This window comes from Gadus macrocephalus, chromosome 3 (genome assembly GCF_031168955.1).
Source record: "Gadus macrocephalus chromosome 3, ASM3116895v1".
NCBI lineage: Eukaryota > Metazoa > Chordata > Actinopteri > Gadiformes > Gadidae > Gadus > Gadus macrocephalus.
This window is the reverse complement of record NC_082384.1, coordinates 20,336,519-20,475,365: the sequence shown is the minus strand read 5'-3', so window position 1 is coordinate 20,475,365 and position 138,847 is coordinate 20,336,519. Positions and strand designations below refer to the sequence as shown.

The 138,847-nt window shown below is 47.4% G+C and overlaps 13 protein-coding genes across 32 annotated transcripts in view; 7 read left to right on the top strand and 6 right to left on the bottom strand.

Moving 5' to 3' along the window:
- LOC132454538 (spastin-like) overlaps positions 1–853 on the top strand; it is an 8,709-nt gene extending 7,856 nt beyond the window's left edge. Inside the window, exon 17 of the mRNA XM_060047970.1 lies at positions 133–853. Coding sequence (XP_059903953.1) covers positions 133–258 — 126 coding nt within the window. The 3' untranslated portion in view covers positions 259–853. The remainder of the gene's footprint in view (positions 1–132) is intronic.
- A 4,510-nt stretch (positions 854–5,363) lies between these two features.
- On the top strand, positions 5,364–11,504 carry opn6a (opsin 6, group member a). The gene is made up of 6 exons (XM_060047964.1): positions 5,364–5,865; positions 7,754–7,959; positions 8,040–8,139; positions 8,390–8,494; positions 9,452–9,675; positions 10,154–11,504. The coding sequence occupies exons 1-6, from the start codon at positions 5,739–5,741 to the stop codon at positions 10,622–10,624; spliced, it is 1,233 nt and encodes a 410-aa protein (XP_059903947.1). The 5' UTR covers positions 5,364–5,738; the 3' UTR covers positions 10,625–11,504.
- Positions 11,505–17,527: 6,023 nt separating this feature from the next.
- LOC132454532 (signal-induced proliferation-associated 1-like protein 2) lies at positions 17,528–43,129 on the bottom strand. 3 transcript variants are annotated; one of them, XM_060047958.1, is made up of 22 exons: positions 42,844–43,129; positions 38,349–39,647; positions 35,481–35,608; positions 34,586–34,774; positions 34,181–34,337; positions 33,857–33,960; positions 31,963–32,102; positions 31,322–31,871; positions 30,637–30,911; positions 29,570–29,791; positions 27,902–28,045; positions 26,516–26,598; positions 26,173–26,291; positions 24,933–25,288; positions 24,590–24,745; positions 23,470–23,520; positions 22,617–22,710; positions 22,086–22,431; positions 21,315–21,416; positions 20,807–20,888; positions 20,268–20,349; positions 17,528–19,142 (listed from the first exon to the last, which is right to left on the bottom strand). In XM_060047958.1, the coding sequence occupies exons 2-22, from the start codon at positions 39,466–39,468 to the stop codon at positions 18,993–18,995; spliced, it is 4,650 nt and encodes a 1,549-aa protein (XP_059903941.1). In that variant the 5' UTR covers positions 39,469–39,647; positions 42,844–43,129; the 3' UTR covers positions 17,528–18,992. The 3 variants fall into 3 exon arrangements, with proteins under 3 accessions (XP_059903941.1, XP_059903940.1, XP_059903942.1); XM_060047957.1 differs by having other exon boundaries at positions 26,516–26,601; positions 42,844–43,128; XM_060047959.1 differs by lacking the exon at positions 23,470–23,520 and having other exon boundaries at positions 26,516–26,601; positions 42,844–43,127.
- A 122-nt stretch (positions 43,130–43,251) lies between these two features.
- Positions 43,252–54,111, bottom strand: LOC132454533 (mucin-4-like). Of its 3 annotated transcripts, none has more exons than XM_060047960.1 (13): positions 53,025–54,110; positions 51,710–51,783; positions 51,470–51,575; positions 51,145–51,201; positions 50,944–51,059; positions 49,851–49,935; positions 49,169–49,252; positions 48,055–48,207; positions 47,627–47,814; positions 47,060–47,363; positions 46,682–46,825; positions 46,310–46,501; positions 43,252–46,137 (listed from the first exon to the last, which is right to left on the bottom strand). In XM_060047960.1, the coding sequence occupies exons 3-13, from the start codon at positions 51,479–51,481 to the stop codon at positions 44,668–44,670; spliced, it is 2,805 nt and encodes a 934-aa protein (XP_059903943.1). In that variant the 5' UTR covers positions 51,482–51,575; positions 51,710–51,783; positions 53,025–54,110; the 3' UTR covers positions 43,252–44,667. The 3 variants fall into 3 exon arrangements, with proteins under 3 accessions (XP_059903943.1, XP_059903944.1, XP_059903946.1); XM_060047961.1 differs by having other exon boundaries at positions 51,475–51,575; XM_060047963.1 differs by lacking the exon at positions 49,169–49,252 and having other exon boundaries at positions 53,025–54,111.
- Positions 54,112–55,097: 986 nt separating this feature from the next.
- On the top strand, positions 55,098–57,156 carry rbbp9 (retinoblastoma binding protein 9). The gene is made up of 5 exons (XM_060047955.1): positions 55,098–55,302; positions 55,575–55,617; positions 55,772–55,874; positions 56,266–56,351; positions 56,696–57,156. The coding sequence occupies exons 1-5, from the start codon at positions 55,207–55,209 to the stop codon at positions 56,917–56,919; spliced, it is 552 nt and encodes a 183-aa protein (XP_059903938.1). The 5' UTR covers positions 55,098–55,206; the 3' UTR covers positions 56,920–57,156.
- Positions 57,157–61,750, bottom strand: polr3f (polymerase (RNA) III (DNA directed) polypeptide F). Of its 2 annotated transcripts, none has more exons than XM_060047952.1 (9): positions 61,548–61,749; positions 61,081–61,198; positions 60,873–60,940; positions 59,990–60,057; positions 59,570–59,682; positions 58,972–59,115; positions 58,332–58,439; positions 57,560–57,751; positions 57,157–57,335 (listed from the first exon to the last, which is right to left on the bottom strand). In XM_060047952.1, exons 1-9 carry the CDS (start codon positions 61,607–61,609, stop codon positions 57,258–57,260), a joined length of 951 nt encoding a protein of 316 aa, XP_059903935.1. In that variant the 5' UTR covers positions 61,610–61,749; the 3' UTR covers positions 57,157–57,257. The 2 variants fall into 2 exon arrangements, with proteins under 2 accessions (XP_059903935.1, XP_059903937.1); XM_060047954.1 differs by having other exon boundaries at positions 57,307–57,424; positions 57,520–57,751; positions 61,548–61,750.
- Positions 61,751–62,569: 819 nt separating this feature from the next.
- Positions 62,570–72,904, top strand: dzank1 (double zinc ribbon and ankyrin repeat domains 1). The gene is made up of 20 exons (XM_060047387.1): positions 62,570–62,827; positions 63,477–63,630; positions 64,122–64,212; positions 64,337–64,418; positions 64,575–64,678; positions 65,241–65,308; positions 65,940–66,057; positions 66,178–66,291; positions 66,483–66,578; positions 68,028–68,135; positions 68,887–69,036; positions 69,146–69,389; positions 69,549–69,652; positions 69,813–69,902; positions 69,997–70,096; positions 70,588–70,646; positions 70,736–70,810; positions 71,291–71,418; positions 71,799–71,873; positions 72,249–72,904. The coding sequence occupies exons 1-20, from the start codon at positions 62,719–62,721 to the stop codon at positions 72,475–72,477; spliced, it is 2,298 nt and encodes a 765-aa protein (XP_059903370.1). The 5' UTR covers positions 62,570–62,718; the 3' UTR covers positions 72,478–72,904.
- A 406-nt stretch (positions 72,905–73,310) lies between these two features.
- kat14 (lysine acetyltransferase 14) lies at positions 73,311–79,008 on the bottom strand. 2 transcript variants are annotated; one of them, XM_060047950.1, is made up of 10 exons: positions 78,753–79,008; positions 78,462–78,583; positions 78,213–78,334; positions 77,725–77,897; positions 76,975–77,391; positions 75,306–75,883; positions 74,836–74,969; positions 74,429–74,604; positions 74,130–74,320; positions 73,311–73,940 (listed from the first exon to the last, which is right to left on the bottom strand). In XM_060047950.1, exons 1-10 carry the CDS (start codon positions 79,006–79,008, stop codon positions 73,767–73,769), a joined length of 2,343 nt encoding a protein of 780 aa, XP_059903933.1. In that variant the 3' UTR covers positions 73,311–73,766. The 2 variants fall into 2 exon arrangements, with proteins under 2 accessions (XP_059903933.1, XP_059903934.1); XM_060047951.1 differs by lacking the exon at positions 78,753–79,008 and having other exon boundaries at positions 78,424–78,504.
- A 373-nt stretch (positions 79,009–79,381) lies between these two features.
- On the bottom strand, positions 79,382–80,309 carry LOC132454531 (protein PET117 homolog, mitochondrial). The gene is made up of 2 exons (XM_060047956.1): positions 79,844–80,309; positions 79,382–79,525 (listed from the first exon to the last, which is right to left on the bottom strand). Exons 1-2 carry the CDS (start codon positions 79,937–79,939, stop codon positions 79,382–79,384), a joined length of 240 nt encoding a protein of 79 aa, XP_059903939.1. The 5' UTR covers positions 79,940–80,309.
- Positions 80,310–80,731: 422 nt separating this feature from the next.
- rrbp1b (ribosome binding protein 1b) lies at positions 80,732–94,119 on the top strand. 3 transcript variants are annotated; one of them, XM_060047936.1, is made up of 25 exons: positions 80,732–80,870; positions 82,791–83,600; positions 83,884–83,993; positions 84,439–84,570; positions 85,104–85,214; positions 85,664–85,767; positions 86,107–86,269; positions 86,656–86,794; positions 87,006–87,073; positions 87,164–87,201; positions 87,501–87,587; positions 88,194–88,245; positions 88,574–88,684; positions 88,763–88,803; positions 88,955–89,042; positions 89,797–89,889; positions 90,313–90,405; positions 90,793–90,858; positions 91,044–91,112; positions 91,259–91,351; positions 91,515–91,583; positions 91,719–91,811; positions 92,350–92,427; positions 93,178–93,360; positions 93,777–94,119. In XM_060047936.1, the coding sequence occupies exons 2-25, from the start codon at positions 82,907–82,909 to the stop codon at positions 93,813–93,815; spliced, it is 2,814 nt and encodes a 937-aa protein (XP_059903919.1). In that variant the 5' UTR covers positions 80,732–80,870; positions 82,791–82,906; the 3' UTR covers positions 93,816–94,119. The 3 variants fall into 3 exon arrangements, with proteins under 3 accessions (XP_059903919.1, XP_059903918.1, XP_059903920.1); XM_060047935.1 differs by having other exon boundaries at positions 85,649–85,767; XM_060047937.1 differs by lacking the exon at positions 92,350–92,427 and having other exon boundaries at positions 85,649–85,767.
- Positions 94,120–98,403: 4,284 nt separating this feature from the next.
- On the bottom strand, positions 98,404–120,561 carry LOC132454527 (CSC1-like protein 2). 11 transcript variants are annotated; one of them, XM_060047939.1, is made up of 28 exons: positions 118,147–118,629; positions 117,990–118,055; positions 117,590–117,811; positions 116,854–116,933; positions 115,642–115,680; positions 115,206–115,244; positions 114,099–114,189; positions 113,690–113,727; positions 113,061–113,203; positions 112,673–112,735; positions 111,487–111,549; positions 111,168–111,219; positions 110,658–110,766; positions 110,200–110,270; positions 108,591–108,671; positions 108,124–108,247; positions 107,450–107,583; positions 106,655–106,792; positions 105,520–105,673; positions 104,401–104,507; positions 104,235–104,321; positions 103,418–103,483; positions 102,897–103,059; positions 102,517–102,622; positions 100,929–101,096; positions 99,277–99,392; positions 99,094–99,177; positions 98,404–98,851 (listed from the first exon to the last, which is right to left on the bottom strand). In XM_060047939.1, exons 2-28 carry the CDS (start codon positions 118,053–118,055, stop codon positions 98,687–98,689), a joined length of 2,769 nt encoding a protein of 922 aa, XP_059903922.1. In that variant the 5' UTR covers positions 118,147–118,629; the 3' UTR covers positions 98,404–98,686. The 11 variants fall into 11 exon arrangements, with proteins under 11 accessions (XP_059903922.1, XP_059903921.1, XP_059903927.1 ...); XM_060047938.1 differs by having other exon boundaries at positions 98,404–98,854; positions 118,147–118,626; XM_060047944.1 differs by lacking the exons at positions 117,990–118,055; positions 118,147–118,629 and adding an exon at positions 120,240–120,561 and having other exon boundaries at positions 98,404–98,854.
- Positions 120,562–127,846: 7,285 nt separating this feature from the next.
- On the top strand, positions 127,847–133,699 carry LOC132454524 (VIP peptides-like). Its single transcript, XM_060047934.1, has 7 exons — positions 127,847–128,051; positions 129,209–129,294; positions 129,582–129,662; positions 130,472–130,576; positions 131,040–131,171; positions 132,398–132,503; positions 133,092–133,699. Exons 2-7 carry the CDS (start codon positions 129,209–129,211, stop codon positions 133,098–133,100), a joined length of 519 nt encoding a protein of 172 aa, XP_059903917.1. The 5' UTR covers positions 127,847–128,051; the 3' UTR covers positions 133,101–133,699.
- A 3,735-nt stretch (positions 133,700–137,434) lies between these two features.
- Positions 137,435–138,847, top strand: part of LOC132454523 (equilibrative nucleoside transporter 1-like) — an 8,716-nt gene continuing 7,303 nt past the window's right edge. Inside the window, exon 1 of one of the 2 annotated variants that reach the window (XM_060047932.1) lies at positions 137,435–137,531. The gene's annotated coding sequence lies outside the window, so the exon portion shown is untranslated. Of the gene's footprint in view, positions 137,532–137,567; positions 138,654–138,847 lie in introns of those variants that run through there. The other variant, XM_060047933.1, reaches the window with a different exon arrangement.

Here is a 138,847-nt window from a genome sequence, read left to right as displayed (position 1 = left end):
TGGTCCATCGCTTTAATTATTTGTCTTTCCTTTTGATCCACATCACACAAGGGGAGACCCTAGGTGTAGGGTAGGCTGGGGCTAAGGCTGTGTGTGTGTCCATGTGTTGAGGTGTGTGTGTTGTGTCTCCAGGTGAGGAACATGCGTTGTGAGGACTTCCTGGAGTCCCTGAAGAAGATCCGGAGCAGCGTGGCTCCTCAGACTCTGGAGATGTACGCTCGCTGGAACGCAGAGTACGGGGACACCTCCAGCTGCTAACACACACGCACACACACACACACGCACACGCACACGCACACGCACACACACACGCACACACCCCTTTCTGATAAGACCAAGACTGTTTCTACAAACAATTCACGCGGAGAGACCTGCATATTGACCTGCGACCCCAGTCAGGTGGACAACAGGAAGCAGTGCCTTACAAGCTGATGGTGCTGCCCTCTGCTAGCCTCCCTGGATAACATACTGGACACCACTTGTAGCTGGTGACCTTTGCCCTCAGGACATCCTCAGGTTGCAGAGCTCATAACTGCCGAAAGAGACGAGATGAGACCACTCTGTGTTAGGGTCCAGTTCGGTTGCTCTGTGTTGGGGTCCAGCCAAGAGTCGCTGTGTGGTAGTGTCCAGTCCTGTTGCTCTCTGTTGGCCCAGAGTCGTTCTATGTTAGGGTCCGGTTCGGTTGCTCTGTGTTGGGGTCCAGCCCAGAGTGTGCTGTGTTGGGGTCCGGTTCGGTTGCTCTGTGTTGGGGTCCAGCCCAGAGTCACAAATTAAAAGTCACCTTTACTCTACTGTAGCTTCTCAAAGTAAGTCTCCATTGGTTTTACCTTCAAATAAAAAATGCACTAGTGAATCTTGTTATGGCTCCTTTATTGTGTCATTATTTGTGAAATTGGTTTTTCATTATTAAAGTGCTCAAGTAGTTCATTTATCATTAAACGCATAATAGTATTATTTTTCGTAAGAAACTATTAATCAAGATTTCTTGGCTATTTCTAAGTGATTGCAATAGTTTTGGAAAATGTTATAGGCCTATTTGGGGTCCTCCCAGAGGTATTCGGAGAAACGACATGTGCTGCTGCATGCCTCACCTCTGATTGGCTGACGGTTACCTGGCACCTGTCCTGATGAAGGTTGGCTGAGGGTGTTCAGAGGGAGCGGGCCCAGAAGGACCTCACTCTGAAGAGTCCTGTGAAGGGTCTGGTTCACGGTTCATTTAAAAGGGTTTGAACGGAAAGGTCACGAGGGTTGAGCCACGGGGAAAATACCAGTAGGGCTGAGCTCTCTGAGTGGCCAACGACATGCGTCGCGACGTAGGTCGCATTGGTCGCGACGTAGGTCGCATTGGTCGCTGTGTTGGTCGCTCAGTTGATTTGCATGTTATTAACGTTTTTTTTGCGACAGTTGAAGTACCAGAAAGCCATGCTCTCTGGCGAAAGCTACCTACAGCTCTTTATTGCTAATATTGTTTTGCCATGTTAAATACTGTTACACTGACGACCAATAAAAAACAACAGTGTTACCCCTTATGGTTTTTTTCATGACGACCAAAGAAAAACGACAATGTCACCCCTCATGTTTCATTTGATAAAAACGACAGTGTTACCCCCTATGATTTAATTGATAAATATCGACAGTTTTTTTTCATGACGACTAATAAAAAATGACAGTGTTACCCCTTATGTTTTTTTTCATGACGACCAATAAAAAACAACAGTGTTACCCCTTATGTTTTTTTTCATGACGACCAATAAAAAAACAACAGTGTTACCCCTTATGTTTTTTTCCATGACGACCAATAAAAAACAACAGTGTTACCCCTTTTATTTTTTTTCATGACGACCAAAGAAAAACGACAGTGTCACCCCTCATGTTTCATTTGATAAAAACGACATTTATCTGTATGTTTTAATGAATAAATATCGACAGCGTTACCCCTTATGTTTTTTTTCATGACGACCAATTAAACACAACAGTATTACCCCTTATGTTTTTATTCATGACAACCAATAAAAAAACAACAGTGTTACCCCTTATGTTTTTTTCCCATGATGACTGATGAAAAACAACAGTGTTACCCCTTATGTTTCATTTGATAAAAACGACAGTGTTACCCCTCATGTTTCATTTGATAAAAACGACAGTGTTACCCCTTGTGTTTCTTTTCATGACGACCAAAGAAAAACAACAGTGTTACCCCTTATGTTTTTTTTCATGGCGACCAAAGAAAAACAACAGTGTAACCCCCTATGTTTTATTTGATAAATATCGACAGTGTTACCCCTTATGTTTTTTTCCCATGATGACTGATGAAAAAGAACAGTGTATTTATATTTATAACCCTTATATTTTATTTGAGAAAGTTTTTTTATTTTTTTTATTTATTTTTTCATTACGACCAATAAAATACGACAGTGTTACCCCTTATATTTTATTTGACAAAGACAACAGTGTTACCCCTTATGTTTTTTTTCATGACGACCGATAAAAAACCACAGTGTTACCCCTTATGTTTTTATTCATGACGACCAATAAAAAAACAACAGTGTTACCCCTTATGTTTCATTTGATAAAAACGACAGTGTTACCCCTTATGTTTTTTTTCATGACGACCAATAAAAAACAACAGTATTACCCCTTATGTTTTTATTCATGACGACCAATAAAAAAACAACACTGTTACCCCTTATGTTTTATTTCATGACGTCCAAAGAAAAACAACAGTGTCACCCCCTATGTTTTATTTGATAAATATCGACAGTGTTACACCTCATGTTTCATTTGATAAAGACAACAGTGTTACCACTTATGTTTATTTCATGATGGCCGATAAAAACCGACAGAGTTACCCCTTATGTTTTATTTCATGACGTCCAAAGAAAAACAACAGTGTCACCGCCTATGTTTTATTTGATAAATATCGACAGTGTTACCCCTCATGTTTCATTTGATAAAGACAACAGTGTTACCACTTATGTTTATTTCATGATGGCCGATAAAAACCGACAGAGTTACCCCTCATGTTTTTGCCATGTTGACCAATAAATAACAACAGTGATACCCCTGTTGACGTTTTTGCGGGGATCCGAACCTGAGCTGTTTAGAGTGTTAACCGCCAAACTAATCAATCAAGACACCGGGTAAAGTCTTTACTTGACTTTATAATTCGCATGAAATAGAGATAAGAGTCTTCCAACAGAAGACATCAACCGGACTTGAACCCAGGTCTCCAGGAGGAAAGCTCACAGCTCTCTCCACATCCCACTGAGATTTACAATTTAAATATGTCTGTGGTTATATATGACATGATAGCGTTACGTTTAAAATTAAAGATATTGTGTTTTCCACAGAAATTGAGCCGCGGTCTCCAGTGGGTTAGGCCTAATTTCCACATTGTTTACTTGCTAACGTTTGTGAATAACAGTGGCTAGTTGGCAGAACTCTTTTTACACACCAGTAGAGTGTTTATCAGAGCGGAGCCCTGAATGTGACGTCACCCGTCATCTCGTCTCTGTAAACAAAGGATGTTGCGCAGCATTTATTATGACGTCATTATATAGACTCTCTCAGCACCCCCCCCTGGGACTGACTTCCCGCGTCCCTGGTGTTACCCCCTATATTTTATTCGATACATTTCGACAGTGTTGTATATTACACTATAACTTTCTTCATAGGATATTTTATTAGTCTTTGGCATTTAACAAATCAATAGGCTATACAATATAATCAATATAAATGTGTACACATCACTGTATTACAAAGTTAATTTAAAATTAACTTTTGTAAAATTAACCAATTAAATATAGATGGATTGACCAATAGCCCTATATATTATTGTGTGTACGTTTTTATTATACTGACGCACGTGTATTTATTCTGTTCAATGAGATGTTAACTGATAACATATAGGCTTTTGGTTATGGTAGCAGCCATGGTGACAATGGCTGGCTGCCACAGGTCGCTCATTCAGCCATACCTCTGGTTGGTTGCGACCTATTTGCCGCCAATAGGGTTGCGACGCTTTTATGGTCGCGACCTAGTCGGTCAGCCTGCCAGAGCCAGCTGCCAGCCGCAGCTAGCGGCAGACGTGGCCAGCCCTGTCGTCGCAGCCAGCCAGCCGATACCAGCTAGGCGTCGCCGCCCGTCATTACGTCGTATAATTATCATACCATCGTACTAAATCATCAGTAAGTTTGACTAAAAGAGCAGAAATGTATCTGACCCCGGAGAGAATCGAACAACCGCCTTCTTGATTAGGCTACTAACCAGGCGTCACTATTGCTTGTACCACTGTGACAATTGCTTTTACATTTTGCACTCATATTAACCTTTATCACTCTATAACGAAGAACTTTGTGCATAACATACCTTATTAGGCTTAATGACATTTAACAAAACAAAAAGGCTATATATAATATATAAAATACATTATTTGAATACGCCCCAAATTGCAACTAATATATCATTCTATAACGAAGAACTTTGTGTATAATATACCTTATTAGGCTTACTGTCATTTAACAAAACAAATAGGCTATATAATATCTAAAATATATTATAATATACCGCCCCAAATTACAACTAATATATTTGATTGACACTGATAGACCAACGATTTCATCATTTTAAACTGTAGGCCTACTTCAATATAAAAATATAAAAATAATATCTGCAATAAAGAGCTGTAGGAAGCTTTCGCCAGAGAGCATGGCTTTCTGGTACCACAACTATCGCAAAACGTTAAGTTACCTTAACATGCAAATTAACTGATAAACGACCGCCCATAGATTTTGAGCGACCAAGCCAGCCAGCGACCACAGCGACTGAAAGCAGCCACACGAGCGACCTACGTCGCGACCAATGCGACCTACGTCGCGACGCACGTCTTTGGCCATTCAGAGAGCTCGGCCTTCCTCGAAAATACTCAGCAAGATCCCTTTAAATAGAGCCAATGAATTTAAATATGGTCAATGAGGCTGAAAGTCAAAACAGTTAGTCCTTCATCAGGACATACTCCGATGAGAAGCTATTTATATATGGACCATCTCTCATGAGATGCAAAAGATTTCGAGATTGGTTTATTTTAATATCAAAATGTGTAAGGTGGGTTTGTTTTTCTTTCTCCTGCTTTTAGATTTTTTTTCTTTGGGGGGTCCTTCTTAGTGTCTGTAGTCAGTGGCCTTAACATTCTTCTGTCCAACTAATGTTTATCTGTAGGGGCTCAACTAAATTTGACCCTAAGTGAACTTAACGTCGAATGAATTGAATCCAACCAGAATGTAACTTTATGGCCTGATGTCGATAGCTACAACGCTGATCTAATGCTAACTCTTATTTGTTCAGTATAGCCTACCAGCATATTTCAGTATTAAGGGGATTACTACGGAAAACTTGACTTTATTGAAGGAGAAGAAGACCGCTGTTTATTCTCATCAAGAAATTCCAATAAGGATGTAAAAGTTCTGCAAACGGATTCATGTATTCATGTTTGTGACGCGAAGTTGTTGGGAGACAGGGCTCTGTTTTAGGGACAGATCCCACCAGTTAAGTCTAATAGATTGGAAAATAAAGAACAAAGTGTTGAGAAAGACCCGGTAGATTTAGAGAGATCACGACGACACCCCCTCCGAGGAGCGCTAGTATAATTAGACCGGATTTACCGACGGACAGACGATAGTTCCTCCAGACTAGTTGCTGTGAGGCGGGTGGACGGCTCGTCTGCGGCCGGGGGAGAGACGATGTCGGCGTTTATCGGCTTCCAGGGGGCCAGCACCCACTGGAGAAACAACTACACCCTTCCCGCCCGCGACCCCCCTCTGTCGGACCAGGGGGAGACCATCATCGGGGTCTACCTGCTTGTTCTTGGTCGGTATCAACACGCTGTGTTGTGTGTTTATACTTAAAGAACTTTTTGACGAAAATACTAACTATCTTACGGCCAGAACTAACTACTGAGTAGAGGGATTTTTTTGGTAGGCCTATAATAAGTATTTAGATGTAAGGGTATTTATTGGTATGTGTATTTGGATGTAAAGATGGGTAGAAGTATTTTGATGTAGGGGTATTTAGTGGTAGAAGTATTAAGATGTTAGGATAATTATTGGTAGAAGTACTTAGATGCAAGGATATTTATCAAGTATTTAGATGTAGTGGCATTTAATAAGTAGGATGTAAGGGTATTAATAGGTAGAAGTATTAAGATGTAGTGGTACTTATTTAGTACTTTTATGTAGTGGTATTTACTAAGTAGGGTGTAAGAGTATTTATTGGTAGAAGTACTGAGATGCAAGGGTATTTATTAAGTATTTAGATGTAATGGCATTTACTAAGTAGGATCTAAGGGTTTTTATTGGTAGAGGTATTTAAATGTAAGGTATTTGTAAGTATAAGTATTTAGATGTAGTGGTACTTATTAGTACTTCTATGTAGTGGTATTTACTAAGTAGGATGTAAGGATATATATTAGTAGGAGTATTTTGATGTCTGGTTTCCGTTGTGGTTTATCTGGATTATAGCAGTGAGGAGATCAGGATTGAGAGGGTTCAGAGATGAACCTTCACTTACCATTCATTTATCAATTATCCTACTATAAATACTCATGTTGATACTACGGCTCTAGTAATGATGCTGACCGCCAGGCACCAGAGAGACAGATAGGGAGACAGATGGTTTTCCGTCTTGATGGTGTAGTACGAGCAACAGTCTCCGGGTTAACTCCCAGATAATCCAATTATTCACCAACCGCCACAGCCCACGTCACTGCCTTCATACCAGTTAACTGGCTTTCTTTAGTGGGGGGTTGAATGGAAGGTTGTTGTTTTTTAGGTTGTTTTTTAGGGTTAGGGTAAGGGGTCGTTATTAGTGGGGTTTAGATTGTTGGTTGTCGGTTCTAGGGTCAGTTGTTTCTCTGGGTTGGGTTTTTGGGTTTGATTTCTAGTTCTAAGGTGAAAGTTTAAGTTCTAGGGTTGGGGTAGAAGTTTCAATTGACTGGGTCGTAGGGTTTTTCGTTTTCAATTCTAGGGTTGGGGGATAGGGTTAGAGGTTTCCATAGCGTTGTATTTTGGGGTTGGTTTTCAGCTCTAGATTTGAGGGTAAAGGGTTTCTATTGCAGTGTTTTAGGGGGTTCTTTTAAGTTCTAGGTTTAGGGGTTTCCCCATGAGTTTGGTTTTAGGGTTCAATTAGTCAGTTCTAGTCCCAGGACAGGATCCCCATGAGTGTCCATCACATTAGTAGAAACAAGCATTCAGTCAACACTCTACTAATCTCTCTATAAATAAATTTTGAAAACTGACCGTTTTTTTGACTTTGGTGGGGAGATGTCCCCCCACCTCTTCTGCAAACGATGCGTCTGAGGCAGAGCAGAAAGCAGTCATACCGTCCCAAAGGAACAGCCCTTTCCTACCACTGTGTCCTTCAGTCATCCTGTGAGTCGGAGCGGCCCCTGGGTGTAGGGTGGGTGAAGGGCTGATATGGTTCCACGTAGATGCAACGCAAGGACCCCAAAGACGCCTCGACGCAGCCGTGAACCTGTTTGGGTTTTGCGTCGGATAGGTGAGCGGACCGATCCCAGCCCTCGCTGCTGTGCCTCGACGCAAGGTTCAAATTTTTAGGAGGCGCACGTCAGCCCCTTGCGGTGGTCGCAAGGAGGGTCCACAGGGAACCATTACCAGCCCTTTACGGTGTGTGTTAACGTGCGCGGCGTCGGCGTCGTCTGCGCGTTAACGTCCGCTCGTCGACGTGTGTTGTCCCGCAGGCTGGCTGTCCTGGTTTGGGAACAGCATCGTTCTGTTTGTGTTGTACAAGCAGCGCGCCTCGCTCCAGCCCACGGACTATCTAACCCTTAACCTGGCCTTCTCCGACGCCAGCATCTCCGTGTTCGGGTACTCCCGAGGAATCATCGAGATCTTCAACGTCTTCAAGGACAACGGCTACCTGGTCTCCTCCGTCTGGACCTGCCAGGTAAGGAGGTGTCCTGCCTGTCTCGCCCACGCCGTCCCAGACCGTGATAGTGGTGTCGTCATGGTGATGGTGTGTTGCAGGTGGATGGTTTCTTCACGCTGGTGTTTGGGCTGAGCAGCATCAACACCCTCACCATCATCAGCATGACACGCTACGTCAGGGGCTGTCACCCCACCCGAGGTACCCACACATACTACTACATACTCAAACATACTAATACATACTAATATATATTAATACATACTCTCACACATACTACTACATACTAATATATACTAATACTTACATACTCATGCAACACTCCACTAGACTATCATAAACATATTTAAACTGCAGTATCATATATTGTGATGGTATACTGTATACTGTGATACTGTTGATTTGTTGATTATCATGTAGTATCTATAACGTGTACTCTGGTTGTCCTCAGCTCACCTGATCAACAACACCACCATCCTCGTGTGTCTGGTCTGCATCTGGGCCAGCGCTGCCTTCTGGTCTGGAGCGCCCCTAGTGGGCTGGGGGAGCTACACAGGTAGGAATACAACCTGTTCGCACTGGTTTTAACCACTCCAAACCACTTCACACAGCCTCAAACCGGTTAACATCGCCTCAAACCACTTCACACAGCCTCAAACCGGTTAACATCGCCTCAAACCACTTCACACAGCCTCAAACCGGTTAACATCGCCTCAAACCACTTCACACAGCCTCAAACCGGTTAACATCGCCTCAAACCACTTCACACAGCCTCAAACCGGTTAACATCGCCTCAAACCACTTCACACAGCCTCAAACCGGTTAACATCGCCTCCAATCGCCTAGATCCACCAACACCAGTTCACACAGTTTAAAACTACTTCACACCAATTACAATCACTTCCCAGCACCTCAAACCACTTAACACCAGTTCTAACCAGTTCACACGGCATTAAACCACTTCAAACCACATCAGATTGCTTGACACTACTTCAAACTAATTTGCACGAGATAAGACATGTTGAAACCAGTTACTATAAGTTCAAACCTGTGGAGACCAGTTGAACAAGGTTATAGTGAGTTAATCACTGAGCAAATTTTATGAGGACTCAAATTCCAAACCATTTGAACCAGTTAAAACATGCCTAAACCCATTGAAGCGATTTAAAACCAATATAACCCGTGGCAACTAGTTAAATTATTCCAAACCCGTTGAAATGAGCTGCATTTTTATTTGTATCTTTTGTTAGCTGACAACACTACCAATTGTTTCTAGAAGATCTCGAGACATCCTTGTTAAGGCGCTCATGTCTTAGGGTTAGGGTTATGGCAATCACTAATAACAAACTATTAGTACTTATGTTTTGATCCCTCGAGCCGCTGGGTTAGAAGGCGAGTTGGTGCAGCACTCAGTAGTTTAAGTTCCTCTGACTTCCTACTAGAATGCCTTCAATGTGACCCGCTCAAAGTGTGCTTTGGACCAGCATGAATCCACGGTGTGTTGTTTGTCTAGACCGCGGCTACGGGACCTGTGAGATAGACTGGGCTAAAGCCAGCTACTCCAGCGTCTACAAGTCCTACATCATCTCCATCCTGGTGAGCTGCTTCCTGCTGCCCGTGTCCGTCATGCTGTTCTCCTACGTGTCCATCATCAACACCGTGAAGCGAGGGAACGCCCTCACAGCCGACGGAGACATCAGCGAACGCCAGCGCAAGATAGAGAGAGACGTCACCATAGTAAGACAGACACACGGTCCCTAGCACCAACACTCTGCCCCTGGCTACAGCCGACATTTGTGGTATTAAGGTCCGGTCATCGGCACCATGGTCTGGTATTAAGGTCCGGTCATCGGCACCATGGTCTGGTATTAAGGTCCGGTCATCGGCACCATGGTCTGGTATTAAGGTCCGGTCACTAGCTTCAGCACGACGATCTGGTATTAAGGTCCGGTCACTAGCTTCAGCACCATGGTCTGTACAAACCATAAACGTCTGTAATAATAATAACAATAGTAATTATTAATTCTATGAATAATTAATCAGTATGAAATGCATGTAACCAGTGTATATATGTAACATGTATTGTTTGTGTGACCCTGGAGAGATCCTGTCATAACCAGTAGCTCATGTAAACCAATCCTCCCACTCCGACCGTACCACTGCGCCAGCTGCGGCCCCGAGCCACAGGTCAGGTAACCCGGTCTGTGGTCTCCAGGTGTCCATCGTGATCTGCACGGCCTTCATCCTGGCCTGGTCTCCGTACGCCGTGGTGTCCATGTGGTCCGCCTGGGGCTTCCAGGTGCCGGTGCTCACCAGCATCTTCACGCGCCTCTTCGCCAAGTCGGCCAGCTTCTACAACCCGCTCATCTACTTCGGCCTCAGCTCCAAGTTCCGCAGCGACGTGGCCGTGCTGCTGCCCTGCACGCCGCACGCCCGCGAAGCCGTGCGCCTCAAACGCTTCAGGCCCAGCCCCCAGCCGGCCGCCGCCCGGGCCCCGCTCAACGCCAGGGAGAGGAAGTACGCGGCCCCCGGGGAGCCCTGCGTGCCCCCGAGGGAGCCCTGCGTGCCCCCGAGGGAGCCCTGCGTGCCCCCGAGCCCGCCCCTGGACTCAGGCCTCGGCAGCCCCCCCCCGCCCGCCGACCCGCCCTCGCAGACCGACGGAGAGTCGATATGCGTCAGACTTTGAAATGCTTGCAGATTTACTCCCTCGTAGGAAAACCCTTAATGCAGCTGAATCTAGTAAGGGTTTATATTAACCGTAAAGAAATCATATTTGTTGTTAAATGTTAATTATTCACTTTAAATGTTAAATATTCATTTTTCAATGTTTCATATTAACTCTAAAAGGTTTCATTTTTACTTTAAACATATTCACTTTAAATTCACATTTGGGTCTTTCAGCAATACCTCCTACATGAAGGTGGTTTCAAAGGGTTAAAAGTAGTGCGGTCAGTTAAACGCGTTATTAACGGCGTTGACGCAAACCAATTTTAACGGCACTAATTTTTTTACCGCGAGATTAACGCAATTTATTTATTTATTTTTGGCTCAAAACAAAGAAGCAGTAGCCTGACTGCTATGTTCAAGGCAGTATGTTTGCATGTTCATCGTTTAATTGCACTATAGGCTTTTTTTTTGTATCGTCCTGTTTTGATCAGTATATGCCAATGTTGTTATCAATAAGAAAAAAATTGCACAAGGCAAGCCGATGCACTTCTCCATGTTGATAAGAGCATTAAAATTAGAAAAATTAATGGGACAAAGAAATCAAGGGATATTTAGCATAGAAAAAAGATTTGCGATTAATCGTGAGTTAACTATGACATTAATCCGATTCAATATTTTAATCGCTTGACAGCACTAGTTAAAAGCTATCTGGTTCTCGAACGAATGCATGTGACATGCATGATCGCGCTTTCTCAGGTCATATAGATGAAGCAGAGTTCACGTCTGCACATTTGTTGAAATTCCACAAACGTATTACCCGTATTTTGTACGTTGCATCATCTTTCCTGTTGTAAATAGCCATGGCTACCAGAGTAGCCCATTAAAGTTACATACAACCCCTAGATGATCTAAATTAATGTCTCCTTACTCATCAAAAAATAATGCATAGTCTGATTCGATCATGCTCTCTGATCCAAAACTAATTAGTTGAGTGCTGCAAGCAGCCTATTCTTAGGCTTTATTGTTTCTTGATTTACTATTCTCTACAAATAATGCGACCCTACTCCTTCCACAATTTTTCACCTAGAGAATCCATTCCACCTAAAATTGTCATTTTTGGGGGGTATGCTACCATTCAACATTTTTTTTTTATATGATCAACTTTTTAAAATATTTATAATGGCCTACTCTCTGACACTGGCTCTTCAATGACTTCAAACTTCGCAACTTGGTCAATTCTTAACCGTTAAGCTTTGTTCAAACATTTAACAAATCAACATACTTTGATCTTCAAATATTTCTAAACAGATTTTCAACAAATCCACAGTTTAATTTAAACCCGCTTTGTATATTTTCAGTTGATCTCATTGCCTCCCGTCGAGGCTACAGCGTGACAATTCCACCCGCTCTAGCGAAAGGTGGCTAACCCAAAAGCTAACCATTTCGGACGTCACGCCAATTAATTTTAAATTGAACGTTTTATCTAAACAAACAAATAAAGCTTTAAGAAAACAATTTTTTACTCTATTATCCTCATCTTCTACCGCTTTTCCGGGGTCGGGTCGCGGGGGCAGCAGCTCTAGCAGGGGGCCCCAGACTTCTCTTTCCCTTCTCTTTAATGTCGCAATATAATCCCTCCATCTAGTCCTGGGTCTTCCCCGAGGTCTCCCCACTGGACTTGCCTGCAACACCTCCCTAGGGAGGTGTTCCCAGTGGGCATCCTTTTTAGATTCCCGAACCACCTCAACTCACTACTTTCTAAGCAGAGGAGCAGCTGCTCTAATCCGAGTTCCTCACGGCTGGCTGAGCTTCTCACCCTATCCCTAAGGGAGACGCCAGCCACCCTCCTGAGAAAACTCATCTCGGCCGCTTGTGCACGCGATCTCGTCCTTTCGGTCATCCCCCATCCTTCATGACCATAGGTGAGGGTAGAAAAGAGGATCAACCGGTAGATCGAGAGCTTTGCCTTCCTGCTTAGCTCTCTTTTCGTCAGAGCAGTGCGATAAAGCGAATTCAATACCGCCCCCGCTGCTCAGATTCCTAAGCTGATCTCATTTTTCCCCATTGTCCCCTCACTTGCGAACAAGACCCCGAAGTACTTGAACTCCTTCACTTGGGCTAAGGGCTAATGTCCTACCTGTAGTAGACAATCCACCGGTTTCCTGCTGAGAGTCATGGCCTCAGATGTAGCGTGGCTGATCTTCATCCCAGCCGCTTTACACTCTGTGAGTGGGAGCCTATCCAGTGAGTGCTGCAGGTCACTGGCCGATGAGGCCATCAGGACCACATCATCTGCACAAAGCAGTGATGACATTTCCAGCACCCCCGCACTTGTCGCACAAGGCCGTATGTACAGCCTCGTATACCAGTCTCCTAGACCCTGACTTTCCCCCCGCTTTCTCCCTACGGTCTTATGGCTGTAGGGAGAAGGCAGAGCTGCCAGTTACAATCGTGGCACAGTCCTCTGTCACTTAGGCCACTGCCCTGCAGTGGTCTCTCTGCTTGCACACGAGCAACTCCAAGACACACGGCATGAAGGCGCACTCCCTTCAGCCAAGTGCGTGTGAGGCAGCGGCGTAGTACAGCTAGGATTCTTCGGCATCCGTGCGGCATTCCCGTATGCTTCATGAGCGGGCCGGCCACTCATTACACTTGGCCAACTATACAGCTTTGCGTACCAGCTCGTAGACCCAGATCCACCCCGCTCTCTCTCTGCATTCTGTTGGCTGTGAGGAGAAGGCAGAGCTGATGGATCTGTTATGCTCTTGGCCCGCTTGATGAGGCACACCCTGCAGCGGTATTCTCCGCTTGCAGGCGAGCAATTCATAGACGGTGTGAGGTTTGGAGGGGCCAGACGGCTTTCTCTCTGCTGTCGGCTCGCCTTCTCTCCGAGCGCTATGCGTGTTGGCGAGAGCGGCGTGTTTACCAACATGGTTGGATAACACACTGTGGTGGGGACATCCCATTCAGTTCGAGCACCGTCCCCCAACCTTCATGGGGTTGGTGGAGACTAGTGGAGGTTGCAGGACCCCGTTGCGGGCACAAATTTAGCAGCGGAGGTGGCTTGTCTCCTGGGAGTCTAGCCCTTTCTGGATCTTTGCGTTTTCAAGAAATCAGTTGTTAGGCAGAAATTCTGTGTGGGAGCGGGCTCTTGGACCACACCCCTAGATCTCAAGGTGTGGCCGTCTATCACGCACCTGTTTGGGCTGATGGCAGCCGCCCACGCGGGGGTCCCCCCTGGGTCTGCTATTTTTGCGCAGACTACAGCGGTGGCTGCCCAGAGGTTGGACCCCAGGGGACACAGGCTCAGGGGGCTCTCCGTACCCCGCTCGGTGTCGCCTGACCTGGAATGTTTGGGAAGCCCCCCTAAACTTCGCAAGGGGGTTCCCCTAGGCAGAGTGACACCTACGTGGTGGTCTTCACGGACACCTCTTTGCTCTCTCCCACCCGGTCGGAGGCACACTTGGCCTTTGGAAAACATTATTTTCTGAAGGCCAAGGTTTTTCTTGCCACAGTATGTAAATGTTTTTGAATTCCGAATGAGGCAGCTAGCTAGCGGCATGACTACCTACTATTTATATATATATATATATATATATATATATATATATATATATATATATATATTAATATAAGGGAGATAGATGGTAAGAGAGAGAAACTCTTTCCGGACCATGACCTCATTAAATAATATTGTAGTCATTTTCATGGCCAATAAAAGCACTTTGAGTCATGAATCGAGAGACAGAGAGAGGTAGGGAAAGACAAGAGATAGAAAGAGTTCGAGAGAGGTATAGAGCGAGAGAGAGGTAGTTGCTGTCATAACAGAAACACACGTTTGTTTAATTAGCGTGTTGTGGACCCGTGATATCTGGCCCCTGGTAATGGACCTACTATAAATACACACACATTATGCACACTACATACACACACACACGCGATCATATAGTGTGTGCTGGGGAATGAGAGTAGCCAGAGGGATTGTGGGTAATGTAGTGTTACCGTGATGGATGCCTCATGGTGTAGACCCTAAGGGGTCAGCCGCTGTGCTACTACGTCTATTATTAATATTATTCTTCATGCGTGATTGAATGGACACTGTACCACAGCGCTCTGAGGTTTGTCACAGGCGGCAAAGCTCTCACTCAGCACTGCACCCTATGTGCCAGGGTTCAGTGGCCTTCATTGGCCTTACGCAGACTCACTCTTTGGCACATATGAGTCAATCCTTGGTCCGCTCCCTTCTTACCTTTTGTGGGTACATTCCAAAAAGGACTAGCCTTCCTTGTACTATCCATCCCTAGGGTTTGCACTGAATTTTCAGCCTTTAAGTTTCAGCCCTGCAGCCCGGAACATCTTGCAGACAAATCTGCAGCGGAGGACCTCCTCATCCATATTGAAGCATACAAAAATGTTGTGAAGGGTTTGGAGGCAAATCCAATTGGAATTTGTAATTGCTTCCCAAGCTAGACCTCTATTCAATTCAAATTCAAAGTACTTTATTTATCATTGCCATAAAGACAACGAGACAGTAGAGGCAACCAGACATACACAGCTAAATAATAATAAATAACAATTAATAAATAGATTCATAAATATCATACATAAAATAATAATAAAAAATAATAAAAGCAATATATCTCCATATCTCCATATTAAGGTGCATCAAGTCTTAGCGTGCAGTCCATGGGGGGCAGGGAGGGCTGGGCCGGGGGCGGGGGGAGATGAAGGGGGGTGGGGGGTGGGGTGGTCAAGCCGTTGAGGAGCCTTATTGCACAGGGATAGAAGCTCTTTGCCATCCTGGAGGTGCGGGCCTTTTTTGATCTGAACCTTTTCCCTGACGGGAGTAGCAGGAACAGATGATGGGCAGGATGAGAAGGGTCTGTGAGGATGCGTTTAGAGCGCTGCAGGCAACGGGAGGAGGAGATGGACAAGATGTCGGGCAGCTCTACTCTACAATGATCCTTCCCGCTGTTTTAATCAGCCTCTGGATGGCTGCCTGCTCCGCCTTTGTACAGCTGTAGGACCATACATTCAGGCAGTATGTAAGATGTATGTATGTATGTATGTATGTTCAGACCTGTCTCCAGAAGTCTGTTCGGTATATGATTCGGAGACTTCCAACTAAATGTTTTCCTTGCATACTTTGAATGTTTGTTGTACGATGTATGAAACTGTGTTGCTGCGATCTTGGCCGGGGATCCTATCAAAAAGATCTTGCCATCTCAATGGAAGTTGGCTGGTAAAATAAAGGTCTTATACAGTTTATTTTCAAATAGTGCCTTGCACTATGAGAGGGGGATTGAAACCCCAGCTCTGGAGGTGCCTTGCTGTGCTGAGAGTTCAGGGTTTTTTCCAGGGCTGGTGTGTTTTCATGGTGCTGTGTGGCTAGAGGAGCGTCCCGTCCGCCCTGGTTAGCGTCGCTATGCGTCTGCAGGCACCGCTGGATTACCAGGGCAATGTTTCCACATGACTGGGAGGAGACGCCAACTAGCTGCTATCTGGCGGCTAGCTGCTATCAAGTCGAGTAATAATTATAAAAAAGGGGAACCGTCATGCTGTACTATTTTTAACACTGCTTCACCGCATGTTGTGAAAGTTGCAGAATGCATCATGAACTCGATCTGACCCCTTACGCGATTCTGAAAAGTATGTAGATGTGGAATGACCTTTTGACCTCTCTGGTCAACCTGAACTTTGGAAGTTTAGGACAGAAAAGTTCATGTTACTTAGACCAAAGTACTCTTCTCTTACAGTTCAGATTGTAAACCCTGGAACTTAGACCATAAACCCTCTTTCTGCTCTGACCAGCACAGCTCATGTCTCACTAATCTGACCATGACAGAGTAGATCTCGTTGTGGAACACAAACTGGTCAGAAGACTGTCTTACCCTCAAGTCATCTCTACCATCCACTCTGACCGCCCGCCTAGCGTCCCTGGAAGGATGGTCCTCTTGTGTTCCTTCTCACGGTCTCTCCCCTAGATAAAGGACCCACTTTAGCTGTGATAAAACAGACTGTGGGTGTGATAAAGACAGAACAAGTGATATATGAAGAATGCAACCATTATAAAGGACCGACTCTAGCTGTGAGTAGGACAGACTGTAGCTGTGATAAAGACAGACTAACTGAGATACATTTCAGACTCTAGATGCGATAAAGATTCAGAAATGAGAAACAGACCTGGTATTGAAGCAGGTCATCTTGCGTTGTAGTTTTTAGAAGCAGGCCATCGGTTGAATTATTAAAGCAAAGCACAAAGTGCAGCTGCGGCCTCGCTGTGCCTTGTGTTGCAGGTCGGGTACGCTCGTACGTCTGGAGCGTGCTGCAGGTGCATCATGGGTAAATGGGGCATCCATTAGGGATCTGGGCCAACCGGAGCCCTCTGATCTCCAGGTGAGCGCTGCCTGGCTCTCTTCCTCTCTCTCAGAGAGGAACGTGCTCAACTTCGCTAGAGCTTCAACTCATTCACAATGAATCAACACTTCACCATGAACACATGAAGCCTTCACCCCCCCCCCCTCCATCCAGTCACTCCTCCATCATTCTATCATCCCTCCATCATTCTGTCTCTCCTCTCAACCCTCCATCATGCTGTCTCTCCTCTCATCCCTCCATTCTGTCTCTCCTCTATCATCCCTCCATCATTCTGTCTCTCCTCTCATCCCTCCATCATTCTGTCTCTCCTCTCATCCCTCCATCATTCTGTCTCTCCTCTCATCCCTCCATCATTCTGTCTCTCCTCTGTCATCCCTCCATCATTCTGTCTCTTCTCTATCATCCCTCCATCATTCTGTGTCTTCTATCATCCCTCTATCATTCTGTCTCTCTTTTTCCTTTTGTCATCCTAATTGCCATGACATCATTGATCAGTCAGCTGAAATGTACATTTTGAAGGTTAAATAAATACGTGACTCCATCGCACTTACTCACACAAAACATTTATTTAAACGGGCAGATAAAACAGGTCAAAACATTTGACACCAAAACCTTGGAATTCAGCTGAGAATCTAAACCAGACTAGAACAGGAACCAACTGGTCCGGTAGAGACCAGGATAAGACTAGACCAGGAACTTACTGGTCCAGCAGGGACCAGACTACACCAGAACTGCACCAGTAAAGACAGCGGTAGTCCAACAGCTAGGGGCTCTTCAGTATTTCAGGAGGGCTACGAACATCATCCTCATCATAAGCAAATGACTCACCAAGGTCAGCGGGCATGCTACCATGGAAACGCTGGGTTCTAGGTCAATGAAGAAAACCTTGGCATCATGCTTCTGGTCTGTAGTAATACTATTGTACCATGGTAGTACTACTACACCTGGCAGTACTACTTATGTACCTGGCAGTACTACTAATATACCTGGTAGTACTCCTACTGTACCTGGTAGTACTTCTAATGTACCCTTGTAATACTGCTATACCCCCCCCCCCCACGAGATATTCGGGTCAGTGCTTGGAGCTCAGACCACAAATGATCCAGCATCTCGTCCAAGCAACGGCTTTAAATAGTCAAACTTTTTTGTAGAAAGAGTTTTTTGTTTTTTAAACTAAATCTTCCTCACAGCCCGTTCCCACAACAGTAGAACACATCAGTGTAGAAAACAGAGACATTAAATACATCTCGGTGTAATAAGGATCTATTTACAGTAGGCATCATCGTGGCAGAGGCGGCGAAGGATTGGTTTGTTCGATACATGCGTGTCCAATATGAGGACCAAACAGAAGACAGGGCGCCGGAGGTTTAGCGAGCATGAAAAGAGTTGTACATTATTTGTCTGCTTAGCGACGAAAAGGACGTACACTTTTCGGATGTGGGCGTCTCTGACGTAGCGAGCAGCGGGGGCGGGGCCAACTCCATGTGAGCGGGCGTGTGATTGGCTGTTTGGAGCGCTGTAGGATCCAGTGGTTATAGATGGCCTGTGTCTACATAGCACAGGCTAATGGGTCCGGACAGTGTCGAGACAACAGATTTAACACGCTACGTGTTAGTGTCACAGCTAGCATCCCTGCTAGCCTAACAGCTTCTCATATCAGAGGCCTATGTGTGCTAGCCCCTGTATGTTAGCGTTGTCGTGCTAGCCTCTGTGTGCCAGCCAGTCTTTATGAAGCCTCATAGCCTGGCCCCAACATGAGTGTGTGTGTGCCCAAGCACACAAGGTGCATACCGGTATCTGTGCATATTTAACAATGTGTGCGTACTTGTGTGTGTTATTGGTGGGGGGGCTTGGGGGCCGAAGGAGCGTGTGTATGTGTATGTGTATGTGTGTGTGTGTGTGTGTGTGTGTGTGTGTGTGTGTGTGATTGGTAGGGCTGGGGAAGCCAGTGTATGTGTGTGTGCGTTTGTGTGTTATTGGTGGGGGGGCTGGGGGAGCCAGCGTGTGTGTTATTGGTGGGGGGGCTGGGGGGGCTGCAGTAGCCAGTGTGTGTATCTGCTGAACTGAGCTGCAGTACTCAGACTCTCCTGGTGGAGGCGCATGTTGTCGTGACGGAGGAGCTGCACCTCCTGCTGCAGGAGCAGCTTGTCCTCCTGCTCCTAGTGTGGGGGGGGGGAGAGTTAGAGAGGAGAGAGGAGAGAGGAGAGAGGAGAGTGGAGAGTGGAGAGTGGAGAGAGTGGAGAGTTAGAGAGGAGAGAGGGGAGAATTAGAGAGGAGAGAGTTAGAGAGGAGAGGGGAGAGAGTTAGAGAGTTAGAGAGTTAGAGAGTTAGAGAGGAGAGAGGGGAGAATTAGAGAGGAGAGAGTTAGAGAGGAGAGAGGGGAGAATTAGAGAGGAGAGAGTTAGAGAGGAGAGGGGAGAGAGGAGAGAAGAGAGAGGAGAGAGGAGAGTGGAGAGTGGAGAGTGGAGAGTGGAGAGTGGAGAGTGGAGAGAGTGGAGAGTTAGAGAGGAGAGAGGAGAGAGGAGAGGGGAGAGGGGAGAGGGGAGAGAGGAGAGGGGAGAGTGGAGAGAGTGGAGAGAGTGGAGAGTTAGAGAGGAGAGAGGAGAGAGGAGAGAGGAGAGGGGAGAGGGGAGAGGGGAGAGGGGAGAGGGGAGAGGGGAGAGTGGAGAGAGTGGAGAGAGTGGAGAGGGGAGAGTTAGAGAGGAGAGAGTGGAGAGTTAGAGAGGAGAGAGGAGAGAGGAGAGAGGAGAGAGGAGAGAGGAGAGTGGAGATGGTTCAGTAATTGTTTCATGAGGGACTAGGAGTTAACAATTCAATTCAATTAAAAAAAACGTTATTTGTCCCCAGGGGGCAATTGAGGGCAGATAGCAGCAGCATTACAAAGGACAGGGCCATGTCCAAACAAAAAACTAACGAAAACACAGCATTGCTACCTGGCAGACAATACACACAAGCACAGGTGTCTACAAATACACACATTTATATAAATATGTATAAAATATGCAAAGTGCATGTTTATAAATGGAGAACTGACTCTTAAAAGTGTCAAATGTGTCAAATATGACATAAATATAACCGCGGGAGTTTTGAAGCGAAGGGACAATTAGTCGATGAATCAATAAATGGATAGACAGAAGATTTATCTAAATCTATTTTGATAACCGATGAATGTTATTTTTACTTGATAAAGGATAACCAAACATTAGTGTGTTTGGGAAACGGAAACAGTTACCACAAGCAACATTATGAAATGTGAGTTTAGCAATGAATTATGGGTAAGCTACCTTCCTCAGGTCCAGCTGCAGCTGATGAAGAGCCTCCTCCAATTGGCCGACTTTACCTGAGAGCAAGGCAGCAGACTTGTCACTGGAGAGAGGAGGGGGAAGTGGAGAGGAAGAGGAGAGGAAGAGGAGGGATGGAGAGGAGGACAGGAGAGTAGAGATGGACAGAGCAGAGGAGGGAGGAAAGGAGAGAGGTTTGTTCATTAATCAGGACGTCTAATGATTCCACAGAATGGATGATTCTCCATGGTAGCGGTGAAACTGATTTGAGGATGTTGCGGACAATGTAATCGTTCTGTACTACTACTACTACTACTGCTGCTACTGCTACTGCTGCTACTGCTACTGCTGCTGCTGCTACTTTGCTGTGTTGATACTGCAGTAGTATGATAATAGTGTAGAACTGTGTAAAGTTAAGTACTAAAGTAGAAATGTAACATAAATTTAATAGTGCTACAGACTGTAGTACCGTACTAGTACTGTTAATACTGTCGTAGTACTGCTGTACTGTAATGTACAGTGTTGGTGCTGCAGTACCATACCTGTCCTGCAGGGTGTCCATCCGGTGGGCAAGCTTCTGGTCCTGATCCAGGTCACACATGGAGCTCCCACCAAACTGGTCCGCTAGAGCCACACACACACACACACACACACACACACACACACACACACACACACACACACACACACACACACACACACACACACACACACACACACACACACACACACACACACACACACACACACACACATTAATATAATCCACACAGAACTTTATAAAAACACACACATGCAACAGGCCTCCCACTAGAACTGACTGCATTGGGTGCCGGGTCATAATCCACTATGTTGAAACGATCCACCTCCTCTACCTACTACCCACCAATAATACACTGAACTCGTAAAATTGGACAGCTGGAGCAGCCCCCATGTGTATTTTATTTCTGACGGTTCTCCCTTAGTCCGCAGAAGGACTGCAGAGCAGAGAGAACCTTGAGTGAGCTCTGTCCAATCAGAGCAGCCCGGGGGCGGGTCCAGGTGGGTTACCTGGTGAGCTCTGTGCTGCGGTCACCAGCTGGGACCAGGCCCTCCCCACCTCCGCCAGCTTGGTCCGCTCTGCCAGTGCTCCGTCGGAGCAGCTCAGCCGTGCTGAAAAAAAGACCCCCGTTAGCAACTTCACTTCCTGTTACAGGCACCACTTCCTGTTAGCATCATAAATTCCTGTTACAGGTACCACTTCCTGTTAGCATCACCACTTCCGGTTACAGGCACCACTTCCTGTTAGCATCATCACTTCCCATTAGCAGCCCCACTTTTTGTTAGCATAATCACTTCCTTTTAGCATCATCAATTCCTGTTAGCAGAACCACTTCATTAAAGCATCATCACTTCCCGTTAGCAGAACCACTTCATTAAAGCAACATCACTTCCTGTTAGCAGAACCACTTCATTAAAGCATAATCACTTCCTGTTGGCAGAACCACTTCATGTAAGCATCATCACTTCCTGTTAGCAGAACCACTTCATGCAAGCATCATCACTTCCTGTCATCCACTTTGTAGTTGATCCATTTTTTTGTAGCTCTTATCATCACTTGCTGTTGTGTACAGCCACCACTGCCATCATCGACTGGCTCTCCTAGTTCCTATCGTCATGGTGATGCTGCTGGTGACCCAGGCTCAGCGGGGGGCTCAGGAAACAAGGTCCCCGCGGGGGCCAGCCACCAAGGGGTACCCCTTTAATGAGCATGTAACCATGGCGATAGGGCCCCGCCTCCATCAGCATCCCCACCATCCCCCCCCCCCCCCAGAGACTCACTCTTGCGCAGGGAGGCCCAGGCCAGGGTGCTGTCCCACGGCAGGGTGCTGCCGTAGGGCAGGGTGCTGCCGTAGGGTAGGGTGCAGCGGTAGGGTAGGGTGCAGCGGTAGGGTAGGGTGCAGCGGTAGGGTAGGGTGCTGCCGTAGGGCAGGGTGCTGCCGTAGGGCAGGGTGCTGGTGTCCGCGGGGGTGCTGGTGTCCGCGGGGGTGCTGCCCTCCACAAGCGAGCTACGGGAGCTGATCAGGGACATGCTCCTCTGGTGGCTCCAGAGGCTCTCCTCCGACGTGGAGCGCTGCAGCGGTCGCCATGGAGACGCTGGGAACAGGGGCGCAGCTGAGAGTAGACACTGAGGAGACGGGTAGAGGAGGAGGGGGGGGGGAGGAAGAGGGGGGAGCAGTGAGGGGGAGGAGCGGGATTAAGAGAGGGGAGGAGAAGATGGAAGCAGGGGTTATTTTTCTAGCACATTTCGCTACTTGTCTTTGCATCATGCTCCTGGTGTTTGGAGGCCTTTGATTGGTTTTCTGCAGTCACCTGATCGTCGTCTTCAGGAACGGGGCAGGAGTTGGTCGTTATCATCCGAAGGAAGGCCTCCCTGGCTGGGTAGGGCTGCAACTGGAGCTGCAGGCTTTAGGCCCAGGGAGAAACAAGGGTAGGTTTAAATAACCGGAGTGAGTGAGTGCGTGAGTGAGTAGGTGAGTAAGTGAGTAGGTGAGTGAGTGAGTAGGTGAGTGAGTGAGTAAGTGAGTAGGTGAGTGAGTGAGTGAGTGAGTGAGTGGACCCTGATCTAAAAGCTCATACAAATCCACTGTTAGTGTGATTTAGGAAAGAATCTGGAGACAGGCAAGGACAGAGTCTAGCGGCAGGCTAGGAGACAGGCTAGGATATATGCTAAGGGAGAGCTAGGAGACAGGCTAGGGTATAGGCAGGAGACAGCCTAGGACACATGCTAAGGGAGAGCTAGGAGACAGGCTATGACATATGCTAAGGAAGAGCTAGGAGACAGGCTAGGAGACATGCTAAGGGAGAGCTAGGAGACAGGCTAGGAGACATGCTAAGGGAGAGCTAGGAGACAGGTTAGGAGACAGGCAGGAGACAGCATAGGACACAGCTAGGAGGCAGCCAAGGACACATGCTAAGGGGGAGCTCTGAGACAGGCTAGGAGACAGGCTAGGGTACAGGCAGGAGACAGCCTAGGACACATGCTATGGGAGAGCTAGGAGACAGGCTATGACATATGCTAAGGAAGAGCTAGGAGACAGGCTAGGACACATGCTAAGGGGGAGCTAGGAGACAGGCTATGACATATGCTAAGGAAGAGCTAGGAGACAGGCTAGGACACATGCTAAGGGGGAGCTAGGAGACAGGCTAGGCGACAGGCGTCTACCTGGACCTCAGACTGAGGCTGTTAAGCAGGTAGAGGAGGGCGTCGGCTCCACTGAAGGACCAAGACAAGAGGAACCAAGTTCAGTGTCTCCACGACGACATCATGATGACACCGCCACATACACCACCCTGAGACCGCTCCATCACCACATACACCACCCTGAGACCGCTCCATCACCACATACACCACCCTGAGATCGCTCCATCACCACATACACCAGCATTGGGTCCTTTGTGCTGGGGGAGTTGTGAAGCTCCACCTCTTGGATGGAGGCTGGCCGGGGTACCAGACATCCTCAGTGGAAGCTCAGCCAACTTTCCGAACCGTCTCACCTTTGACTGGGCTAAGTTTTAGGATTGCTAAACCAAACTCAAGAGGGAAGCTATCCACAGAGGATGGAGTGCTCACATGCTCTCCCTACCGCCTGTAAATTCTGCTTATAAAACGGTACTCACTTGCTCTGGACTGAAGATGTTTGATGTAAATTAAACTCAAGGCACTTCGCTGGCATGGTACTTGATTACAGTGCTTATGGTTGAACTGCTGCATGTTAGAAGCAACAAGACAAGGGTCCAAAATCGAACAAGGGGTCCTCTGAGCGGTCGAAACAGCTTTAATGACTGAACGAACTTAAAAAAACTGATGGGTTGAGTAGTCCGCTGGACGTAATACGTCCTGCTTGTTCCGAGTGGGATGGTTTGTAACTGTGCTGCTCTCCCCTCTAGTCTTATACTGCCACTCTACACTCAGGTCCTGTGCTGCTCTACACTCTGGTCCTGTGCTGCTCTACACTCTGGTCCTATGCTGCTCTACACTCTGGTCCTATGCTGCTCTACACTCTGGTCCTATGCTGCTCTACACTCAGGTCCTATGCTGCTCTACACTCTGGTCCTATGGTGCTCTACACTCAGGTCCTGTGCTGCTCTACACTCTGGTCCTGTGCTGCTCTACACTCTGGTCCTGTGCTGCTCTACACTCTGGTCCTATGCTGCTCTACACTCTGGTCCTATGCTGCTCTACACTCTGGTCCTCTCCTGCTCACTTGTGACTCTCTCTTTAAAATGACAAAATGCGCTCATTATGAATCTCTCTCTGATTGGCTCGAGAGCATGTCACTCACCTGTCAGGACGCTCAGGGCCGGAGCAGCCCCCCGCCTTCTTCCATCCAATCAGATGGTCCTGTGTGGTTGGCCCCGCCCCTCGGCTCAGAGGGGAGGTAACGTCAGTGGCGGTGCTTCCTCTCATCCCTCTGAAGTTCTTGGAGCACCGAGAACCACTAGAGAGAAGGAGACAGAGAGGTTTTATTTGATTAAATATTTGCATGACTTCTACACACTGGTTATCTGACAGCTGTCAGGTAGTATGCAGATAGAAAAAAATATTAATACAAAACTGAAGAAAAAATTAATATAACATCAGGACTGAGCCAGCCAGCCCTAGAGAAGTCACAGAGTGTATTCTACCTGGACTGAGAGGAGCTCTCGCTCAGGTTCCCTAGGCTGCCATCTCTAGGGTGTCCGGAGGCGGTTGCCAGGGCAACACCCTGAGCCACGACCCTGTCTGGAGCCGCCACCTTGCAGTACCCTTCCAAGCACCGCCCCTCCTCCTCACCCACGGAGAGTTGCGGGGTGGGGGGCGTGGCCACGGGGGGGGTGTCGATGCCGCTGTCGGTCGACGCCCCCTGGATGTAGGTGAGGCCTAGCTCCTGGGGGTCCATCGGGTCGGAGGAGCCGAAGGGCCGGTCCGGACCGCTGGAGGCACTGGAGGTCGTGCTGGACATGGTGTTGGTACTGGACACACTGGAGCTGCCCCTCACTGCCTGCTGGGCAGAACACACCGTTAGCCTGCTAGCAACTAGCCTCGCTGGGCTGGAACACACTGTTAGCCTGCTAGCAACTAGCCTCGCTGGGCTGGAACACACCGTTAGCCTGCTAGCAACTAGCCTCGCTGGGCTGGAACACACTGTTTGCCTGCTAGCAACTAGCCTTGCTAGGCTGGAACACACTGTTAGCAACTAGCCTTGCTGGTGTGGAACACACTGTTAGCCTGCTAGCAACTAGCCTCGCTGGGCTGGAACACACCGTTAGCCTGCTAGCAACTAGCCTCGCTGGGCTGGAACACACCGTTAGCCTGCTAGCAACTAGCCTTGCTGGTGTGGAACACACCGTTAGCTGGCTAGCAACTAGCCTTGCTGGTGTGGAACACACCGTTAGCCTGCTAGCAACCAGCCTTGCTGGGGCAGAACACTGTTAGCATGCTTGGAGCTAGCCCTGCTGGGGCAGAACACTGTTAGCATCCTAGGAGCTAGCGCTAGTGGGGCATACAGCACACCCTAAGCCTGCTAGGAGCTAGCCCTGCTGGGGCAGAACACGTTAGCCTGCTAGGAGCTAGCCCTGCTAGGGCAGAACAGGTTAGCATGGTAGGAGCTAGCCCTGGTAGGGTATACCACACACCTCGGTATGCCAATGTACATTGTATTGTACAAGAATACAATGTAACATGTATTCATGTTACATTGTTATTGTACAAAGTCTGACAGAATTTACACCTTGATCTAAAGTGGGACAGATGCAGAAATGAAGCAGCTAAATGTAGGCGCTAGCCCCGCTGGGGAAGGACACACACGGTTAACCTGAGCTAGCAGAACCATAGCTTTGTTAGCCGTCTGCTAGCTAAAGGCCCTGCTGGGTAAAGGGGACCCACCGTGGTCCGGCTGCTGGCCAGCCTGGCTCCCGGCTGGGCTCCCGGTTGGGCTCCCGGCCTGACTGGGGGCCGCTCACGCAGCTTGTGGAGCTTGGCGGAGGGGCGGCGGCCCGGGGCGTCTGGAGGGGTTTGAGAGTCAGGGTTAGTCATGTGATCACCCCCCACTCAGACCACGTAGGTTCTCCTCAAATATGATGATGCAGGTCTCCTTATTAAGAGGCCTTCAGAAGACGAGGAACGTCCTAATATGGTTTGTGACAGATTTTTCTTTTTTTTTTATAAGGTAATGTGTTCTAGTGATGGATGGATGATTAAAGGTCTGGAATCATCTCTCGAGTATCACCTGAGGATCTGGTTCTCTGGTCCGGTTTTGACTGGTCTCTTCCTTCATCCCCAGCTGGATGGGCGACCAAGGTAGGAGAAGGACTGCTAGAGAAAGAGAGAGAGAGTTCCTGGTATGATATAGGCGTGTTTATCATCCCAGTCTCGTTTGAGTCAGTTTGATGGGTCAGGTCATGGTGGTATTTGAGAGAGCATATGGGTCGTATTTGAGAAGTAGTATTTGACGTGTAAGGAGGTGGAGTATGGAAGCAGCATTAGCAGCAGTATAGTTATTTGAGGCAGTGTAGAGAATGTATTTCATTTAGTACGGAGATGGTATTTGAGGCATTATTGAGGTAGTATTTGAGGCACTATCCAAGGTAGTATCGAGGAAGTATTTGAGGCAAGATGATTGTGAACAGCGCTGGGCTTCAGTCCCAAGTGGACGGACTGTTCAGAACTAAACCTTGCAGTCTATTTCCAGAATGTTCTGATGTAACTAGATCTGGTGGTACTCCGGTATTCCGGCTGCCGCACCAACATTCCCAGCAGCGGATGTGGAAGCTTGAGGAAACCCAAGCCAGGAGCAGCAGGCGAGCGAGGAGCCACCAGACAGGAGAGAGGCCGAGGTCTGTGGAATGTGTGGTTGACGGAGTGCGTGTGTTTGTGTTGAGACTTCTAGCAGGTGGGGCTCTCTGTGTGTACGTGTGTGTGTGTGGTCAGGGTCTAGGGGTCAGGGTCTGGGGTCAGGGTTAGGTTCTAAGGGTCTAATGGTGAGGACGGTCTGCCTAGCAACACGTTTGTTAGCAACATCTAACAAACTGGCTAATGCTTACAAACTGGCCACAGCTAACAAACTGGCTAATGCTTACAAACTGGCTAATGCTTACAAACTGGCCACAGCTAACAAACTGGCTAATGCTTACAAACTGGCGACAGCTAACAAACTGGCTAATGCTTACAAACTGGCGACAGCTAACAAACTGGCTAATGCTTACAAACTGGCAACAGCTTACATACTGGCTAATTCTAACTGGCAACAGCTTCAAGCTGGCAACAGCTAACATACTGTCTAATGCTATAAAAACGTGTTAATGCTAACAAATGCTATCGTTAGCTAGGCCTTGGTAAAAAAAAATAAAGATTTCCAGTCAATAAAGTTTATTGACTGAAAGCAGTACAGCTACATCTCCTGCTGGGAATCTATCCCACAACCAACAGTGCAGCCACATCTCCTGCTGGGAATCTACCCCACAACCAACAGTACAGCTACATCTCCTGCTGGGAATCTATCCCACAACCAACAGTACAGCTACACCTCCTGCTGGGAATCTACCCCACAACCAACAGTACAGCTACACCTCCTGCTGGGAGCCTAGCCCACAACGAGGAGTCTGCAGCGTCTTACCTGCGGTAGGTGCTGCACTGGGACCAAGTGCCGTTCGGACCTGGATCGCTGGTGGTGGATTGGTTGCTGGGCGAGCTGCAGAAGACAAGTCCCTCCCCCCGACTCTGAGATCCGCTCGGGGACACGGCATAGCCCAGTTGCATCCTGGGAAATTAAAACAGCCCAAGCCAGTGGTGGTTAGTAGGCCGTCAAGATCAAAGTCACCCTGTTAAAATGGGAATCACACACTCTGCTATTATCTAGAGTACTGTTATAATAGAACATGAATCAGTACTGTCATAACAGAACATGAAGCAGTACTGTTATAACAGAATATGAATCAGTACTGTTATAACAGAACATGAAGCAGTACTGTTATAACAGAACATAAAGCAGTACTGTACTAGCTCAGTGTGAGCGTGTTCAGGCTCGCTAAAGCTAAGAGCTGACGTAGTGTGATTAAAAGGCCCACTGAGCGTGCTAGGCTCGCTAGAGCTTAGAGCTAAGAGCTAGCGTAGTGTGGTTAAAAGGCCCACTGAGCGTGCTAGGCTCGCTAGAGCTTAGAGCTAAGAGCTAGCGTAGTGTGGTTAAAAGGCCCAGTGAGTATGTTAGGCTCGCTCAAGCGATCGTTCTCCTCGTCTTCTACCAGAGACCACACGGTCGCTTGGAGCGCTGAAACATTGTTCACACCCACGTGAACACATCAACTTATAAATACATGAATTAATGAACACATCAACTTATTAATACATGAATCGCCTGCTCCTCGGGATCGTTTAACAGGGAAGTAGTGCCACGGTCCACTGCAGTGTGTGGGGCCCACACACAGGTCAATGTGTGTGAAGTCCACAGGTTCATATTAATATTTTGTTGCTGGACTCTCCCACAAAAGTAGGAACAGGATTGAAGAATGAAGAACTGACAAAAGACGATATATCAATATATTGCGTCAGAAACACGAATAACAGAGTATGTTAAGGCATCTCCAAGATGTCCAAAGGCAACGACAGTCCCTTCTCTCCGGACTGGGGAACACCGTGGTACTGATGAACGCAGTGTTAGGAATGTTACCAGCTGGTGTCGGTGGCGACATTCCCACCATGCATTCAGATCCCGAGCGGTACCCAGTGAGCGACCGGGCACGTTCCCTCCCCCTACAGCGGGGGTCCCGCCAGAGAGGAGGCGGAGCCAACGCTACGACTCGCTCCTCAGCTCCCTCGAATGCGTAGCGCGGTAGTGCTCTTTTTCACCAGAGGTGGCGCCAAAGAGGAGGAATGGAGTCCTCGAGATCCCGATTTGACATCGAATGGATTGCATGAGATGTTTGGAGCACTTACAAATGTGCTCTAAACATCCAAAATATTGCCAAAAATTAAACTCGCTGTGCAGGAGAAATTATTTGACCGCACAATGCCTAGTCCGACTTGCTCCGTCACCATGGTACCTAGGGTCTGTAACAAGGGAACTAGGTTCCTACCTGCTCTGTTACATGGTAACTAGGGTCTGTACCCATGGTAATGAGGGTCCTTACTGATCAGTGACATTGGTAACGAGGGTTTGTAACCATGGTAACTAGGGTCCGTAGTCTGTACCCATAGTAACAAGGGTCCTAACTGATCAGTGACCTTGGTAACGAGGGTATGTAACCATGGTAACTAGGGTCGGTACCCATAGTAACTAAGGTCCTACCTGCTGTTCTCTGGCCGGTCGAAGGAGCTGCTACGCGAGATGGAGCCTGCAGGAGCATAGTGGAACATCTTCTGGGATGGGCTGGGGCCCTGACTGGGCGAGGCCCGGGGGCTAGGGCCCTGATTGGGCGAGGCCCTGGAGAGGGGCGGGGCCCCGGGTAAGCCAGCCTGCCACGGCTGGGCAGTCGTTCTGAAGTGACCCGGGTATATCTCCGTAAAACTCCTATAAAAACACAAACACACTGATGTAGACACCACCCTCCGAATCACTTTACCCTGGGAAACACCACCCCTTCAGAAACATACCACCCTCAGAAACCCCACCTTCAGAAACACTGTGTTTCTGAAGGTGGGGTTTCTGAGGGTGGTGTTTCTGAAGGGGTGGTGTGTTTCAAACACACCACCCCTTCAGAAACACACCACCCTCAGAAACACATCACCCTCAAAAAATACACCACCCTCAAAAAATACACCTCCCTCAAAAAATACACCTCCCTCAAAAAATACACCTCCCTCAGAAACCCCACCTTCAGAAACACACCACCCTCAGAAACACCACCTTCAGAAACACCCTATCCTCAGAAACACCCTATCCTCAGAAACACCGCCTTCAGAAACACCCTATCCTCAGAAACACCACCTTCAGAAACACCGCCTTCAGAAACACCCTATCCTCAGAAACACCACCTTCAGAAACACCACCTTCAGAAACACCCTGCCCTCAGAAACACTCTATCCTCAAAAACACCACCTTCAGATCACCCCACCCTCAGAAACACCATACCTTCAGAAACACCCTGCCCTCAGAAACACCACCTGTTCAGAGGCTGTCTGGTGTCTCAAACAGTCTGTAGAGCTCTGGTATCAAACACACTAATGGTCGGTGCCTCCCGGTCCACAGCAAACGTTCTCAGGGCTGTTGATACGTTAGTGGTCGGACTGGGACCGTCCCAGTGCTGCTGTAGCCGCTGTGTGGGCACTAACTACATCAGGGGTCGTGGGTACGAACCCCTAGAGCATCCTGGTCTAGTCTGCCGGAGGAAGATGATGAAGAGGAGGAGGAAGTACCTGCGCGGGGAGCCGTCCTCGTGCGGCGCTATGACGACCACGGCCACGGGCCCCGGGGTCCTCAGCAGCTCGATCATCTGGTGGTGGGCCAGCGTTGCCACGGCGACCTTGCAGATCTCCACCAGGCGGCAGCCGGGCCGCAGCCCCGTCTGCCAGGCGAAGCCGTAGGGCTCCAGGTCCGCCACCGCGCCCTCCGCGTTGACGTGGAAACCAAGCTGGCCCAGAGAGTTCCTCCTGAGGACCGCCTCGACCGCCACGCAGCCCCGCGTCACCAGCTGCACACACACACACACACACACACACACACAGACACACATTAAGACACACACACACATCAAGACACACACACACATCAAGACACACACACATTAAGACACACACACACACACACACATTAAGACACACACACACACATTAAGACACACACACACACATTAAGACACACACACACACATTAAGACACACACACACACACACACACATTAAGACAAACACACACACACACACACATTAAGACAAACACACACAAACAATAATACACACACACAAACAATAATACACACATGAACACAATTAATACAAACAAACACAAATACACACACACGCATTCACACACACACACACACACACACACAATCTCTCTCCCACAAGGAGAGGGGGGGGGGGGGCTGGAACAGGAAGTGACCTGGAGGCGCTGGCTGAGGTCCCTCCCTTCGTCCTGCAGGCTGAACGTCACGCGCTCTCCTCTCTGGTAGTAGAGCTTCCCCTCGCCGCGCGCCACACTCCAGCCAATCACGTCGCGGCAGGAGCAGTTGAACACCACCTCCCCCGTGTCCTCCTCCACCAGCACCACCGTCTCCTGGGACACGGCGAGGAGACAGGCCACGCCCGCCACCGCCGCGGGCCAGGCCACGCCCCCGGCGGCGTGCAGGTTGGCCTGGCCCGCGGGCCTGGAGCGCTCCTTCTTCTTCCCGCCCAGCGTGATGAAGCTGAAGCGGGGGGCGGGGCCGTCGAGGGGCGTGGCCGACTGCCAGGTGGCCACCAGCTGGCGCAGGGCCAGGTGGCGCTCCTGGGCGCCGGCGGGGCCGGAGCTGGCCGCCTTGCGCGCGGCGTTCTGCCCGTTGACGATCTTGGCGAGCAGGAAGTCCCCAAGGGCGGGGCCGTGGGGGAAGGTGGCGCCCGGGGGGAGGGGCGGCCCGAAGGCGGGAACGTCTCGGGGTCTCGTCACGGCAACGCTGAACAACAAAGAAGAGGGACAGCTCCTTCACACGCGCGCTCTCTCTACGGGTTCAGGGGGAGGGCTTCACATGACGGGGGGCCGCTCACCTGTAGCAGAGTTCGGCGGTACCGAGCCCGTGAACGCGGACCACCAGGTAGACCCCCTGGGGGGAGGGGCCGATGGGGGTGAAGGGAGGGGCCCCTGGCTCCTGGAACACCAGCTGCAGCCCCTGCTGGTTCCTCAGCAGCTGGAAGCAGAGAACATAATTAATACTCCAATTAACAACTGACCCTTCAGCAGACCTATGATCCAACACAGTCTGATCCTATTGGACCAGACCTGAGACTACGATCCAACACAGTCTGATCCTATTGGACCAGACCAGAGACTACGAGCCAACAACACAGTCTGATCCCATTGGACCAGACCTGAGACTACGATCCAACACAGTCTGATCCTATTGGACCAGACCTGAGACTACGATCCAACACAGTCTGATCCTATTGGACCAGACCTGAGACTACGAGCCAACACAGTCTGATCCCATTGGACCAGACCTGAGACTACGATCCAACACAGTCTGATCCTATTGGACCAGACCTGAGACTACGATCCAACACAGTCTGATCCTATTGGACCAGACCTGAGACTACGATCCAACACAGTCTGATCCTATCAGACTATGATCCTACACGCAGTCAAAACAAAGTCCTAGGTTGAATTTGAATTCAACAACATTACGTTTCTCCAGCTGCCAACACACACACTTCCCAGATTCCCACCCCACACCCACCCACACCCACACACACAAAGCTGCACATTAAATCGTTGCTACAGCAACGATTCCAGCAACAGCAATTCCAATTATCACGTGCGTGTAACGAGCATTCGTTAGTGGGTGAGAAGCCTCCCTCCGTGTGGGGGGAGAGGGGAGGGTGTCAATTCTGGTTTATTTCCAATTAAAAATCGACAACCTCGTTCACACCGAATAATTGCAAATCACAGCCTCGATAACATCTCGGTAAACAAGGAGAAGGGGTAGGGAGTCGGCCTGCCATCATATCCACTCACCTCCATCTCCAGAACATCGGAAGATTTATCAAGAAGAGCCACATTAAAAACACATGTACCGTCTGCAGATAGACAGACCGCGATGTTAGTGGTTAGTTTGGTTTGGTTAGCGACGGTTACTTTAGGAATTAGGTTAGAGATGGTTAAGTTTAGGTATTAGGTTTACATTTGGTTTGGTATTAGATTAGGAGGGGGTTAAGTTTAGGAATTAGGTTAGAGGTGGTTAGGTTAGGTATTAGGTTCAATTTAAAGTGGTTAAGTTTAGGTATTAGGTTAAAGGGTGGTGAGGTTAGGTATTAGGTGAGAGATGGATTGTTTAGGCATTAGGTTGGAGGTCTTTGTTTTGCTATTAGGTTAAATAATAAGTAAAGGGGTTAAGTTAGGGGTTTAATGCTTCTGGTCAGCCAGAGTGTAGTTCGATCAGAGGACCCTTCAGACATCTGAACAAGGCGGTTGGAGATGTTCAAACCTGCAGAGCATCAGGAGCAATGGAAGGGAACCTTCCTTCCTCTCTGCTGTTCAGCCAGATGTAGGATAAGGGCTTTATGAAAAATGCACTTGGGAACAAGAACTGAACGCTCAGACTACAACTGGTTCTTCAGCGCCTCACTGAACTTCCACGCAGAATCTCAATCATTCATAGTGATATTGTTTAAATGATGTTCAGACGTTGTCCGGGTTAGAGCTTTCTAGCATTAGAGTTAGGGTTAGAGGGTTCGCAACAAAGGATCGTCGTTAGGGTAAGAGGATCAGCATCAAGGTTAGAGATAGAGGATCAGTGTTAGGGTTTGAGGGTTAGGGACAGGGGATCAGTGTTAGGGTTTGAGGGTTAGGGACAGGGGATCAGTGTTAGGGTTTGAGGGTTAGGGATAGAGGATCAGTGTCAGGGATAGCGGGTCAGGGATAGAGGATAAGCATGAGGGGGTTCACCTGCTGAGGGTCACTGGCTATGCTGGACGTCGGCGTTGAGACGTGGAACATGACCTCGTGGTCTTTGTAGGTAGCATACACACAGTGACTTCCTGCCGAGCCCGCTAGGAGAAAGGAAGTGAGGTCAGAGATACAGCGCAATTAGGGTTTTTGATCCAAAATGAATATGGTTAGGCAAATGCTCTGCTCAAGATATAAAAAAATAGATATAATACTATGAAAGTAGGGGGAGGGCTAGGGTCTGGGGGAGGGTTAGGGTCTGGGTCAGGGCTATGTTCTGGGGGAAGGGTAAGGGGTTAGGGGTCAGGCCTAGGGGTCAGGTACCATCGGCGCTCAGCTGGGCTGGGTTCTGGGAAATCTTCTGACCCAGGAGATCCAGGAAGTTATTCAGAGCTGGGCTAGACCAATCACCGTCCCCCGTCTGGCCGCCGCCCGGGACGCCCCTACAGAGCAGCACCCCCACCTGGTGCTGTAGACTCACCTGACACACACACACACACACACACACACACACACACACACACACACACACACACACACACACACACACACACACACACACACACACACACACACACACACACACACACACACACACACACCATAGTGTTAAGCAGTAGTATTGTTGTATTATGAGGAGTCAGGGTGTGTAGTATAGTAGTATTGTAGTATTATGAGGAGTCAGGGTGTGTATTATAGTAGTAGTAGTATGAGGGTCAGGGGGCTCACCCCCTGCTGGTCCAGTTGGAGGAGGAGCTCCGGGACGGCGGGGGCGGAGCTAGCCACACGCAGACAGGAAGTGCTGAGCTCCGGGAGGACGTAATCCAGCACCTCCTTCAGGGGGAGTCCCCGGGGACCGCCGTGTTTAGAGGAGGAGGGGACAGAGTCCTCCATGATGGACCCTCTTAAGGTACTGGGCTGGGGGGGGCGTGGGGGTGAGAGACAGAGAGACAAAGACATGGAGAGAGAGAGAGAGAGAGAGACAACATTAGGACGTAGATGTTGACAATAGGCACCCAGCACCCAGAACATGAGGCACTGAGTACATGAGGATGAGATGAAGGCGTGATTTAGATCCACTCTCCACATTATGAGTTATATATTTTTAAATGAAAGCGAACAGCCATGCTGTTTTCTTGCTGAACCGATGATGTGAACGGTCCACGTATCAGAGGTTTATGTTACACACGGGACATTGCACAACAGAACTCAGGCAATACGCTCAGCTTGACCTATATTCTTTACATTCTTAATGTATCATTTAGCTTTTCTTCCTTGAGCCAACAGACCGAAACAGATGCCTAGATTGAGATAGCCTACTACATCATGATTTATGATATAAGGAGAGATTCCTGGTTTGGGATAGCCTACTACTTCATCATAATCTGTGATAAAGGACAGATTCCTGGTTTGGGATGGCCAACTTCATCATGATCTTTGATAAAAGGAGATATTCCTGGTTTGGGATAGCCTACTTCATCATGATCTGTGATAAAGGACAGATTCATGGTTCCGGTAAGCCTACATCCTCAAGATCTGGGATAAAGGACAGATTCCTGGTTCCGGTAAGCCTACTCCATCATGATGTCATCTGTAATGAAGGGCCGTTAGAGGGGCGTCCTACCTGGCTGGTCCTCAGGATGATCCGGTAGTTGTAGTGAGGTCCATCTCTATCATCCTCCAGCTTCTCCCTCTGCACGCTGAGAGACACCGGCCCCAGGAACTGGTCCGTCCCCAGGAAGTTCTGGTGCTCTAACCCAGGAAAGAGACCAGGAGTTAAAAGTGTTGGGTCGTTTGGGGTCTATACTTCACTGCTTTGTCATTAGCAGACTCCAGTGAAAAGAAGGGAGTTAGGGAGAGGGAATGACAGCTCAGGACTGCAGGGGGAACCGAAACTGTGGGCACTTGACAGGCCAACATTTTCATAAACGTACTGAGCCGTTTACACGGCAGGGAGCAAACCGGCTTCTGCATTCCCAGGGTGACACCTGGTTTGTGGTTTGCACATCTACCAACCGCCTGCAGCTCTGTGTTGGTACATGTCTGGACTATGCAGTACATTTTAGATATGCATCTGAGTTAAGGTTTGGCTGCTCTGTGTTGGTACCAGTCTGGACTATGCAGTACATTTTAGATATGCATCCGAGTCAAGGTTTGTCTGCTCTGTGATGCGTGGTATAATGCTGATATGGATGCACGTTTGAGATGTCAAGTGAATCCTAACTAATATGTTGGATTTTTGCGTCGTTGCTCGTGGCGATGATTCAGTATGGACCAAAGGTCAAACGGTATACATCTCAACATCGTCCTCTGACATATGGAAACCCGAGTTCACAGGCTCAGGATTCAGATGAGTCAGAAGCCATCTGACAGATGGAGTGGACAGATTGACGTTGGCGGCTCGGAGTGTAGCTCTTCTTCTGTGGTAGCAGGGCGCCCTACTGCTGCTCCCCACAACATCCAACCCGCTTTCAAGAAGAGCAGAACGTAAGCACTATAATGCTGATGATGTACATGTAGCTAGCTACTCCTACTTAATCACATAGCTAGCTAATCCTACCGGAACACGTAGCTGGGTACTCCTACCAGAACATGTAGCTAGTTACTCCTACCAGTACATGTAGCTAGTTACTCCTATCAGTACATGTAGCTAGTTACTCCTACCAGTACATGTAGCTAGTTACTCCTACCAGTACATGTAGCTAGTTACTCCTACCAGTACATGTAGCTAGTTACTCCTACCAGTACATGTAGCTAGTTACTCCTACCAGTACATGTAGCTAGTTACTCCTACCAGTACATGTAGCTAGTTACTTCTACCAGTACATGTAGCTAGTTACTCCTACCTACCAGATCATGTAGCTAGTTACTCCTACCAGTACATCTAGCTAGTTACTCCTACCAGTAGCTCCTCCAGAACAAGAACGCAGGCTGGCGATGTTAAAAGCCGGTTTATTGTAGAGTTTGAAGAAAATGATACATGAAGATGGTGGTCCATGCTGCCATGTAGGAGATCTCCCCGAGTGTGTGTGGTAAAGGCTGGCTTAAAAAAATAAAAAATAAATAAAATAAAGTCTCAACTTAAACTTAGATTTTCTCTTTCTCTTAAACTAAACAGACCAAAAGATATGGTCCATCGTTTTCAGTTTCCTAATGAACCCTCTCATTCTACTGTTTAATATGGGGACCATATATTTTGCAATGTAATAGGTCACTGCATCTGTGTGGTGGCCTGCCACGGGGCCCTTTCTTGTCATAAGGAATAACTGTTGAAAATGCTGCTGCCTGTGGCTTGAGCTGGCCCCTCTGCATCTCTTGGTACAACATACACAATGTGGTTATATAGCAATACAGTATGTCCTATATGATCGTCAAAATAGTTATCGATGTCATTTTATCCTTTCTACTCAAAGAAGTCCTTAAGAGAACAGGATTACATCTCTTTCTTTTTTTTGCTACGCGCCAAAATACCATGTCAGCGCTCCACTCGAACGCAGGTCAAGGTCTTTCTGTGACGCCGAAATGTCTGTTAGTATACTCCTCAACATCATAACCATGGGTCACCGGAGGTGAGCTGTGTGTGTACATGTAGCGCTCGGTCCGGGCAGCGGTTGAACACTGCGGCGTCCGACAGCGGGTTAGGCTTTCCGGGCACGTATAGTATAACGCCACGGTGTGTGGAGCTCTGTCTGAGCAGCGGTTTATTCTGATGTCTGCGTCCGAGTGAGGGATAAGCTACTAAGTTAAAACGCCACGGTGTGTGGCACATTTCATCCACAACAACGCCGGTCATTATAAAGCTATTTACAACGTTACTAAAAGAGTATCACAATGTTTACACCCCCGCCTTCCCAGAACTCTCTGCACAAAGCCCAATTTTTAAACGGCGTTCGATCCAAGCTGAAACAGCAGATCTATTGCAGAGACAGAGCAAAACAAATCTGCAGTCTAGACGCGGTGTTGCGGTTAAGACATTTCACAAACCATAGGAAAGTATAAATATTAATCAATCCATCAAATCGAAAAAATAGAGAGTGAGATAGGTCAGGGTTGAGAGGAGACTGAGATAGGACAGGGCTGAGGGGAGAAAGGGCTGGAGGAGACTGAGAGGAGACTGGGAGGAGGGGAGACAGTGAGGAGAGGAGACAGAGAGGAGACAGGGAGGAGACAGGGAGGAGAGGAGACAGAGAGGAGAGGAGACAGAGAGGAGAGGAGACAGCGAGGAGAGGAGACAGAGAGGAGACAGAGAGGAGAGGAGACAGAGAAGAGACAGAGAGGAGACAGGGAGGAGACAGGGAGGAGACAGAGGAGACAGAGGAGACGGAGAGGAGACAGAGAGGAGACAGAGAGGAGACAGAGAGGAGACAGAGAGGAGACAGAGGAGACAGAGGAGACAGAGAGGAGACAGAGAGGAGACAGAGAGGAGACAGCGAGGAGAGGAGACAGGGCTGAGAGGAGACAGGTCTGCGAGGTGGAGTCCAGGTGTTCCTACCTCTGTTGTAGAAGTACTTCTTGTAGTAGAAAGCCCCTTGGTCCAGGTGCTCCACGGTAAAGCCGCTCTCCAGGTCCCCGGGGAACACCGGCCGGCCCCTGGGGACCTCCAGCACCGACACGGCCGCGTTGGGGACGCTGGCGCTAGAGTCCATGCCGGCGCCCTCCCCGTCTCGCTCTTCCCCCGTCTCCCGGCGGTAGGCCGGCCAGCAGGACACCAGCTGACCAGCTGACCCCTCAGCGGGGTCGGCCACGCCCCCCGCCGCCGCGCCGAGGCCCCGCGACGCCACGGCGTCCCCCGGTCCGCTGTTCCTCCTCCCGTTACCTCGGCTCCCCCCGGCCTGGCCGGGGCTGAAGAGCAGGCTCTGGACGTCGTGGTGGGAGAAACACGTGGGGGCCGTCAGGTGGCGGGGCCCCGGGGCCTCCCGGGACGCCGGCGGCGCATCGGCCTTCACGCTCTTGAGGCGTTTGAAGATGGACGTCTCCGCCTTCTCCTGCTTGCCCCGCTGCGTGGCGGGGCGGTCCCGCTGGGCGCAGATGAGCAGCGAGGGGTCCACGTAGTCGCCCCGCGCGATCTGGGCGGCGGTGAGGAGGCTGGGCGACAGCAGCGGCGGGAAGCCGCCGGGAGGGGCGCTGGGCTGCTCCTGCCGCGCCTCCCTGTCGGGCCCGAGGGCCACCAGGGGCCCGAGGACGTCCTGGGAGGAGTGGCCCCCCAGCGAGGAGGTGCTCCCGTACTCGCGGCGCAGCGTGGCCCCGCAGTAGTCCTGGTCCTCGTCGGCCCCCAGGTCACTGAGGGTGACCTCGCTGTTGCTCCTCTTGATGCGGGCCAGGCTGCGCATGGGGGCGTGGCTGAGCATCTCGCTCAGCGGGTAGGGGCCCGCCCGCCCCAGGAGGGCGTCCTGGCCCAGCAGGTGGTCCGGCATGCTGGGCAGCAGGCTGTCGTACCGCGGCGGGGGTCGGGCTTCCCAGGCGTCCTTACGCTGAGGCCATTCGGACACCCTGGCCCGGACGCCCATCTTGGGCATGGGGTTGCAGGGCGGGGCGCTGGTGGGGGGCGGCCCCATGGTCTGCAGACTGTGGCTCTTCTGGATGACCGGGTTCTGGGGGACCGGGTTCTGCATACAGGCCCACACTAGGCTACAACCTCAACACTCCACGGCGTCTGGAGGAAGGTCTGCTCATGTCTTTAGTGAGGTTCCTTAGTGAGTCCGCTCATGTCCTTAGTGACGAGGCCTGCTGGGCTTTGCTGTCATGATTCCAGCGATCAGACTGATCTCTAGGGCGGTTCCTTCCAGAGGATCTGAAAGAGAAAGACGACGACATTGTGAAATATAAAAGTATAGTGAGATAAGAGTTGACGATGACGCCCGGTGATGGTTGTAAACTAGACACTTCCCCGTTCCCTCTGAGTGTTGGGAAATGACGAGGCTTTAGGAGAAACCACAGCTGATGAATAGGAACCGCAATGTAGACCTTTATCCTTCATTTTGTTTCAGCCAATAATGAAATGGATCACATGGTTCTATCACACATCTCCTGTAATGGCACCTAGGCGTCCAACCAGAGGAAACAATACAACAGAACAAGCCCGACCGGAAGACTGTTCACACACTGAAGGAAAAGGAGGATGCAAGTATCTAATATATACAATTCACTTTAGTCTTCCCCTAGAGGCTATGGCCGGACATACTCCACTGTGTCATTGAAGGTGATAAATATCATACATTCCATTCTTTTTCATCATCTTCATTTTTAAACTGAGATCAAATATATTCTCAAAAGTGTATCTGAAGTATCCCTAGAACCACTCTCTAAGTGGTCCGACTGCTATGGCGTATGAGGTGGGTTGTAGTGTACTGCTATGACGAATGATGGAGGTTGTAGTGCTACTGCTATGGTGTATGACACACACAGCCTCAACACAACACAGCCTCATCACAATACAGCCTGCCTCATCACAGCCTCAACACAACACAGCCTCATCACAACACAGCCTCAATACAACACAACACAGCCTGCCTCATCACAACACAACACAGCCTGCCTCATCACAACACAACACAGCCTGCCTCATCACAACCTCAACACAACACAGCCTCATCACAACACAGCCTCAACACAACACAGCCTCAATACAACACAACACAGCCTCAATACAACACAAAACAGCCTCAATACAACACAACACAGCCTGCCTCATCACAACACAACACAGCCTGCCTTATCACAGCCTCAACACAACACAACCTCATCACAACACAGCCTGTCTAGACAACTTGCCAGTGGTTGTTGTTAAAAAAGACAGGAAGGCTGGCGTGGCTCTTCCTGTTTGGCGAGCTGTGACGCATGGGGTGTGTTTGTTTTGCCCTCCTCAGAGCCAGGTATACAAGGCTATCCCCGCCCTGCTCCAAAACACCTTCTACAGCTCCTCCACCCACTGAGCAACAAAGGGAAAGGAACCCCATCCCTGCAGTGTTGGTGCCATGCTCAAGCGGAACTGAACTCTATTTGATGTAATTAGAAGGTGGTGTTCATAAGTCAGAGGTCATGGAGTGGCGACAGGCCGCGTCGACAACCTGTAAGAAGATCAGCTGTGACCTCTGACCTGACATGACATGTCTGACATGTTGACTTTCCAATAGGGCTGCCATGCCCTATGAGCAAACTAGCATTCAAATTGCACGTTGAAGAGCAATCCCTCGATAAAGACGGTTCTACTTGGGAGAGGGGTCCCATATCTCCAGGATGCCCTGAAGCACAGTTCCTTTGTGTGTGTTGGTGTGTGTGCATGCTTGTGTGTGTGTGTAACAGCTGTCTTATAAAACCCATGTGACTCAATACTCCTCAGGAAGGAACTAGTAGGAACAGCTCCTCCCTCCACCCACACACCTCCTCCCTCCACCCAGACACCACCTAAATCCCTCCACCAAGACACTTCTTCATTCAGGCACTTTCATTTCAGGGGATTTCTGCTTCTTCGAGGGGCCGGATGAATCACGCTGAGGCCCTCTGAGACATGCTTAGAGGGTTCAGAAGTAGAAACACCTGGGAGGAGAATATAATGGTCTGATCCAACTACAACAGAAGGCATCCCTTTATGGAAGTAGAAACACCTGGGAGGAGAATATAATGGTCTGATCCAACTACAACAGAAGGCATCCCTTTATGGAAGTAGAAACACCTGGGAGGAGAATATAATGGTCTGATCCAACTACAACAGAAGGCATCCCTTTATGTCTATGGTCTATACTGGGATTTCGATAGGGCTCTTACGGCAGCAGGCAGACCACAGGACCAACGGCCGGTCGGTGAGCCAGCCCCACTGAGCAGGGAGATGCTGGGACGACCGGCCTGACTCTGCGCTACACTCCTGCCCCCCATGTTTGGAACACATTCTGCAGTCCCAACTGCTGTTCCAAACTTAAACAGGTCAGTGGAGAGAAACAGGTCAGCAGAGAGAGACACACACGAGACAGAGCAACTAACTAACCCTAAACCAAAACAACTAACCTAGGCAAAGTCGAGCTGACTTTGGCTTTGTTACTCATAGAGACAGAGAGAGAAAGCGACAGAGAGAGGAAGAGGGAAGCAAGAGAGCGACAGGAACCATGTGACCTCAAGGTCGTCATGAGATGGACTTCAGGTCGATGATGTCACCGCTGATCCATCCAGCCGGCCGGAGGACAGCCCTGGGCCTCTTCCATGATGCTTTACCGTGGCAACCATACCGTCTGCCCCCCCTTGACCCGCTTCCTATCATAGTACCACACACCCCTCTCTCCCTCTCTCTCTCTCTCTCTCTCTCTCTCTCCTGCTGTTATGTCATCTTCGTTAATTTAAATAACTTTAGCAACCCCATGAACACGAGGTATACACACTAACACTAGACCAACTAGATGAGCCAGCCACCTCCTACCGCGCAGCGGGGGTCGGGGAGCTCCCAGCGGGGGTGAGGGAAAGGCCTGCCCGCTGAAAGACCCTTTCAGCTCCTCCAAACAAAACAGACATTTGCTGGAACGGTCGCCTCCAAAACTTATTCAAAACCTCTCAAACTCTCAGGCAAGCCGCCAATATCCCACATAGAAACATGAAGTAGAGTAAAACACGACGATAACCAGGACGTGCTAACTTTCCAGTAACGTTGGGCGGACTCTTGTTGTAGTGTGAGGACCGTTTGTCTGAGAGCAGCGGGGCTCGGGAGTTCAACCAACCAAATGGTGTTGTGTTGTTTCAGACTAAAGCCGTTAAACACCGCAGGATTTGGCCCCGCATGGCCGCTCTTAATCTGGTTTGATCGGGAATTACTGTCGACTTGTACCCGCTTTGTTGTGTGTTTATGGAGAGATTAGCGATTTTAAATTCAGTCCCGTCGGGAAGAGTTAAACACCGGCTGGGAAACCAGAAGTTACTCCTCGCATCGACTCAGCGATCACAGTTTACGACGTTAACGTCGACATAACATGTAACTAGAAAAGGGTTTACACACTGTGTCTTACCTTTCTACAGAACGATAGAGTTGTAAATCAACGCGAAGCCACCTCGACACACTCCGTCTCCGCTCCGTAAACTTTCCTGCCTCCAGTACATTCCTGTTGAAAACTAAGTCCGGGTTGGGCTCCTCCACACCGATAGACTCTTCGTTCCCAGCCGCCTGGTCCTGGTATGGCTGGGCTTGGAACACCCACTGGAATGGCTCGGCTTGGAACACCCACTGGAATGGCTCGGCTTGGAACACAGGCTGGAATGGCTCGTTTAGGAATTGTTGGTTTGGATGACAGGCTGTGCCGGCGGAACCCCGCCCCTCCCTCTCAGCACTGAGGCCTGAGAAACATAAACCGTCATCCTTTCTACAAGGTTTGTAAGAGTATCTCTACGAAACATTAAAATAAATGGAAATCCTGAGTATTATTTAATTTTTTTGGTATTTTATTATTGATTCTTATTCATTTTGTTGTGTTCATGAGTGTGCATTTATTAATTATGTAGGTAGTGTTATTAGTATGTGTTTATTGTGTGAATTAATTGGTGAATTTATGCCTGTGCAACCGAAAAAATAGGAAAATAAAAAGAAATGTAAAAAATTAAAGTTATGAATGCAAAATAAAATCCACTTTTAAAAAAATCAGATACAAATTCAGTAACAAAAGAAGGCAACACAATAGCACTTGAGGAAAACTGATATCTCCTAAACTCCAATATTTCAGTTAATTATGTAAACAATGCTGATTTAAGTTAGTTTGTCAGTTGCAGAGCACGATGATCGGGCATTAGGAAATTATATGGTCGATTATTTTATCCATGCAAAAGTAAAAATATTCTATATTATTGAATCCACGGATATATGAATCAAAATACTCTGCTTGGTAAATGTGATTTTCTTCAAATGGGACACAGTGTTCTTACTTCTTTTTAAATCTGCATTTAGATTAGGCTTTGTTTGTGGAGGTTAAGTATTATTAATTATTTATGAGGCAAATTGATCGGTGGATTAATTCAGTCTGCTTTAGGGAGCCAGTTCCTATATGATATACTGACCTCTAGCGGCAGAGTTATTGAGGATATAATGACAACCGGCGGCCTCCAAGGACTTTTAGCCATGGTTGGTTTCCTTACAATCTTTTTAAATAGAAAATGGAACTATAACAAAAATATAGTCTGCATTATTCTCGTTGAAAATTATACACTTACTGCAGAATATAGTATATGGTTATGCTATGTAGATCCATATTATAGACACATACAATGTGTCTATAATATGGTAGTATTTGAATACTCAAATATATGTATAAAACATACAAGGTGACAGAATAATGTGTGAAACTGCTGATACAGCTGTTGGATAATAAGGCGTTTAAATTAGAGGAAATTAAATCAAAACCACTAAGATGGTTATTATAACAAAGAGACGCTTGTTGGACACCGTTAGACACACATAAAGCAGAAATAAAAAGCAGGTTAGACTATGGGAACTCAACTACTAGAAAAAATATCATGTGCTGATTATACAGTATCATCATGTTTTATTGAAGGAAACTTTATAAGTAATAAGATATATCTTTAGTTTCAAAACAGAATATAGATCTATGCTATTCTTAAAATAACATGGAAAAAGAGCAAATATAAAAATATCATGTAAGAAAATTAAAGAACATAAAATACATTTATGAAAGACATTTTCTCTTGATATGTAACATTCTTGTCTGGTGACCAAACCGGTCATGGTTTAGCAGGTCAGGGTGGTGGTTAAGCAGGTCAGGGATGAGGCGGTTTAACAGGTCAAGGTGGGGATGGTTTAGCAGGTCAGGTGGTGGTTTAGCAGGTCACGGTGCTCTCTCTTTAGTCACCGAGTCCCAGATGTCTTCCAGCTCTCCCTCCACCTCCTCAAACTGCCAGCGCTCTGGAGGGAGACCCTCTGGAGGGAGACCCCCTGCGGTCTGTGGCCGCAGGGGGTCTCCTCTCTGGCCGGGTCGTGAACAGAACCAGCAGGTCTGCTCCTCCTCTGAGCAGACCACCACCCGACCGAACCCGCAGGGCCGAGCGCTCACAGAGCCGGCCTGGTCTGGGTGGAGTTGGAGGGGGGCTGGGTGCTTGGGCTGGTGATACATGTGACCCTCCAGGTCGGAGATCTTAGTGTGAACAGACGGACAGATGTGACGTCTGAGGAGCTCTAGAGATCCCGGAGGTTCTGGAGCTACAGCCCGGCTCGACGGACGTGGAGCCCGGTCTGAGGTGACAGACACACCCGGGACCCACCCGGGTGTGCTGGCACCCTCAACCAGAGGGGGGGGTGACCTGGGCTCCTCTGTGGACTGGGAGCCGTGAGGTGTGTCCACAAGGTGGCAGCAAAGAGGGGCGTTAGCTGGCGCTCTGACATGTTCAGACATCTCTCCCTCCGGACGCGTCCCACCACAGGCGACCCTGGAGGGGGGCTGGGGGTTGCCGGGTCCTCCTGGGGCAGAACCACTCAGGCATGTGTTTGGACAGCCCGATCTGACCAGCGGAGGAGAGGTCCTGGCTAGACTGTGACCCTCAGAGGTCAGTTTGGCGGGTTTGTCCCGGCTCCTGGGCAGGTCCAGTCTGAGGGTGGACCCCAACGGGATGGTGTACCGGCCCTCCGCGTGACCCCTGACCTCCGCCTGATCTGGACCTTTGACCCCGCGGGTCCTCCCCCCGGGGTCCTGCCTCATGTAGAGCTGCAGGCTGGGGTGCCCGGGCCTGGTGGTGGCGGCGGGGCCGTCTGAGGTCTGGTGGTCAAGGGGCCAGGTGTTGGCTCTGTGGGGGGGCGGGGCGGGGGCCGGAGGCTCTGCCTGGGGAGGGCCAGAGGGTGAACGCCGGGCGGTGGATCTCCTCCCTCGACCTTCGGTGTGCACCTTCAGGGAGGCGACGGAGGTGAGGGCGGGGGTCGCAGGCAGGACCACAGTGCTCACCTTCGGAAGGAAGGTGGTGGAGGAGGTGGTGGTGGAGGAGGAGGTGGTGGTGGAGGAGGAGGGGGTGGAGGTGGTAATGGTGGAGGAAAGGGTGGTGGAGGAAGGGGTGGTGGAGGAGGAGGTGGTGGTGATAGTGGTGGAGGAGGGGGTGGAGGTGGAGGAGGGGGTGGTGGAGGTGGTAGTGGAGGAGGAAGCGGAGCTGGTGGTGGAGGAGGGGGTGGTGGAGGAGGGGGTGGTGGAGGTGGTAGTGGAGGAGGAGGGGGTGGTGGAGGAGGAGGGGGTGGTGGAGGAGATGTAATGAAGACCATCTAGGGGAAGCGGGCCTCCTCTACTCATGTCTGAGACCTGAAGAAACCTGCTGACCTGAAGGGGAAGAGAACCATATTCAGTGGGAGAAGAAACACAGTGTGCCACTGGTTCTACTGGGAGCTGCCCAGCACAACCACAGTCTGCTACTGGTTCTACTGGGAGCTACCCAGTACAACCACAGAAACACACACCGATTTCTTTAAGCAGGTTGTTAGCAGGTACCAACCCGGTGGCTTGGTTCCGGGATCATCAGGTCATGACCTTTGTCCGCTGACTCTGGGTCAAAGGTCAGCACCAAGCTGATCCCATCACCCCCAGAAGATAGCCTGGTGACCAGACACTGGGGGACCTGGTTCGGATCCGCGCTGGGCTCCGCTGGGGACTGAGTCAGTAGGTTCTCATGGGGAGGCAGCGGAGCCTAAAGAGCAGAACCATGACGTCACCTAGTGAGTTGTATCGGCTCAGGGTGGCGGTTCCACCTGACCAGATACCACAGTGCTGAGAACGTCCACGGAGGAACATCCATAACCACACGTTTGAATTAAGTTCCTTCAAAAGCTCCTGATTGAGAACGGATCTCCTGCGTATCTGTGCTTACCTCCGAGGATGGAGAGCGGCCGTCTTGGCGACCCACATCCAATCCCCCAAGCTGGTTGCTATGGTAACCAGGGCTCCTCCGGTCCCAGCCGTTTAGCTGAATCCATCCCAGCATGCCTTGCAGCTCCTCCATCCTTTCCTTGATCTGTGAACAAAGATTTAAAGATCTTATCCTTCCTTATAGAAACATCATAGTCAGATTATTCAGGGTATATGAAGTCCATAATGTCCTACTACCAACAATCACTAAGTTAAATAGCAGACACAAGGGTCTGCTGCAGGCTCGCAGCTCAGGCTAGTGATTGGTTGATTGTTAATTCAACGGTGGGTGGGATTGGTTGGTTGTAGGGAACTTAAGCCTTTGATTGGTTGATCTTACGGTTGGTGCGAGATGGGAGGACTCTGGGAATAGCAGACGTCCTTCTGCTTCCAGGACAGACAGGTCCTTCAGCTTCTGCTGGACTCTGTGGTGAACAGGGTCCTGGTGGTGTACAGGGTCCTGGCGGTGTACAGGGTCCTGGTGGTCTTCAGGGGCTGGAGGGTGGTGTAGAGGAGGTTCTGGAAGGTGGTGTAGAGGGGGGTCTAGAGGTGGTTCTAGCTGGGGACCTGGGTGGTCCCGACCAACGGAGGACTGTGGAGGTCCCTTAGACAACAGAGCGGTTCTGGTCTCCTCAGCCCAGGATCTGCAGGGGACGGATGAGGAAGCTTATACCAGACTAGACTGATGATAACATAACACTTTATTGACCCCAAAGGGAAATTCTACTTATCAACATGAGTCTCAGCCTCATGCAAACATATGTCCACACTAGGGTTGCTCAACATCCCTCATCCTGGGAGATGTCAAAAACCATGGGCCTTAAACCAGTATGTAAACCGGTTTCAAAACTCTTTGAAATGAGAAGCGCTATGAGAAGATCAATAGTTAACCCCTAGTTGTCCTCACATGATGTCCAGGTAGTCCCTCAGGAACCTTTGGATATTCTCCACGTGTTGGAGACACAGGTTGTTCTCTGCCAAGCCGTGGGTCACTTCCTCCCAGGCCTGTAGACACGCCCCCATATCCTCACACTGGGGGTCAGAGGTCACATGCTCCAGCTCCTCCACGTCTGGCCGCATCACTTCCTGTTCCAGCTAACAGACAGACAGACAGACAGACAGACAGACAGACAGACAGACAGACAGACAGACAGACAGACAGACAGACAGACAGACAGACAGACAGACAGACAGACAGACAGACAGACAGACAGACAGACAATCAGACAGACTGAGGGGAAAGGAAGGGAGGGGAGAGGAGAGGAGAGGAGAGGAGAGGAGAGGAGAGGAGAGGAGAGGAGAGAGGAAGGGAAAGAGGAGAAAAGGACGCCGAACCTCCAGGGTGTGCTGCTGCTGTGTGAAGGTGTCCATCATGGGGCTGTGAGGCTCACACCTCAGCACCATGAGGTCCTGGGCCTCCAGAATGTCCATGCAGAGCTCTGCACAGCGAGACAGCAACTGGTAGATCCTCCTCCTCAGCGAGCGTCTCTGAGGAAAGAGAGGAGAGGGGAGAGAGGGGAGGAGTGGAGGGAGGAGGGGAGAGAGGAGATGAGAGGAGAGGGGAGGAGAGGAAAGGGAGGGAGGAAAGAGGAGAGGGGAGGGAGGCGAAAGGAGAGGAGAATGGAGGGGAGAGAGGAGAGGAGAGGTGAGAGGAGAGGTGAGGGGAGAGGGGAGGAGAGGAGAGGAGCAGAGGAGAGGAGAGGAGGAGGGGAAAGGGAGGGAGGAGAGAGGAGAGAGGGGAGAGGAGAGGAGAGGGGAGGGGGGAGGGGAGGGGGAGGGGAGGAGAGGAGAGGGGAGGAGAGGAGAGGAAAGGGAGGGAGGAAAGAGGAGAGGAGAGGGGAGGGAGGAGAGAGGAGAGGAGAGGGGAGGGGAGAGAGGAGAGGAGAGGAGTGGGGAGGGAGAAGAGGAGAGGAAAGGACAGGAGAGGAGATGGAAGAGAAGAGAAGAGGGGAGGAGAGGGCAGAGGAGAGAGAGGCGAGGAGAGGAGGTGAGAGGAGGGGAGAGTGGAAGGGATTTAAGGATATTAAAGCTATTACTTGAGCGCAATTTGCTATAAACGGCCTAGCCATCTGTTAGGTATTAGTGAGTGAAACACACTGTGATAATATCTGCTCTGGTTGTTCACAGGTGCATGAAATGGACCACTGCTCAATGGAGGAGAAGGGTAGGAAGAGAGAGAGCAGAAAGGAAGGGGGGGGGGGGGGGGGGGGTTGTTTTAGTTGTTGTTTCCAAATTGTCTTTCTGCTCTTACTCTACAACTCTGCATCCTACCCACAGCCCCTTGCGATCAGTTTTATATCACGGCTAAACACATTTATAATATAAGCAATGATTAATTTGATGATATTATTGTTGTTATCATTAATAGTATAATAACAGGATCTATACTCTCTATATAACAGAGTATGTATGATGGTAGTAGTAGGGTAGTATTGTGATAGTATGATACCTTCCTAAAGGGTCTCTTTGCCCTGACTCCCCCCTGTCGACCGGCTGGTGCTAATGAAGCGCTGTCCTCCAACCACCGCAGTGTCTGGTGAGGTGAGAAACAGGAACGCTAGCTCCGTTACCATGGAGACACTGATTAAACACATCATGCCCACACCACAAGAAAACCAAGATCGACTCCTTCACTTTCAGGGTTAGCCTGACGGTGGCAGCAGAGAGACTGTATCCCATAAACGCGTTCAGCTCCTCTGTTAAACCAGACCCCGCCGGGGCACACAGACTGGTGGTGGGGAGGTGTCAGGGGGTTCTGCAGTAGGTGGGAGGAGGTGCTATGGAGGTGTGAGGAAGTGCTAAGAGGTGTGAGGAGGTGCCAGGGAGCTTTGAGGAGGTGCTAGGCAGGTGTAAGGAGGTGCTGGTTCTAGGGAGGTGTGAGGAAGTGCTAGGGAGGTTCTAGGGAAGTGTGAGGAGTTGCTAGGGGGGTTTGAGGAGGTGCTAGGAGGTGCTACGGAGGCATGAGGAGGTGCTAGGGAGGTGCTAGGTGGTGCAAGGGGAACGCTTTGAGAATGTGCTAGGAGGTCCAAGGAAGGTGTGAGGAGGTGCTAGGGAGGTTTGAGTAGTAGTAAGGTAGTAAGGGAGTAGTAAGGGAGGTGCAACGGGTAAACTCAGTGGAAAGTAATTGCTACCTTTACAGTGAAAGCTGGATACTCAACGTCAAGCCCTGATTGGTCTGCTCCATCACTAGGCTTTAAACAGGAGGCCCCCTCCACACTAGTGTGAGAGAGAGAGATAGAGTGAGAGAGAGAGAGAGAGAGAGAGAGAGAGAGAGAGAGAGAGAGAGAGAGAGAGAGAGAGAGAGAGAGAGAGAGAGAGAGAGAGAGAGAGAGAGAGAGAGGGAGCGAGAGAGAGAGAGAGGGTGAGAGAGAGAGAGAGAGAGAGAGAGAGAGAGAGAGAGAGAGAGAGAGAGAGAGACAGACAGACAGACAGACAGACAGACAGACAGACAGACAGACAGACAGACAGACAGACAGACAGGTACTTCATTTGATCCCTTTGTATTAAGAACATGACTCACTCTCTCTAACATGTTGGATGACGTCAGGTTATTTCTTACCGTGGTAACGTTTTGGAAGGCTGAGTGAGTGATTTTATACATAAAGATCAGCGATGCCAGAAGAAGGATAAGGCAGCCATGTTGTTTTTATCCAACGTTAGCAGTTTAACCCCCTCTGTCTCTTTAAGATAAGGCAGCAATGTTGTTTTTATACAACTTAAGCAGTCCAACCCCCTCCTCCGTCTCCTTAAACTGAGCGCTCAGTTTCCATGACTTCAGGGCAGATAATGATGTCACCGTTTTGGACCAACTCTTGGTTATGAAGTCATGTCTCGGCCGTGCCATCTTGTTGTGTTTGCTTTGTGGGGTTCTGGACTAAATCAAACTCCTGTAGAGCTCTCAGTGTATCGAGGGTGGTGTACAGAGATCTGAGATCAACTCAAACTGAACAGAACCTGAGATGGTGCTGAATGTGGAAGCTGTTGCCACATTCAATGAGGCCACAGCCATGATGGAAGGGGAGGGAGGAAGGTCTACTACACTCGGTCTACTAGGGTGTACGTACTACATACTGGTGAAGGATCTGGGTTCCATACCCAATGTCCCAGTCTGCCTTGAGACCTTTTAGAGCTCTGTATCCACAGTCTCTCTACTAGAACACCAGATAGTTCTAGTGGTAATAATAGGAAGCTCCATCATGCTGTTCAGGTTAGGTGGGGAAGTACCTCCTCCGCTCCAGCAGGCGGTGCCAGCGATCCCGAACCTCTGTCTGCTTCTGGGTTAGTCTGGACGCCAGGGTGGGGTGGACCTCAGAAAGGCAGATCACCCTCTGGTCTAACATCTGGACAGAGAGACAGACATGAATATATGACGACGATGATAATGATGATGACGATGATGATGATTGAAATAACGAAGCGACACACTGTTATCTTCAAGGTCAGCTCCTCGAGCTCTTCTTTGTTGGTCAGCTCTGCAACATGCTGTAAAACAAACCAGCCATTACCCAGCATGCACCTGCATGCCCACCTGCCACCTGCCTTACTGTAGCCAATCACATTACACCAATTACTCTCTCCTTTCATTTACCAGCTTTCAAGATGCAAAGTGTAGGGCTAAGTTATCTTACTGTTTATGGTTGCTAGGTGATGAAAAAGTATTTATTCAGGAAACTTCTTGACAGCTAAGTACCAAAGAGCATTCAGAGCATGGAGTCGATGGTTGCCTTACTGTCCATGGTTACGAGGTTACCTTACTGTCCATGGTTGCTAGGAGACCGTCGGCTGTTTGGTAGAAGGAGGAGACATCCAGAGCTAGCTTCACGTCAAGTTTATTGTTACCTAACAAAGAAGATAATCTACACAAACACACACACTCAAATTATATATATACAACAAACAATCTACACACAGACAAATATTCCCTCAAACAAAATTAGTAAAATGTGAACACTGATAATGCAAATGAAGCGTAGATGTGATTCTGCCGTACAGGTGATCTGAGGTTGTTTCCCTCTGTGGCTCCTCCTCCTCCACACCTGACCCCGCCACCAGGGGGCGTGACTCCTGGCAAACAAGAAACAGCCCTCATCAAACGACATCACCAAAGAAGGTTTACAGTAGAATGGATTGGGCGGAGACTTTTTGGATCGGAGGCTTTCAGCTGGCCCTGTCTGTCAGTGATGTGGAATTCCTGTGCGGACCAATGGGTGGGAACGTCCTGTGTGGACCAATGAGAGGGAACATCCTGTGTGGACCAATGAGAAGGAGCATCCGGGCATCCCAACAGCCACTGGTCAAGATAGGGAAGTTGATGATTGGCTCTACCTGACAGTCTAGAACTGCTATTTGACACTGTTTGTTTTTGTGTTTTTGTCATGTAATAACACATAATTAACACATTAATCATGATCATTTAGTGAGGCATCCTAACGGTTTCCTAATGGGGAACATTAGCATTCAATATGAAACCACTCAAGTATCATCAATCTATCATTCTTTTTACTGAACGTAAAGACCTTTCTGAAAATAAACTGATGGAGAGCAAATCAAAGGAGAAAGAAATGGTCAGCATTAGTATTGTATGAGTATCATACAATCATGCTAGCATCAGTATTGTATTAGTAGCATAAAGTCATCATGTTAATATTAGAATTGTATGAGTATCATATATTCATCATGTCTGTATCGTATTGTATTGTATGAGTATCATATATTCATCATGTTAGTATGGGGATTGTATTAGTATTGTTTGGGCATCATGTATTCATCATGTTAGTATTACTATTAGTATTGTATAAGTATCATAGTCATCATGCTAGTATTAGTATTGCATGAGTATCATATAGTCAAGTTAGTATGAGTATTGTTTCAATATCATATATTCATCATGTCTGTATTAGTATTGTAGTAGAATCATATATTCATCATGTCTGTATGAGTAATGTATGAGTATCATTTAGTCATGTTAGTATTAGTTTTGTATTAATATTGTATGAGTATGATATAGTCATGTTATTATTAGTATTGTATAAGTATTGTTTGAGTATCCTCTATTCATCATGTCTGTATTAGTATTGTAGTAGAATCATATATTCATCATGTCTGTATAAGTAATGTATGAGTATGATATAGTCATGTTATTATTAGTATTGTAAAAGTATGGTTTGCGTATCCTCTATTCATCATGTCTGTATTAGTATTGTAGTAGAGTCATGTATTCATCATGCCTGTATGAGTGCTGTAGGATTATCGTGTGTTATTAAGTGTTGGATCATTCTGGATGTCTTGGACCAGCTGATGTTTACCTCAGCGGGACAGAGCTCCTCCTCCACTGCTGAGACCGTGGCCCTCCGCCATCCTCTAGGCTGATCCTCCCATGATGCCTGGACACCCCTTGGCCCTCCCGGCCGGGCTCGCTAGGGTCCAGGGGTCCAGGGTCGGTCTCTCTAGGGTCCTGAGGTCCAGGGTCGGTCTCTCTAGGGTCCAGGGGTCCAGGTTTGGAGGTCTTGTGTCTCTAGGGTCTGGAGTTCCCGTCTCTTTATGGTCGAAAGGTCCAGGGTCCAGAGGTCTTGTGTCTCTAGGGTCTGGAGGTCCATGGTCTGGAGTTCCAGGATCTGCCTCTCTAGGGTCTAGAGATCCAGGGTCTGTCTCTTTAGGGTCTAGAGGTCCAGGGTCTGGAGTTCCAGGGTCTGCCTCTCTAAGATATGGAGTTTCAGGATCTGCCTCTCTAGGGTCTAGAGGTCCAGGCTTGTCTCTCTAAGGCCTGGAGTTCCAGGATCTGCCTCTCTCGGGTCTGGAGGTCCAGGATCTGCCTCTCTCGGGTCTGGTGTTCCAGGATCTGCCTCTCTCGGTCTGGAGTCCCAGGATCTGCCTCTCTCGGGTCTGGAGTTCCAGGATCTGCCTCCTCTCGGGTCTGGAGGTCCAGGCTGCCCCCCCCTGCATATGGCTATCTTCCTGATAGAGCGTGAGGAGGAGTAGGCCGGAGATAGGGAGTCCTCCTCCTCTTCCCCCTCTTCCTCCAGCCCGGTGGAGCAGGTCCGGTCTGATGCGGCGCGTCCAGTGGGACAGGGAGACCAGCTGGGTTCTCCTTGGTCCTGGGGGTCTGGCGGGACGGACAGCCTGGTCCCGATGACAAACGGCTGGATCCTACGCACCCATCCCCCCTCTGACATGGCGGGGTCGCGACCCCAGGCCCGGCTCTGTGTCGCTGGGCTCAGAACAGAACCACTACTGGAGGAGACCTGACCACGGCTGCTGCCTTGCTCTACTGCACCAGGGCAACATCTGGAGAGAGAGACAGAGAGAGAGAGAGAGAGAGAGAGAGAGAGAGAGAGAGAGAGAGAGAGAGAGAGAGAGAGAGAGAGAGAGAGAGAGAGAGAGAGAGACCTTGTTGCTCTGTCAGAACACCAGAGGGGAAATATGATGTCATCTTTTCCTGTCAGAGGGGCGGGGTTTGGAGTGAAGCTACAGAATGTTCTTCCCCCCCCCCCCCCCCCCCCCCCCCCCCCCCTTCTCTCTCAGGGTTACCAAGTGATGTCATTCTTTTAACAAGAAAAACACCCATTATCTCCCCTCTCACCCTCCCTCTCCCTCCTCCTCTGTGGGTGTATCTCACTTTAGCCAACTTTTATGAAACATAAGTGTTGTGTTTTTGCGTGTGTGTGTGTAATGCATATCTATTGTGTGTGTGTGATTGAAATCCTAAAACTTCTTTATAAAGCATCTTGCTCAAGCATTTTGGAAATGGGTGGTCGAGGCTGGCGAGGTTAATGGGTGGAGGCTGGAGAGGTGGGCGGCAGTTGGAGAGGTTAACGTGGTGGAGGCTGCATAGGTTCAGGGGAGGAGGCAGGAGAGGTGCAGGTGGTGGAGGCTACAGTTCCACGCACACCCTTTTTATGGACTAAGCTGAGATGAGGCTGAGAGGAGGTAGACGGGAGGCTGAGAGGACGAAAAAGGGGACGCTGAAAGGAAGAGAGGAGGAGAGGTTTCTCTCTTTCCTCATTAGAAGAAACTTATTCAAAACCGAAATAGGCTTATACACACAGCTTTTTTCATTCATGGCCTGATCACATTAATGATCAGCACATTACATTTTCTGTTTAAAAGCTATCTGAACAATAAAGACAAAAACGAGAAATTAAGGGCATTTGGCCTCCATAAAAACAAATAAATAAAGACAAATAATGACATAGTTTCGCTTTCAAATCAAATTTTAGCCAACGTTAAGGTCGTTACGGGTGCCTTTTCAAGTGTGACGCACCTGAGCTGCCCTTCTATTCGACTATCATTCATTATCAACGTCAATCAGAATAACTTTAGTTCCAACCATAACCGGCATAATATAACAAACGTGATTGGCTGCACAGTATGACGGTTGTGATTGGCTTACATTATTCCACGTGATACCTTCCTGCTACACTTACAACTACGACTGAATGAGAAGTTCACTAGATGTACTACGGTCGTGGTTTCATTCAGAAATAAGAAATGCCTCTAAGGAAAGCCGTGATTGTCCCGGGGAACGGATCTGGAGACGTGGAGCGGTCTAACTGGTACGGATGGGCCCGCAAACAGATCGACAAGGTAAACACACACCGGGTGAAGCATGTCAAAACAATGCAACAGAGTAATATCTGAATCAACTTTACAGCAGCGCGATGTCAATCAGAAATATCGAAACGGTGACCTTCTATTCTTCCCTGATTATAGTTTTGAATAGTGTTCAGTTCATAATTGATCTCTCTAGCCAGGACAACAATACAGCAAATCCGGGGACCCCGTTGTCGGGAAACATGTGCTGCGGGATAACCAAATTGTTATAGCTAAATGATGTCGAATCGTTTGTATATTCTTAGATTCCGGATATGACCTGTATCCTGAAAGATATGCCTGACCCAGGTAAGTTAAACGAGAACGCATCCCTTTTAAGTGTGTGTAGATACTGTGTGTGCACACTGTTAGTGACTGTAGTGTGTGTGTGTGTGTGTGTGTGTGTGTGTGTGTGTGTGTGTGTGTGTGTGTGTGTGTGTGTGTGTGTGTGTGTGTGTGTTAGTGACTGCCAGGGAGAGTGTGTGGCTGCCCTTCATGGAGGAGATGGGATGTGATGAGGAGACGGTTATCATCGGTCACAGCTCTGGAGCCGCTGCTGCCCTGAGGTGAGGAGCCATAATCAGTACATCCCCGATACAACATATAGAACCCTTATTATGCAGAATATCACCTATATAATATCTATAACATCACTTATATAACATAACATCCATATTACACCTGTGAATAGTAAAAAACACTTGCACTGCCGGAGAAGGTTATCCCAGTATTTCCCGGGAACTATGTGAGAGACTTCATATTAGTGATGATTTACATACAACATATTAGACATCATACAGCTGAGATGATTAGAAACACAACATGCATGTTATATCGGCATAACTTATGTAACTCAAAACTCATGATGTAGACTAATTGATTGTGAAGGCTGAGATAAGAGATGGAGGTGAAACTGATCAGATTAGATCCTACTAATACTAATAATGTGGTGTTCAGGTATGCAGAGAGCCACAAGGTGTTTGGGATCATCCTAGTGGGAGCGTACGTCTCTGACCTGGGAGACGAGACGGAGCGAGCCAGCGGTAAGAGAACCCACCGAGACATAAAGGGAGGGGTTAGACAGTACAGAGACAGGTCATTAAGGAGCAGGTAGGGGTTAGACAGTACGGAGACGGGTCATTAAGGAGCAGATAGGGGTTAGACATTAAAGAGAACGGGTTATTAAGGAGCAGGATGGGGTTACAGTACAGAAACAGGTCATTAAAGAGCAGGTAGGGGATAGACAGTAGACATAAGTTATTAAGGAGCAGGTAGGGGTTGGACAGTAGAGAAAGGTAATTAAAGAGCAGGCCGGGGTTATACATTAGACGTCATTAAGGAGCATGCAGGGGTTAGATAGTGTAACGAAGGTGTTTCCGTCCCTCAGGATACTTCAATCGTCCGTGGGATTGGTCAAGCATCTCGAGCAACGCGGGTCACCTGGTCCAGTTCGGCTCCTCTGACGACCCCTTCCTGCCCTGGGAGGAGCAGCAGGAGGTGGCGGACAACCTCAAGACGGAGCTCCACCGCTACTCCGACCGCGGGCACTTCCAGAACACCGCGTTCCCGGAGCTCATCGCTGCCGTCAAAAAGCTCAAGGCAGCGGCATGATGCGGTCGCCCAGGGCAACGGCTGCAAGACGAGCCTTGTGTGGAGGGGCCCTGTGTGGAGGGGGAGGGGCTCTGTGGAGAGGGGCCTTTTGTGGAGGGGCCCTGTGTAGAGGGGGAGGGGCCATGTGTAGAGGGGGAGGGGCCATGTGAGGAGAAGGAGGAGCTGCACTTCAGCTGAATGACTCAAACCTTTTCTAAAATAACAAATCGATCCGAATAAAGTTGCACGAGTCTGAAACCTTTTGTTTTGGTTTTTATTCCCAAGAATCCAAAAATACATACAACAGATTTACAAGCTTTTCCTCACAGAGAAAATAATATGGCGGCCAGGTCAGGGCGCTAGAAGTTCAGCCACTCGGTCATGTAGATGCAGCGAGACGGCGAGATCTCTCCGCCCTCGTGGCACTCGTCAAACACCTGGGGGCCAGCAGAACACTCAGACACCAGGAGAACTAGCACAATGTGTGGCTATACAGGCGGGTATGTACAGGCAGGGGTTGGGGTGTGTTCAGGAAGTGGGCGGGCAGGGGAACAGGAAGTGGGCGGGCAGGGGAACAGGAAGTGGGCGGGCAGGGGAACAGGAAGTGCTTACCGGGCAGAGGAACAGGAAGTGGGCGGGCAGGGGAACAGGAAGTGCTTACCGGGCAGAGTCCGCAGGGGGTTTTGACGAGGCCAGTGGGCTGGATGATGGGGTTGACCCCACGGAACAGCTTCATCTGACCGTCCACACTGCCCACCGTCCCCTCCTTGGCCGCGATGATGGTCATCTCCACCTTGCCGTCGTAGATCAGCGTGTTGAGGATCGTCTCGATGTCCTCCATGGACAGATCCACCTGACGGGAAGCAGAAGGTTTAATATAGCTGCATACCCCTAGCTTTAATGTAGATAACTTTAATATAGCTGCATATACCCCTAGCTTTAATATAGCTGCATATACCCCTAGCTTTAATGTAGGTAACTTTAATATAGCTGCATACCCCTAGCTTTAATGTAGATAACTTTAATATAGCTGCATATACCCCTAGCTTTAATATAGCTGCATATACCCCTAGCTTTAACCGAGCTGTATACCCCTAGATTTAGTATACTTCGTTTTAATATAGCTGCTAAAAAACTAAGCTTTAAATTTGACTGCTTAGACCCATATACTTAATATAGACGCTAATATTTAATAGTTATCGTTACAGCTGCCAATACACTTAGCTTTAATATAACTACTGCGTGAGTGAGAGAGGCAGACTAACCTTACTGTGAGTGAGACAGGCACCCACCTTACTGAGAGTGAGACAGGCATACTCACCTTACTGAGAGAGTGAGACAGGCAGACTCACCTTACTGAGAGTGAGACAGGCACCCATCTTACTGAGACAGGCAGACTCACCTTACTGAGAGAGGGAGAGAGGCAGACTCACCTTACTAATACCCAGCTCACAGATGTATTTCCAGACCTCGTGAGACGTGGCAAAGGAGCTGTTTCTCTGGATCATCGGACTCTGCTTACTGTCCCGGGCCACCTCCGCCTGCAACACACACACACACACACACACACACACACACCACTTAACCCTGGTCCAATCCACCACCTAACCCTGGTCCAATCCACCACCTAACCCCTGGTTAGCTCAGTACGTAGTGAGCCCTCCCTTCTGAACACGAGTAGCTCGTTTGAGTCTTATTTCAGTAATGGGGTTAGGGATCAAAGTGATTAAATGTCATATATTACTAAGTTGATAATCAAATAACACATTACTACGCAAAAAATAAAAATAACGATTTGGTTCACCGACTCTTTAATGAATCGATCTAATCTATCCAGGAACCAACTCACTCGACCTCGGCTACTTGATGCCGTCATAGACGTTGACATAGTTTTGCAAGTACCTACTGGCACAGTACACAATTCTGGCCAGTACAGGCAACCGTAGTCATTGGAGAGGGAGGGGGGTGGGGGGGGAGACAGTTGGTTTCAATCTGCCACCTCACCACTAGATGGCACTCAATTCTACACGCTGGACCTTTAACTAGTAGTTAACATGCCTGAGGATGACTCACCTTACTCTGCAGGAACTTGAAGCACTGCTGGTTAAGGACTTCCACGAACTCCGACTCAAAGTCCTGGTCGCTGTACCAGGCCCCGCCCGTCACCGAGCGGTCCGGCTGCACGTTGTACAGCATGTACACCTTCTTCTTAGAGGCCTACCACACACACACACATATATATTAAAGCATCTACACCTTCTTCTTAGAGGCCTACCACACACACACACACACACATTAAAGCATGTACATCTTCTTAGAGGTCTACCACACACACACACACACACACACACACACACACACACACACACACACACACACACACACACACACACACACACACACACACACACACACACACACACACACACACACACACACACACACACACACACACACCTTAGGAGGCCTACTACACAGATTACAGCTTCTTCTTAGAGGCCTACTACACACACATTACAGCATGTACACCTTATTCTTAGAGGCCTACTTCCAACACACACACTCATACAGCATGTACACCTTATTCTTAGAGGCCTTCCAACTGACCCACACAAACATTACAGCATGTACACCTTCCTCTTAGAGGAATACCACACACACATGAACTCACAGCGACCGACTTGACGGCCTTGATCAGCTTCTTGCTCTCCAGGTTCTTCAGAATCTTGTTGACCTCAGTCAGGGGCAGGTTGCTCTTGAATCGCATGTCTCTTGTCCAGATACCTACGGTAGGACAACAAAAGCTTCACTAACATGTAGAGACCTACAGTAGGAAAACCATAGCTTCATTAACATCTAGAGGCCTACAGTAGGTATTTCTAAAACATTATCCCCTTGAGACCCACAACGCTGCTGTGGTGTTTTTTTATGTTATTGCACAGAAGTTCAGACATAAGTTCAGAAAAAGATACCCAGTGTTCAGCCTTCAGAGGGACGCAGGGTGATACGCCTCATTTATTGTCGCCACATATGAATTCTGCAAGTCTGTACAAACCGAAAGCGAAGAAGGTTAAAGATCTCAAGGTCTCACCTTTATTGCCTGCGTCCTCGATGATCTGGTAGACCAGCTTCTCCTGGTTGTCAGAGCCTTTCATCTTACTGGGGAGACAGCACAAATAAACACGTCAGCTGCTACACTACTGCTACTGTAGTTTATACTGCAGTACTTCTACACTACTGCTACTGTAGTTTATACTGTATTACTGCAGTTTATACTGTAGTTATGTACACTACTGCTACTGTGGTATCGCTACTGTGGTTATAGTGCAGTACTTCTACAATACTGCTACTGTAGTTATACTGCAGAACTTCTACACTACTGCTACTGCAGTTATACTGTAGTATGGCAACACTTCTGCTACTGTAGTACTGCAACAACACAGCTACTATAGTTGTACTGAAGTACTGCTACACTACTGCAACAATACAGATACTATAGTTATACTGTAGTACTGCTACTGTAGTTCCAACAATGCTGTAGTAATCATACTGTAGTCCTGGTACTTCAGTAATTGTGCTCACACTGTATAACTGCTACACTTCTGGTTCTGCAGTAACCCTATTATAATACTGGTACTGCATTAAACATAGCACAGCAATCGATACTGCAGTAATCATACTGTAGTACTGGTACTGCATTAATCACAATCCTAAACTTAAGCACATTCCCTAGGTGCAGCAACAGCTGGAAACAGAGAAGTGGAACTGTGTCCAGAACACCAGGAGCTGTGTCCACATCCGCAGCTCCACGACTTTGGGTGGCGCAGTAGAAAGCAGAGCTTGTTTGCATGACTAGTATGATAAGTTTAAGCCAATCGGGTATCATCCCAGATAAATACTGGCATGGAAACGCGTGTGGGCAGGGCCAAGGGTAAAGCAGCGTTAGTGCCAGTACAAAGGAGTTTGTGGTTTACCTGGCAGACTGAGCGTCCTTCATACGATACAGGAGACCAGAGCTGTTCCTCAGCAAGTCCAACTGACCCTACACAACAGAAACATTGCATTCAGTACTCAGACCCTAGACATCCTCCCAAACCCTAGTCTTCATCCAAGACAATTCCTCCCAGACCCTAGTCTTTCTCCCAGATCCCAGTCTTCCTCCCAGTCCCCAGTGGTTCCTACCACAGACAGCAGCTTGTTGATGACCATGGCCCGCTGCGTGGGCTCCAGGTGGGGCATGTCGTTCTGGATCACCTGGTCCGTGATCCCCTGAGGGAACTGTATACAGAGCTCCTTGATCCTTCAGAGAGAGAGAGAGACAGCTACAAGTTGCTGCCCTGCTCAGTAGAATTACACCATACCTAACAGCACCATTAACCCTTTAAGCACTGAAGTGTCAAATACATTTTCAGTGTAGCTAGAAACTGTACACAATAGGGGCTATTTAAATAGATGAGGCATAAAAACGGATTCATTTTTATATCGGGTATAACTAGGCTAGCCTGTTACGTTAAACGATATGGAATTACACAAAGAACAGTCCATAATAAAGTAGATTTGTTATGGCAACTCAGACTAAACCTCCATCAACAGAGCAGTGTAGCATCATGAAGCTACGGATAGCATAAGTAGTTAAATGAATGACTGACCTGTTTTCAATCACCGCAGCATCAGCAGGGTCACACTCCTTCTTCACTTTGGCGTCGGTCATTGTACCGTGTTCGGTACTGTCCGTATGGAGTGATGAAGGTCTTCAGTTGTGAACAGCTTTTAGTTGTAAAGCATGTGCAATATCAACACTGCTACGTCAGAGTGGAAGATGCGAGTTTGGGGGCTTAAATGAGCAGTCCGAAAAAGTGCCTGATCATAACGCGCAGGCCGTTATTATTTTGTTACCATTTATTAATGTTCCTTCTTCAGCACAAAAACAAACCATTTCACTTGTAACATGCACTATAATTGCATAATAGTTATTGTGTCAGATGAGCATCGCCATGCACTTGGCTATAGTTCTCAAAAGCTTGAATTGATATTATTCACAAAACCACATCTATATTGAATGTCTCTAAAAGATCCAATCACATTTGACGACAGGCTATAGTATACAACTGAACACAATAACAGTGTTTTTGTTGTTTTGTCATCGACTCAAAACGATACCAATTTAGAGCAACACCTTCATGCAGGTAAAGCTGTGGTAATGGAGATGCAAATCCCAGCCGCGCTGGGCTACTGCGTATATTCGAGCCAAGCCAAACCAGTGTATTAGAAGGAAAAAAAAAATCTGTAGTTTTTCTGTCTGTTAATGGAACAGTGCGAGCTTTTCTGAGTAACTGATTGTAACCCGCAACCGATTACAAACGAACAACATACACAAATACCGGTATTAGGATTTGGTGATATTTAAAAAAAACAAAAAAGCCAAACATTAATACTACTAATTTAATGAAAATACTTAAAACACTTCAAATTTGCCGTTTAGGATCGCAATAAAAACCAACAAGACGTCAAACTTTCTCTTTTTCCCTTTCTAGTTATCGTTCGTAATATAAAGCGCAGTACGGGTGAGCGGAGCTCGACATGTCGGTGCTTCTTTTGGTACAAACTCCGCCGCGTCTGGTCTTGACAAAACTAACGAACACCCGTTGCTACGGAGTTGTTTGGGGTAGCATGGTGCGTTGCCAGGCGACGAGTGAGGCGGTGGGACAGTGAAAACCTAAACAAGCTCTTTATCTAAAGAAGCGGACTCATTCATATTAGTAACGTTGGATATTAAAGTAGAGCGAATGGTCCCTACATGATGGGTCGGAACCTATAACCATGGCAGCGGGTTCGGTCGCAGCTCCGCGCCTCATACCCCTCCGCGCGCCGGGTCACGGAAGGGCAGGGCATGAGGTGGACACCGCAACACCTGTTGAGATGAAATCAGGTACACACAAATCCTTCTTTACTACGTTCTTGACTTCTACAAATTCTTCTTTCTTCACTGTTTTATTTTCTTCCAAAACTATCTTTATGTTGTGTTTGTGTCAGCAGGATGGGAAAATCGACCAGCCAAGCAATGGCATTAGCAAATAACGCTGCTAATGGTCCAATCTTTGCATTCACCCGTAGACCAAGGGTTTATCTGTCATGAGTCCTCTCATTCAGAACACTGAGTTAATGAGAAGAAACACATTATGAAGGGTCACATCAACCGCTCCCCCTACCTCCCCAAGCCTGCACCTCCTACCTCCCCCAGCCTGCTCCTCCTCCTACCCCCCCCCCCCCCCCCCCCCCGAGCCTGCTCCCCCTACCTCCCCCAGCCTGCTCCCCCTACCTCCCCCAGCCTGCTCCCCCTACCTCCCCCAGCCTGCTCCCCCTACCTCCCCCAGCTGCTCCCCCTACCTCCCCAAGCTGCTCCTCCTACCTCCCCAAGCTGCTCCTCCTACCTCCCCAAACTCCACAGGACAGTCAGAGAAGGTGTTATTGCTACCGACTCCACAGGACACAGCACCAGTAACACACACAGACAGTGCTCCTGACTGCCTGTGTGTGTGTGCCTGTGTGTGTGTGTGTGTGTGTGTGCGTGCGTGTAGACTCTACAGATGTGCAGATCTTCTACACTCTGGATGGTAGTAGTCCCGAGGCGTGGCGGACTGTGCGAGGGGGGGAGAACTCCACCATGAGGTACAGCGGAGCCCTCCTCCTCCCCCCAGGGAAGGTCTCCGTCAAGGCTGTGGCTGTCACCAGGTGAGGCCTTTATTAACCAATTAACCCAGCTATGACCAGGTGAGGCCTTCATTAACTCATTAACCCAGCTATGACCAGGTGAGGCCTTCATTAACCAATTAACCCAGCTGTAACCAGGTGAGGCCTTCATTAACCAATTAACCCAGCAGTCACCAATTGAGGCCTCCATTAACTCATTATCCCAGCCGTCACCAGTTGAGACCTTCATTAACCAATTAACCAAGCTGTCACTGAGGCTTTAATTTACTCATTAACCCAGCGATCAGCAAGTGAGGCTTTAATTTACTCATTAACCCAGCGATCACCAGGTGAGGCCTTCATTAACTCATTAACCCAGCTGTAACCAGGTGAGGCCTTCATTAACTCATTAACCCAGCTGTAACCAGGTGAGGCCTTCATTAACTCATTAACCCAGCTGTAACCAGGTGAATTGATGAAAAAAAAATATTATTATGAAAATAATGCCTCCCCCCCCCCCCCCCCTTCTCCAGGGATGGCAGGCAGAGTTCTACCGTGACCAAAGTGTTCTTGGTGTCGGCAAATGTAACGTCGCTGAGAGGCCAGGAAGACCTCAAGGACAAGGTACTACAGCTCTAATATCTAAAGACTATATACTAAAGACTTATACACTGCACTGCTATGATTACTAGAGATACCATAAAAAGTACTACCACACACAGAGAACCTTTGACCTCTGACCTCACAGGGATTTGGCCAGGAGACACTGCAGTGGACAGGAAGGGGTACCCCCAGCCAGTCTCTGCTGCAAAGTCCTGCAGCTGTGGAAGGTGCATCCTGTACTACATCACATCCTGTGTGTTCTGTGACCCCTGACCCTGTGTGTTCTGTGACCCCTGACCCTGTGTGTTCTGTGTGTGTTCTGTGTGTGTTCTGTGTGCGTTCTGTGTGTTCTGTGTGTTCTGTGTGTGTTCTGTGTGTTTCAGATGTTCTAAGATCATCTGGAGGTGCTCGGTTCCTCAGTGGTCGTCTGGGACCCCAAGACCCCCAGACCCAGAAGAGCTCCCCCCCCACAGAACCCCCAAGACCGGTACCCCCCCCCCCCCAACCACATCACTAACTACATGGCATAACTAGATCAATTACGAAATGGCATACCTACATGACATAAGTACATCACAAACTACATGACATAACTAGATGACATAATTACATGACATAACTACATCACTAACTACATGACCACTGCGTCACATGACATCACTACATGACGTCACTACATGACGTCATGTAGTGGCGTCATGTAGTGACGTCATGTAGTGATGTAGTTATGTCATGTAATTATGTCATCTAGTTATGTCATGTAGTTTGTGATGTACTTATGTCATGTAGTTATGCCATTTCGTAATTGTCACTACATGACGTCACTACATGACGTCCCTACATGACGTCACTACATGACATCACTACATGACATCACTACATGACATCACTACATGACGTCCCTATATGGCATCACTACATGACATCACTACATGACATCACTACATGACATCACTACATGACATCACTACATGACATCACTACATGACATCACTGCATGCAGCCCCCTGGCAGCCCTCAGTCCTCCTAACCTCCTGTAACCTTCCCAGAGGACACTGCAGGCCACAACATACCACTCCCAGAGCACTAGGGTCCAGCGAGAAGCGGACTTCCTCAGGTAACGAGCCGGTTACTATTATGGCAAAACGAAAATTCATAGACACACTACATTTAAAAAAAAACAAGAAAGTCAAAATAGCTGTTTTATTAAAGAATACAAAAAAGTAGTCCCTGGCTGCATTCAAAATGCACGACGGTCGCTATGCAACACACTTTAGCGTCCCTCCGAGAGAAGGCTCGGCAAGAGCGGTTCGCGGCAATTTATCCTATGGAGCAGTTCACTCACCGTGTGCCTAAGCTTTCGTTAGTCTCTCCATCGCCTTGCTCACTCCCGGAGTAACAACATTACACCCTCTCCATCATTCAACATATTTTTAGGCTTCAGTGAACTGTGCTATTGCTTTTATACAACTACTTTTATACTTTGTATTGTAACCGTTTCTACTTCCAGGAGCGGAGTGATATGCAAACTTTCACAAAATGATTGGGCGTCATAGCAGTTATGTATACGCTCATTATACAACAGTTATGAACCAATCAGATCGCTGGATTTAGGCCCCCGTTGTATGAGTCCAGATGAACTATATATCTCCAGGTGTACCAGGTGTATTATATCTGTCCAGGTGTACTATATCTGTCCAGGTGTACCAGGTGTATTATATCTGTCCAGGTGTACTATATCTGTCCAGGTGTACCAGGTGTTTTTGTGATCGTCCGTCTGATCCATTCTCGCGGTTCTGTGTCCACTGTGGCGCCTCACTTCCTCCCGTACCAGGACAAAGACTGCCCCCTACTGAGGCAGGACAGGTACTGCACCTCATACACCACATACCTCCCACACAGCTTACACACACTAAACACCTAAAAAGCACCTCACCTGATAGCATTTAGGCAACAAAGAGTTGTTGTACGTGTTGTGTGTTTCAGATGGGGGTGTGTTTTGTCTGTAACACACTGGTGCCTGTCAACACGCCTTCCTGTCTGATCTGTGAGGTGGCCATCCCACCTCAACTACGCCCCCAAGCCCGCATCAAGTTGAAGGTACCTGACCGCAGCCAGGAGCATGTAGCTGGAGGTACCAGTGTAACGTGGTTTACTAATCTGCCTATTTCCTACCTGTCTGTTGGCCTGCGTGCATGCATGTGTGGCTGTGTGTGTGCGTGTGCGTGTGCGTGTGCGTGTGTGTGTGTGTGTGTGTGTGTGTGTGTGTGTGTGTATGTGTGTGATTGCAGGACAAAGTCTTGTGTGTGGTGTGTTGCAGTGTGAACCCAGGTCATATCTCCCACTGTGTGACCTGTGAGAACCGACTCGTCCCCACTCCTGCCTGGGTAAGACCTGACCTCCGACCCCACACAACCATGCTAACTGTTTTCCAATGTGTTGTGAGGTTACAGTGTGTTGTGAGGTTACAGTGTGTTGTGAGGTTACAGTGTGTTGTGAGGTTAGTGTGTTGTGAGGTTACAGTGTGTTGTGAGGTTAGTGTGTTGTGAGGTTACAGTGTGTTGTGAGGTTACAGTGTGTTGTGAGGTTACAGTGTGTTGTTACAGTGTGTTGTGAGGTTACAGTGTGTTGTGTTTTTACAGTGTGTTGTTACAGTGTGTTGTGAGGTTACAGTGTGTTGTGTTGTTACAGTGTGTTGTGAGGTTACAGTGTGTTGTGAGGTTACAGTGTGTTGTGTTGTTACAGTGTGTTGTTACAGTGTGTTGTGAGGTTACAGTGTGTTGTGTTGTTACAGTGTGTTGTGAGGTTACAGTGTGTTGTGAGGTTACAGTGTGTTGTTACAGTGTGTTGCGAGGTTACAGTGTGTTGTTACAGTGTGTTGTTACATTGTGTTGTGAGGTTAGTGTGTTGTTACAGTGTGTTGTGTTGTTACAGTGCGTTGTGAGGTTAGTGTGTTGTGTTGTTACAGTGCGTTGTGAGGTTAGTGTGTTGTGTTGTTACAGTGCGTTGTGAGGTCAGTGTGTTGTGTTGTTACAGTGCGTTGTGAGGTCAGTGTGTTGTGTTGTTACAGTGCGTTGTGAGGTCAGTGTGTTGTGTTGTTACAGTGCGTTGTGAGGTTAGTGTGTTGTGTTGTTACAGTGCGTTGTGAGGTTAGTGTGTTGTGTTGTTACAGTGCGTTGTGAGGTTAGTGTGTTGTGTTGTTACAGTGCGTTGTGAGGTTAGTGTGTTGTGTTGTTACAGTGCGTTGTGAGGTTAGTGTGTTGTGTTGTTACAGTGCGTTGTGAGGTTAGTGTGTTGTGTTGTTACAGTGCGTTGTGAGGTCAGTGTGTTGTGTTGTTACAGTGCGTTGTGAGGTTAGTGTGTTGTGTTGTTACAGTGCGTTGTGAGGTCAGTGTGTTGTGTTGTTACAGTGCGTTGTGAGGTTAGTGTGTTGTGTTGTTACAGTGCGTTGTGAGGTTAGTGTGTTGTGTTGTTACAGTGCGTTGTGAGGTCAGTGTGTTGTGTTGTTACAGTGCGTTGTGAGGTTAGTGTGTTGTGTTGTTACAGTGCGTTGTGAGGTTAGTGTGTTGTGTTGTTACAGTGCGTTGTGAGGTTAGTGTGTTGTGTTGTTACAGTGCGTTGTGAGGTCAGTGTGTTGTGTTGTTACAGTGCGTTGTGAGGTTAGTGTGTTGTGTTGTTACAGTGCGTTGTGAGGTTAGTGTGTTGTGTTGTTACAGTGCGTTGTGAGGTTAGTGTGTTGTGTTGTTACAGTGCGTTGTGAGGTTAGTGTGTTGTGTTGTTACAGTGCGTTGTGAGGTTAGTGTGTTGTGTTGTTACATTGTGCTGTGCGGCCCCAGACGGCGCCCCCCCCCCCGCCCCCTGCAGGCGACCAGAGGCTGGCCTGCTCCCAGTGTCAGCGCACCAACAACCAGGACGCTAGGTTCTGCGACTGGTGCGGCGCCAAGGTACCTCCTTAACCACCTCTAACCACCTCTAACTACCACTAACTAGCTGGAACTACCACCGACTACCTCTAACTAGCTGGAACTACCACCGACTACCTCTAACTAGCTGGAACCACCTCTAACTACCACTGACTAGCTGGAACTACCACCGACTACCTCTAACTAGCTGGAACTACCACTAACTACCACCGACTACCTCTAACTAGCTGGAACTACCACTAACTACCACTGACTACCTCTAACTAGCTGGAACTACCTCTAACTACCACTGACTACCTCTAACTAGCTGGAACTACCACTGACTACCTCTAACTAGCTGGAACCACCTCTAACTACCACTGACTACCTCTAACTAGCTGGAACTACCTCTAACTACTACCGACTACCTCTAACTACCTGGAACTACCTTTAACTACCTGCTACTACCACCAACTACCACTAACTACCTCTAACTGCCTCTAACTAGCTGGAAAACTACCTCTAACCACCACCAACCACCTCTACCTACCACCCAACACTACTCCCTAACTCTAACCAAGTACCGCACAACTACCATTTCACTCACCACATAACATTCGACCACCAATCATGTAACAACGTGTCGACCTTCTACAGACTCAGACTAGCCAACCAATCCCCTCTAACCGCCGTGTGTGTGCGTGTGTGTGTGTGTGTGTGTGTGTGTGTGTGTGTGTGTGTGTGTGTGTGTGTGTGTGTGTGTGTGTGTGTGTGTGTGTGTGTGTGTGTGTAGCCCTCCCACCCTCTGAGCAGTGTGTTATGCAGGGGCTGTGGCGCCAGCAGCCACCCCTACGCCTCCTACTGCTCCGCATGCGGCCTCCTATTGGTCGCTCCCCCTCGAAGCCACGCCTCCTCTGTCCCTGCACGGGGGGCACCCCCACAGGTCTGTTATACACGCTGCAGCCAATACGACTACTAGTACTACAACTAGTAATACCAAGAGTCATTGTGTGGAGTACTACCTTTAAAGATTAACACATTCATGTTCCCAGGGGTCACGGTTGACCGCCAATGGAGTCACCTGGCGGTCCCTGCGCTCCCCAAACTCCTCCCACAGCACCTCACAGGCCACGCCCACCCGGGCCAGAGCCCCGCCCACCGCGGACCGGCAAACCCAGACAGTGGGTCTGTTCTACCCGTCTGGCGCTGAACTACAGAAGACTCACCAGCAGAGGGCGCTGGCGGAGCAGGCAGCGCCTCGCAGGCCGCTACTCACTGCAGTGAGCCCGGGAAGAGGTGGACGACACATTTACGTCTTCATATAACTATATACTATATTAAATGATCAATATAATAAACTCAACCTAATTTAGGTAATTAATAATTAATAATAAATTATAATATATTTAACAATAAATACAATGTAATTGATTGAAGGATGCGGTTGTGTTTCAGGGTACTGGAGGCAGCAGGTAGATCATGTGTGTGCTCACCTGCGCGCCTACGCCCAGAACAACCCCCACTTCAGAACGCTGCTGGGGGAGCCTCGGATGGGGCGGGTGAGACCACACACACACACACACACACACACACACACACACACACACACACACACACACACACACACACACACACACACACACACACACACACACACACACACACACACACACACACACACACACACACACACTCACAGGCTCACTCTGCTTCTCCCAGATGGCGACGGTTGTGATCAAGGAGGACGACTTCGAAGTGAGTCTGAGGCTCAGCTTCCTGCTGGGGGGACCGGAGCCCCCGGGCACCCAGGTGAGTCCCTCTGGTAGGGGTCCTGGTAGGGGTCCGGGTAGGGGTCCCGGTAGGGGTCCTGGTCGGGCTGAAGACTGTCTTCTTGGTTGTGCAGGCTAGCAGAGAGAGGCGTGCTGGGGAGAGCCCGGACCAAACCCAGACCCTGAGCAGCGTTACAGAGGGACAGAACCCTGGGTCCAACCCTACCAGTCTGGGTGAGGATACCTTACCAGACTACCTGTGGCTCTACCTGTCTACCTGTAGCTCTGTCTACCTGTAGCTCTGTCTACCTGTAGCTCTAACTGTTTACATGGAGCTCTTCCTGTAGCTCTACCCGTAGGCCTAACTGTTTACCTGTATCTCTAACTAGCTCTACCTGTCTACCTGTATAGTTCTACCTGTCTATCTGTAGGCCTAACTGTTTACCTGTATCTCTAACTAGCTCTACCTGTCTACCTGTATAGCTCTACCTGTCTATCTGTAGGCCTAACTGTTTACCTGTATCTCTAACTAGCTCTACCTGTCTACCTGTATAGCTCTACCTGTCTATCTGTAGCCCTAACTGTTTACCTGTTTCTCTACCTATAGCTCTACCTGTATCTCTAGCTGTAGCTCTACCTGTATCTCTACCTGTATCTCTACCTTTAGCTATATATGTATCCCTACATGTAGCTCTAACAGTGTATTCTGATGTTCTGATTGGCAGGAAAGAAGCAACCAGCACCCCGGCCCAAGCCCCGCTTGCAGACTACCCAGAAGCCCCTGGTAGGTGACGGCGGTTGCCCAGCAACAACAGTCCTTCTTCAGCACCATGGAAACAGAGTCTTTCATAGAGCGCTTGATTTGTTCTGCAGGACGGCCTGCTGCTGAAGGAGGTCGGCCCGGGGGGGCAGGGCGGCGTAGCTGTGGTGCAGCAACTCCTCGACCAGGTGACCAACACCCTGTCCGCCCCTTTAAGGACTAACTTTACCTTTAAGGAGAGACCCAAACTTTAAGCATAAATGTTACTTTTAAGGAGAGACCCCACCTTTAAGCCCGAACATTACCTGTAGGGAGAGACCCCACCTTTAAGGACAAACTCTACCTATAGGAAGAGACCCCACTTTTAAGGAAAAACTACACCTATAGGAAAGACCCCACCTTTAAGGAAAAACTATACCTATAGGAAAGACCCCACCTTTATGCACAAACGTAACATATAACGAAATACGTCACCAATAAATAAAATAAATAAATTTACTTTTTAAATTTACTTTTTAAGGACTACACCTCTAAGTGGGACCACACCTGTAAGACAGACCCCAACTTTAAGGGGAGACTTCCCCTTTAGGAAAGAACCCAGCTTTAAGTGAGACCTCACCTTTAAGGTGAGACCCCGCCTTTAAGACTTGACCTATAATGATTGACAGGGGGCAGACCCGATGTGTCAGGACAGTGAGGGGCATTCCGTCCTGGTGGTTGCCGTAGTGAACGGACGCCCCGACATCATCCCTGTCCTGGTGCAGAGAGGAGCCGATGTCAACCAACAGTCCGGACCGTAAGAGGACACACACACACAGTGATACACACATACACATACCTGCCTCCAAAGGTGTTTTTGATACTTTTTACCTGCTGGTGTGGATACGATTTAATATATAAACTAGCTGTTAGAGGTGCTGTAGGTATGATTCAATATATACTAGTAGTATTAAAGGTGCTGTAGGTAAGGATAATATATAAACTAGTATCATTAATGGTGCAGTACGTAAGTCGTACGTGTCAATCACAGGTGTGTGCAATTCAACACTACTCAAGGGCGAAGAAACGTAGAGAGGGAGGGCATGTTGTTTTGGTTGTTTAGTAGTTAGTCGTTCTCCCTCCCTTTAGAACACTTGACTCTAAGCTGCAGCACCTTTAAGTGCGTTTGTGTTACAGGTTCAAGAACACTGCTCTCCACGAGGCAGCATCGCAGGGCTCTGGAGGCCTGCAGTCTGCTAAAGTCCTGCTGGGGTAACACACACCTTTGTTTTGTCTTTCAAATGTACTCCTGGTGACGAGGTGTACATCCTGTGTGACAGTGTGTACTTCCTGTTGGACTGGATGTACTTTGTGTGATTAGTTTACTTCCTGTGTGAAAGACATTCTTCCTCTCTGGCTAGATGTACTTCCTTTATGCCTAGGGATGCTTCCTGTCTGTCAGGCAGTACTTCCGGTCTGACAGGGTGTGCTTCCTGCCTGATGAGGTGTACTTCCTGTCTGACGGGGTGTCCTGCCTGCCTGACGTGGTGTACTTCCTGCCTGATGCGGTGTACTTCCTGTCTGACGGGGTGTGCTTCCTGCCTGACGTGGTGTACTTCCTGTCTGACGGGATACTTCCTATCACAGGTGCAGAGCCCGGATGAAGAGGAACGCTCAGGGCGACACGCCGTACGACCTCTCCCTGACCTGCGGCTGCCCCCCCATGGTGCAGCTTCTCGCGGCCCAGCTGGGACACACCCTGCTGGGCACGCTGCTGCCGAACCCGGCCAGGATCAGCCTGGAGCCCACAGCCACCGCCAGCAGCAGCAGCAGCAGCGGACCCTCACCGGCAGGACCGATCGACAGTCAGGGATAAACTGCTGCCCAGAGGACCGCATGATGACATCATAGCGAGGGCCGGTCGGACAGGAGGGTGAACCAGGCTGAAGGGCAGCTGTGGTAGGGTGGTTCTACGGAAGTGTGTGCTCCACTAGCGGTGACATCAACCGCACCATGGAAACAGAAGCATGCATCAACAGTCAGATAAACTGAACACAGGAGGACGCTGGGTTTGGCCTTCAGGATCCAGGCGACAGATGGAGCGAAGCACTTGGAACTCAAAGTGTAATTGGGTTTAGAAATGAATAAAGTTGTTGGTAGTTAACATCTGCTGCCGTAAGAATGTCAAAGTGTTAAGTTACAACTGAAATTAACACCTATCTACATATGTAATCTTTGTAATTTGTTATTTCTCTTGTTGGGACAGATGTTTTTTAGAAATATTAAAATACATATAACTTCTATCATACTGACCTCCGACCACAGCGCAGTCTGACACACAGGATATGAGGTCATCATTACACATCACATGAACATTACCCTTAACCCTCTCTGATCTACTATTTAGCCATGAAGAAGGCACTTCATCCAAAGAAACTCAGTGATTCAGATCCATATCATTAGGAGCAGATCAGTGGTTAGGGGGCATCTTGGTCTAGGATGATTACAGGTAGACTGAGGACATCGGGATCGAAACCTCTTTTATCTGGGAGTCACCCTGGACACCAGACTATCATATTAATATCACACTATCAGACCATTACGCTGACCACCAGACTATCACCTGACCCCAACCATCTGTAACCCAGCAGTACCAGTCTGTACAGGTTACCCAAGGACGCCAATGACCAATCAGGTTTGAGCAGTAGGTACAAGCATGGTGAAGTCTTTATTAACAGAAAATGACACAAAAGACAGAAGGGTGGAGCCATCGCCTCGATTATAAGGAAGGAAGTGACCCCGAGTCCCCAGAAAACACGCTCTGAAGGCCACTGTGAGCATGTGACCACTGATCTGTGTGTGACGTCGCCGCGTCAGTGAGAGACGTCACCGCGTCAGTGAGTGACAACACCGTGGTCAGTGAGTGACAACACCGTGGTCAGTGAGTGACAACACCGTGGTCAGTGAGTGACAACACCGTGGTCAGCGAGTGACAACACCGTGGTCAGCGTGTGTGTGACGTCACCGTGGTCAGCATGTGACGTCACCATGGTCAGCGTGTGACGTCACCGTGGTCAGCGTGTGACGTCACCGTGGTCAGCGTGTGACGTCACCGTGGTCCGTGTGTGACATCGCCAGTGACGTCACAGTGGTCAGCGCGAGTGGTCAGCGTCTGAGCCGCAGGGAGAAGGCGTGGCGGCACTCGGTGCTGTCGGCCGGGTAGTACTTATCGTAGAAGTCCAGGATGTACTCCTCCGTCTTGAAGCCAAACTTCTGGTACAGCAGCATGGCCGCGTTGCTGGCTGACACATGCAGAGTCACGTCCTTACCCATGCACGTCTGAAACACAGACACACACACACACACAGACACATTGAGGACCCTCCCAACGGACCCCATCAGGGTCAGTGATGAGCGGTACAGACACCGGGGTTGGCACCCTACCAGTCACCGGAGCCCTTTTGTGTACACTTGCACTTTGACCCCATCTCCTGTAATAAGCCCCGCCCCTAGGCAAGGTTATCCTACCTGGATGAGGTGGTAGATCATGAAGGTGGCGATGCCAGCTCTCCTCCAATCAGGATGCACCAACAGGAAGGAGATGTAGGCCTCGTTGTACTTGACATCCGGCACCATGAAGCCGAACCCCACCACCACCTTCTTGTAGAGCGCCACCACGCTGAAGTCTGGGTACTGCAGGCACTCAGACAGGTCTACACCTGGGGACAGACACCATGGCGGTCAATGGACTGCTACACCGCTTTGGAGTACTGTTCATTGAAGCTCTGAAGCCAATGAAGCCAGACACACACAAAGAGAGGGGTTACCTGGCCAGAAGCTGTCGTGACACATGGCGTTGACAGAGGGGATGTGGTTGGGCCGGACGTAGCAGTAGTCTATGGGGGCCTCGGGTTCCGGGGCCCAGGTGGGGTCCTTCCTGTGGGGGTACGCACGGATCTCTGCCAGCAGCCTCATCTTCAGGGGCCTGTTCTCATAGTCCCTCCTACAGGACACACACACACACACACACACACACACACACACACACACACACACACACACACACGCCCGTCAGTAACAACCAGGTTAAAAGTCACAGGGGACCCTAGCAACAACCCGTTCATAAACAATAGGGCCCTTTTAAACAACAGATTAATAAACACAGGGGCCCATAAGAACAACAGGTGCCCCTCAAAACAGGTTGATAAACACGGGGCCCCTGGTGGGCGTGTACCTGATGAAGGGCTTGAGGCAGCGGGAGGTGTAGGGGCTCCTGACGGCCGGGTCCAGGCCCCCGTCGGAGCCCATGAGGCGGTGCCAGAACGAGGCCGACGGGTGGTGGAGCCCCCTCCTGGAGGCCAGGGAGGTCTGCGCAACACGCACACAGGAAAAAAAAAACGCGTTTGGTAGAACACTAGTGATAGTGTAGCACTGTAGTGATAGTGCGGCACTAGGGTAGTACTAGTGTAGGGGGGTGTAGTACTAAGTTATCACTGGTGTAGCCCCAGTGTAGGGGGGTAGTAGTAGTAGGTTAGCCCTGGTGTAGCCCCAGTGTAGGGGGGTGTAGTAGTAAGTCAGCCCTGGTGTAGCACCGTAGCCCCAGTGTAGGGGGGGTGTAGCACCGTAGCCCCAGTGTAGGGGGTGTAGCACCGTAGCCCTAGTGTGAGGGGGGTGCAGCACCGTAGCCCCAGTGTGAGGGTGTACCTGGAAGCGGTCCAGTATGCGGAGGTCCTGGCTGCTGGTGCAGAAGCGTCCCAGCAGCGGCCCGGGGGTGTACAGCGCCCCCACCAGGCTGAGGGCGGTGGAGACGGAGCGGTCCACGTCCAGCAGGGGGAGCGCTCGCTGCCGCTTGGCCTGCCGGACCGCCAGCTTCCTGCGCAGCCGCGCCGCCTGGGGGGTCACGGCGAGCGCCAGCGGACACGCCTCCAGGCGCCGCAGCAGCATGCGCTCCTCGTACAGGCTGAGCGCCGTGTAGCGGGGCCCGCTGGGTGACCCGGGCCCCTCCCCCTTCTGCTCAGCGTGGACACGCCTCCTCTCTGAGGAGCCGCCCACCAAGCCCCGCCCCCCCTCGGCGGAGAGGGAGGGGTCGTCGCACCGGGCCAGCGGCCCGTCAAAGTCTTCGGCGTGCAGGGGGCCCTCCTCCCCCTCGCTGTCGGCCTCCCGCTTGATGCGTGGCGGTGGCGGGCGGGGGGGCAGGCCGGGGTGGGCGTGGCCAGCACTGGGGGGCGGGACGTACTCCATGCCGGGGTCGATCATCCCCTCCCCCTCCAGCTCCTCGTCATCTGCAGAGGGAACGCTCAGGGATTCAATATTCATCGACTTCCCCTTTCGATCCCTTAGTCCCCCCGGTAGGACTTTAGATCTGCTAGCTACCTATCGCTGTGTTCCAATGTCCATACTGTCCGTACTCACTATACTTAGTTTGAGTACGTAGGGCGTTCCAATTAAGATCGGCGCGAAAAGAAGTGTACTGAAAGGTGGTACACCCGGAAGGTGTACTCAAAACGGCCAAACCTCGGAGTGTGGAACGATGTACACATTTTGTACTCAACGGCAGCCATCTTAGCTACGTAGCGGACAAGGCGGCGCCAGTCTGAGCCAGCGTCGGTGCATTTTCCACATAGCCTGCATTAATGGAGTCATTTTGTAGTGTTTATAGCTTTTATAGCTTTTTATAACTGCTAGGCGTATAGAGTTCACCGTTCAAAGCGGGATGTTTATTGCGGGGGGCGGGGCCGCGGCGGCAGTCGCGATCGTAATTTCTGGTTAGTGCACCACAGAGTATTCGATTTGGAACCACACTGACAGCTGAAAATCTGCGCACTTAGTGAGTGCGGGTAGTGTACTATGTTTAAGTGTACTCGTGGAAGTATGGATATTGGAACACAGCACATGTTTAGCTGCTAGCCTACCAAGGTTAAAGGAGGGGTGTTTAGCTTCCAGCTAACAAAGGTTAAAGGAGGGGTGATAGCTGCTAGCTAACCAAGGTCAAAGGAGGGGTGTTTAGCTTCCAGCTAACAAAGGTTAAAGGAGGGGTGATAGCTGCTAGCTAACCAAGGTCAAAGGAGGGGTGTTGAGCTTCCAGCTAACAAAGGTTAAAGGAAGGGTGATAGCTGCTAGCTAACCAAGGTTAAAGGAGGGGTGATAGCTGCTAGCTAACCAAGGTCAAAGGAGGGGTGTTGAGCTTCCAGCTAACAAAGGTTAAAGGAAGGGTGATAGCTGCTAGCTAACCAAGGTTAAAGGAGGGGTGTTTGGCTTCCAGCTAACAAAGGTTAAAGGAAGGGTGATAGCTTCTAGCTAACCAAGGTTAAAGGAGGGGTGTTCAGCTTCCAGCTAAACAATGGTCTGGTAAGAGGCAAGTGTTAAATCTCACCGTGGAACAGGGCCATGGGGGGCATGATGTCAGGGATGAGGTCGGCCTCTGACAGCAGGGAGGGCGTGGCCGAGTGGGAGGCGGGGGTCCCGGGGGCGGAGAAGTCGGGCGAAGGAGAAGGGGAGGGGCTTGTGAGTGGCGTTCGGTCCGAGGAGCTCAGAGAGGAGAAGTCCACCACCTCCCCCTTCTCCAGGAGGAGGTCGGGGCGCCGGCCCCCCCTCGCCCCCATCTTCACGGGGGTGGAGGAGGAGGAGCGGTCCGTGTAGCTGGCCTCCTTCTGGGCCCTCCGGATCTCCTTGGCCTCCTGGGTGCGCGAGCGCTTCTCCTTCAGCTGCATGGCGCTCTCCACGGGGTTCCGGGCCCCGCGCCGCCTCAGGCCCTCCACGGTGATGCTGGGCTCCAGGGTGGGCTTCGACACTACAGGGAATCAACAACAACCAATAAACAACCAGTAAACAACAGTCAAACTACAAGTAAACAACAGTCAAACTACAAGTAAACAACAGTCAAACTACAAGTAAACAACAGTCAAACTACAAGTAAACAACAGTCCAACTACAAGTAAACCCAGTCAAACCCCAGGTCATCTTCAAGTGGACAACATTTAAAAGTAAACAACATTTATACTACATTAAAATAACGAGTAAACAACATGTAAACCACACATATACAACAACAAACAAATGAATGAGCTCCCCAAAATGGCAGCCCTAGCAGGACGCTGGTTGGCAGGTTAAAGTGCAGGGCTACCTTTGGCCTTGGTGGTGGTTTTGTCCAGGTCGGGTCGCAGGGTGGGGGGTCGGTTCTGGACCAGTTTCCACCAGCCTGGTTCTCCGAACTCCTGAGCACCGGAGCGGAAGAAGGTGGGACTGCCGACGGACAGGCAGCCAGCCACCGTGCTCCACCATGTGATGGTCTTCTTCCTGCAGGGACCAGTGCTCACTTATAAGTGCTCACTTATACATCATACTTATTCCTCAGTACTACACACAGTAGTACCTCACTGATACTGTATACCTCAGTACTACAAGGTATTACATCACTTATAGACCAGTACAACAAGGTAGTACCTCACTTATTCCCCAGTACTACACGGTAGTACCTCACTTATACTGTCAGTACTACACAGTGGTACCTCAGTACTACAGTTATACCTCAGTACTCTAATAGAAGACTTCATAAGCAGTGTGGGTCCAGAATGTGTTACCAGTATGCGTGTAGTGGTGATGGTTCCTCACCTACTGCCCAGCAGGAAGGTCCAGTGTCGTCCTATGAAGGCGCAGATGTCCTCCTTCCATCTGAAGTAACCTTGACGACCAGTTCCCTCGAGCGATAGGTTGTACATGGCCAACATCACCACCTAGAACACAAGACACGCCGCCTCTTACACCACCACGTACCACACAAGTTCTAGCGTTGCTATGGTTCTCATCCTGTTGCTATGGCTACCTGCTGCCAGGTGAGTCTCATCCTGCTGCTATGGTTACCTGCTGCCAGGTGAGTCTCATCCTCTCAAAGCTCTCCTTGCCGTCCTCGGAGCAGCTGCAGCAGACGAACTTGAAGAAGTTGTCTCCCTTCAAGTAGCTGGGCTGCTCCCCTCTCAGCTGGCCTGGTGGATCCCACAGGTAGACAGGTGGAAGGTGAGACAGGTACACAGGTGAGACCCACGAGACACGTGTACAAGTAGATAGATTGACAGGTAAACCTTGGGGGCGGACAGATGAACCTCGCAAAGGGCAGCTGAACATGCTGGCTGACTGACTGTTAAGGGTTCCTACCTGAGGGTATCCACTTGTGACACCGGTCGCAGTAGAACGCCATGTCCTCGCACGCCCAGCTTCCCTCGCCCTCCTCGCCGACGTCACTGGTGAGGGAGTCCCCGCTCTGCTCATGGGACAGGTCCACCGAGCCCTGGTCCTCCGACTCCACCATCAGCACCGTCTCGCCCTCCACCTCCCCTTCCTCCAGACCCTCCGAGGCTGACGTGCACAACTCGTCGTTCTCCCCCACTAGCTGGTCGCTGCTGCTCTCCATGCTTCAGCCACACACCTGGACCAGAGGCACACAAAACTGGTGAACACACACACATGGACAGGGGACACACACACACCTGCTTTACACACACAGCTGGACAGGTTAACACACACACACACACACATCTGCTTTACACACACAGCTGTACAGGTAACACACACCTGGAGAGTTAACACATAAACACTTCTGCACAGGTAACACACACACACACACACACACACACACACACACACACACACACACACACACACACACACACACACACACACACACACACACACACACACACACTCAGTCGAATCTGTGGTTGTACTCGGCAGCTCCCAGTCCAACCAGTAGCAGACTGGGTGCAGAGGTGTCTGTGGTACCGGGGTTAGTGGTGGGCTTGCTCGGCCTCCCTCTGGGTCCTCTGGGCCTCCAGTTGTTGGGTCAGGACCCTCTGCTGGTCCAGAACTCGAAGGTTCTCTCTCTTTCGCTCTAATCGCTCCAGGTCCCGCACAACCCCCTGATGCAGCCGCTAGAACCACGGAGAAATATCAGAGGCGACGTTTAAGCAACCATTTAAGGGGCTTTTACTTCCATACACCAAACGGAAGTAGAATTATGAGCTGCTATTTTAAAGCCAAATAACGGTGATTTATAATAATCAACAATTACACGTAAAGTGGTTGCTTGACAAATGCTAATCTGTTCAGAGGGTCAACATGAAGAACACTGTTTCATCCCTGACGAGTCAGCTGGAGGGCGTTGAAGACAACGGGCAGCTAGTTAGCACCATGCTAAGTTCATTGTAAATGCTTTTGCTAATGCCAAGCTATTTTAAGTGGTTATTTACCTCTTGGTCCAACCTCTGCTTAATGTGCACACCGGCCACGGTGCTCAGCGTCAGTATCACAGAAACTCCCAGTACAACTTTAGAGGTTGTAGACATAGCTAAGAGCTAAACTAGACAGGCTAGCCTACTTCACGTTATGCACCCCTGGTGCTAGAACAGGATTAGCAGCTCAATGTCGAGTTCACAACCAAGTCCTGAGCAGTCGAGTCGGATGCGACTCCAGTCTGTTCAGCGAAAGATACTAGTGTTGGTTGTTGTTTTAGCTATTTATTTGTACCACATGTTTGTATCCTATTGTATGACTTTTTGCTTTGCCCATGATGTCGGTGACGGTGTGTGCCCCATGCCAAAATAAAGCACTGTGATTGAACTAGGAGACACCGCCCTCTGCTGGTAGCCACCGTGTTGTTTTAAAAATAGATATGTATCCTTCTTATTTTTAATCGAAGCGTTTCTTTTGTACGTTTGCTCTGTGCCGGCCTGCTGGCTGTCCATCTGTCAGTCCGTTCGTCGTCGGATAGACGAAACATTCCATCTCAAGAGATGGACATGAGGATCGGCCAATAGCGCCCCGCTTCAAGGCAAAGTCGCGCCCACTCCAGATGAACGAAACGCGTATTCAAGCACTTGTAGAGTCCTTCATATGAGTGCTATGTAAATAAAACCAATGTTTACCAAATCAACCCTGACTCATGTTGTGATTGTCAGCTCTTTGTTTTCCGTCTGAAACTCGTATGATATAAAGTTGTTTGGGTGATGATTAAAAAACGTAAACAATGAATGAAACGTATCAAGACGTCCATGCTTGCCCTCGAACCAGCTTGTCTGCACGATCATCTGTATGAGGCTTCTGTCTGCTCTGCAGCTGCATCGTTAGGATGACGTGGTTGGTTTATTTTTCCCTGAGTGACAGACACGCTGCCCAATGATCGGCCGATATCCCGCCTCTTCTCTCTGACCAGGGAAAGTGCCACGACTCCACAAACTGCGGCTTTTCTGTAAACTTTCCTTCATCTCAACAGCTCAGGTAAGAAACATACTTTTTTCATCAGACTCTCCTTATAGTTTGCCTTTAGAACTCCGATTTTGACTGCAAGTCGTCATCACTATACCTTCATGCCAGTGGCATTTCTCAATACATCCTCCTTCAAAATATCGCAAATAAGTGTAAAAGCGTATTAGATAACAGTTAATAAATATATTATTAAAAACGAATCGGTCTAGTAACTATTTTAACCATACTCGGATGTTATAACTGGTCTTCTTTATAGTTTTCGGGTTCCAATTCTTGTGCGTTTCTTTTATTTCAGTGATTAAACATTGACCGTAGCATGATCAATAATCAATTGTGACTTTTTATAAGCATGGGCTGCATTAGACAGTTATGCAATTGAATCCAAAGTTATGCAATTTAAGCTGAAATAACCTAATAGGCCTAACAAATAACTAACTTGATAATCAGAATCTCTGTTTCCAATAAACCACATCATCTGGTGTCCAGTAGGCTAAAATACAACAAATCAGACCTTCTACTTACTGACCTAATTACTGTCTTTATCTAAATATTTACAAAGAAGCCGCCGTATGCCTTATCTGTGCGTTAGATAGCTGGCTATAGATTTAGAACATGTGAGCACATTCACCAGAATCTCTTTCAGATCATAATCTGCTTCAAAGAGCGAAAAATCAGGTTACTATTGGATAATATTACTGCAGAGTCGGCTAGAATCTCAATGCAGGTATCTACAGTCAGTTCAGGCAGGAGGGGCTGAAAGGGTTAATTGTCCGCTAAGACACGTCGACTCTTCAACTTCTCAGCCCCATGGGTCGAGATTCAGACCTGCATTGTGAGGGTCTACAAGAGGGTTTACATGCAGACCATGTTGAGTGGGAGCAGTGATAGCTGGGGGCTGCTCCAGTCTATAACAGGGAGAAGATCCGTTGGATGAGGAGGTCTACAGGCCAGTCTTGTCCTGCTATTGTTTGAGTTTTGAAAAGCAGTATACTTGACTCTACATAACACGCAATATTAGCTTTTTGTTTGACTTTAGGTCTATAAATATTGATAATCCACTTCAGTTGAAGTACGGTATTCAGTCTTCTGATGAGATCCTAGTGATTGTACTGCCTTTGAGGTCTATCTCTCTGGGTCCTCTCTGTGGACCACTGTTTGCTTTCACCTGAGGACAAACTGTTCTCTTCTGACTTTTCAACTCTCTTGGTTTATGTTCTCACACTTACACATTATTTTTTTAAAAGAACACTCGAATAAATCAACGCTGCCTTTATCGCTCAAGTACGATGTCATATGTTAAGGAAACCATGTCATTAAGTATATTATAATCATACTTAACAATTCTAATATCCTGCTGCAAACTACAGAGGCAGCTCACTTCTACAATTCACAACTTTATGTTCTATCTCTATCTTTAGTCTGTTTTTTATTAGATGTTGTGTGCGTGTGTGTCTGTGTGTGTCTGCGTGTGTATGCTTGTGTGTGTGTTTAGTTTTTAGTTTATTGGTTTAGTTGACAGGGACCATGTACAGAACAGGTTCAATACCAGAGTTAGCTGAATAGCTCATTTGCATCTGTGGTCCCTGGGCAGGGAATGCGTATGTGTATAAGTGTGTGTGTGTGTGTGTGTGTGTGTGTGTGTGTGTGTGTGTGTGTGTGTGTGTGTGTGTGTGTGTATAAGTGTGTGTGTGTGTGTGTGTGTGTGTGTGTGTGTGTGTGTTTGTGTGTGTTTGTTGCGATGTGTGCTTGTGTGTGTGTGTGTGTGTGTGTGTGTGTGTGTGTGTGTGTGTGTTTGTTGTGATGTGTGCTTGTGTGTGTGTGTGTGTGTGTGTGTGTGTGTGTGTGTGTGTGTGTGTGTGTGTGTGTGTTTGTTGTGATGCGTGCTTGTGTGTGTGTATGTGGTCTTTGACTGTGTTTTGTGTTTGTTTCCAGTCCCCCAGGTCTCTGAGTACTCCCAGTACCCCCAGTACCCCCAATAATCCCAGTACCCCGAGTACTCCCAGTACTCCCAGGACCCCCAGTACTCCCAGTCTCCCAGTCATCCCAGTATGGACGCGTGGGACCCCCAGACCCTGGCCCTGCTGGTTTTCGGCGGGTTCATGGTGGTGTCGGCCGTGGGCATGGCTCTGGTGTCACTGGTGTCCATGAGGGAGACGTCCTACGAGGACGCTCTGGACCAGCAGCGGCGGCAGAACAACAGAACCCAGCCCCAGCGGTCCGACCGCAGGAAGAAGGAGAAGCCGGTGGACAAGAGGAAAACCAAGAGGAGAGAGGTCCCGGAACCGGACGCCCTAGAGCCCGCCGTGGCCTCGACCAGCGAGCCCGAGTCAGACCCAGAACCCGCCTCTGAGCCTGCAGCCTCCCCGCCTGCTGCTGGACCCGGCTTGCCTGTGGTCCCAGAACTGGTTGAGGAGGCTCCCATCGCCCCCGAGGCCCCTCCCCCTACCTCAGTAGAAGCTCCGCCCCCTACCTCGGTTGAAGCCCCTCCCCCCGCTGCCTCTCCGAAGGAGAAAAGGAAGAAGAAGAAATCTGGGAAGTTGGAGCCAATTTCGCCGGCTGAAACACTTGCTAAGGAAACCGTTGTTGTTGCTTCTGAGGTTGTAGTGGTCGCAACGGAGACCCTTTCCATGGGCTCTGTACCTAGCGATCCTGCCCCTGCACCTCGCGATCCTGCCTCTGCCACAGGGGAGGAGCCAAAGATGGACACGCCCACAAAGAAGAAGAAGGCCAAGGCTGAACCTGGTTGGTAGCATTGGCATTTGCTGCTGCATACGTAGCTAGCCCCAATTTAAGCATCCATCCTCATGTTATGACATGGTTGTTATGACCCTATGGTTGATTTATTGAAATACAAGAAGCACCCTACTGATCAGTCCAGTGCGTTCAATGAAGTTAGCATTCGGCTGAGTTAGCATTTGACCGAATTAGCTGAAATCAATGGAAGCAGATGAAGACGATTAGCTCTGTTGGTTAGTTGACAAAGAGTCAGTATTCTTTTAATGTGATGATGGTGTTTGTGTTGCAGAGACAGACCCGGCCGGCCCACTGCCCTACAAAACGTTGATGTCCTCTGTCACTGAGGCGACGCTGAGCCAGAAGGAGGTCCAGAAACTGATCCAGGCCCTGCAACAGAAGGTGGGTCTCTGAAGAGGTCCTCCATGCTCCCAAGAAGCATGGAGCCAGAATCTACGTAGAACCCCAGAGAGAGTCGGTTGTTTGTCCGTGCCTGAATGATGTTAATTTGGATTCTGTCAAAAGAGAGCTGTAGTCTGATTCGACGTGCGGCAATAGGTCAGCGTCCAAAGGGTTGAGCCACAACTAGGCTGGGCTACAACGTTCAACTCCATAGGAATAAACCGGCAACACTGGCACTGACCCTAACCCAACCTCAACCCAACACACCCACCTAACCCCAACACACGACCTAACCACAACACATACACCTAACCTCCCACACAACCACCTAACTACAAACCAACCACCTAACCCCAGCACAACTAACTAATCTAAACAACCCCCTAAACCCAAACAAGCTAACCCCCTAACCTCAACCCAGCCTAAGCCTCGTCCTCGGTTACAGAGTCCTCAGACTTCTGGAGAAGCAGATGTTGTTGCTGCCCTGAAGAAGAAGCTGGAGGAGAAGGAGAAGCAGCTGAACAACGAGAAGAAAGACGCTACTATCACTAAGACCCGCCTCCGAGACCTGACCAAGGTAAGACCGCTACACCCTGACTACATTGAGCTGAAACAGTGAGCAGTGAAGAGTTAACAGTTCAGTGAAGCGCCAACAGTTCAGTGAGGTGCCGATAGTGCAGCGAAGGGCCGACAGTGAAGCGCCGACTGCAGCGAAGAGCCGACATTGCAGCAAAGAGCCAGCTTTGCAGGGAAGGGCAGACAGTGCAGTGAAGAGCCGACGTGAAGGGCCAACATTGCAGGGAAGAGGCAACAGTTCAGTGAAGAGCTGAAAGTGCAGCGAAGAGCCGACATTGAAGCGAAGATCCGACAGTGCAGCGTCGTCCTGACTGTACAGGGAAGAGCATGCATGGGGTTGAATCGAGCTAAATGCTATATCATATTGTTATCCTGGTGCATCATGGGCGTGGCAGAGCTATCACTCTATAGCTCTGATCATTTTCTAACCTGGGGGGTTACGGCTAGCTCATCATTTTCATCCTGTGGGACTATGGTTAGCAATCATGTCTAGCCTGGGATATATGTCTAGCTTATCATCTTCCTGTCCCACAGGAAGTCGGCGCTGAGCGAACCAAGATGCAGGCCCTGGAGGCGGGTCTGAGGGCGGAGCTCTTGGCCAGTGACCACGCCAAAGCCACTCTGACCCAGCAACTCCAGCTCAAGGTCAGAACCACTGCAGTGAGGTCATACCTGTGGTGCTGTCATGGTAGACGTGTTTGTAGGGAGTTAAAATAACTTGGGCTAAGTTGTTCTAAGTTGTCACTATCTGCTATAGAATAAGGCACTTAAAGTTTTACAAGTACAGTAGTGTGGTAGCATGAATTAATCTGGCTATACAGCTAACTGGTTAGTGTTATCGGTGTGTATTACTGTATACTGGTCTTAGTGGGTACTGTGTGTACTATAGGCGTGTAATACTGTGTACTGGTACTAGTCTGTACTACTGGTGTGTATTACTATGTACTGGTACTAGTATGTACTGTGTGGACTACATATGTGTATAACTGTGCAGTGGAACTAGTGTTTACTGTGTGTACTACGTATGTTTAGAACTGTATACTGGTACTAGTGTGTACTGTGTACTATGTGGACTACAGGTGTCTACTCTACAGGAGCAACTGGAGAACGGACCAAGCGGCCAGCTCACCAGACTGACCCAGGAGAACTCCATCCTCCGGGACGCCTTGAACCAGGCCACCAGCCAGGCAGAGAGCAGGTCTGTCTGACCGCCTGCCTGCCTGTCTGTCTGACCGCCTGTCTATCTGTCTGTCTGACCACCCGTCTGTCTGACCGTCTGTCAGGCCGCCTGACCGTCTGTATGACCATATATCTGTCTGACAACCTGTCTGTCTGTCTGACCACCTGTCTATCTGTCTCTCAGTATGCGCTCTATGGTTCTTATATATATCAGTTCTGCCAGGCCTCTGTGGTTATCCATGGTTCTGTGTGGTTCTGGTTGTGGCCGGCGTCTCTGGTTCCACATGGTTCTGACCCCTCTGGTTCCTGAATGGTTCCGGAAGGTTCTTGAAGGTTCTGGTTGTGTCGCGTCCCTCAGGCAGAATGCTGAGCTGGCCCGTCTGCGGCAGGAGGTGCTGCGCGGGGCCAGGGAGGTAACAGAGCTGAGCAGGAGGAACGAAGCCCTGCAGGGCAGTGAGGAGCGCCGAAGGAGTCTGGAGAACAAGCTGTCCTCCGTGGAGCAGCAGCTGGCCCAGAACCAGGTCGGCTCCTGTTCTGGGTCTACAAGATTATATATCTAGTGCTATCTATATATATATATATATATACAGTATATATACATATATATACTAAAAATAACATGGGATGCATCATATATCGTTAGTATTATTTTTTATATTCTTAATTATAGTGTTTTGACTTTATTGTCTAAAGTCATTTAACTCAACTTTCCCTTCTTTCTCCTTTTCCTTCGGTCTCCTCTCTGTCTCCTCTCTGTCTCCTCCCCTCTCCTTTCTCTCTCTCTCTCCTCCCTCTACTCTCTCTCTCTCACCTCTGTATCCTCTATATCCTCTCTCTCTTCCCTTTCTCTCTCCCGCCTCTCTCTTTCCTCTTTTCCCTCTCCCTCTCTTCTCCGCCCATGGAACAGCTTACCCATGTGGCGAAGGAGCGTGGCCATCAGCAGCGACAGGAGGAGATGCAGGAGGAGCTGAGGAGGTGCAGTGATGTCATTGCCAGCCTGCAGGAGCGCCTGACTCAGGCCCAGCAGCATGAGGTCACGATTGCCGGTCAGTCAAGCTCCGCCCGCAAGACCTCAAGCCAATGAGCTTATGAACCCTAAGTGCTAGCATGTTAGCATGACATAGTGCTAAGTGGTAGCATGTTAGCATGACATTGTGCTAAGCGCTAAGTGCTAGCATGTTAGCATGACATTGTGCTAAGCGCTAGCTGTGTTTGTGTAATGTCAGCATGCTAATGGCTACCTGGTTTGTGTTCCAGAGCTCCGTGGTTCCTTGGGTTCTGCTCAGGAGGAGCTGCAGGTTCTCAAGGCCTGCCCACCACCACAGGTATGACCACGCTCAGGACATGACCTCAGGGTGGGTGGGGGTTTTCATAGTCACATGTAACAGTGATGTCATAATCTTCCCCCTCAACAGGTTGATGACTCATCCAAGATGGAGGAGCTGAATACTCGGTAGGATCCTGTCCAACATCTGACTTCTAACCTGTAACCTCTAAACATTAACCTCCAAACCTCTAACCTCTAAACATTAACCTCCACGCATCTAACCTCTAAATATCAAACCTATCAACGTCTAACTTCTATACCCCTAACCTCTCAAAATCAAACCTCTAATAAAACCTGACCTCTAAACACCGACCTCTAAGCATCTCAGCCCTAAACATCTGACCTCTCAACCCTTACATCTAACACCTGTTATCTTCTAAGCGATAACCTCCAACGTCTAACCTCTGGTCTGTTGGTTTGGTCAGTCTGCAGGAGAAGGATCAGCAGGTGACCTCCCTGGAGGAGGAGGTGCAGAATCTGAAGAAGAGCCTGGAGACCAGCACCTCAAATGGGTACGCCCTCCCGTTTTCCCTACTAACACTAGCTGAAGCTAGCTCACAATAACCAACCCTAGCTAAAACAAGCTAACACTAGCTTACACTGGTGTACATTTAAAGGAGACATATTATGGGGTTTTCACAACAAGTAAACATAGTATTTGAGTTCCAGAAAACAGCTTTTTGAAGCTGTTTGCTGGAAATAGCTTTTAGGAAAAAAAATCTTGCTTTAATGCAAATGAGCTGCTGCCCATTGACCAATGAGCTGTCAGACTGAACCACGGCATGGAGGAGAAGGGATTGTTGCCGTTCGCGGACTCCTGGAGCTCTATATCTATATAATATATTAATATAACATAATAATATTATGTATGGGAATTTATATAATATTATATCTAATATCACGGCCAAACGCTATGTGCCCCAAAGAACAGAGACCCAAAAAAACACCCCAAATCCCAGGAAAAGTGTTTCCATAATATGTCCCCTTTAATGAAACATGCTAAAACAACACCTTTCTGAGATTAACTCATGCTAGCTCGAGCAATCTAACACTAGACAATACTAGCCAACAATAGCTTCACAGCACTAACCAGGGTTGTTTTAATTGTTATTTTCCAGTATGAAGTCTGAAGAAAAGACAACAGATTCCCAAACACAGGAAGACACAAGGGTAAGAGACACACACACACACACACGCACGCACACACACACGCACACACTATACACACACACACACACACACACACACACACACACGCACACACTATACACACACACACACACACACACACACACACACACACACACACACACACACACACACACACACACACACACACACACACACATTACGGTAGTATTAATGTAGCAGTACTATGGTACTGTCTGTGGTACCGTAGTACTCATGGAGCAGTACTAAGGTACTCTCTATGATATTGTAGTACTAATGGTGTAGTACAGTGGTACCAATGTATTGACGCTCCAGTGCTATATCCCAGATGACGGAGATGGAGGCCGTTCTAGAGGAGAGAGAGAGGCGAGTGGTAACGTTGGAAACGGACCTGGACAAGCTGAAGGAGGAGATGGAGACTCTGAGAAGCAAAGTCCAAGTAAATCTCCACATCCAAAAACAATCATCATTGTTCTAGTTGTTATTATGGGATGGTGATGATGCTGATTTCTTGCAGGATTCAGGAAGTGAGACCGAATCAGAGCAGCCTTTTGAAAGGTGAGAACATGATTCACAGTTCATATTAAAGTAGAATCCTCTGCATTATCTTGTAATGATGTATATTATGGTACATGTTGTTTATATAGTACGTATGATGTATTTCCTATACATAGTATGTATTGATGTATGATTGATATCCTTGCTGTAGCCTGGAGAAGGACTCTCAGATGCTGGCTCTGGAGGAGGAACTAGTGGCCACGAGAGAAGACCTGGTGCAGACAAAACACAAAAACAATGTGAGCACTGGTTTTACTAGGAGTACTGGGTATACTGAGAGTATAGGTCATACTGGTTATACTGGGAGTGCAGGTTATACTGAGAATACAGGTTATACTAGGAGTAATAGTTGTACTGGTAAATCGAGTTATACTTGCAATACTGGTTATACTGTGAATACTGGGTATACTGAGATAATAGGTTGTACTGGGAGTACTGGTAAATCAGGTAAATCAGGTTATACTGGGAGTATGGGCAATACTGTTCACACTGGTTATATTTGGAGTAGTAGCTATGTTGGTTATACTGGTTGTACTGGTTATTCTTGTTCTTATGGGAGTACTAGGTATAAATTATCCTGGGTTTACTGGGAGGTCTGGTTGTATTGGTTAAATTTGGATTATTGGTTGTATTTGTTATACTGGGAGAACTGGTTATACAGAGAGTACTGGTTTTACTTGGAGTACTGGTAACATTTTTATATTACTGGTTATACTAGGATAATTTTTTATACTGGGACTACTGGTTATTCTGGGAGTACAAGATATACTGGCAGTATTGATTATACTGGTTATATTGTGAGTACTGGTTAAACTGGGAACTAGTCTTGATTATTCTGGTGGTATTATGAGTACTAGTTATACCGGTTAAACTGGGAGTACTGCCTTTGCCGGGTGCTGACTACTGGTCATACTGGGAGCTGGTGCTGATTCAACAGGTCTATTGGGAGTACTAGTTATACTGGTTATACTGAGTACTGTGGTCCCCTCTCAGGAGCTGGAGGAGCAGAGCAGGACGGCCGTGGAGGCTCTGTCGGCCGCAGAGACCATGAACCTCCAGAGACTGACCGAGGCCCAGCAAGCTCTGGTCTGTAGCTCTGCAACCACGCGACACCACTCACTTAGTCCGACAGCACTTCTACCATAAGCACCTGAGTGTGGCGCAGTAAAGCACATCTAAGAGACGAGTGAGGGGAAACACTACATTTATATTGAGGGCATTTGGCAGACGCTTTAATCCAAAGTGATTTCGAATAAGTACATTTGTCAGAAGAAGGTGAAACCATAAATCGCTGTCGGTACAGTAAGGATGTTCCTAGAACCAAGTACAAAGTGATATCAAACGCTAGGTTAACCCATTCCCTGTATACAACAAAGTTGTAAACACTTGTATTCTACATGTGTGTTCTATGTGTGTGTTCTACATGTCTGTTCTATGTGTGTCTTCTACATGTGTTCTTTGTGTGTGTTCTTCGTATCTGATCTACATGTGTGTCGTATGTTTTTTAAGGTGGTAGCAGAGGACTCTGCCTCCCATCTGCAGACTGAGGTCCAGAAGTGTCTTCACGTTCTGTTTCCAGAAGTTTCTGTAGAACTGCAGCAGGTAGGTCTAGACACCAGCATGTCTCACCTTTCATGTCTGTTAGCCTGTAGTCTGGCACCACAGCCTCAGAACCAGTCTGTTAGCCTGTAGTCTGGCACCACAGCCTCAGAACCAGTCTGTTAGCCTGTAGTCTGGCACCACAGCCTCAGAACCAGTCTGTTAGCCTGTAGTCTGGCACCACAGCCTCAGAACCAGTCTGTTAGCCTGTAGTCTGGCACCACAGCCTCAGAACCAGTCTGTTAGTCTTTATTCTGCTAGCGGTCTTTTGATAGGGTAGGATCAGAGATAAAGGAGGTATAGAGCTGGGGCCTCCTTCATTTTACCTGTTGTATGATTAAGTGTTAATGTTTATCTGTGTGTTGGACCGGTTGCCATTCTCGTTTTAAGGGTAATTGGTTGGAGCTGATCACACAGAAAGCTCTGGAAACTCAACAAGACACAAAAACATCTCAGGTACACACACACACACACACACACACACACACACACACACACACACACACACACACACACACACACACACACACACACACACACACACACACACACACAAAGCATACATACGTACACCACCTGTCAATGCACCAGTGGTTCAACAGAGTAAACATATCACTGTAATCCATGTTCTGGATCTCCAGGATGTTCTAACCAAACTGCAGGAGAAGGAAAAGGAGTGCGAGATGAACCGCAACGTTGGGGCCCAAGCGGTGAGGCACTTCTCCCCTTCTCACTGATAACAGCCTCCATCTTTAAAACCCTTACCTTGACTATGTGAGAGGCTGATACACGGGGAGCTCCATGCAGCGGCGGTGCTCGGCGGGTGTTCTGAGGCTGTGATGTGGTTTTCCTCCAGGAGGGGGAGCTGCTGAGTGTGCAGAGCAGAGCAGAAGAACAGGAGAGGATCTGGACGCATCGCCTGGCCCTGGCAGACCAGCAACGGCAGGAGGTAGGACGGCTGCTCTGGGTCTCTATGGTTACTTACTGGTTACTATGGTCACCTACTGGTCACTATGCCGACATACGGTTCACTATGGCTACAACCTGGTGGTATTTATGGCAACCTGGTAGCCAATAGGAGACAATGGTTCACGAGTGTGTCATGTCTTCAGGCTCTGGAAAGGGTCACGGCTCTGGAAGAATCTCTGGAGTTGGTCAACTCTGGAAGTGCAAATAAACAGGTACCAGAGAACCTGTCTGTCCCTTTCTAACACATGTCACTTATGACAACACTTATGTTTCAGTCTGTATGTCTGTGTGTCTCTCTGTCACTACCCAAGTCCGTCCGTCTGTCCTTACTCTTGTCTGCCTGTCAGCTCAGGGAACAGCTGATGTTGCTGGAGGCCCAGTTGGAGAAGCAGCTGGAGTCGTCTTACATCACCGAGACCTCCACCCAGGAGGTGGCCGAGGTACTCTTACTGTGGAGGAGTTAGAGGAGGAGGCTAGGATACTCTTACTGTGGAGGAGTTAGAGGAGGAGGCTAGGGTACTCTTACTGTGGAGGAGTTAGAGGAGGAGGCTAGGATACTCTTACTGTGGAGGAGTTAGAGGAGGTGGCTAGGGTACTCTTACTGTGGAGGAGTTAGAGGAGGTGGCTAGGGTACTCTTAATGTGGAGGAGGTGGCTAGGGTACTCTTACTGTGGAGGAATTAGAGGAGGTGGCTAGGGTACTCTTAATGTGGAGGAGTTGGAGGAGGTGGCTAGGGTACTCTTACTGTGGAGGAGTTGGAGGAGGTGGCTAGGGTACTCTTAATGTGGAGGAGTTAGCGGAGGTGGCTGGGGGACTCTTAATGTTGAGTAAGGTAGAGGAATTGGAGTTGAGGAGCAGAAGCAGGTGATGAAAGGGAACAGGATGAGGTCTTTATAATTGGGAGGAAGTGAGGAGCAGGAGGAGATGCATATCAGGAAGGGGAGGTGAGGAGAAGGCTAACTTTGGTGTATGTTGCAGTTCCAGTCGTTCCCGTCTGAGTCTGATAGACAGCTTGAGATCGCCCAGACAGAAGTCCAGACAGAGGAGCTCACTACGGTATGATCTTGCTCGTTCCCAGACATCTGCCTGCTAACCCTCAGCTAGCTCCCTGCTAACCCTCAGCTAGCTCCCTGCTAACCCTCAGCTAGCTCCCTGCTAACCCTCAGCTAGCTCCCTGCTAACCCTCAACTAGCCCCCTATTAACCCTTGGCCAGCTCCCTGCTAACCCTCAGCTAGCAGCTAGCTCCCTGCTAACCCTCAGCTAGCTCGCTTCTACTGCCTACTCCATTCTAACACTAGTCTCAGACTAACACCAGTCTAACACTAGTCTCAGTCTAACACTAGTCTCAGCCTAACAACAGTCTAACACTAGTCTCAGTTTAACACCAGTCTAATACTAGTCTCAGTCCAACACTAGTCTCATTCTAACACCAGTCTCAGTTTAACCCCCAGTCTAACACTAGTCTCAATCTAACACCAGTCTCGGTCTAACACCAGTCTAACACTAGTCTCAGTCTAACACCAGTCTAACACTAGTCTAACACCAGTCTAACACTAGTCTAACACTAGTCTAACACCAGTCTAACACTAGTCTCAGTCTAACACTAGTCTCAGTCTAACACCAGTCTCAGTCTAACACCAGTCTAACACCAGTCTCATTCTAACACCAGTCTAACACTAGTCTCATTCTAACACCAGTCTAACACTAGTCTCATTCTAACACCAGTCTCAGTCTAACCCCTGTCTAACACTAGTCTATCCTGTGTTTTGGAGCATCTTGTTAATTCTGGTGTGGTGTTGTTGTAGGAGGAGCAGGAGGAGGTGGAGGTGAAGGAGGTGGAGAAGCAGGAGGAGTTGGAGGTGCAGGAGGTGGAGAAGCAGGAGGAGGTGGAGGAGGAGGAACAAGAGGAGGAGAAGCAGGAAGAGGAGGCAACGCAAGAGCTGGAGCAGATCTCCTCCCAGACTCCCGTGGAGCAGCTCCTCACTGAGGTGGGCCTCTCAGTACATGGCCTCTATCAGATACACAGTGGTGGGGATGGGGAGGTGATGGAGTGGGTGTAGTTTAGGATGGAGCTTCAGGTCCGGCAGGTTGTAAGAGAGTCTTGCGGTGAGAGAGTTCCTTAAAAGGTATACCAAGCCGTTTTGGAAATCGCCTCTTCTGGCATCACAACTGGGTGTGTCCACCTAGATGTGTGCTGGATAGATCAGTCTACCATCCGGTGTCTACCCAGTGGACTGTAGCAAACGTTGCTCATCTATCCGTCATACATCTAGCTGGACACGCCCACTTGTGATGTCAGAAGAGGGTATACTATGGCACCTTTAATGGCGTGTAGAAGGAGCTGTGGGTGAGGCGTCTGCTCCCTGACCTCCCATCAACCCCTGTTATCGTCTCGTTTGGTCAGGAGCAAGCCGGCCATTCCAACGACGGGACCTCCGTGTGATCGACACCACCCACCCCGACGGCATCGCTCCGCCCTCGTCTCTCCAGGACACCCGTCCCCCTGGACCAGAAGGTCTGGACACCAGAAGGTCTGGACCAGAACATCTGGTCTGTTGTCTGTAGAAGCAGGCACACTCTTCTGGGGTCTGGGTTTTGGATGGTGTTCCCGCGCTGCCGTTGTGGTGAACAACACTCTCTGCTTCAGTGTTAAAGGGAAGGGGAGCTGGGAGAACCCGCCATGGCAACCGGCCAGGTCTGCTGCCTCTTACGAGGAACATTTCAAACATTAAAATGTGTAAAAAACATCACTTTTCTGCCTCGATTCTGTGAATCACATTTGCCCGTCATGCTTTAAATATTGATATTCCTATTATAGAGTGTTTACACGTTCAATAGTTAGTTATTTAATAGAATAAGGTTTATACGTTGTGTAGTTATATCCTGGAAGTAGGTTTTTATGTTATGTAGTACTATTATAAAATAAGTTCAATACATTATGAATCATAGAATAAGGTTTATACATTAGTTATATTATAGAATAAGGTTTATACTTAAGTTATATTATAGAATAAGATGTATACATTAATTATAATATAGAATAAGGTTTATATATAAATGATAGAATAACGTTTATACATTATGTATTATAGAACAAGGTTAATAGAGTAGTGATATAGAATAAGGTTTATACATGATGTAGAATAAGGTGTATATGGGTAAAGGTAAATATATTATGTAGTTATAGCTATACAGTGATATGATCTAGCTGAGAATAGATGTCTCATATAGTAATCTAATATTAATATAATATCATTACAGATTTACATCATTGAGTTGTGATCCAACAAAACACTCAATAACATTTTGAAGGATGAGCGCCAACTTTATTGATCAAGAAAACGTTGATGATGTGTCGCTGTGCTCCCTAAAGGATCGAGTCAATAATGAACAGGATGTAGATTTAGGTCAGGGTTCAGGGTCGGTGTCAGGGGTCAGGGTTTGGGTCATGGTTCAGGGTTAGAGTCAGGGTTCAGGGTCAGGGATCAGGGTAGGGTCAGGGTTGGGATCAGGGTTAAGGTCAGGGGTCATGGTAAGGGTTAGTCTCAGACTGTAGAGTAGAAAGCCAAAAGGGTTATGGTGGCGCTATATACATACACAGCGCCCCCAGTGTTGGAGACATGGACTACATCTCTAGGACATGTTAGTATGAGCAACAGTGCAGTCTGATGGCTGTATATACATGGTGTTTTATTCACATCCAACCCCAAGCTTTAAGCCAATAGTTCCCTATCCCATTATGTTTCACACTAATTCATCTTTAAGTTCACATTCTGTTCATAAATTAAATATCTTAAGCAACAATAAAAAAAAGGACTAAGAGAAACCGGTCAGTATATTACATGTTACAACAGCTATCAACATTTCATCAACACATGTTCGGTATCAAACACTGTTCAACATAGCTTTACAAAATATGTCCACGCCCCTTCACGCAGTACTGCGTTACGCCTCCAGGGGGCAACCCACCAATATATATAGTACCGCCCGCCCAGTAGTCGGACCACACCCTCTAACCAACCACCCAGCGACTAGACTAGACCGGTCCAGACCAGCACCGGTGTGCCAAGGCGGTTTCAGACGACGTGGAATAGAAAAGGTTTGACACAGGAACGCTCCATTCTCCAGCGTGTAGCCACGCTCTGCGGGAGGGAGGCTTCTCAGAAGCAGTTTCCCAGCGCTCCCCAACGTAGATTCACTTTATTACACGTATTGGACCGTGGTGGGGGGGGCGTGGCTACAGCTTTCATAGTCTAGCTCCGTATCAAACAGCCACACGTAAGACAAAACGCTACAGACGGACTTGAGAACAAAGTGATGTAAACACACCTGAGACTGACTGGGGCGGCTGCTCTAAGAGAATGAGTTGCTAGAAGCGTTTTATTGCAATGATCTGAAAAACCAGCCGTTCACATTTAGCATCTCATCTGCATTGTTCAGTGTAAGTGACTCATTTACATAACCCCACCCCGGGCTCCCATCCCCACTACGTCAGTAGCCAAGTCATTCAGGAGGAGAAAGTGTTACCATGGTAACTACAGCAGGAGAAGCCAAGAAAGGGCTCAAACGAAGGAACGCCGTTACCACGGCAAACCCGAGATCAGCTCACAACCCACCCCGCTCATTTACATAAACCCGCCCAACAACACCACTCCCCCATCCATGACCGACCTCATCACTACTTTGATAACACTCTGACGTCGCCGCTGATGGGCCGAGCTAGGTCATTGGTTCTCCAAGACCCAGCGCTTCTCCTCAAAACATTAAGGGTTCCACCATCTGGAAGTTCACCTTTAAACATCTGGAGGTTCACCTCTAAACATCTGGAGGTCCACCTCTGAACATCTGGAGGTTCACCTCTAGAACATCTGGAGGTTCACCTCTAGAACATCTGGAGGTTCACCTCTAAACATCTGGAGGTTCACCTCTGAACACCTGGAGCTCCACCTCTTAACATCCAGAGGTTGTTCTCTAAACATCTGGAGGTTCACCTCTAAACATCTGGAGCTCCACCTCTTAACATCCAGAGGTTGTTCTCTAAACATCTGGAGGTTCACCTCTAAACATCTGGAGCTCCACCTCTTAACATCCAGAGGTTGTTCTCTAAACATCTGGAGGTTCACCTCTAAACCTCCAGAGGATCAAACTTCTGGATTCCTAAACCTTCGGGTGAAGACGGATCTTGTGTAGAAGTGGATCAAGGTGTTAAAGACTAGTTTAGGGAGAGGGTAAGCCCCAGCTCTTAGCATTCCCGCCAACAGAGTTCTGCTCTCTGCTCTGCAGTTATAGGGGAGGACACGTGGAACATAGCCCTTCTAAAAAAGGCTTTTCTATACTCGAGTAAGCATTTTCAACAATAAGAGTGCAAACAAGGTGAAACCAGAGGTGTTGTGATTCTACTAGGGGAACTAATGCCCCATTTCCACTGCAGGGTGCGGAACGGATCGGATCGCAAAGGTGCGGTAGGGAGGGGGCGGTATAGCCCAGCTCAGTTCCGAGGTCGCGTTTCCACTGCCGACAGTACCCTTGGTGGTAGGCCGGATGTCAATCGCCGCGGCAGCTACGTAAACATCGTAAACAACGTCTTCCTCCGCAAGAATGCAGACGAACGTCTCCACCTCCTTGTTCGCCCAAGCAAGCTTTTTACGCGACATGTTAATTGTAAAGAATAATACCTTGAGGCTACTGTTTGTTTGTTTTTATCCCCGCGTCACCCGGAAGTGACGATTCTGTCGACCAATCAACGGAGGGGGGGTGTAGCTAGAATTCCAGGGTACCCTTTCAGGCGTCTGGTCTCGTTTTGGGTACCGCAACGGAGGAGTCCCTAGAATGGGGTCGGAACGGGTACGGCAAAGTCCGGGTCACGCCCACTTTTGGCGGTGGAAACGCGATCCGACCCGCACCTTTGCGATCCGATCCGTTCCGCACCCTGCAGTGGAAATGCGCCATAAAACCCTGTGGGTCTCATTCACAGAGGAGCACCAGGGCACTTTGAACCAAGATGGCCGCCGGGTGAATGAATGAAGGCCGCCATGACCAGTTCCTGTAGTCACATTCTTCCAGTGGGAACGTGCTAGCCTCACCTCCCAGCTTTGTTTCCCAAATGGAGGTCTGGGGAGTTTCAGACAGATCGGTTGTTGCCTGAAGTGAGTGGATTAAGGATTAAGGATTCTCAGAGGTTGTGAGCCTTTTATAAATGAACCTATTCCCTGTGTAGTTTATGGTTCATCTAACGACGGGTCTTAGCTCTAACAGGTCAATGTGAACGATATGACATGTTGATCCTTCACACGGAGGACAGAGACACATGGGATTGGCTGGGCTCCTCCAATCACAGGACAGCATCTCCAGTTGGATCAAAGAGGTATCTCTCTCGCTCTCCCTTCCCTCTATCTCGCTCTCTCACTCTCTCTCTTTCCCTCTTTCTCTCTCTCAGAGAGGAGCCGGTTGACCGGCCACTGAACCACAGTGACTTCAGCAGGAAGCGTGTGGGCGGGGCTTTTTGAGACCAAGAAGCAAATCGGGATGCAATGCCTTCTGGGAGATGTGGGAGGGCCAAGTGTCTGGAGGAGGAGGGGCTTGTTTTAGTCTCTTCTAGGATCACAAGTTCTGACCTCGGTTTACCTGGCAACGCATGAAGCAACAAGCCTGACCCCTGACCTCCGACCCCCGGGCAAAACAAACAAAACAATATCTGGCTCGTGGTTATGTACAGCGTTGAGGGGGAGGGGCCTATCATGCTAATGAGTTACAATGCTTCCGAAGAGGGGTGTGTTCTGTGGGGCACTGGAGAGAGACTGTAACAGAGTGTGTTTGTGGCAAGTAGCATAGTGTGTGTGTGTGTCAGTAAGTAAAAGAGTGCGTGTATGTATGTACAGTGTGTGTCTTTGATTTGTAAGGGTGTATTCGGGTAAAAGTGTGTGTGTGCGTTTCTGTGTGTGTGTGTAAGAGTGTGTGAAGAGAGTGTGTGTGTGTGTGTGTGTGTGTGTGTGTGTGTGTGTGAAAGTATGTGTTTGGTGTGTGTGTGTGTGTGTGTGTGTGTGTGTGTGTGTGTGTGTGTGTGTGTGTGTGTGTGTGTGTGTGTGTGTGTGTGTGTGTAAAAGTGTGTGTGTGTGTACCAGTGCTGTAGTGTCTATATAATGTTTGTGATACGGAGACGGAGCGCGGAGGAGGTCATGTAGAGATCAGATGAGAGAGTGAGCTTCACGTCCCCTCTCTCACTACCCCCTCTCTCTCTCTCTCTCTCTCTCTCTCTCTCCCCCCCTCTCTCTCTCTCCCCCGGTGGCCCCGCCCCCTCGTCCTCAGTGGCTGCTGCTATTGGCGGACCTCGTTGGCGATGAGGCTGTCCTCCCCGGACAGGAAGTCGGCCTCGTTGATGTTCCCCCCGTTCATCAGCTCCTCATCCTGGGAGGAGCTGCGGTCCTCCTCGGCTACGCCCACGCCTCCCTCCTCCTGCAGCACGTGGGCGATGTACATCTGCTGCTGCACACGCACACACACGCACACACACACACGTCCAGGGGTTTGAGCTCAACTTGTAGAACAGACAACCTTTTAGAAACCCTTCTAAATAATTCCCAAGGACCAGGTCTTGAAGGACTAAGACCAGGTGAGACTTGCTAGACCAGGTGACACCAGGCCAACCTGGTGAGACCAGGTGAGACCAGGTGACACCAGGCCAACCAGGTGAGACCTGTCCTTCCTGATTCGCCGTTCCTCACCTGAGCTTTACTGGATGGAGACGAGGTGGGTCTCGCTGGACGGCCGTTCTCCACCACGTCCACTTCACTCTCCTTCGTGTCGATCTGAGGTGGTGGTGGTGGGGGGGAGAGGCAGAGTCAGACCCCTGTACTCATTCATTGACTGACGGAGGCCGGTGTGTGCGGCAGCGGTAAGAGGGCTACCTTGTAGTTGTGGGCACTGAGGTACTTGAAGTGCCCGAAGCAGACGTGGGACAGACAGACCACGATGGTGACGATCAGGACCACCAGGGTAAACATGGAGGTGGGCGTCACGAAACCTGCAGAGGTTAGCGGCAGCTTAGCGTGTAACCACGGCGATACAGCAGTTCAGAACCAGCATCACATCGTGTCGGGTGACTGAGAACTCGTACCCTTTGCTTCAATCCCTGACCCCTTCCTCTAAACCCAGGGCCTGGGGCCTACCGCTAAACCCAGGCACCTGGAGCCCTGGGGGGACCTACCTCAAGACCTAGGGCACTGGGCCTACCTCTAGACCTGGAGGACCTACCTCTACACCTGTATGACCTACCTCTAGACCTATAGGACCTACCTCTACACCTGTAGGACCTACCTCTACACCTGGAGGACCTACCTCTCGACCTGGAGGACCTACCTCTACACCTGGGGGCCCTACCTATTAGGGATCGACCGATATATCGGTCGGCCGATATTATCGGCCGATATTCGCGTTTTTTACGTGTATCGGTATCGGCCGATACGCGGCAGATTTTCGCCGATTATTATTATTTTTTTACTTGTTCTACCTCACCTGTTTTTAATATTTGTTAAATATTGTTCATCTACTTGTTCTTACTTGTTCTACTTCACCTGTTTTTATTATTTGTTAAATATAGTCTTTTATATTGAAGTTCAATAAATGTTCCTTTAAAAAAAACAAAAAAAAAAACCGCTCAAGAAAATCGGTATCGGCTAAGGCTGATGAAAAAATATCGGTATCGTATCGGCCCTTAAAAATCGGTATCGGTCGATCCTTACTACCTATACACCTGTAGGACCTACCTCTACACCTGTAGGACCTACCTCTACACCTGGAGGACCTACCTCTAGACCTGGAGGACCTACCTCTACACCTGGGGGCCCTACCCATTAGGGATCGACCGATATTATCGGCCGATATTCGCGGTTTTTACGTGTATCGGTATCGGCCGATACGCGGCAGATTTTCGCCGATTATTTTTATTTTTTTACTTGTTCTACCTCACCTGTTTTTAATATTTGTTAAATATTGTTCATCTACTTGTTCTTACTTGTTCTACTTCACCTGTTTTTACTATTTGTTAAATATAGTTTTTTATATTGAAGTTCAATAAATGTTCCTTTAAAAAAAAAAATAATAAAAACGGCTCAAGAAAATCGGTATCGGCGTATCGGCTAAGGCTGATGAAAAAATATCGGTATCGTATCGGCCCTTAAAAATCGGTATCGGTCGATCCTTACTACCTATACACCTGTAGGACCTACCTCTACACCTGTAGGACCTACCTCTAGACCTGGAGGACCCCTAGACCTGGAGGACCTACCTCTACACCTGTAGGACCTACCTCTACACCTGTAGGACCTACCTCTACACCTGGAGGACCTACCTCTACACCTGTAGGACCTACCTCTACACCTGGAGGACCTACCTCTACACCTGTAGGACCTACCTCTACACCTGGAGGACCTACCTCTACACCTGTAGGACCTACCTCTACACCTGGAGGACCTACCTCTACACCTGTAGGACCTACCTCTACACCTGTAGGACCTACCTCTACACCTGGAGGACCTACCTCTACACCTGTAGGACCTACCTGTGCGGACGGTGGAGAAGAAGAGCAGCCAGAAGAGGCAGAGGATGGGCGCGGCCACCACCTGGGTGACGGCGCTGGAGTGGATCTTCTTGTCCAGCTTGGAGGGCAGGTAGGCGTAGTACATGTTGTAGCGGTCCACCAGATGCTTCAGCAGCATGTACATGAGACCTGAGGGACGCAGTACTGCTGTAGTATACTGGATTATACTGTGGTACTGCTGTGTTAAACTATAGTACCGCTGTAGTACTACTGAATTTTAATTAGAGATGTCCGATATTATCGGCCCACCGATATTATCGGCCCGATATTAGCATAAAAATGTAATATCGGTCAATATCGGTATCGGATTTTTTTTGCCTTAAAACCGATAATTTTTTTTAGATATATATTTTTTTAATTTATTTATAGCTCAAATAAATGTTTTCAAAATTGTGCAGTACAGTGCACATTGTAATTGACTCATATTTGTGCATTTATTCAATTAAGGTTATTGAGTTTTAGTTACTGCTATGTAACTAAACATACTGCTATGTTGCACATAGTTGTTCAGGTACAATGTTTTATCATTTGTGAAGTCAAGTTTGCCCTATTTGTTGTGGGCATTGTCAAGATTATCTCAGGGAGAGTGTAATCCAAACTGTTGTCTGAGACCATTAAAATAAATAAAATAAACATGGCACAAAAATACTTCAACCCTTAAATTAAGTTGAAGTATTTTTCTTATTTTGCACAGACAATGTTAACATTTGGAAAGCCTTGTTGCATTCAAGAATGCATCCAGTGGGGCATCACAATAACATTAAGCATGTTGTGTTAATTCCACAACAGTTAGGTTTGAGGAAAAATAACCCAAATATCGACATCGGTATCGGCTGATATCGGAATCGAAAATTTAGAGTTGGACAATATCGCATATCGGATATCGGCAAAAAAGCCAATATCGGACATCCCTAATTTTAATGCAGTATCATGTTTACCGTAGTAGGGATCGACCGATACCGATTTTTTTAGGGCCGATACCGATACCGATATTTTTTCAGCAGCCTTAGCTGATACGCCGATACCGATTTTCTTGAGCCGATTATTATTATTATTTTTTTTTAAAGAAACATTTATTGAACTTCAATATAAAAAACAATATTTAACAAATAGTAAAAACAGGTGAAGTAGAACAAGTAAGAACAAGTAGATGAACAATATTTAACAAATAGTAAAAACAGGTGAGGTAGAACAAGTAAGAACAAGTAGATGAACAATATTTAACAAATATTAAAAACAGGTGAGGTAGAACAAGTAAAAAAAAATAAAAAAAAATAAAAAAAAATCGGCGAAAATCAGCCGCGTATCGGCCGATACCGATACACGTAAAAAACGCGAATATCGGCCGACCGATATATCGGTCGATCCCTATACCGTAGTACTGCTGTATTATACTGCAGTATAATGGCGCCGTACTGCTGTATTATACTGTAGTGCTGCTGTATTATATATTCACTACTTCTCGCTACTATATATGTCATGTTATATGTCATGTTATATGTCATGTTATATGTCATGTTATATGTCATGTTATATGTCACTCTCTTACCGAAGGGGACTATGATGGGGCAGGTGATGCTGTAGGCCATCACCACGGTGAAGACGTTCATCATCCAGGCGTACGCCGCCCCAAACTGAAACTCATAGGCCTGGTGCTGGAGAGAGAGTCATAGAGAGAGTTAGAGAGAGAGTTAGAGAGAAGTAGTAGAGAGACAGCGGAATTGAGAGAGGCGGAGAAAGAGAGAGAGAGAGAGAGAGACGTAGAAAGAGAGAGAGGGAGAGAAAGAAAGAAAGAAAGTGAAAGAAGTTGTAGAGAGACAGCGGAAGAGAGAGAGGCGGAGAAAGAGAGACGGAGAGAGAGAGAGAGAGAGAGAGAGAGAGAGAGAGAGAGAGAGAGAGAGAGAGAGAGAGAGAGAGAGAGCCCCCTACTCTCTTGACGTTGCGGCGGTCGGCGGCCGAGCGGGCCATCAGAAGGCGGATCATGTACATCAGGAGGCCCGGGATGCGCAGCAGGTCCATGGCGTTACCGATGAACGCTGACGCAATCACGTAGTTCACGAAGAACGCCCCGTTGTCAGGCAAGAACACACACCTACACACACGACACACGTTAGGCCACACACGTTACACACGTGTCACACGTCAGGCGACACACACGTCACACGACACACACACACGTCACATGCCAGGCAACACCCCTACACACACGTCACATGTCAGGCAACACACACGTCATTCAACAACCCCTACACACACGTCAAATGTCAGGCAACACACCTACACACAAGTCAAGCGTTAGGCAACACACGTGTCACACCTCAGGCAACACATCTATACACACTTGACACAACACCCCGACACACACACATCACCGTTAGGTACGGGTCATCCTGACCCAGCAGGGGGGGTCTGGTTATGATGGTCTGAGGTGAAGAGTTTCCAGAACTTACTCAAACCTGACGGTGGCATCGGCCAGGAACTTCCTATCAAACAGCCAGCGGAAAAACACATCCAGGCTGAGGAGAACGAGACACATGGTGAGGAGAGAGGAGAACACACACACACACACACACACACACACACACACACACACACACACACACACACACACACACACACACACACACACACACACACACACACACACACACACACACACACACACACGGTGAGGAGAGAGAACACACACAATGGTCCTCACACATAACAAAGGGGAGGAGAGTGGAGAGAAGGGAGGAGAGAAGAGGAGGAGAGAGGAAAAGAGGGGAGAGAGGAGAGGAGGAGAGAGGGAGAGAGGAAGAGAAGGGAGGAGAGGAGAGGAGGAGAGAGGAAGAGAAGGGAGGAGAGGAGAGGAGGAGAGAGGAAGAGAAGGGAGGAGAGGAGAGGAGAGGAGGAGAGGAAGAGAAGGGAGGAGAGGAGGAGAGAGGAAGAGAAGGGAGGAGAGGAGAGGAGGAGAGAGGAAGAGAAGGGAGGAGAGGAGAGGAAGAGAGGAGATGAAGAGAGAGGAAGAGAAGGGAGGAGAGGAGGAGAGAGGGAGAGAAGGGAGGAGAGGAGAGGAGGAGAGAGGAAGAGAAGGGAGGAGAGGAGAGGAAGAGAGGAGAGGAGGAGAGAGGAAGAGAAGGGAGAGGAGGAGAGAGGGAGAGAAGGGAGGAGAGGAGAGGAGGAGAGAGGAGAGAGGAGAGGAGGAGAGAGGAGAGGAGGAGAGGAGAGGAGAGGAGGAGAGAGGAGAGGAGAGGAGAGGAGGAGAGAGGAGACAAGAACCCCTACCTGCTGAGCCCTAGGGAGGGCAGCAGAAGGACCATGAAGATGAGGAAGGTGTAACACTTGTGCATGGTGGTTCTGTTCTCCCCCGACCTGAGGGAGGAAGCACAGGGTCACTCTGGGGTCACCCGCCCCCTGCTGGCTGGCTGTCTGGCAGCGGATTAGCCCGTACCTGGTCCAATGGGCTTCGAAGAAGGCGGAGTAGTAGACGATGGTGGGGAGCAGGGCGGAGAACGCCCAGAGGAGCAGGGTGGGGAAGAACTGGGTCACGATGGGGTTCTGGAACGGAACCACGTGAAGAACATGAGAATAACACGACACTATACTGTTGGAACATCCAACAATATGATAACATGGATATCATGATAATAACATGACAATAATACTGTCATCACATCCAATAATATTATAATAACATGAATATAGGGGTTATAGGAGTAGGTTTAGGCGTATAGGGCTAGGCGTATCTGGCTAGGGCTATGCTATAGGTCTAGGGTTATAGGGAAATATGGCTAAAGGTCATAGGTCTAGGTTCATAGGGCTATATGGCCTAGGGGTCATAGGGCTAGGGTTATAGGGCCAGGGTTATAGGTCTAGGGTTATAGGTCTAGGGTTATATGGCTTGGGCTATGCTATAGGTCAAGGGTTATAGGGCAATATGGCTAAAGGTCATTGGTCTAGAGTTATAGGGCTATGGCAATAGGTCTAGGTTATAGTTCTAGGGCTATAGGTCTCGGGTTGTAGGGCTAGGGTTATAGGGCTAAGTTATAGGGCTAGGTTATAGAGCTAGGGTTATAGGGCTAGGGTTATAGGGCTAGGGTTATAGGGTTAGGGTTATAGGGCTAGGTTATAGAGCTAGGGTTATAGGGCTAGGTTATAGAGCTAGGGTTATAGGGCTAGGGTTAGGTTATAGAGCTAGGGTTATAGGGCTAGGTTATAGAGCTAGGGTTATAGGGCTAGGGTTATAGAGCTAGGGTTATAGGGCTAGGTTATAGGGCTAGGGTTATAGGGCTATGTTGTAGGGCTAGGGTTATAGGGCTAGGGTTATAAGGCTAGGTTGTAGGGCTAGGTTATAGGGCGAGGGGTTATAGGGCGAGGGACTATAGGTTTCGGGTTATAGGGCGAGGTTATAGGGCTAGGTTATAGGGCGAGGGACTATAGGTTTCGGGTTATAGGGCGAGGTTATAGGGCTAGGGTTAAAGGGCGAGGGACTATAGGTTTCGGGTTATAGGGCGAGGTTATAGGGCTGGGGTTATAGGGCGAGGGGTTAGACAGCTAGAGGGGCGCTTACGTTGAGGTACTCGACTGGTTTCGTGACGTTGAACTTGTCCATGGTGGAGATAATTATTGCGGGGGTGGTGAGGAAGAAGAGGAGGAGGAAGAGGATGCAGTTTATGATGAAGCAGCGGATCCACCAAGAGATCCCCCCTAGAGAAAGATGTTCCCTGGAAACCACATACACAGTGTTAACCGGTGGAACAAAGAATTAACCAGTAGAACACAGTATTAACAAGTAGAACAGTGTTAACCAGGATAACACTGTATTAACAAGTAGAACATAGTGTTAACCAGTAGAACACAGTGTTCACCAGGATAACACAATATTCACCAGGATAACACAGTGTTCACCAGGATAACACAATATTCACCAGGATAACACAGTGTTCACCAGTAGAACACAGCGTTCACCAGTAGAACACAGCGTTCACCAGTAGAACACAGCGTTCACCAGTAGAACACAGCGTTCACCAGTAGAACACAGCGTTCACCAGTAGAACACAGTGTTCACCAGTAGAACACAGTGTTCACCAGTAGAACACAGTGTTCACCAGTAGAACACAGCGTTCACCAGTAGAACACAGTATTAACCAGTAGAACACAACACAGGAAAACAGATAATTAAACAGGATAACACAGTATTAACCAGTTAACACAGTATTAACCAGAACACAGTATTAACCAATAGAACACAGTATTAACCAGAACACATTATTAACCAGTAGAACACAGTATTAACCAGTAGAACACAGTATTAACCAGAACATAGTATTAACCAGTAGAACACAGTATTAACCAGAACATAGTATTAACCAGTAGAACACAGTATTAACCAGAACATAGTATTAACCAGTAGAACACAGTATTAACCAGTTAACATAGTATTAACCAGTAGAACACAGTATTAACCAGTTAACACAGTATTAACCAGTCGAACACAGTAATAACCAGTTAACACAGTATTAACCAGTTAACACAGTATTAACCAGTTAACACAGTATTAACCAGTCGAACACAGTATTAACCAGTTAACACAGTATTAACCAGTAGAACACAGTAGAACACAGCATTAACCAGGAGAACAGATAATTAACCAGGAGAACACAGTATTAACCAGGCACTGATAAGGGGGTACTGCGGGGCCGTACCAGCGGACGTTCTGGGGGTCCGGGGCGTAGCTGACGCTCCAGTTGTACACGTGGAGGCTCTCGCTGGAGGTGGAGGAGCGCGGCTCCTGGCGGCAGTGGCAGCCCTGCACCTGACACGCGTTGAAGTCCTTCAGGATGCTGCGCACACACGGCCCTCGTGTTATAGTGAGGACTAACATAGCGGTCAGGTTATGGTGAGTGTTAACATGGAGGTAAGGTTATTGGGAGGACTAACATGGGGGTCAGTTTATGGGGAGTACTGACATGGAGGTCATGTTATAACGGGTACTCACATGGTTGTCATGATATGGTCATGTTATAGCGGGTACTCAGATGGCGTCATGCTATGGTCATGTTATGGTCATGTTATAGCGGGTACTCAGATGGCGTCATGTTATGGTCATGTTATGGTCATGTTATAGCGGGTACTCACATGGCGTCATGCTATGGTCATGTTATGGTCATGTTATAGCGGGCAGAGAGGTGTGGCGTCCCCTGTCTGTATAAGCTATCGAAAGGAATGACGATGGTGACCCACCGTTACTCCCGAGTTACTCCCGAGGAGACTCGATAAAATGAAATGAAATAGCGGGTACTCACATGGCTTCATGTTATGGTCATGTTATAGCGGGTACTCACATGGCTTCATGTTATGGTCATGTTATAGCGGGTACTCACATGGCTTCATGTTATGGTCATGTTATAGCGGGTACTCACATGGCTTCATGTTATGGTCATGTTATAGCGGGTGCTCACATGGCTTCATGTTATGGTCATGTTATAGCGGGTACTCACATGGCGGTCATGGCTTCGTTCTGGAACGTGACGAAGGCCATGCCCAGAGGCTTGGTGTTGACCTTCTCCTTCTCCTTCCTGTACTCCTCCTTCAGCTTGGACTCCCTCTTGGTGTAGTAGCTCACCGCCTCCTCCTGCAGGAAACACACACACACACACACACTTATACCTCCTTCTGATGGACACACACACACACACTTATACCTCCTTCTGATGGACACACACACACACACACACACACACACACACACACACACACACACACACACACACACACACACACACACACACACACACACACACACACACACACACACACACACACACACACACAAACACACACTCATACCTCCTTCTGATGCACACACACACACACACACACACACACTTATACCTCCTTCTGATGGACACACACACACACACACACACACACACTTATACCTCCTCCTGATGGACACACACACACACACACACACACACACACACACACACACACACACACACACACACACACACACACACACACACACACACACACACTCCCCCCTCCTCCATTCCTTCTCCCACCTGATTTGTGCGTTTGTAAGCGTGTATATGTGTGTTCTTTTGTATATACGTATGTGTGTGCGTGTGTGTGTGCATGTGTGTATGTACATGGTTGTGTGTGTGCGTACCTCCTCACAGCCCGTGATGGCGCAGCAGCACAGGTGTCCACAGGGCTTGGGGTTGATCATGGTGGGCATGTGCTCCTTGGCCATGAGGTCTGTGAAGAACTTCTTACTTCTCTCCGTCTTCTTCCTACACACACCACACGCGCACACACACACACACACACACACACGCAATCACGCAGACACACACACAGGCACAAGCGCACACAGTGAACAACCCACTACACAGGCACTTTGAGCATGCATTCTTCATTCATCAATTATAATTACTGTGTTCATCCATCCATCCATCCATCCATCCATCCATCCATCCATCCATCCATCAATCAATCCATCCATCAATCAATCCATCCATCCTCCCTCCATCATCTGACCCGACATCTTATATCATCCATCCATCATTCATCTCTATAACCAGACTGTATGCGTGTGATGGCTGAAGACCAGATGCATGATGGGAGTTGTAGTACCGTTCAGCATTGAGAGACATGAGTTTGGCCACGTTGTAGCAGATCCGGGCCTCCAGAACCGTGCAGTTCTCATACGCTTGTCTGGAAGCCAACAGAACCCTTGGTCAGACTGGGGACGGTACTACTACCGTACTTCTCAACACAATAACACTACTCTACGTGGAGATAGCAAATATGTTGATTGGGTAAACTTCAGGTTCAGAAAGTGTTTAAAGGAGACATATTATGATGTTTTCCCAACAAGTAAACAGTAGTTTACTTGTTGGGAAATTTGAGTATTTGAGTTCCGGAAAGCATGTTTTTGAAGCTGTTTGCTGGAAATAGCTTTCAGGCAAAAAAAATCTCACCTACCGCTATTCCCCTTTGTTTCAGTCCCTTCTGAATGCGCTGTTTCTGGTGTCTGTAGCTTTAATGCAAATGAGCTGCTGCCCATTGACCAATGAGCTGTCAGACTGAACCACAGCATGGAGGAGAAGGGATTGTTGCTGTTTGCGGACTGAGCTTTATATATATATATCATATAATATAATAATTATAATTTTATTATTTATGGGTATTTATATAATATTATATATAATATCACGGCCAAAAGCTTTGTGCGCCTTGGATGATATTATGAATCATAAAGACTGCGTCTGACGTCTCTGGCACTTTCACAACAAGTAAGGACTCGTAGTGGGGGATATCTCGGCCATGGTTGGAGTGCAATCCCTTTCTCCTCCATGTCTCCTCCTCCGGACTGCCGCCGAAGCTTCGGCGGCAGTCCGGAGGAGAAGGGGATTGTACTCCCGGATCTTAGCTGCAGGGCTAGCGCCGAGTTCCAATTGCCGGAGCTGTTCGTCCGCTGGTCCACAAAATCTTAGCCATGCTCTGATAGGAGGGGAGTGGGGAAGTGGGAGGTAATATTCAACTGTGCCCCCTTCCTACGTAGGAGGGGGCGCCGAAACTGACTCGCTCGTTTGGTAACTGTAGGCGGGGTACTTTCAGAAATGCATATCTCACTCATGTACAGACTTTTTTCAAAGTTTGTATGCGCGTGGGAGCACCAGAGATCCAAAACAACACCCCAAATCCCAAGAAAAAGTGTTGCTTTCATAATATGTCCCCTTTAACTTTTGAACATTTAGGACTGTTGTATTACCTACTAATTATACAGTTCTTACTGTATAATATGTATTAGGCCTAAAAAAAAAAAAAAGTTTGGTTCCTGTTGGTTGTCAGTTGAGGTCATGGGTAGGTAGGGAATTTATTTTATTTTTTTATTTTATTTTTTCCAGCGGCAGCGAATGATAGGTAGGTTGTTTTCATTTAAAAACGAGAAAATTCGCTCATCCTTGTACAGAATGAAGAGGTGCTGTACCAAAACGTAATTATAGTTTGCATCAAATTTTTTTTTTTTTTTTTTTTTTTTTTTATAAAGCTCATAAAATAATTTGGGTCGCACATAAATTGACAGGGTCGGTCGGAAACCGGAACCAAACAAAAACATTTTTTAGGCCTTAGCATATTGGGTGTGTATTGTTCCTACAGTATATTGTGTAACTAAATGAGCAACAGAGAGTTCAGAAGACCTGGTTCCACACTTCTCCTCCAGAAGGTGCCCACTCACTCAAAGTGCTGCTTGATCTGGCTCTCTTCTGCGTACTTGGATATCCCGTTGATAAATAAAGTGCGTTTCACCTGCAGGATACATTAGATGACGTCATCATGAATCATGGATCTCATCACATCCAGTTAATAATCATATCTGCCTTATCTTCATTTCAAATTCACATTCATATCATACTTCATACACATAATAATTTCCAATTATTCATATCCAGTTCATATTAATATTCATATCCTAGTTCATATTCATATTAATTTCCAGTTTATAATCATATCCAGCTCATATTCATATCCAGTTCATATTCATATCCAGCTGATATTCATATCCAGTTCATAATCATATCTAGTTAACATTCATATCTATTTTAGTACGGTGTGCTGACTAGTAGCTCTGTGTATTCCGCCGTACTGTCTCTACAGTACTGTAGTACTGTGCTGTAGTACTGCAGTATTACCCACCAGGTCATCCTCTTTGTAATGCATCTTGGACGTGTGCCTCCTCATGCTGTAGACGGTCAGCAGCAGATACATGAAGGCGAACGACGTGTGGAGCCACAGCAGGTTGGTCCTGAGGAGACATCAAGCACTAGTTAGTCACTAGTAACTAGGAATAAGGTTGGTCCTGAGCAGACATCAAGCACTAGTTAGTCACTAGTAACTAGGAATGAGGTTGGTCCAGAGCAGACAATAAGCACTAGTTAGACACTTGTAACTAGTAATAAGGTTGGCCCTAAGGAGATATCAAGCACTAGTAACTAGTAATACGGTTGGTCCTGAGGAGAACACTACTAGTTAGTCACTAGTAACTAGTAATAAGGTTGGTCCTAATGAGACATCAAGCACTTGTTAGTGACTAGTAACATGTAATAAGGTTGGTGTTTCAGATAGGAATTAGACTACTAAACCAGCAAGTTCTGGTAGAGGGATCGATAGAGAAGAATAGACAGAGATATATATCTAGGCGCTTACCCAGACTTCAGGTTGGCGATCGTGGTCCTTCCAAAGCTGTAGGCGTTGTTTTCTGTTGGAAGTCAAATGGGAATGAATGGGGAGAAGGTATCCACAGGACACAAGCTGCCTCAGCACATCCACAAAGGCAACACGTGTGGTGACAGGGAGCACGTTACAGAGACCCGTTTGGTCAACTGAACACATTCAGTTGAGTGGCTGTGTATACATGGTCGCGGTGTCGGGTCCAAACACCAGTAAACACTGACCTAGGGTCTCCACAGTCTGGTGCTACCGTCAAACACAGACAGACACGAGGGCTCTAGTCTAGTCTGGTTACCTTCCTTGGACGGGGCTTTTGGCGCCCCTCCGATGAGGAATCCTTCTTTAGTGATAATTCTGACTGGACACAGTGGACCAATGGGACAAAGGAAGAGCCCTGTGACATCATTGTTTCTCAACACAGTCGGGCTGGACAGCCAATCACAACACAGGATTTCCCTGATCATCACAGGAGAGGAGGACGGTTTCGTAGGATCCAGCCTCTAACCGTCTCCTAGGATGCATCAGGTACACATGGAGGGTGTAGCTAGCATTACACCTCCCTCTACTGACCTTCACTGGTGGCTGCTACCTCTACTGTACTGACGACTTATGGTCTCTAATGACCTCTACTGGCCTCTACTGGTCCCTTTTACATCCACTGGTCTGAAGCGACCTCCTCTGGACGCTCGATTTCTACTGTCCTTTTCTGGTCTGTACCAGTCTCTACTGAGCTCTAATGTCTCCACTCTCCTGTCTTCTACTGGCCCCTACTGGTCCGACTCACCCAGCAGGTCTCTACTGGTCCGACTCACCTAGCAGTACTCTACTGGTCTCTACTGGTCCGACTCACCCAGCAGGTCTCTACTGGTCTCTACTGGTCCGACTCACCCAGCAGGTCTCTACTGGTCCGACTCACCTAGCAGGACTCTACTGGTCTCTACTTGTCAGACTCACCCAGCAGGTCTCTACTGGTCTCTACTGGTCCGACACACCCAGCAGGTCTTTACTGGCCCCTACTGGTCCGACTCACCCAGCAGGTCTCTACTGGTCCGACTCACCCAGCAGGTCTCTACTGTCCGACTCACCCAGCAGGTCTCTACTGGTCCGACTCACCCAGCAGGTCTCTACTGTCCGACTCACCCAGCAGGTCTCTACTGGTCAGACTCACCCAGCAGGTCTCTACTGTCCGACTCACCCAGCAGGTCTCTACTGGTCCGACTCACCCAGCAGGTCTCTACTGGTCAGTCACCATGAACCAGAGCAGGGTGGGTGATCTTCACTAAAACTACGAAGGCAACACGTGTGGTGACAGGGAGCACGTTACACCAAACAGGAGACCTGAACACATTCAGTTGAGTGGCTGTGTGTACATGGTTGCGGTGTCGGGTACCAACACCAGTAAACACTGACCTAGGGTCTCCACAGTCTGGTGCTACCGTCAAACACAGACAGACACGAGGGCTCTAGTCTAGTCTGGTTACCTTCCTTGGACGGGGCTTTTGGCGCCCCTCCGATGAGGAATCCTTCTTTAGTGATAATTCTGACTGGACACAGAGGACCAATGGGACAAAGGAAGAGCCCTGTGACATCATTGTTTCTCCACACAGTCGTACCTGCCTCTACTTGTCTCTGCTGAGCTTTACTGGTCCCTAATATCTCCACTATTCTGTCTTAAACTGGCCTCCACTGGTCAGACTCACCCAGCAGGTCTTTACTGGTCAGACTCACCCAGCAGGTCTCTACTGGTAGACTCACCAAGCAGGTCTTTACTGGTCTCTACTGGTCAGACTCACCCAGCAGGTCTTTACTGGTCTCTACTGGTCAGACTCACCCAGCAGGTCTTTACTGGTCTCTACTGGTCAGACTCACCCAAAAGGTCTCCAGAGAAGTTGACCGGTAGTACGATTCCCACCGACAGCACGCCCACCACCACCAGCAGGCCGATGATGTGGCGCTGGAAGGACAGGTAGTGCACCGCGTCCTCCCCACACTTCTCCCGGATCTCCTCGTCCCTGCACAGGAAGTGACATCACACGTGACTCAAGAGTACCGGAGGTTGTTGCTCTTCAAACTCTGCCCTTTTAAAACCGTCATCCAGTCAGCAGGCCTCACACACCTCTGGCCCCTCCCCTCCACACACGTGGAGTAGGACACGCTATGGAGGCCTGTAAGGGGCCGGTACAGGCCACCGTGGAGACGCTACAGTGGCCTGAACTAGTGAAGTGCTTCATTATTTACCAACATCACCAGACCCAAGCTGAGGCTACTCCAGCGTTGTCAACCATAAACAAACAAAAAAAGTCTTAATGGTCGGTTTTCGGCTTGGCCCCCGATAAATGATAGCTTTATTAGGGGGCCAAGGTGCAAGGCAACCCCTTGTAAGTTAGTTGTATTAAGAATATTATTTCGCAAAAAACACATAAGCAGCTAAAACCGCTGTCGCTTTTCATGAAACTTTCCAGAGTTGTACAGGCTGCCTAAAGATGAGACAAACTTACTTTATTCTGAAGATGGCCGTCAGCCAGGAGCAGAAGCCCTGTGAAAAATAATGTCTGTTACGTGTTGTGTCTGTTACATGTTTTGTCTGTTAGATGATTGGTTTGTAACATGTTGTGCCCGATACATGCTACGTCACATATTGATTCTGTAACATTTTGAACCTGTAACATATCAGTGTGATAAATTTTGTTGTCCGTTACTCGTTATGTCTAGCATGTTGTGTCCATCACATGTGAAATTTATAACATGTGATGTCCGTAACATGTTTTGTCCATAACAAAGTGCAGGGGGAGGGGAGTGAAGGAGGAGGGTTTAACAGGATGAGGGGTTCAGTCAAGGGGGCTAAACCAGCATAGGATTAGAGTGTGTGTGTGTGTGTGTGTGTGTGTGTGTGTGTGTGTGTATTACATTGTCTCGCTGGTCGAAGTCTACTGAGCTGGAGACGGAGGTGAGCCGTTCGTAGCGGTCCGGTGTCTCCGAGTGCATCGCCGAGGCAACACTGGAGAGGATGAGACGAGAGGCACGCAGCATCAGGACCAATCATCCTTTAGTACTGTGTGCAGTGGGTGTGGGTGTGTGTGTGCGTGCGTGTGTTCTGTAAAAGACAACTACATGTATTTCAGGGTAAATGCCAGCAACTTCCTGTAAACTTCATTTCCAAGGATCCTCAGCAGCAGACGTTGGTTGCGGCGTGTGGTTATCAATGTCTAACAACACGAACACGAAACATACTATAGGTTGTTCTACGTCACGGCACACTTCCACTGTGTTAACTAACGACAAGGACACAACACAGGGGAACACTTAAGGCTAACTCTAATCCCAGCTAGCTCCCTCCAAGCCAACTCTGTCCATGGCTCTATTAGTAGCTAGCTCTCTCCAAGCTAGCTCTCTCCAAGCTAACTCTGTCCATGGTTCTATTTGTAGCTAGCTCTCCCCAAGCTAGCTCTCTAAAAGCTAACTCTGTCCATGGTTCTATTTGTAGCTAGCTCTCTCCAAGCTAGCTCTCTAAAAGCTAACTCTGTCCATGGTTCTATTTGTAGCTAGCTCTCTCCAAGCTAACTCTCCCCAAGATAGCTCTGTCAATGCTTATAATTGAAGCTAGCGCTCTACAAACAAACTATCGCAAATCGAATTCTCTTCAAGTTAAAATCACACCTCTCATCAAGCTAAGACTTAAAGGTTACACCGAGATATCTGTTGGCAATTGACTTTGGAATAAAACTACTCGTCTGAATCTATCCAATTCACAGATATATCAGTGTATCCCTTCAAAGCTAGCTCTCTCCAAGCTAACCCTCCAAGCTAACTGCATCTAAGCTAAAACATAGAGCTATCTCTCCTCTTCGGTCCTTCATGCTTTTCTTACTCGTGGGTTCTTAACTTCGTCCAAACAGGCCTAAGATATTGTTGTTTGTTTATTGTTGCCCTTTAGAGCCGCAGGCTGAAAACGCTGCTCTAATGTGTTGTTCCCTCACATCACCACCAGGGGCAGCACAGCTAGACACACGTTACCTCTTCATCGGCTCATAGTCATCTCTGTCTCTCCTCCGGCTGGGTTTGGAATGAGGATGAATGTTCAATTTCACATAATTTACACAATACAAATATATAGGTATATAGATACATATCTATATAGATATATACATAGAGGAAGGACAGAGTTACAGCAGCATTAGTCACCAGAGGAAGAACTCAGCAGAGACGGTTAGTTGTGCGGTACACCAGGTCAACAGGTTTAACAACCAAACCCAGGCCAAAAAAACAAACCCAGCTTTCAAAACCAAACGCTGCCACCAGCGGCCCGAATTAGAACACACAAGACCCACACACAAGCGCGCCCGCACACACAAGTCACCCATGCACACACGCATTTGATGCGCAGGTTTGATGCCGGCGTTAGTTGCATGAGGTCGGTTAGAAGCAGAAATTAAAATAAAAGCTGACATACTATCCCTGATCGTGTAGTTCGCTGAAACGCTTCTTCCATCTTCAACATAAATACATGAATTCACTCATTAATAATACATTCATCCATTAATACACAGACTCACCTATTAATAATCCCATTCATTCATTAATTATTTAATAAATACAAACATTGACGAATTCATATATGATTAAATACAAATATAACAGAATAATCTGATTAAAGCTAACATACCTTGTGTAGACTACTGTATAAACACATACTCCACTGTATAAACACATACAATACTGTATAAAACGCATACTTTATTGTACAAAACACATACTCTACTGTATAAACACAAAGGCCCCCCGTTGTATAATATACAATATACGCTACTGTGTGAGAACCACTGCTCTAGTGTATAATACTGTATGGTGTAAAACTGGTTTGTCTCAAAGTAAAGCTGTTCCCAGGCTTTGAGTCGACACAGGCTGAGTCCTGTACAGATGACTGAGTTCAGATAATATTGACAGCAATACCAGCTAGCGTTGCTACAACAACACAGAAACAGCTAACGTTGCTACAGTAACACACAGTCACACCTAGCAGTCTGACGGTATCCCACAGAACCAGCTAGCTGTATTACGCTAACACACACAGAGGCTCTTTTATGCTAAAAACAGAACCACCTAACAGTGCTATGCTAACACACATACCATGGTATCTGTATGATGCTAACACACTGAACCAATCACCTGTCTGATGCTACAGTTTCCAGTTTGCTGTGCTAAGCTAACACACAGAACCAGCACAGATCCATTAGCATTAGCCCCATAAGGCCATTTTCATGGGATGTTCTTGGTTGCTTGGCAACAGCAAGGCATTGGCTGTCACCGGGGAGTGCCAGCGCTGGGCTCAGAGGTGTGAGCTCTGTGGTTCACTCGGAAACAGCTAGCTAACGCCAACCGTCAGGGAGAGACTAGCCCCGCACGCACGCGCGCACACACACACACACACACACACACACACACACACACACACACACACACACACACACACACACACACACACACACACACACACACACACACACACACACACACACACACACACACACAGTATAACTGAGGCCTGAACTAAAAATAAACAAACAATTACAGCTGCTAAAATCATACATGAGGCATTTATATTATAGTTCCACGTAGCCTAGCGCATGTCGCCTAGGGTAACGTAGCGTAGCCTAGCGTGTACCTGTCTGCGTCAGTGACCAGGGCCAGCCGTCCATAGTCCCAGGCAACCTTCCGCAGGATGGAGAAGACAAATAGGAGAACCTGGACACACAGACATAAATCATAAACATTGGTTTAAACCACTAGCTGCCTTGCCCATAGGCAAGGAATTAAACTAGAATGAGTTTTTACTAGTGCAGAAACTGTCCTGTATGGATCTCTCCTTCCTAAGCTTTACTACGAACAACAACATAGAACAGACTCTGTTTGACCTACAGGGGATGGAACTACAGGCTCACAAGCTACTTCCTACAGACTGTGATGAAGGACAGACTGTAGCTGTGATGAAGGACAGACTGTAGCTGGGATGAAGGACAGACTGTAGCTCTGATGAAGGACAGACTTTAACTGTGATAAAGTAGAGGAATGTAGTTAAAGTACCATAATTAATTTGTTTGAAGGTCAAGATGATTAGTGTGTGGTTGTTATAACACCATAGTGATAGTAGTTATATTCTAGACTCAGACATGTGATGGTGGTTATGGTTCCGTAGTTATATAGTGGTAGAATAAGACATGTGATGTTAGGTAGGTTATAGTAGTAATAGTAGTTTTAGACTCAGACATGTGATGGTGGTTATGTTATGGTAGTTATATCGTTTTAGACTCAGACATGTGATGGTGGTTAGGTTATAAGTGGTTGGTGTTGGTGAGTAATGAGAGAGGACCCATCTCGGTCTCCAGCCAATGAGGACTCACCAGGAAGCACATGAAGTCCAGCGCCAGGACGGTGGGCACGCCCCCGAAGGGCAGGCCCTGCAGGACCGTGCTGCGAATACGGGCCGAGTAGCAGTAGTCCTTGGCATCGTTGTTCACAGAACAGTTCTCCTGGCCCGCCTTGCACGCCTGCCCCGCCCCAAACATCACCATGGTTACAATCAGCACTCTGAGCATCCTCAGATCCACATCCTCCTGGAAGATCTGCATGGAGGAGGAGGAGTGAGGAGAAGGTCAACGAAACATTGCAGACATCTCTTCCGTCTGCTGATGGAGACCATGAAGTCGTCCTCAAATCCATGGCTTCCTCAGCCAATGGTACAACAGTACATAGCCACTACACATAAGGATTGTCAACAGCCTCGACCAACTAACCAGTCACCTTCCTCCACCCCCTACTATGTGGCTCTTTACATCCTCCTTCATCCCTCTCTTTCTCTTTGTCCATCTGTTGAAACGGGCGGACGGACTACAGAATGTAAACTAAGCTATAGCAGTGTTATGAAGTGTATGCTAGGGCTATGCCAGGTTATACAGACCTTGTTAATGCCTTGCTCTTCTAGTGGGAATTGTACCCCTCACCCTGGCATTGTTAATGCCTTGCTCTTCTAGTGGGAATTGTACCCCTCACCCTGGCATTGTTAATGCCTTGCTCTTCTAGTGGGAATTGTACCCCTCCCCCTGGCAGTGCTGTGCTATCCTATTTAACTCAAACCAACCCTAAGTTGCCAATACGACAAGAAAGGAGAAACATGGTTAGATCCTGAGATATTAGATAGAACATTGATACGTCTGGGCTAACGAAGCTGACACTAGTTGTCATTGGATAACTAGAGCTAACTCTAGCTATCTAGGGTTAATGCCGGTTGGGTGTTGTCCGCAGATACAGAACTTACTCAAGCAGTGCGTCATCTGCTATAGGCTGGTTCCCAGTAGCAGACGATCAGAACACAACTAGCTCTTATCTCTTGCAACCAGATGCTAATGAAGAGATGCCAACACCACAATATCGGGCCTAAAAAAAAAATTGTTCGGTTCCGGTTTCCCACCGACCCTGTCAATTTATGTGCGACCCAAATTATTTTATGATCTTGAAAAAAGAAAGAAAAAAAAAGCAAAGTTTTGATGCAAACTATAATTACGTTTTTGTACAGCACCTCTTCATTCTGTACAAGGATGAGCGCATTCTCTCGTTTTTAAATGAAAACAACCTACCTATCATTCGCTGCCGCTGGAAAAATAAAAAAATTAAATAAATTCCCAACCTACCCATGACCTCAACTGACAACCAACAGGAACCAAACTTTTTTTTTTTTTAGGCCTCATATCTTCAACTACAAACAACCCCAGAAATCAGTCAACATGCTGATTTTTGTGTCAAATCTGAGTATATAACCTATACTTTATCAAAGTCTGGTCAATAGCAGGTAGGGCTTTGACAGTGAATACAGCAACATGGACAGGTAGTGGAAAGACAGTACAGAGAAAGGTCATTTGGAGCAGGTAGGGGTTAGACAGTACATAGACGGGTCATTAAGGAGCGGGTAGGGGTTAGATAGTAAAGAGACAGGTCGTTAAGGAGCAGGCAGGAGTTAGACAGTACAAAGACAGGTCATTAAGGAGCAGGTAGGGGTTAGACATGACAGATAAGATGTTTTGGTCTTTATAAACAAAAATTGGGGTCACATCACATGTCTAAAAACTGTAGCCGGCCTTTGTTCAAATCCAGGCTACAGCTGACTACATCTCAGCTGCCTTGCATTCAATGAGTTGAAACATTTAACCATCCATCTCCACAAGTGGTCAACTCTGACCATGTGTGATAGCAGGTGTCGCTTTGGGTTAGGGTTAGTTAGCTGGGGGTTTGGATGGACCAAAACAACATCCCTCATCACAATGTTCTGAAGAGGGGGAAGAGTTCTGTATTGATGAACCTAGAGGACCTGTATGGTCATCTACAGTGGAGTAGAGAACCTGGTAGAGGAATGGAGGACCTGTATAATCTACAGAGGACCTCGTAGAGGACTAGAGGGCCTGTATCATGGATACAGAAATAGAGGACCTGGTAGAGGTCTAGAGAATCTATCGAGGACCAGAACAGTCGCGTGATCGTTTCTGCAAAACTCTTCAGACTAACATCAAGGCCCCACCAATCCAATGAAATATGATTCATACTCCGTTAATATTAATTAAGCTATGGAGAAGGCCTGGCATTCATATTATTATTAAGGATAAGGAGCACACCCAGTCATAAAATGTATTAACATGAAGAATATTAAGGCTGAGGCCGGTGATGGACTAACCACCAGTGTGCTCCAGGAGGTCCGCTGGGATGAACAAAGCTGTATGTGTGAACAGCTGCGTTCAGGATGAACACTCACTGCACATTACATTCATCAAAACATCCAGTAATCAGCGCCCATATAGACGAGTTGGGTTTGGGGCATTTGGCTGGTGAAGGTGAAGGCCAGCGGATGGAGAGCAGGGCGCTCGGAGGAGCTAGGCGGAGCTAGGAGGCGCGGAGCGCAAGGCGTGACAGGCCCGTGTCAATACGGCTTCTCCTTCGTCCCGCTGCGCAACATAAACACGCATCCACGCCGCTACACAACACCCCACACGGTACCCTATTTACCTAAAAACCCTTATGGATCTCCCCTTCTCGTCTTCACTTGCCGCAAAGGAAATATCCACAAAATAGATAAATCCTCACAAATCCACCGCCCCGGTAAAGTCTGGATGCCAATCCATCGGACGCTTCGGACAAAAGCAATTCATGCGCTCGTCAAAAAGAGGGTTAGAGAGACTGAACAGCCTGCCGAGAATTAACCGATTACTGCGTCCGCCTCGGTGTGTGTGAATTAGCGGTAATGGGAAAATGGAGGAAAGCGCTCCGGGAATAGACTGGACGGTGCTCGGCTGCTGAAGCCCATAGTGCTGTATTTCCCCGGAGCTCCGCTAGGGGGCCGCACAGAGACACTTCCGTAGGATTTTCACAGTAATAGTCCTAACTAGAAAATGCATTTCCTGCAGTAAATGCGGTGAGTGCTGTAGTACAAAGTGAGGTTTTCAAAAGTCTAAATGGAGTAAACAATGTAAACATGCAGAGCATGTGCATTTTCAGAAGTGCTGGGTACAATGAGGATGCACTATTCTTTCTCTCGACCCACCGAAAAGTGTGACCCCAGGGGGCGCTGTTGCATATTTTCTGCAATATGCATGAGATTGAAGCGTAGACAGGCATGACAAAAAACATACATACAACATAAGATCTCCCCCCAACCATTTACCTTTTTATTAAAGGTGCTTAATAAATACATTTAATTGATTTGATTAGCATTTTACAGACCCATACAATGGATAGGGCGTTTAGTACGGTCCTTCACCGTTGCTTCTTTACCCATAAAAAGCTACAGTCAGTGTTAAATTATGCTGATTTACCTTTGAGCATTTCCTATTATAGGCTACAGTGTAAAAATGCTGTTTAGAATTAATGTCAGTATCAAGAAAAGAAAGACCCACCGGAGATCTTATGTTTTATTTATGTTTTTGTTATAATGCACACGTGCATGTTGCAGATAGTGTGCAACAGCGCCCCCTGGGGTCACACTTTTGAAAGCTTCTGAAAGACCGCATACCCATGTAGTTAATTACTTAGGAATAAAATGTATACAAAATCTGTCTGGCACGTTTTATGAAGAAAACGTTTCCAAAAAGCATCGGACATGGGACCCACTATGTTCGGCTCCATGTATCCAATGTTGACAACGTGACATGACATGGCTAAGCTAACAACATAAACAAGAGGAGCTAGGAAAGGAAAAATAACTGCGTGTTTAAGTTCAGAAGGGCCAAACGTGCGGTAGCACTACAAAAGTCGTCAAGATTGAAAAATATAAAAATATTTGTTGCACAGCTGAACGCTGTATCACATCATGAGCTGGCTGTTCTCAATTCACAACACGCATTCCATCAAAACGAATGCCTTGAAATCAGGCATTCTGACCAAAACTCATGCACCCCCCCCCCCCACAATTATTCCAGAATTCAAGCAAAGCAAGAATGACCAAAAGTCGCTTTGTGTCAACAAGAGACTGACTCCACCGACTATCCATTGCAAGTTAAAACAGCCGACCACTTGAGTGCAAAAAAACACAAAAGACCTCGCCACAGCACCAGCAAATCTTAAGCAATAAATATCGCGTCTTACCTTTATTTATATTTACAGTGGTCTGCAGATGCATCCCGTGGTGTAGCCGCTACCACATCCATTTAGTTCAACAGGTTTCTGAGACTGTCCATGGTACTAGCAACCTGCTCTGGTGCTTTTTACCTATGTATTCAGGCTAAAATGACTTGATTGTCTGATGCCTCATCTCCCAGCCAAAGAGTATTGGTATTATTAGTAATGGCTACTTGCCAAATCGAAAAAATAACTTCACACATTGTGTCTTTTTCCAATGCATTTGTTATCATTCGTAGCGTTGTTCAGCAGAGAAAAAGTTCGCCAAAGTCATTGACGTCGCTTAGCAACCGAGTACGCTGGGGTTGATAAATTACTAGACTGCGGAGTGATACAGATGACGTGAATCAGAGGCCAAAAAAAACAACTTTCTTTGACAGCGGTCAAATAGGCTGGACGTGAGCATTCCACTGCATTGAGAAGAGCCGTGTAATAAACAAAAATAATTGACAGCTGAAGTTAGGAAGGCCCATGCAAGTGAATGGAGCAGTCTACAGCATTGAGAAGAGCCTTGTAATAAGTAAGGGATAATGTATAGAACGCCGTTCATTATCGGGTAAATAAGCCCCGACAGGGCAAACAGGACACCGGGCTTATTTTCGATAATGACCGGCGACGTTCTACACATTAACCCGCTTATTACACGGCTACTGGCCAAAACGAAAAAATAACTTCACATGGTGTGTCTTTTTACAATTTATTTGTTACCAGCATTCGTAGTGTTGATCAGCAGAGAACTAGTCCGCCAAAGACGTTGACGTCGCCTAGCAACCGAAGACGCTGGGGTTGAAATGTTGAGGAGTGATACCAAAGACGTCATAGGAGGAAAAAAGTCCTTTGTTTTCCTTGACAGCTTCTTCTTCTTCTTTCGTGTATCGTCTTCATATGTCCAACTTCGTGTCGTGTAGCCACTCCCTCGTCTCCTTGACAGCAGTGAGTTATCACATATAATTCACCGCCGGAAGTTGTGAAGAGCCCATGTAAGTGAACGGAGCGTTCCACGGCATTGAGAAGACCCGTGTATTAATCCAAAATTATTCAACTCGCTAATTATTTTTATTTATATTTATTTATTTTTATATAGCGGAAGTGGTGCGTACAAAATTAATCTTGACGAAATCTGGTGGGGACACGTCCACAGCCCCCCCGGCGTTATCGACGCCTATGCACACCATTTAAGAAAATGCAAATGGTTGGAAACAAATGAAGTGACCGCTGAATGAAAAGCGCAAAGCATTGCTAAAAATGCAGAAATGTAAAATGAATTGAACTGAAGAATCTGCTAAATGAATTGTTATAGATTTGTTAAATGGTTTGAACTAAGGTAAACGGTTGAAATCTGACCGAGTTATGATTTCTTAAGTCATTTAAGTGACAGAATGGGCAGACGGCTTCTTTGGGACCAACTGTAGAATATCACGGTTTGAAACTAAAACTGTGATTCTGAAGAAAGTTTAAATTATATCAAAATTCTGTTTAGATTTGTTAAATGGTTTGAACGAAGATAAATGGTAACGTCACGTAGTTAAATCAATTTTCAACCATTTATCTTCGTTGTATCGAAACGGAATTTCAAAATCATAAAAATGTTCTCCTGAATCACAGTTTTAGTTTCAACCGTCACATTCTACAGTTGGTCCCATTGAAGCCGTCTGCCCATTCTGACACTTAAATGACTTAAGACATCGTAACTCTGTCAAATTTCAACCAATTACCTTCGTTCAAACTATTTAACAAATCTACACACTTGTGTCGTCAATAATATCCAAACGGAATATCATTTAAACTTCATTCAGAATCACAGTTTTAGTTTCATATCGGCTTCATTTTCAGTTGGTCTCATTGATTTACGTTGACGCTGGAGCATGTTGACGTTCAGCAGTGTTGCCAGATTGGGCGTTTTTTCCCGCCAGATCGCGCTACTTTTGGAGGACGTTCAGGCAGTGTTGCCAGATTGGTCGGTTTTTCCCATTCTATTGAGCTTTAAACTGATTTAAAACAGAATGCAAACTACTGGAACATTAACATTGTTGTAAACAGTGTTCACAGTGTTAACCACCACATCGCATTTGAAGTGGGGTCAGGGCATCATGTCAGTGTCGTCCCTAGGGGCGACGAGGGATGAGTAATTGAATCTGAGCGCTGCTGTGTAGCAGTTTTGCCAGATTGGGCGTTTTCCCCCGCCAGATTGGGCTACTTTTGGAGGACGTTCAGGCAGTGTTGCAAGATTGGGCGGTTCTTCCCACTCTATTGAGCTACTTTTAATCACGCACCGGCTCGCTATTCTCTTAAAGACACTTTTTCTTAAATGGTGTGCATGTTTACATTGTTTACTCCATTTAGACTTTTGAACTTTTGTTCAAATTAATCCTTTCACTTGATTTAAGCCATTTAACGTTTCTTTATGTCTTAATAATGTGGTTCTTTTAAAAAATATTTTCAACCTCACTTTGTACTACAGCACTCACCGCATTTTCTGCAGGAAATGCATTTTCTAGTTGCACAAGGGTTTTCAAACCATCAACTAGCCTTTTAACACGATTATCTAAACATCGACCATTAGAACACAGGAGTCATGGTTGCTGGAAATGGGCCTCGGTACACCTATGAAGATATTCCGTTAAAAATCGTCCGTTTCCAGCTAGAATAGTAATTTACCACGTTAACAATGTCAAGACTGTATTTCTGATTAATTTAATGTTATTTCATTGAAAAAAACGTCTAAGTGACTCCAAATTTTTGATCGGTAGCATATATATATATATATATATATATATATATATATATATATATACATACAACCTTGTATATATATCCATATATGTATATATATAAATACACAGACATGACTCAGGGGCTTCAATTATCCCACATTACCCCAAAAAAACGTTGTTTTGTTCCGATACACCATTCTACATCTTAATATTCCCAACGACATTAGAACATATTTTCATTAATCACACAAGAAGCAGCGGTTCAACATAAGATTAGGTTGAACATTTGGTTCAACACAAGGTTACGTTCTAACCTATTTATTTAGAACATTAGGTTAGGTTCTAAACCATTTACAACATTAGGTTAGGTTCTAACCCATTTAGTTAGAACATTAGGTTAGGTTCTAAACCATTTAGAACATTAGGTTAGGTTCTAACCCATTTAGTTAGAACATTAGGTTTGGTTACAACCTATTCTGTTAAACATTAATAGGTACGGTTCTAATCCATTTGGTTCAACATAAGGTTAGGTTCTAATCCATTCAGTTAGAACATTAGGTTAGGCACACACAAACACACACACACACACACACACACACACACACACACACACACACACACACACACACACACACACACACACACACACACACACACACACACACACACACACACACACACACACACAAACAAACACACTCACCCACACAAAGAGGTTACCACAGTATCATAGTACCAAGGTACTACCAATGTACTACCACAGTAGTACAGAACCACTGTACTACCACAGAACAACCACAGTACTTCCACAATACTACCATAGTAATACCACAGTATTACCACAGTACTACCACAGTACTTCCACTGTAATACCACAGTACAACATTAATACTAAAGTAATCCCACACTACTACCACAGTACTACCAAACTGATACCACAGTACTACTATAGTAATACAACAGTACTACCACAGTACTACTATAGTAATAACACAGTACTACCACAGTAACGCCACAGTACTACAGTACTACCACATAACTACCGCAGTAATACAGTACTAAAGTAATCCCACAGTACTACATGGACAACAGTGCTCATCGGATGACAAGAGACTGAGCATCTCCCTGTGCTTTTAATTAAATTACAAACTCCAAGCAAGCAGAAAATTGGACATTTGCCACCAGAAGCTGAGGGAGATTTACGTGGAGCAGCGCTCAGATTCAATTACTCATCCCTCGTCGCCCCTAGTGACGACACTGACATGATGCCCTGACCCCACTTCAAATATGATGTGGTGGTTAACACTGTGAACACTGTTTACAACAACGTTAATGCTCAAGTAGTTTGCATTCTGTTTTAAATCAGTTTAAAAGCTGCTGTAAAAAAGAAAAAAGAGTTATAAAAGGAGAGCAGAAGAGAGGAAGATTTTGAAACCAACCAAAACAACGACCCCACCCTCTCTGATACCCCAAAGTGTTGCAGACTGTGATTGTACAAATAACAGATCTTAAATCTTACTACAGGGCTGATTGTTAGGGCGATGACAGACAGACAGGTCTGATGGTTAGGTTGATGATGACAGACAGACAGGTCCGGAGGTTAGGGCGATGACAGACAGACAGGTCTGGAGGTTAGGGTGATGTCAGACAGGTCCTGGGTGTGTTTACAGGAAGCTGAGTGCGGCGGTCTGGAGCCTTAATGCGCCGCAGCAGGAAGTGATGTACGTCTTCAGGGAGATGAAGGCACCTTGCCCGGGTCTCTGCCAAGGATAATTCCCCTCCACCCCCCAGAGAGACCCACATCTGCTGTTCATCAGACTGATCATCCCACTAACTGGCCACCAACAGGAAACCACTGCCTCCACTTCCTGTGCAGACTTCTCCTTTGGCTCCAAAGTGTTTTGTTTTCAAATCGTCTCCATGACAACAGCTCTGTCCACCCGACCCAAACCATACTGGCCCTGGTTCCGACTGGTTTTGTTCAGTAAAATGTCTTCATGAAAACACTTTTACACTATCAACGGGTACCAAGTTAGAGAAGGTGAGGTTAGGTATGAGGTTAGATATGCATGGTTTGGGCATTAGGTTAGAATGCCAAGTTTTTGGTCTCAGGTGAACAGCTGGTACCTGAGACCAGACTAGCCAGCAGCTGCTGCTGAGGCATGAGGTTAGCGGTTGCCTGCATGTTTTCTGTGCACACAGCCTGTCTAATTCACTGTGACTGTGGCTGGATGCCTGATGTGTTGTTGTGACTGTGACTGGATGCCTGGTTTATGTAGTTACTGTGACTGTATCCCTGGTGTGTTGTGGTGAGTGTGACTGGATGCCTGGTTTATTGTAGTTACTGTGACTGTATCCCTGGTGTGTTGTGGTGAGTGTGACTGAATGCCTGGTTTATTGTAGTTATTGAATGCCTGGTGTGTTGTGGTGAGTGTGACTGGACGCCTGGTTTATTGTAGTGACTGGATGCCTGGTGTGTTGTGGTGAGTTTGACCGGATGCCTGGTGAATGTGACTGGATGGCTGGTTTATTGTAGTGACTGGATGCCTGGTGTGTTGTGGTGAGTGTGACTGGATGGCTGGTTGGTTTTGGAGAGTGTGACTGGATGGCTGGTGTGTTTTGGAGAGTGTGACTATAGGCACTAGGCAGTTTAATTATTAGATTACAGATGGTTAAGTTTAGCTATAAGTTTAGACAAGGTTAGTTTTGGTATTAGATTAGAGATGATTGGTTTAGGTATGAGGTTAGAGATAGTTAGTTTAGGAATGAGGTTGGAGATGGTTATTTAAGGTATGAGGTTAAAGATGGTTAGTTTAGGTATTAGGTTACTGATGGTAAGTTGAGGTATTAGCTTAGAGATGGTTAGGTTAGGTATGAGTTTAGAGATGGTTATTCTAGGTTTTAGGTTAGAGATGGTTAGGATAGGTACTTGAGAGATGGTTGTTTTAGGTATTAGGTTAGAGATAGTAAGTTGAGGTATGAGTTTAGAGATGGTTAGGTTAGGTATGAGTTTAGAGATGGTTATTTTAGGTGATATGATAGAGATCTGGCTGACAGGCAGGGGGGCCCACCCAGAGGAACAGGCTAGTCGTTATAGCGGGAAATGATCTTCTAGCTGCAAATGACCAGAACATGTTTTATAATTGAATAAAATCCCAGGAGTGAGTCGAATAGTACGTGGCTCCCGACGCCTCTGATTCTCTGACTTGTAAAGCTGAGGTGGAGCGTCTGTTGTTCTGCATGACGTCAGGCAGCAGGACCACCGCACGCGTGTCATGCCCGGGCTCTGGGTTAAAAGCCGTGGGATGGGAATGCTGTCAGAGCGATCGTTTGGAAGGACAGCGTTCCAGCATCACGGACCTGAAGCATCTAGACTTCTAGACCTGAAACCTGTAGATCTATAAACCTGAAGCTGCTAGACTCGGAGCCTCCAGACCTCTAGACCTGAAACCTCTAGATCTATAGACCTGAAGCCTCTAGACCTGCTGTTGTAAGTGGACTTCAACTATTTGCACATCAACGAATGTAAACTACACATAGATTTATTGGTGGTTTACTTATTTAAATACAGGCTTTTTGTGTTGTATTGATGGGTTGGTTACTTAAACAAAGTCCTTTTGTGTTGTATTGTTGGTTTGGATACATAAATATATCCTTTTTGTATTGTATTGATGGGTAGGTTATTTAGGTATAGGCTTTTTGTGTTGTATTGATAGGATAGGTACTTAAACACAAGCTTTTGTATTGTACTGATAGGTTAGTCACTTAAATATAGGCTTTTGATATTGTATTGATAGGTTAGGTACTTAAACACAGGCTTTTGTTTTGTACTGATAGGTTAGTCACTTAAATATAGGCTTTTGGTATTGTATTGATAGGTTAGGTACTTAAACACAGGCTTTTGTTTTGTATTGATGTGATTGTTACTTAAACACAGGCTTTTGCATTGTATTGATTTGTTAGTTACTTTAATATAGACTTTTTGTAAGATATTGATGGGTTAGTTATTTAAATGCAGGCTTTTTGTATTGTATTGATGGGTTAGCTACTTAGGCTTTTTGTGTGAGGGTTAGTTACTTATATATAGGTTATTTGTGTTGTATTGATGGGTTAGCTACTTACATATAGGTTTCTTGATGAGACAGACTAAACAAAACATACCAATATGTCTGCAAGTATCTTCATAGAAATTTAAGATCTGAATGTGTATTAATAGTACATGTATGTATGTATGTGTGCATTTAGTATTGCGTATTTTTTATATTTATTATATATTGATACATGTATTATGCATGTATATTGAGGAGTGTGTGTTGTAGAATTATAAATGTCTTATGTATGTATATTCAGGAGTGTGTTGCAGATGTATGTATGTATATGTAGGTATAAATGTGCATTAAATATGTTTATAGGTGTTTTGTTTATTGTAAGAATATGTCTATGCCGTAATATATGTATATTTATATTTTATATGTATATGTGTATTGTTTATGTTTATTTGGTTATATATATTTATATATGCATATGTGTGGAATATATATGTTTTATATCTGTATATATGTGTATTGTATATATATATATATATATATATATATATATATATATATATACATATATGTTAATTATGAATGTATGTTTGTCTTGTAGATGAACAGGCTGAACCTCTTCGTGATGCTCGTAGTTGTTAGCGCCCCGGTAGCTGCAAGTTTGCCGTTAGCTGCCTTCGCCTCCAGGTAGCGATCCTCACTACTAACCAAACGCATTAAAAAAGCATTAAAATATGTCATATATATGTACAGTTTTATTATTTAGATCAAGATAAGACTGAATTATATTTAAATATTTTGAAAGTGTATAATTTAAAACGTTACATATTTTTTGAAACACCATTTGATTGAGTTGTAGAATAAGTATTTGTATAACTATAGCTTACTATATATAAACTATATGGACTAAGCCTGGCCACTGCCTGGAGTAGTAAATAGGTCTAACTGCAACGGTCTAACTGCTTTATCTGAAGGTCTGGAAGTCTGGACACCAACGACGGAGACTGGAACCACGGACTTCAGGAGGACTTGGATCTACTGTATGACCTGACCAGGTAGAGAGACACTGACATACAGGGAGAGAGAGTGAGAGAGAGAGAGAGAGAGAGAGAGAGAGAGAGAGAGAGAGAGAGAGAGAGACACCCACACAGAGACACAAACAGAGCGAGAGTGTAAGAGCGAGAGGGAGACACACATATACACAGAGACACAAAGAGAGAGAGAGCGTAAGAGTGAGAGAGACACACACACACACACACACACACACACACACACACACACACACACACACACACACACACACACACACACACACACACACACACACACACACACACACACACACACACACACACACACACACACACACACACATACACACACAGACAGAGAGAGGGAGAGTGAAAGTGAGAGAGACACACACACACACAGACACAGAGATACTGAGAGATAGAGAGAGAGAGACATCCAGAAAGAGAGAGATAGAAAGAGAGAGGGTTAGAGAGAAAAAAGAAAGAAGGATGCTACTACTACTATAATAATAAAGGTCATTTATAAAATATATTTTATAAAATGGTTGTGTATGTTTCTCAAAAAGGTGAGTTACTTAGACTATGGTGTATGTGTGTGTGTGTGTGTGTGTGTGTGTGTGTGTGTGTGTGTGTGTGTGTGTGTGTGTGTGTGTGTGTGTGTGTGTGTGTGTGTGTGTGTGTGTGTGTGTGTGTGTGTGTGTGTGTGTGTGTGTGTGTCTGTGTGTGTGTGTGTGTGAGTGTGTGTGTGTGTGTGTGTGTGTGTGTGTGTGTGTGTGTGTGTGTGTGTGTGTGTGTGTGTGTGTGTGTGTGTGTGTGTGTGTGTGTGTGTGTAGGTCTACCAGGCATGCAGACGGCCTGTTCACCAGTGGCTACAGCAAGCTGCTGGGTCAGCTGTCAGCTAAAGACTACCTGGAGTCTCTGATCTCCAAACGAGTCAAGTAGGTCCCTAACTTACCAACACTAACCCTACTAACCCGACCAACCCTTCTAAAGGGCTGATTATGGTCCCAAGTTCACACAATGCAAGGGGTTACGGACCCCTTACGTCCTTGCGGACCCTCCTTGCGTCCCCCGCAAGGGCTTGACGAGTGCCTCCCAAAACTGTAACCTTCCGTCGAGGCGACGCAGAAGCAAGGGCTGTGATTGGCCCGCTCACTAAAAGCCGACTCTACTCAACTCTACTCAAAGAGGTTCACGACTGCGCCGAAGCGTCTGCGTGGTCCTTGCGTTGCGTGAACATGGGACCATAACACTCCTGTGTGTGTGTGTGAGTGTGTGTGTGTGTGTGTGTGTGTGTGTGTGTGTGTGTGTGTGTGTGTGTGTGTGTGTGTGTGTGTGTGTGTGTGTGTGTGTGTGTGTGTGTGTGTGTGTGTGTGTGTGTGTGTGTGTGTGTGTGTGTAGCGGTGATGTGATGGAGGGTCAGCTGCCGGTGAAGCGCCACTCGGACGCCGTGTTCACTGATAACTACAGCCGCTTCCGCAAGCAGATGGCCGCCAAGAAATACCTCAACTCTGTCCTCGCAGGGAAGAGGAGGTGAGCGCCTGACCATCTCCTACTTATTAACCCACAACCGCTAACCTACTAACTAACCCACCATCTCTAGCCTACTAACCAACCCACCCTATCTAACCTACTAACCAACCACCATATCTAACCTACTCATTAACACATCATCTCTAACCTACTAACTAACCGACCACCTCTACCCTACTAACTAAATCCCCATCTTTAACCTAGTAACTAACCACCATCTCTAACCTACTAAGTCGTTCACAATCTCTAACCTACTAACTAACCAATCATATCTAAGCTACTAACCAAATTACCATCTCTAACGTAACTGAACTTAGCCTCCTCTAAAAAACCAACTAAGCTGAGCATTAAAGTACTTGGTTAGAGATGCTCAGTGAACACCTGCACATTGAGTAAAGAGTGTGCAGAGGTTAAACCACCAGTCATCCCCAGAGACACTCAGGGAGACATCTCCTGCATGGAGCACCAGCACATGCATCATCCTCTTCAAACTCTAAAATAAAACAGTTCAAACATGACCACCCTTATAGTCACCCAAATGGAGTGCAGCACGGACCTAGTTACGATAACCACCTCCAACCTTAGCTAACCATATCTAGCCTATACCTCAACTTAAAAATCTCTAACCTAACACCTCAACTAACCATCTCTAACCTTATAACTAAAGGCAACCTTCTCCAAGATATTATGATAGAACTCAGTAGAATACGTTTAATAATAATTGTTATTATTGTAACTTATACTAAGTTATGAGCAATAGAGTCAGGTGACTAGACAAGAACAACAACAATATGGTATTAGAATGTTGGAGTGACAGACGTCCCTGGACATCCAGACGGAACTCATTTCACGCTTGCAGATCAATTTTTAAGCATCGAAGCTAACCAATCAAGCACCATCTTCCCTCAAACTCTTCTCTAACAAATGAATTACTGAAGTAGCACACACTGTTGGTGTTGTATTGGAAATATGATGTATAAGATAAGACCTACTGGGTCTAGGGGAGTATCAGTACTGGGTCCAGGTTACAGTATCAGTACTGGGTCCAGGTTACAGTATCAGTACTGGGTCTAGGTTACAGTATCAGTACTGGGTCTAGGTTACAGTATCAGTACTGGGTCTAGGTTACAGAATCAGTACTGGGTGTAGGTTACAGTATCAGTACTGGGTCTAGGGGAGTATCAGTACTGGGTGTTTCTGTATTGATATTGATGTCCCGCCCACAGTGTGGATGATATTGGCCGGACAGAACTGTCGATCAGGACTGACTCCGCCCCCTCACATCAAGGCTCAGATCTCTCTTTGGAAGACGTTCTTAGTCAGCTGACAATGGTACAGACATAAGTGCACAAACATACACACACATGTACGAAAATCACACACACACACACACACACACACACACACACACACACACACACACACACACACACACACACACACACACACACACACACACACACACACACACACACGCACACACACACACACAAACACACGCCCACAAAAACACACACTCACAAAAATAAACGGATGCAAACACAAGTACACATACACACATACAGGTGCACAAACAAACACACATGTGTACACGGACACACAGATGCCAAATGCAAAAAACACATATACACACACTAACAAACACACACCCTACTACCAATGCTACTTCTACTAGTACTAATAATAATTACTATACAACTCATTCTAATACTACTACTACTAACACTTGTTATACTTATGCTACTTATACTAATCCAATTACTAATACTACTGCTTGTGTGTCCAGGTGTTTTTTCTTGTGAGCACATGGTGTAGTGTGCTAGATGACTACTCTGTGAAGAAGCTTGGTCTCAGCTCCACTGTCCCCCCCCTCTCTCTCTCTCTCTCTCTCTCTCTCTCTCTCTCTCTCTCTCTCCCCAGAACCTCTGATGATCATCCTCCCTTCCAGAACCTTCTGAACTCCTTCTGTATCGTCTTCATGTCCTCCACTCATCACAACCTCAGCAGACTCTAGCTCATCCGACGGAGCAAATGGCTGTTCTCCACCTAGCTCACCACCCGATGGAGCAGACAGCTGTTCTCCACCTAGCTCCACACCTGATGGAGCAGGCAGCTGTTCTCCACCTAGCTCACCACCCGATGGAGCAGACAGCTGTTCTCCACCTAGCTCCACATCCGATGGAGCAGACAGCTGTTCTCCACCTAGCTCCACATCCGATGGAGCAGACAGCTGTGCTCCACCTCTCTCCCCACCTGATGAAGCAGATGGCTCTGCTCCACCCTGGAGATGCTGGGCTGGCAGGTGGAGAGAGAGGTGGAGCACAGACGACTCTGCTCCACCTCTCTCCCTCTACCAGGTCGAGCACAGTTGCTGTGCTCCACCTCTTCCCCCACCTGATGGAGCAGGCAGCTGCTCTCCACTCTGTTCTGCAGGTTCTGATTTGTCCGACTAGATCTTTCTTGATGTTGTACTCCTGAATGTTGAAGACCATGAGATGTTGAATAAATTATCTTGAACTTTGAAATAAGTGCTGGTTCGCGTTGTGTCTTTTTCTCCGTCTTTATCTCTGTTCACCATGAGCCGGCCGTCCATGTCAGCCAAGGGCAAGATCAGTCATTAGAAACGCCCGCGTATTCGCATTCCACGCAGAACTCAACATGGAGGAGAACGTGTGAGGTGAGAGTACGCTGAGTCTATGTAGGCACCCTGACACCATGCTGAACTCACAGGCATGATAGGTTGACCCCAGGAGAGAAGGGCAGAGAGAGGTGATGCATGTACAATGACATTATGGTACAGCTCTTTGGAGCAGGCAGACCACAGGACCAACGGCCGGTCGGTGAGCCAGCCCCCCTGGGCAGGGAGTTGCTGGGATGAATACACTCCCACACTCCTGTCCAGTGCTGCAGTGGGACAGGCCAACGTTTCCAAACTTAATCGCCAATCAACATTTCCTATTTGACCTGCCCTTTGTTTTAAAAATGCTAGGTAACGATGGCTGTTTCTAGAACAGTGTTTGCTCAATAATGGGCGCCCTGTAACATTGTATGTTGGACAATCTCTGGACCCTTGGTAAAAATACAAAGCCCTGTACGTTGTGTTATGTTGGACCATCTCAGATGATCTTTAAATGCACAGATGTCAAACTTTCTTGTTGAGAAGGAATTTGCGCAGACACCAACACAGAATTACATGCATAAGGCCCCATGTATGTTGCCATGGTACAGTCTAACCCCTAGATGCTCCTTAATGACCTGTCTCTGTACTGTCTAACCCCTACCTGCTCCTTAATGACCTGTCTCTGTACTGTCTAGCCCCTACCTGCTCCTTCATTACCCATTTCTGTACTGTCTAACCCCAATCTGCTCCTGAATGCCTCTGTACTATCCAACCTGCTGGTATTGTTTTTCACCACAGCATGTATAAGAGGAATCAGGGATCAAGATTCCAGTCCTTGTGATCCAGACCCTTTACGTCAGACCTGGTCCCATCAGCACGTGTGTCATCCATGTCATCCTGAATGTGTGGGTGTGTGTGTGTGTTTTCGCTCCACTGAGCTGCAAGTTAGCTCCCCCTCGGTGGTGGAAGAATGGCACTTTGACATTTTTATAAAGTCATTTCAAATTTACTCATAATGAGCACCATGTATGTGTGTGTGTGTGTGTGTGTGTGTGTGTGTGTGTGTGTGTGTGTGTGTGTGTGTGTGTGTGTGTGTGTGTGTGTGTCTGTGTGTGTGTGTGTGTGTGTGTGTGTGTGTGCGTGCCTGTGTGTGTGTGTGCATGTTTGTGTGTGTATGTGTGTGTATGTGTGTGCGTGCGTGCCTGTGTGTGGGTGTGTGGGTGTGTGTGCATATCTTGAAACAATATTAAACTAAGCAAGCCTTTTGGTCTATGTATGTGGGGCATTTATTCAGTTCGGGGGATACAGTCTACACGGTAGTCTACAAAGTAGTCTACACACTAGTACACATAGTTGTCTACATCAGTGTTTCCCAAACTTTTTTTCTGGTGACCCACTTCTTTTAAATGACAAACCATCGCGACCCACTTCAAACTAGGCCTTATCTATAAATCGTGAGATCAAATGAGTGCATAAATCAAGCTTCCTGACCATTTTTATTGCCATTTCCGCATCACCTCATATTTTGATCTTAAAGGCACCCAGTGCAACTTTATGTAAACATTCAATGAAAAATAAACATTCAATTTCTAGTCTTTTTTACACGTAGTAAGTTTCAATAACTCCATACCATTACATATCGACATTCAAGGAGCAAAGATGAGACGTCGTTGTGTGGTGAGAACTGATAGAAAATCGTAAACAACAACAATCGCCGGTGGGGAGAAGCCATTTTTCCATTGACTGGAAGCCTGCTTTATTTATTGTAGGTTACAAAAAATAAAGAAAATGGCGGCATTGTTGTTGTTATCGATTTTCTATCAGTTCTCACCACACAACGACGTCTCATCTTTGCTGCTTGAATGTCGGTATGTAATGGCATGGAGTTATTGAAACTTACTACGTGTAAAAAAGACTAGAAATTGAATGTTTATTTTTAAGCCTCGAAAGTTGCACTGGGTGCCTTTAAACCAGCCATTTCGAAGTGTTAAATCACAACTTAGTAGTATGCATGCAGCATGTGCTATTGAAAACATAATTCAAAAAATATTTTTTCAATGTTTCTGATCGCAATGTTTTTATTCAATGTTATAAGTAAAATGATCAGAAACATAGGAATATTCAGTAATAATAAAAACATTCTTCTTGTTGAAAGCATTTTTAAAAGATTCATGCAAAAAAGGTAGGCTTGTGTTTACGTGCTATTGTAATCAAACAGCCAATCAATCAATTTGAACAGTAAACAATCAATTTATTTACCACATACGATACGATTAGCGAGGAGAGTAAAGAGGAGAGTAGCGCACAGAAAATCCCACTTCGCACTTGTATGTGGTTGTGAAAGGGATGAGCTTGCGTTATTTAGGACAGGATGTTCAGATTAGATGCTTATCCAGAATAAAAATAATGTAATGCAATCAGTCAAATTTCAAGGCCTGTCACTTGTCATGTCTTTACATTTGCCCCTGATGAGAGCAAATAAAAACAATGAGAAAGCCTGTTAACTTTGCCTAAATGCATTCATGTTGTATTAACTGTACGTATTTAACATGTGTATGTGTTTAAGTATTTAACGTGTATATGTTTTCAATAGCAATACAAGGGAAAATTACGGCATTAACACTCGACAAAATTGCCCAGGACGATTCCATTTTAAAAGTACGGATTACCCTTCTATTAGCAATGGTTGGAAACATAGTCGTTCTTCCATATTTGAATGCAGAAATCGTACACATTGTGCCTTTATTCACACACATATATTAATTTGGCCAATGGTCAGATAACTTGTGTTATTAATTTATTAATCATCCAGCTGATTAATAAATCAGCTGGATGATCGACTCCGAGAAGCGGATCGACGCAAACTCAAACGCAAACACAGCGACATCTCCGCATCCTACGTGTCATGACACCAAATGTCCACCAAGGGGCGATTATTAACCAACAACCACTGTGCGTGACTACTGGCGAAAATACATAGCAAAATAAAGTCAACACTCTTTTCAAACCGTGTCTGTACAACACGCCTGATTGTATACTAATGCGAAAATGAGGGAACATTTTTAATTTCAGCTGCCATCTGGCGACGTCTCTGTTTAATACAAATACATCAAAGTTTTAATTTTCAAGACATTACGTTTTTACCCCCATGCATTTAACACCATGCACTACCTGGTTACAGGGCTCCAGTTCTGCTCCTAGCGCGATCCAACTTTCTGCTTCTTGATCCACACCGGATTTATGGCTTGGTGCTATGCATAGAATAAGTATGAGAATGAGTCTATTCGGTTTTTATGGTGATATTATGATGAATTGTCTTGGGATTAGGTTGCAATCCAATTTCTCCACGGCAACAAATAAACTCTCTCTCTCTCTCTCTCTCTCTCTCTCTCTCTCTCTCTCTCTCTCTCTCTCTCTCTCTCTCTCTCTCTCTATACATATACATATATATATATATATATATATATATATATATATATATATATATGCATAAAATACAAAATTGATCATATATTTCTGTGTGTTCTGATAACACAACTGCTATATGTCGCCCCATTAAAGCTAGTACAGGATTGGACTAATTAAGCATGTCACTGTCCAAATTACACTTTAGGGAGGAGGGGCGTAAGTTCAGAGGCCCAGGGAGAAGAGATAAAGGTTCTGGGTCACAATGTTGCCCCCAGCCACACACACAAACTTTGGACTTGTGCTAGAGGGGACAGAAGCAACAGCTGAAGAAGGTGAGCTGCTTTGTATTGCTATATTTGTTTCTAATGTTTGCTCTGCTCTGCTGAGAATCATGTGGTTTCAGATCATGCACTGAACTCCAGTCTATACAATGCAGTCTAAAGAACTGCTCTGAACTCCACGCTGTCCTTATGGGGAAATGTGTGGTGAAATATGTTCTTACCTTCTAGTTTAATAACGTGATCAGTAAGTTACGAGGAGAGTTGATTTAATAAGAGCTGCTTAACATGTAAATACTACAAGGTAATCAGCTCCTCGTTATCATTTTAAATACTCAGACTATAAGCTAGTCAACACTTACGTCTAAACAATATTTATATCTACTTTATGTCTAGTAATGGTGCAGTGTGTAGAATTTAGTGGCATCCTGCGAAAAATATTTGGCAGAAATGTATTGTAATATTCATAAGTATGTTTGATTAGTTTAAAATCCCATGAAACACGAATGGTAATTTTGAAAGTAACTACTTGGACCGGCCACTGTAACTTCATGCTGGGAAGGGAGAGGTGAGGGGGAGTGGATGCCACTAAATCCTACACACACACACACACACACACACACACACACACACCTTTAATGAAACATATCAATGCTTGCATAAACAATGCAGATATTAATGCTAGATATTAATACTAAATTGACTAAATAAACATTGATAATATAACATGAATTCTAAATATGAATTCTTATAAACCGTTAACACATCTAAACGATGGATTCAGCAGGCAACATTGTCACATTGTCAAAAACAGATAATATAGTGCACTGGGGGGGAGGGGGAGAGAGAGAGAGAGAGAGTGAGAGAGAGAGAGAGAGAGAGAGAGAGAGAGAGAGAGAGAGAGAGAGAGAGAGAGAGAGAGAGAGAGAGAGAGAGAGAGAGAGAGAGAGAGAGCGAGAGAGATAGAGAGAGAGAGACAGAGAGAGAGAGAGAGAGAGAGAGAGAGAGAGAGAGAGAGAGAGAGAGAGAGAGAGAGAGAGATAGGGGAAATGAGTCACATGCTCAAGCTGAGAAGACAATTTTGAGACCTCATTTTTTTTGATGCGTGGAAAACTAGAAGGAACTAGGAGGGGAGGAAAGGGGTTGTTAGGTGGCCAGATGCCCGAACCATTCAAGGTAACAGCAGAACCCTTCAACAGTCCAATCTTTTATTCTCAGATTAATTATATTAATATGAAATGTCAGAGTACACTGTTTGTAGTAAACTGTTTGTTGTACACAATATTGAGTAAACAGTATTAAGTACACCCGCTGTATTACAATGTTTAAGACCAGGAATCCCTGCTAGCTCTCTCACTTCTCCTATCTGA

Coding starts and splice junctions, on each gene's coding strand:
- opn6a (XM_060047964.1), top strand. CDS start 5,739: ATGTCGGCGTTTATCGGCTTCCAGGGGGCCAGCACCCACTGGAGAAAC. Junction 5,866..7,753: donor GGTCTACCTGCTTGTTCTTG/GTCGGTATCAAC, acceptor GTTGTCCCGCAG/GCTGGCTGTCCTGGTTTGGG. Junction 8,495..9,451: donor GGGCTGGGGGAGCTACACAG/GTAGGAATACAA, acceptor TTGTTTGTCTAG/ACCGCGGCTACGGGACCTGT.
- LOC132454532 (XM_060047957.1), bottom strand. CDS start 39,468: ATGCAGAACCCGGTCCCCCAGAACCCGGTCATCCAGAAGAGCCACAGT. Junction 35,609..38,348: donor GAAGTACTTCTACAACAGAG/GTAGGAACACCT, acceptor TTCCTGGGTTAG/AGCACCAGAACTTCCTGGGG. Junction 20,889..21,314: donor CGCAGCACAGAGCTCACCAG/GTAACCCACCTG, acceptor GTGTGGCTCTAG/CGGACCAGTTTGGTGGGAGC.
- LOC132454533 (XM_060047960.1), bottom strand. Junction 51,060..51,144: donor AGCTGACCTTGAAGATAACA/GTGTGTCGCTTC, acceptor CTCTCTGTCCAG/ATGTTAGACCAGAGGGTGAT. Junction 46,826..47,059: donor CCTCCCATCTCGCACCAACC/GTAAGATCAACC, acceptor CTTTGTTCACAG/ATCAAGGAAAGGATGGAGGA.
- rbbp9 (XM_060047955.1), top strand. CDS start 55,207: ATGCCTCTAAGGAAAGCCGTGATTGTCCCGGGGAACGGATCTGGAGAC. Junction 55,303..55,574: donor CCCGCAAACAGATCGACAAG/GTAAACACACAC, acceptor GTATATTCTTAG/ATTCCGGATATGACCTGTAT. Junction 55,618..55,771: donor GAAAGATATGCCTGACCCAG/GTAAGTTAAACG, acceptor TGTGTGTGTTAG/TGACTGCCAGGGAGAGTGTG.
- polr3f (XM_060047954.1), bottom strand. CDS start 61,609: ATGACCGACGCCAAAGTGAAGAAGGAGTGTGACCCTGCTGATGCTGCG. Junction 61,199..61,547: donor GCTGCGGTGATTGAAAACAG/GTCAGTCATTCA, acceptor CTCTCTCTGAAG/GATCAAGGAGCTCTGTATAC. Junction 57,752..58,331: donor GTGAGCTGGGTATTAGTAAG/GTGAGTCTGCCT, acceptor GCTTCCCGTCAG/GTGGATCTGTCCATGGAGGA.
- dzank1 (XM_060047387.1), top strand. CDS start 62,719: ATGGCAGCGGGTTCGGTCGCAGCTCCGCGCCTCATACCCCTCCGCGCG. Junction 64,213..64,336: donor AGGAAGACCTCAAGGACAAG/GTACTACAGCTC, acceptor CTGACCTCACAG/GGATTTGGCCAGGAGACACT. Junction 64,419..64,574: donor AAGTCCTGCAGCTGTGGAAG/GTGCATCCTGTA, acceptor TGTGTGTTTCAG/ATGTTCTAAGATCATCTGGA.
- kat14 (XM_060047950.1), bottom strand. CDS start 79,008: ATGGAGAGCAGCAGCGACCAGCTAGTGGGGGAGAACGACGAGTTGTGC. Junction 78,335..78,461: donor TGAGACTCACCTGGCAGCAG/GTAACCATAGCA, acceptor CTTGTGTTCTAG/GTGGTGATGTTGGCCATGTA. Junction 75,884..76,974: donor CCCCATGGCCCTGTTCCACG/GTGAGATTTAAC, acceptor TTCCCTCTGCAG/ATGACGAGGAGCTGGAGGGG.
- LOC132454531 (XM_060047956.1), bottom strand. CDS start 79,939: ATGTCTACAACCTCTAAAGTTGTACTGGGAGTTTCTGTGATACTGACG. Junction 79,526..79,843: donor AGCAGAGGTTGGACCAAGAG/GTAAATAACCAC, acceptor CCGTGGTTCTAG/CGGCTGCATCAGGGGGTTGT.
- rrbp1b (XM_060047935.1), top strand. CDS start 82,907: ATGGACGCGTGGGACCCCCAGACCCTGGCCCTGCTGGTTTTCGGCGGG. Junction 85,768..86,106: donor ACCAGCCAGGCAGAGAGCAG/GTCTGTCTGACC, acceptor CGCGTCCCTCAG/GCAGAATGCTGAGCTGGCCC. Junction 91,812..92,349: donor CCACCCAGGAGGTGGCCGAG/GTACTCTTACTG, acceptor TGTATGTTGCAG/TTCCAGTCGTTCCCGTCTGA.
- LOC132454527 (XM_060047938.1), bottom strand. CDS start 118,055: ATGGACAAAGAGAAAGAGAGGGATGAAGGAGGATGTAAAGAGCCACAT. Junction 117,812..117,989: donor ATAGTAGGGGGTGGAGGAAG/GTGACTGGTTAG, acceptor TCCTCCATGCAG/ATCTTCCAGGAGGATGTGGA. Junction 101,097..102,516: donor CCCCATCATAGTCCCCTTCG/GTAAGAGAGTGA, acceptor TGCGTCCCTCAG/GTCTCATGTACATGCTGCTG.
- LOC132454524 (XM_060047934.1), top strand. CDS start 129,209: ATGAACAGGCTGAACCTCTTCGTGATGCTCGTAGTTGTTAGCGCCCCG. Junction 129,295..129,581: donor TTAGCTGCCTTCGCCTCCAG/GTAGCGATCCTC, acceptor CTTTATCTGAAG/GTCTGGAAGTCTGGACACCA. Junction 131,172..132,397: donor GTCCTCGCAGGGAAGAGGAG/GTGAGCGCCTGA, acceptor TCCCGCCCACAG/TGTGGATGATATTGGCCGGA.